General features: G+C 40.3%; 1 protein-coding gene and 1 pseudogene across 2 annotated transcripts; one reads left to right on the top strand and one right to left on the bottom strand.

The window, feature by feature from the left end:
* Positions 1–3013: 3013 nt before the first annotated feature.
* On the top strand, positions 3014–67819 carry Rbm27 (RNA binding motif protein 27). Of its 2 annotated transcripts, XM_034518110.1 has the most exons (21): positions 3014–3273; positions 15960–16078; positions 19782–19906; positions 25910–26001; positions 26617–26810; positions 27563–27823; positions 29073–29366; positions 32778–32912; positions 39279–39443; positions 43041–43190; positions 44586–44730; positions 45417–45570; positions 46565–46861; positions 48899–49042; positions 52171–52290; positions 53682–53756; positions 53873–54037; positions 56956–57060; positions 57169–57357; positions 63260–63370; positions 64666–67819. In XM_034518110.1, the coding sequence occupies exons 1-21, from the start codon at positions 3215–3217 to the stop codon at positions 64747–64749; spliced, it is 3183 nt and encodes a 1060-aa protein (XP_034374001.1). In that variant the 5' UTR covers positions 3014–3214; the 3' UTR covers positions 64750–67819. The 2 variants fall into 2 exon arrangements, with proteins under 2 accessions (XP_034374001.1, XP_034374002.1); XM_034518111.2 differs by lacking the exon at positions 39279–39443 and having other exon boundaries at positions 3030–3273.
* A 5792-nt stretch (positions 67820–73611) lies between these two features.
* On the bottom strand, positions 73612–73905 carry LOC117720165 (protein dpy-30 homolog pseudogene; annotated as a pseudogene).
* Between the last annotated feature and the right edge of the window lie 39429 nt (positions 73906–113334).

Genomic DNA, 113334 nt, shown 5'->3' with positions numbered 1-113334 from the left:
TTTTTGAGACAGAATCTCTCTATGAAGTTCTGGATGTCCTGGAACTCCCTATGTAGATCAGGCTGGCCTCAAACTAGCAGAGATCCACTTGCCTCTGCTTTCCTAGTGCTGGGCTTAAAGGGATGTGTCAGTACACATAGCTTGTTTGGTTTTGAGATAGGGGCTTGGCCTGAAGCTCATTCTGGCGCCTCTGCCTCGGGCGGTGGGATTATAGGCATGGATGGTCATACCCTGCTCACACTGTCAAGTTATATGGTTACATCTAGGCCTAATCAAGTCACTCTTTGAAATTTATTTATTTATTTATTTATTTATTTATTTATTTATTTGAGACAAGGTTTCAGGTAGCTAGCTCATGCTGACAACCAGGAATTCACCATGTAGCTGACAGTGGCCTTGAACTTCCAATCCTTCCTCTTCTACCACCTACCAAGTGAGACTGTAACCATGAATGACTACATCAAGGTTTCTTTTTTAAACCTTGTATGTTTTTTTTTGGGGGGGGGAGGGGTAACACCATAGTAACCACTGAAGTGAAAGAAAAATGTGGATAAACATACAAAGTTGAGGGGAGGAAAAGAGAGGGAAGAGGAAGCAGCGCCTCATGGGAGAGCTCTGGGCTTTTCAACAGCCCTTCTAAGGGCTACTTCTGCTCCATTTACAGAGAGGTGTGAGTCTGGATAAAGCAATGCATCTCTCTAGGCTTTCTCATTTGTAAATAACCTTTCCATTTTGATTCTCTATCTAAGGGGTAAGCAAGCAGAGACCAGAAAGCCAAACTCTGCTGACACCTGTCTTGCTGCACCTGTGAGATTACAGCACTATTTACATTTTTAAGTGGTTGAAAGAATGAAAAGAAGAATACTTTGTGAACTGGAATCAGCCTGGATGGCCATTAGCAGGCACATGCCTAATGAAAACAAGCTACATACCCACAATGGGATTTAATTCAGCTGGAAAGACAAATAAAATGACGAAATTTGCAGGAAAAATGGCTGGGTTTGGACGTTATTTGATTAAACGAGGCATCTAAGACTCTGAAAGATAAATATTACATGTTCTCTCTCATATTAGGATCCTAGCCTTAAATATTTATATACATGGGCCTGTCTGGGTGTGCGTGAGGTCGTGACACCAGAAAGGGGGGCATGGTAGGGGAGAAATGAGGCTTTTGACAAAAGGGTGAAGGTAACAGAAAACTTGTGAAAGTCATGTGACATGAGGCTTAATAAGGGTAGAAGGAGAATAACAAAAACAAATTATGTTTGAAAATTATTTGACACATATTGGGTGCTTCCCCCCCGCCCCTGGAGGCAGAGGCAGGAGAATTGTGATGTGTTTCAGGCTGGTTCTGTGCTACACTACATAACAAGACCTGTCTCAAAAGTCAAGGAAAATAATATTTCGTGATGCAAAGGTTTACACGGAACCGCTATTTATATTTAAAATAATATTTCGTGATGCAAAGGTTTACACGGAACCGCTATTTATATTTAAAAAGAATTCCATGCTACAGGGAACACAGCCGCAGTCACTTGTTTATGTAACATCCGTGGCCAGGTTCATGCCAAGTCATTTCATGTTGAGCAGTTGCAACAATGGCCTCCGAGTTCACACAACCAGAAATGTTTCCCATCATCTGGCCCTTTATAGAGAGCAAACTGGATAACTACTTGCTCTACGCGCAGTAGTTAGCACAGCTGCTTACTTTGTGTTGATCTGCCTCTTTTATGTGAGATGTGTGTTCACTGGGTATTTTCCCAATGTTATTACATAACTCCACAAACTGTTCAGTTACCTAGGATTTCCCCTCCATTGGACACCTAGTACATAACAGGGTCTCTGTATTTGTTACTAAATAAGCCTTATTTGGTTTTTCAAGGACAGAGTTTTTCTGCGTAGCCCAGGAACTTGCCTCAAAACTCACAGAGATCTGCCTGCGTCTGCCTCCCTAATGCTGGGATTAAAGAAGTGGGCCACCACACCTGGCCTGCCTAGAATAAAGCATTTTAACACTAGTGCCAAGCCACTAATTTCAGAACACCAGTGGGAATTTCTCATCTAATAAAAACTCTGTTACCTGTTTTTGAGCAAATTCTAGGTTTTGTTTGCCATTATTATTCTCCCTGTCTCTCTTCCTCTGTCTCTCTCTCTTTTGAGACAGGGTTTCCCAACGCCCCACTTTCGCCATAATTTTTTCTTTTAAATGATGTTTGCTGATGGAAATTCCTCCCGAAAAAAACAAATAAAAATATTGAAATTTAGAGATGCAACTAAGAGATATTAGTCTGGTGCCTTTAAACCCAGCACTCGGGAGGCAGAGGCAGGTATCTGAGTTCGAGGCCACAGTTCCAGAACAGGCAGGATTACGCGGAGAAACCCTGTCTTAAGAAAAACAAAACAAGCAACACACACACACACACACACACACACACACACACACACACACACGCACGCACGCGCGCGCGCACAAGAAGAGAAGAGAGGAAAACATTTTTTTTTTTTTTTTGTAATTGAAGCTTAGCAGCAAAAAATCAGAAGCATGAGCGCCGATCATCAAAATGAATGTATAAGGAAGGGAAAAAAATAGCAAGATTTTGCTTCTTGGCAATGTGTCCAACGTAAACGCACTGCACGTTGTGTTGCAGATTTACTACAGCTGAGTCATTTCAGGACACCGGAGTGAGTTTCCAGGGAAAAAACGAGCGGAAGAAACCAGGAAGAGGGGCTCTCCGGGTTCCCCGAGGCACTCCCAGCAGCAGACACCGGTACTGCGGGCGCGGGTGGCGGCATGGTCAAAAGAGACGTCGTGGACCCTTTAAGAGACACAGCACCTTCTCCAAGATACCATCTTGCACCGGGAGTTCACTGAACTCTCCACCTACCTTGCTAGGTCCCTCCGCCCTCACTGGGTACGGCTTGCGGGCGGGGCGAACGAGTATTACGATTGGCCTTCCGCGCGCGGCCCTCTATTGCTTATTGGTTAGCCTGCCCGTCACTCACCCTACCTCCCGCCCACCTGGGCCTCCGGGCTAGGTTGAGTGGGGCTCTTGGGTTAGTTCCTGTTAGGCCCCGGCCCAGGGAGTAGGTGAAGTCTATAAGATGCCCGGTGGGTCAGGGCACTCGGAGCTGTGAGGGAACGTCAGGCGGCGGACAGCGGAGACCCGCGGCGGGCCTTAGGAGGAGTGGCGGCCGAGCCCGCCTTCCCTGCACCATGCTCATAGAGGATGTGGATGCCCTCAAGTCCTGGCTGGCCAAGTTACTGGAGCCTATGTGAGTGCGCCGGGCCGCGCCGGGCGGCGGCATGGGCGTTGGGGACCCGCGGGGGCGTGGGGGAGGGGAGGCGGGAGTCCGGGCCGCCTGCCTGGTACTAGTCCACAGTGGTGTGAGGTGTGGGGGGAAGGGGCCGGGCACGGGCGTCGGGGCTTCCCGAGTACACACACCGGGAGCCGGCCGGGGCTGCAGGGCGGCGGGAGACTGAAGGACGGCGACCCGGGAGCTGAGGCGAGTGGCGGGACTGTCGAGGGATTTTTAAATGTGAAAGCTGAGGTGTGGGACGGGGAGAGCGGGCTGGAGGACTTTGCAAACAGTGTCCAGGAGCCCGGTGTCGAGGGCCTTCTCAGAATACTGAGGCAGAGAGGGCGAGCGGGGGTCCTGGAGCTTAGTGGTAATTAGGGGTGAGCGCCAAGGGATGAGAATATTAAAGGGTTTGAAAGACGGAGTGCTGAAGTGGATATGCGGGCATGGAAAGGCTTTGATAAATCACTGGGGAGCTCTTGAGTACCAGAGCAAGGAAACCAAGGTGTTCTTGAGGAGTTGGTGGTCGAATTGATGATTTTAAATACCAGAGGATGTTAGGGGAAAGACTCGAAATTTTTGTGTTAATTGAGGGTTGAAAGGACTAACTAGTGTGTAGGTAGTGTGGACGATGAGGTTGAAGCGGGTATACTTGTAGTATCTACTTTTTAAGATACAGGTATTAGAACAAAATGGGCACAAGAATAAATAAGGATCTTGTAAACATTGTTGAGAAATGACAGGGCAACTATAATTGGGGTGTAGGGTGACTGTTGAGGGGCAAGGAGAATAAGAGACCTGTCTCCTCTTAAGATATTTTGGGTAGTGTCAGTTGTACAGATGTCGACAGGCTTGACAGGGACAGCAGAGGGATAAACTTCTTGTTTTATAACTTTTAAGAAAGCAAAGGCTGTGTGGAGTGTTGGGCATTCTTGGGTATAGTACAGTCTTGTGGGGAAGAAGCGATAGAAGGCAGGAGAGACCACACTCTTTAGCCGGCTCTTTGAAGAGAGCATGGGAAGCTGATTGGGATGGAAAGAAGCATGTCTTGCCCCCTTTTAATTTCTGTTTCTTATTTACTCTCTCATTGTCCCCCACTACCAAGGAGAGTTCAAGGAGATAGTCGGGCCTTGATTCATGACATCAGATTACTCTATGTTTGTTTGTTTGTTTTAAGAGTGTTTTTCAGGGGGTGGAAATTGGAGGTATGATAAAGCTGAGGCTGTTGGGGAGATACAGTTGTTGCTTGCTTCTGTGTTCATCTCTTAGTTCCTCGGCCCCCTTAGAAATGGGCTTAACTAACTTTTTGTCTTTGTTTTGCTACTTTGTGTTTTGGGGGATGGAAAGGTTCCTCAGGAGGAGGGTCATTTAGTTGTAGGCCAATGTGTTACTGTTTTGAAGGCATGTTGGTAGAGAAGACTGCAGTGGGAAGTTGGATGTCTGAAGGGCTGTTTGCACGAGTGGAGCATAGGAATGAATGAATGAATGAATGAGTAAATAAGTGTGCAGAAGGGCCTCTTAGGTGAGTGGTAGCTAGTCCAGGTACAGTGGAAAGGACTTCTGCACATACTTGAAAAGTTTGGTAGGAGAATATTTTTATCTTTTTTTCTGCAGTGGAAAATTTTAGGGCCCAAAGATGGAAAGGAATTGTGATGTGCAGTTTGGAAATAAGGTAGAGCTAGGTAAATTTACCATACACGGAAAGAGCTGAAAAAAAGGAGAAAAGTCTGTATGTTTTTAAAGATTAGTTATATTTTTTAAGTTAACACTTGAAAGAATCTGTTTTGAACACCAGCAGTCCTGTTCCCTTTTCTTGCATTGGAGAACCTAGAACCCAGGGCTACACCAGTGTTTACTAACTGAGCTGCATCCCCTGCCCATCCTCTCCTAAGTTCCTTGATAAGTTCCCATTCTGCTGGTTAGTAGAGATTCTTTTAAAAGTATTAAATGTATGTTTTATGTCTTGGGTAGGCTGTAACAACTTTTAGCATCATAACTCCTTTTATTTAGTTTTTCTTTTTTTCTTTTGAAGCACCCTAAAATGTTTTACTAGATAGTAAAGGTACTAGCTGGTACTTTTTTCCTTAAGGTAAATGTCATATAGGAATGCTGTCTTACTAATGATGTGTTCATTAGGGTAATTTTTTTTTTTTTGCTGGTCTGAAAATGTTAATTCTATAATCATGAATGAAAAATAACATTTTAAAAGGAATACTTGAGAGATTGCCTCAGAGATTAAGAGTATTTGCTGCTCTTCCAAAGGACCTGAGTTTGGTTTCCAGAATCCATGTAAAGTGACAATCTTTAACTATGGCTCCAGGAGGAGATCTAATATCTCTGGCTGCTGAGGACACCAGCATTCATCTGTACATCCCCACATACAGACATACACAGCTACACATAATTAAAAATATAATAAGAATAAATCTTTAAAAAAATGAAATGAATATTTGAAAACTAAGCATGGTGTTGCACACTTAGAGTCCAACACTTGGAAGGCTGAGGCAAGAGGATTGCCATGATTTCCAGTTCAGCCTGGCCTGCATTGTTCCAGCCTAGCTAGGACTGTGTTATGAAGACCTTGTCTCAAAATAAGAAAACCAACCAACCAAGTAAAAGATTACTTGAATTTAGTGTTAAAATTTGTGAGCTGGATGGTGGTGGCCCTTGCCTTCAATCTCAGCACTCTGGAGGCAGAAGCTGGTGGATCTCTTGAGTTTGAGGCCAGCATACATATCAAGTTTCAGGACAGTCAGGGCAATACAGAGAAACCCTGTCTCAAAAAAACAAACAAACAAAAAAGACAACTTAACTACTTAGACTTTAACAATGTAAGGGTCTAGACTTAGGAAAAAAAAATTTTTTTTTTAAACTTATAGTATGGGTTTTAGAGAGAGATGTTAATTAAAAATAGTATGTGTAAATGCCATATAGATTTTTATTCTTGGTACATTGTTGTGGCAGATTTCTTTTTGTTTAGAGATCCTAAAAACCTAGTAAATGATATGCTAATGTGGGTTGTGTTTGTAAATGTACTGTCATGGCAGACTGATATGTTACTAATACACAGTACTTCAGAGCAGTTGCCTGGCATTGAAATAATGTAGTTTCAGTGACTAGGTTGGAATCCAGCTGTAGCTGAGCACATGAGTTTGTTCCTCTTATGCTTTTTTTTTACTTAATTTTTATTGTTTGGGTGTTTTTGCCTACATGCATGTCTGCACTATGTATGTGCCTTGTGCTCATGAAGGTTAGAAGAGATATTGGGTTTCCTGAAATTGGAATTAAGGATGGTTGTGGGACATCTAGGGTCCTGTAAAAGAGCAGCCAGTACTCTTAACTGCTGAACTATATCTAGCCCTGGAAGGAAAAACCTCTTACCGCCTTTAGCTTGCTGGGGAAAGACCACAACTGCCATTCCTGATGGCAGTATACTAAAAGAGGAGGAAATCAGTTCAAAAGTTAGACAGCCAAGAATAACAGATCTTATGTGAAATCCTTATTTTTCTTTACCTATAAAGAGTTGTAGACATGGGGCGGGGGGGGGGGGGCTCTGCATAAGAGGGTACCGAGAGGAAAGGGGCATTAATATTGGGAAGTAAAGTGAATAAAAACAGACAAAACAAAACAAAACACCAGACCCAGTTAGGGGAAAAAAAAAAAAAAAAAAAAAGGCACTGTAGACATCCTTGCCAGAGAGACCATGTAGGGATTATGCATAAATTGAGGTGCTGTGGCATCATTCTATCAAAAATCACTACTCTTGTAAAAAATTGTTTCTCTCTCTCTCTCTCTCTCTCCCTCCCTCCCTCCCTCCCTCCCTCCCTCCCTCCCTCCCTCCCTCCCTCCCCGTGTGTGTGTGTGTGAGTGTGTGTGTGTGTGTGTGTGTGTGTATTTCTACATGTAGAAGAAGTCAGAGGACAACTTGTAGGAATCTGTTCTTTCCCACCGTGTGTATTCCAGGGATCCAGCTCAGGCCATCAGGCCTGTTGATGGGTATCTTTATCTGCTGATCCATCTTTCTGGGGCAAAACAAGCATTTTTATTACAGTAACAGACTTGCATTTCTACCAAATAAGTGGGACTTGACTTATTTAACTTTTATAGACTAAGATTTGAGTTTTAGGGTCTAGTGCATCCAAGGCAAGTATTCTACCACCAAGTTATATCTCCAGCTCTGTGAAGGGAAATTTTTAATATTTGTTGCTTCTTGTTTCGCGTATTGTAAAAATTTGTCTTGGTTAGATGGTCAGTTGGTCAGTCTCTCTGTTTTTCTTTCTTTTGGCTTTTCAAGACGGATTCTTTGTGTAGACTGGCAGGCCTGAAATTCAGAGAAACCCTCCTGCCTTTGCCTCCCAGGTGCTGGGATTAAAAGCATCTGCCTTTTTTTTTTTTTTTTTTTTTAAAAAAAAAACAAGTCTACTATATAGTATAAAGTGGCTTAGATTTCACTGTTGCTCAGAATGGCCTTGTGCTAACTCACAATTTTGCCATATTTTTAAGTGTTTTGATTACAGGCTGTGTTCTGTAGGTGTATGTTTTTAATACTGGGGTTTGTAAGCTTCTTGGACAGTTGCTTTTGTATTTGTATTATGATAGAACATTGTGTGAATCAGGTCAGTTAGTTTTTACCTAATCTATCTGATTCATTTTGATCTTAGAGAAATTATCTATTTTCATAAATATTAGTCTTCGACTCACTTTACAAATGTAGTGTGGTCATGATGCAGACTGTCAGAAATGTTTTGTGAAGGTACACTAAAGTTGGCAGATATTTTGCTTATTAATGTTGGATGCCACTACTATCTTAACAAATGTTCATTTGTCACAGCCAGTGACTCATTGGCATCCTATAAGAACAGGAGTTGCGGGAGGCAGAGGCAGGCGGATTTCTGAGTTCGAGGCCAGCCTGGTCTACAGAGTGAGTTCCAGGACCGCCAGAGCTACACAGAGAAACCCTGTCTCGAAAAACCAAAAAAAAAAAAAAAAAGAACAGGAGTTGCTAGTGAAAGTCCTGAACTTGTAGTTTCTGTGAGTTTTAGCAACTCATTGCTATTGGGTAAGTAAGAACTGGAGTTGCTGGAGAAAGTTATGGCCTTTGCATGTAGTTTCAGTGCATTCTGACCATTTCAGAGTCTTTCAAACTATAATAGGAAATATGTTGATACTTCGAAGTATTATGAAAAGGGCAACAAAAGCTTCACGAGTAGGATTAATTTCCTTTTTTTTGGTGGTGGTGGTGGGGTTGGAAACAGGGTTTCTCTGTGTACCCCTGGCTGTCCTGGAACTTGCTCTGTAGACCAGGCTGGCCTTGAACTCACTCATATATATTTCTGCTTCTACCTCTTGAGTGCTGGGATTAGAGGCATGCACCACTACTGCCTGCCTGAATAGGATTATCTTTTTGGTTTAATAGTCATGGCAAGTATGTTTACATCCTGGAGTAGGCTGGTGATTTTTAGAACACCACACTCTGGCTAGTTATTACTGCAGTTGCTCAGATGAGAGCAAACATCAGCTAGCGGTCACTAGGCCTCATCTGGTAAATAAATTACTAGGTGTAGTAAGTGTTTAGGACTACATTCTTAGGAAGGAGAAATATCCTTTTTTTTTTTTTTTTAAGATTTATTTATTTATTTCATATATGTGAATATATTGTTGCTGTCTTCAGACACACCAGAAGAGGGTATCAGATCTCATTACAGATGGTTGTGAGCCATCATGTGGTTGCTGGGGATTGAACTCAGGACCACTGAGCCATCTCTCCAGTCCCGAGAAATATTCTTAATTGTTTAAGTGCACTAATGACTTCACAAAATTTGTGTGCATATAAAGTGACATGAATTTGGTTTAAGGCAGCTTTCATGGGCTAATAGGACAGAGTATTTTGCCAAAGACTTGACACATTTTGGTGTACTTAGAGAACACTTGTTCTTATGTCCTTGATCTGCTTCCTAAATATGTCTGACTTCGTTCTTCTGGTCCAATAGCTATAGGGTAGAAGCCAGAAGTTGCCCTGTGTTTCCTATCACTGTGTTCTCTCATTCTCTCACAGTATTGTTTTAATAGTTAGTGTATGTCTTTTTTGTACCGTTTGTGATTTTGTTCGGTAATATTTTTCTAGTCATGTGACTTGAAGGGCAAGGTCTATCCTACTCAAAGTGATCAAAGTCATCAAGCAAGAGACTTGGTACTAAGCCTAGCAATGGTGGTGCACCCCTTTAATTCTAGCACTTAGGAGCCAGAGGCAGATGGATCTCTTGAGTTTGAGACCATTTTGGTCAACAGATCGAGTTCCATCCAGGACATTCAGTGCTATACAGAAACCTTATCTCAAAAAAAAAAAAAAAAAAAATCAAAGAGAGAGAGAGAGAGACTTGGTACTTAATTAAGAAACAATTAAACAGTACATGTTTAAATGAATGAACATCCTCATATGTATGTTTCGATTGCTTGACAATTAGAGAAATAAGTTTGGGCTGGAGAGGGGGTTGCAGCTTAGTCATGTAGAGGGCCTTGGGTTTGAGTCCCAGCATAAAAAGCGATTTATCTTTTGCTAATTTTACTTTGTGTATATATTTGATGGGTGATTATTGTTCAAGGATGTACAATTCAAGTATCAAAATGGCTTGATGTGTAAATTATGCATATTATCAAAAGCAAAAACAAAAACAATTGTGGGGATATCTCTTCTCTGATACTTTCATGAAAACCCGTAATTAAGAGTAAAATGAAGCCAGGTGTGTAGTGAAGCATGCCTTTAATCCCAACATTTGAGAAGCAGAGTCAGGGGAAATCTCGAGTTCCAGGCCAGCCTGGTCTATATAGTGCGTTTCAAGACAGAGCTGCCTAGTAAGGCCCTGTCTCAGAGAAAGATGTGCACTCTTTTAATCTCAGCACTTGGGAGTTTGAAGCTAGCCTATTCTACATACTGGGGATGGCTATTTAGTGAAACCCTATCTCAAGAAAGAATGGGAGTAAGAGGGAAATGCTAACAATGGTCTTGATGTTGATGTTACCCAAAATATTCATGTGTTGAAATTTAACCTCCAATGTAAGAGTATTAAGAGGTAAAGCCTTTATTATTATTATTATTGCACTATAGGAAATAAAATTATTGATGTCTATTTTTAATTTTTCCTCTTTATATGAGCTTTGTAGCTGTAACTACTCACTATGAAATTTTCTAGCTTGATTTCTAATTGACATTACATCAGGAAAGCATTTTTATATTTGTGTATTACTTTTATGGCCATCACTGTGCATGCCCAATATTTCCTACATCTCTGGCAGTAGGAATGACTTCCTCAGCGACAATGACAACCACCACTACCTCCTCTTCCCCCTTTTCTTCTTCTTCCTCCTCTTCTACCTCTTCCACTTCCTCCTTCCTCCTCTTCTCCTTCATTGGTTAGAAGTAATACTGTCTTTTTATAATAAGCAGATTTTTTTTAATGTATAAAGTATTTTCAGGGTTTACTATTGTTTCCTCTGTCTAGTTTTTAGTAAATATGTGTATTGGTATCACTACACATTAGGATTACGAGGCCTTTTCCCTCATGATTTTTTAGCACATTTATTAGTGGCCTTATCTCTGAAACAGAGATCACATTAAGAAGTTAAAATCAAGCCCATGTTACGAAAAATATGAATTTTGCTTGAAGGTTTAGTAGTCTCTGTCTTATTCCTGAAGCAAATGCCAGCAATGGCTTTTTAGTAGTGTGTCTTGGCTTAGTGTCAAGATAGGACCTGTACTTTTTTGTTTGGAAATTAGTATATGTCTCAAATATGAAGCTGACAAGTTAGCTCTTGTAAATTCTGCAAATGGAGAATTCATCAGAAGAAAAAAAAATTCAAATTGAGGACCTACTAGACATTTGTAGGTCAATATTTAGGCAAACACTCCACTACTGAGTTATTTCCACAGCTTTATAGTTTTATTTTGAGGTAGAGTTTCACTAAAGTGCCTAGGCTATTAGTTCATCTGATAGCCCAGGAATGCCTTGAAATTATAATTTCTCTGCCTCAGCCTCTCAAGTAGCTGGGATGTCAAGACTGTGCCAATAGGTCTGCTATGTAACTGGTTTTGTTTTTTAAGATGACTTAACGATCATTAAAACATCTTACATTATATGTGAGTTTTAATGAGTCCTTGTATTGGAAACACTATTTTTGAAATTTTCTTTTGTTGATTTTTATTTCAATTAAAAGTAACTACTAGTGCCGGGCGGTGGTGGCGCACGCTTTTAATCCCAGCACTTGGGAGGCAGAGGCAGGCGGATTTCTGAGTTCGAGGCCAGCCTGGTCTACAGAGTGAGTGCCAGGACAGCCAGGGCTACACAGAGAAACCCTGTCTCGAAAAACCAAAAAGAAAAAAAAAAGTAACTACTAATTGGGGTTTATAGAATATTTGTCTTGTAGATATACACTAGAAAAGTATGTGAAATACATTTTATATGCTTAGAGTTATACCCTAATTCTACTTCAAAGGTAGACTCTTCCTAATCTTTCAAAACATTTAAAAATTACATTTATTTTATTTGTGTATATATTCATGTGTGCATGCATTTCATGTGTGAGTGTGTGTGAGTGTGTGTGTGTGTGTGTGTGTTTGTGTGTTTGTATGGGTATGCTTGTGCCATTGTGTACGTGTGGAGGTCAGAGAACAACTATGGGAATCAGTTCTCTTCACCATGTGGATACTGAGTCTTGAACTCAGCCCAGCAAAGGCTTTTTTACTCACTGAGCCATCTTACTAGGCCTTCTTTTGATTGGAGTACTTAGTTTTTCCTTGCAGATTTGTAATTTTAATTTTAGGGGGTTGTTTTAAATTTTATTTATTTTATTTTATGTGTATTGGTGTTTTGCCTGCATGTATGTCTGTGTAAGGGTGTCAGATCCTTTGGAATTATAGTTACGGACAGTTGTGAGCTGCCATGTGGGTGCTGGGAGCCTATAAGCCTAGCACTAAAGAGGATGAAGCAAGAGGACAACTCCTAGTTTGAGGCCAGCCTGGGCTACATTGTGAGATCCAGGTCAGTGTGAGCTACATATTGGTAATTTGTTTCAATCACCCTAAAATGTGTTTCATCAGAAGCAGCTCAATTCTGCATTTATTTGTCCTTTAGTCTGAAAACTAAATTATGTAAAAGGAACCTGGGATTATTAAATCCAGTAACTAGTTATTTTGTCTGTTTACGACTAGAAACTTCATATTTTGTTTTTTTTTTTTTTTTATTTTTTTATTTTTTTTTTATTTTTTGTTTGTTTTTTGAGACAGAGTCTGTCTATACAGCACTAGCTGTCCTGGAGCTTACTATATATACCGGGCTGGCCTTGAACTCATAGATATCCATCTACCTCTGTATTAAAGATATAAACCATCACACCTGGCTTCATATTTTTACTCAGAATTATGTTTGTCAAGTCATAAAACTCTGAAGGTTTTAATAACAGCACAGAAAAATAACATTGCCATTTTCTGCCTTATTTGTTTAAATAGTTTATAGAGTATGAATATTTTGCCTGTACATATATGTTCATCTTGCATACCTGGTACTTGCAGAGACCAGAAATAGGAGTTAAATACTCTGGAACTAAAGGTGCAAATGGCTATACTCTTCTTATGGGTTCTGGGAATCAAACTTAGGTTCTCTGCAAAAGAAATACGTGTTCTTAACTGTTGAACCATTTCTTTGGTCATTCTGTATCTTTTTTTTTTTTTTTTTTTGGTTTTTCGAGACAGGATTTCTCTGGCTGTCCTGGAACTCACTCTGTAGACCAGGCTAGCCTCGAACTCAGAAATCCGCCTGCCTCTGCCTCCCAAGTGCTGGGATTAAAGGCGTGCGCCACCACCGCCCCGCCCGTTTAGGGTTTTGTTAATATTGTTTTAAACTTGTTTATTTTTGTTTTATGTGTTTTGCCCACATATATGTGTATATGTGAGTTCCAGATTCTCTGGAACTGAGTTACACACAGTTATGAGCTGTCATGTGGGTGCTGGTAATTGAACCTGTACCATCTGAAAGATCAGCCAATGCTCTTATCTTCTGAGCCATCTCTCCAGCCTGTTTGGTTTTGGTTTTTGTTATATTTAAAGTATGATGTTTTGATATCTCACTCATTTTTAAATTATTACCACAGCCAAGTTGATTAATATCCATCTCACATGTTACTTTTTGTGTGTATATGATGATATTCCTTAAGAGGTTTTTGTTTAGCAAATTTATATCTATATCTCTTTATATATTTATATATATATATATATATTATTTTAAAATATAAAAATAAAAGAAAAAATAAATTAAAAATCTTTATTTTAAATTTAAAATACATATAATTTAAAATTGGACTTGTGCTAAAATGATCTGTTCATACTTCTCCAAAAGGCAATATATTTTAAAAGATTTATTTCTTTAAAAAATTATGTGTATGATGAGTGTCTGCAGAAGTTTGTGCATATGCATGCAGTGCCCACAGAGGCCAGAAGAGAGCCTTGGATTGGATGATCCCCTGGTGCTGGAGTTACAGATGATTGTAAGCTGCATGATGTGGGTGCTAGGAACGGAACTTGAATCCTCTATATGAACAATAAGGACTCTTAACTGCTGAGCAGTCTTTCTAGCCTTAATATAGCTTTTAATTAAAAAGAAAATTGTGTATTTTATAATATGCAAATAATAATACATATTCATTCTTAGCACACTTTGACCTTTGCTTCTGATTATGTAAATTAGCTCCGAGTTTTATAAAATTGAGAGTGAATACATTTTCTCTTTTTTAGAATTATGTTCATTGTCTGTCTGTCTCTGTCTCTCTAGAATTAGGTGCATGGTATCTCTCTGTGTGAGTGTGTGTGTGTGTGTGTGTGTGTGTGTGTGTGTGTGTAAGCCATATGTCAACATTGGGTGTGTTTTTCTGTCTCTACCTCATCTCTTACTGAAACTCACTGATTGGCTGTATTGGTTGACCATCAAGTTCTGGAGATCTGTCTCTGCTTGACCAGTGGTTTAAAGTCAGGTCCTCATGCTTATGTTGTGAGCGCTTTACCAGTGAGCTCTTGTCCCAGTCCCCTAGGTCTATAGGCTTGACAGGACCACCCTTTCCTTACATAGTGTTGGCAATGAAGACAAGCTTTGCTCTTTTACTAATGTGTAGGCTTTTGCTTAGTTGCTTATTTGTTTTAAGATAAGGTTTCTTTGGCCCAGTATGTTCTTGAACTCAGTGTGATCTTTCTGCCCTGATCTCCCAAATTCTGGGAATTATAAGTATGAGCTACCACTTCTGAAGTAGAGGTGCTAGTTTTCCTTTTGTTAGAAAATATGATTGACAGTCATAGGTTGAAATGTCTTAAATTTTCTGTTTGACAAAGGAGGACTAAGAATTATTGAATAAGACTATATTGAATAGCATTTTATAAGGATTTCATCACTTTGCTTGCATGATACTGTCATCCAGAATGTTCATTTTTTTACCTTGATAAGAACCAGGCATGGTAGCACACACCTGTAATTCCAGCAGGCAGAGGCAGGAGGAGCATCACAGATTTGAGGCCACACATAAAATTCTAAACCAGTGAGACCTTGTCTCAGAAATAAAGCAAAACAACCCAAATAACTCTTTGAAGCCATATGGGATACTTAAATATATGTTACTTAAATGTACATGTATTAGGAAATCTAGTCTGTTTAAAGAATACATACGAACATACATATGTATGTGTACTCATATATATGAGTATGTATGTATATGTACACACATTTAAATATATACGTAAAATAATTTTAATATTTTTTAAAAGATTTATTTATTTATTTTATGCAAGTACATTGTGGCTGTTTTCAGACACACCACAAGAGGGCATTGGATCCTATTACAGATGGTTGTAAGCCACCATGTGGTTGCCGAGGCTTGAACTTAGGACCTCTGTAAGAACAGTCAGTGCTCTTAACCACTGAGCCATCTCTCCAGCCCCAACATGTAAACTTTTAAGATCAAACATTACTTCTGACAGATTTGTCAGGAATCAGCAAGCCAGAATCATGTGATCTCTGGCATAGGAGGTGATTTTTGAGTATCAAAGCAAATGAAGGTTCTTTCAGTTGCCTTTGGAGCACTTGTATACTTGTTTCTAGCTCGTGAGTTTTTTTTGCTTACAGCTGTGAAGCACGCTAGCCAGTAATGACTAAGGAACAAGGTGGGAAGGTGAGTGGTAGATTGAGTAGCCAATTTTGGATGCTGGTCCCTGTGAGTCTAGGGAAAGGTACTCTGAGAAGAGGAGTGATGTCTCATCATTTTCCCTTCCCTGCTTTTCCTCACTGGTCACATGAAACACATAGTTCCTGGGGGTGTTATTTGTGGCACCAGTGTAGGGGTAACCCTTTCCCTGTTGCTTCTGAGAAAGCAAATAAATGTACATTCAATGTTCTTTGTTGGCTAGAACCTTGGAAATAGGAGGCAAACTAAATATTTAAGAAAAAAAAAAAAAGACAAGCAGAAAAGGAAACTCTCATTTGGAGTACTATTTGTTATGATAGCTGCCTGTATTTACAGTCAATTTAAATCTTTGATCTTTGATTTTCTAAAATATGGGTAATATCTTTAGTAACATTACTGTTTACAGACAATGTTTCATGATTTTAATTTTCTCTTTGTTTAACTAGATGTGATGCTGACCCTTCAGCCCTAGCCAACTATGTTGTAGCACTGGTCAAGAAGGACAAACCTGAGAAGGAATTGAAAGCCTTTTGTGCTGACCAACTTGATGTCTTTTTACAAAAAGGTAATTGTTGTGGGCCTTCAACCAAGTATTTTAGGTAAATATTTTTAATCTAAAACTTCCTGAAAAGAGCCAGTGAGACTGGTACATGCCTGTAATCCCAAAATTTGGGAGACTGGGGCAGGAGTTGGAGGCCAACCCCGGGGAATTCCAAGTCACGTGAGCTACTTACTGGGCCAAACCCTGCCTCAAACAAAACAGCAGCAACACAACCAAACTTCATGAAGGAATAGCTTAAGGGGAAAAACACTTCTGGATTTGTGTGTAATCTTTCTTTACGTAATGCCAAGCTAATCTCAGTATTATTCCAATTTTATGTGCTTCTGAAGTGAGACAGGTGTAAACTTTACAGTAAAGTAGGAAGGGTCCTTTGAATTCATCAATATGCCCATTCATGATGCTTCCATATTATGTGTTTAGGAAGGACAGCTTTTTCCTGTCCTTTGCTTCTTCCCTGAATTGAGAGAGTGGTTCTAATATTTGGTAGATTCTTTGCAGCTTTGGGCAATACTTAGCTGATGGTTAAGATATACTGCTTAAGGCTACTGAAGCTGCTTTCTAGTGTGTGCGAGCACGTGTGTGTGCGTGTGTCTGTCTGCATGTGCCTGTTTGTATGTATTTATGCATATTATATTCATGCATGGGCAGGTATACATATGTTCTTGTGGGAAACATAGGCCAACCAATGCATGCCATTTCTCAGGAGCCTTCTGTCTTGTTTTTTTGATTTTGTGTCATTGGTCTGGAACTTGCAAAGTAGACGAGGCTGGCTGGCCAGACCTAGAGATTTTCCTTTTCCAGTGCCAGGACTACAGATAAGTGCCACCACAGCATGGATTCTGGGTTCAAATTCAGTGCTTCACTGACCGAGCAATCTCCGGAGCCCTGAAGCTGCATATTCTTGCTGTTAATACACTGAGCCCAATGTTTTTTTTCTCTTAACTGGGGCATCTTGAGATCCAAGAATAGATGGATAGGATTCTCTTCTCTTTGCACCTTTAACTTCTCATCTTCAGCTAGACATGAGGTGCTTGCTTGTAATTCCGCACTGATGAGTTAGAGGCAGGAGGATCAGAAGATCAGGGTTGTCCTTTGCTACATAGTCTGGGCTTCACGAGAGTGTCAAAATAAACAGACCTCTTATCTTTTAACCAAAGTCCTCCCATGAAACAGAGCTTGCAGGAAATTTCTCTTGCTGTTTTCTTGATATTTTCTGCCCCACTTGACCCCTACCCCTGTCCAGGCCTCTTCTAAACCACACTGCCCACCTCTCTCTCTTCAAATGTCAATGAGTAAGTCCTACTCAGAGCCTATGGAGATGTTTTATGTTTGCCTAGAATGTTCTTTCTCCTGTCTTTTTGGTCTCTTGAGATGTCATCATGCACAGTTTTCCTATGTGCTCATTTACTCTATTCCTCCCAGCTCTGCTCTCCCTCTTCCTGTTCCTCTCCTCCTACCCCTTCTCTCATATGTTGAGAAAGGGTCTCACTTTGTATCTGTAGCTGGACTGGAACCCACTGTTGAACAGGCTGACCTAGAACTCATAAACATCTGCTTACCTTGTGCCACTTGAACACTGGGGTTAAAGGTAAGTACTGCATTGGCAATCGTAACACCCTGCTGTTAACTTATTTGCCGGTTTATCTAGCTTTTCCTCCCTTGCTTTTTCTTTTCTTGCAAGTGGAGACTTGGAACCTATCATATTTTGGTATATTATTTATTTACTTATTTATTTATGTGTGTGTGTGTGTGTGTATGTGTGTGTGTGTATGTGTGTGTGTGTGTGTGTGTGTGTGCGCGCGCGCGTGCGTGCGCGCGCACTTGCATCAAAGCATGCATTTGGAGGTCAGAGGAGAACTTTAAGGAGTGGGGGCGTCTCTTACCATGTGGGGCATAGAGGTTGGAGTCAGGTCAGCAGGCTTGGTGGTAAGGGCTGTTTACTCCCTCAGCCATCTCACTAGCCCTATTGTTTTTCCTTTCTTTCTATTTTTTTTAAAACTGTCTTTCAAATTTAAAAAGTATTACATGTGAAAATACAAAAGAATATGAAGTAACTTTTAAAAGGTTTTTAAAGAGTCTAATTCATTATATAAAAGTTATATGTAACAGTTTTATTTATTATTATGTGTTTCTTTATTGGTAGGGAATCATACAGCAGAGAGTATCCTGGAACATGTTACATATTGGAGGATGACCTTTGAACTTCTGATCATCTTTTCTTTTGTTTTTTTGTTTGGCTGGTTTTGGTTTTTTGAGACAGTGTTTTTCTGCCTGGATACTCCTGATCTTGCCTCTCTGAAGTCTTGGAATTACAGGCATAAACCACTAAATTTGGTTTACTGTTGGTTAAACACAGGGTTTTCTGCATACTAGGCAAACACTCATTTATATCCTCAAACCTATTTTTAGTTTTTTAAAAATTATTTTTGTTTTACGTGTATGGGTGTTCTGCCTACTTTTATGTCAGTGTACTGTTTACATGCTTGTGGCCTGGGAGGGCCACCAGAGGGTGCCAGATCCATTGGAACTCAGTTATGTATGAATGGATGTGATCTGCCATGGAACTGAACCTGGGTCCTCTGTAAGAGCAACAATCAAGCTCTCTTAACTGGTGGGCTGTCTCTCTAGCTCCTGGGTTGTGTTACTCATTCATTCATTTATTCATCTACCTATCCATCTATCTATCCATCTATCCTTATGGGAATGGGCATCATTCTAGTACAGGTTATTGGAACTACTGAGTAGTCTAGGCTGGTGACCCTCCAGTGAGGCCTCCTAAATCAAATATTACAGGTGTAAACCACCATGTTCCACTTCAGCTAACAGTTTTACCATTTTGAAAAAAAGTTTGCTTATAAAATTAGTAGCATAAAGGAGTGTGTATGAAGATGCTTTTGTGTGTGTGTGTGTGTGGTAAAAGTAGTTGACATTTTAGAAATGTGTAACAATTAGCAGTGCGCATGTGGTGCCTTTGAGGTACCCAACCCTCTCTTATGTCGGGAATTGAGCCATCTGCCACTAAGCAGTACCCCTTAGGGCAAGACCAATGAAAGTTACTTTAATTAGAATAAAACTAGAAATATTTTGATACTTATGTTTTCAGCAAGATTACCTGTTTTTCTTATTCTATTTGTCTGAGGAAGTTTTAGATAGGGCCAAAATACAGAGTTGAATAAAAACACTGATACTCATTTCAACCCATTTAAACATCTAATTCAGTCTTTGAGTGGGTAGTACATTCTGTTCAACTGTAGGATTATTCCACGAGATTACTTCTTCTTTTTCTACATATGCCTCTTTCTTACCTGTAGTACACAGTTTGTCATTTTAGTTTCTTTGAACAGATAAACACATAAAATATTAGTTTATATCTTTTACATCTGATATTCTTAGTAGGTCAACAGAAGTTTTATAATCTACTTGATAATTTATTTTGTTAGTCTCTTTGTTATAGGAACTTTGTCTTTAATCTTTTGTTTTTAAGCAACAAAATGTTATATTTATATCATTTGCACAATACAATTATGTCTGAAGGATTTAAAAAGAAATAAAACCCTTAGAAGTAGATTTCTTTTCCTTTAAGATAAGTCTTGGTTTTAAAGCCTGACAGCAGTATTAAAGATTTCCTGTATTTTAAAGTGATGGCAACAATATTTAAACTTTCCAGTTTTGTTTGTGTAACATTTAAATATTTTTTCCTCTTCAGAGACTTCAGGTTTTGTGGACAAACTATTTGAAAGTCTTTATACTAAAAACTACCTTCCACCATTGGAACCGGTTAAACCTGAGCCAAAGCCACTAGTCCAAGAAAAAGAAGAAATTAAAGAAGAGGTAATATACTTCTTGGATTCTGTCACCAGGATTCTTAATTGCAAGTTGAAATTATTGTTGTGGGTTTTTTGTTTGTTTGTTTGTTTGTTTTTATTTTGTTTTGTTGAGACAGGGTCTTTCTATGTAGTCCTATGTAGTGGAACTTGCTATGTAGATCATGTTGCTTTGAATTTATAGAGATCCATCTGTGTCTGCTTTCCATGCTAGGGATACAGTTAGTATGTGCTATCATGCCCACACTGAAAGAAATTTTTTTTTAGACAAAGTCTCTCCACCTAGAGGTGCATTTTCTTAGGTCAGCTAGAAGCCAGCAGGCCCTAGTGATCCTGTTTCTTTGCTTTTCAGAGCTGGGTTACAGGTGTGAGTAGGATGCCCCACTCATGTGGGTGCCAACATCTGAACTCGGGTCCTGTGATTAAACAGCAAGCACTATTAACTGTGGAGCCATGTCTAAGTTTGGGTGCATACAGAGACTTGGATGAAAACATAATGTCACAAAGATGGGGAAATGCTTTACTCTACCATATTGTCAACATTGGAAAAATAAACAGAAATATTGTTAAGGTATAAAAACATGATTAACGATACAGAGCTAAGGGGCTGGAAAGATGGCTCAATAGTTAAGAGTATGTAGTACTCTTACAGAGGACTTGAGTTTGGTTACTAGCACCTCCTTCTAGTGGCCATAACCATGTTAACTCTAGACTTAGATGATTCAATGCCTTTGGCCTCTGAGGGCATCTGCACTCATGCGTACATACCTACCCCACTCCCCAACATAATTAAAAAAAATAAAATCCTAAGAAAAAGATACCAGAGCTGTGCAGTGGTGGCACACGCCTTTAATCCCAGCACTTGAGAGACAGAGGCAGGCAGATTATTGAGTTTGAAGGCAGCCTGGTCTACAGAGTGAGTTCCAGGACAGCCAGGGCTACACAGAGAAACCCTGTCTCGAAAAACCAAAACCAAAACAACAACAACAAAAATGTACAAATATATATAGTCTGTATTTAGTCCAGGAGGAACAGAAATATTTTCTAACTTTTTTGTTGTTGTTGTTTTGTTTTTGGTTTTTCGAGACAGGGTTTTTCTGTGTAGACCTGGCTGTCCTAGAACTCACTCTGTAGACGAGGCTGGCCTCGAACTTAGAAATCCGCCTGCCTCTGTCTCCCAAGTAAGTGCTGGGATTAAAGGCATGCACCACCACTGCCCGGCACCAACTTTTTTTTTTTTTAAAAAAAGAATTTTTATTTTATCAGCTGTACAGTTAGCTTAGTGGTTAAGAGCACTTGTTCTTGCAGAGGACTTGTTTTGATTCCCAGCACCAACATGACAGTTTACAACCATCTACAAATCCAGTTCCAGGGTGCATATTCCTGCCCTCAATTTCCTTGGGTTATATACTGTGATGGTGAAGCATAAACCAAGTACACCTTTTCCTTCCCAAGTTACTTTTGGTCATGGTGTTTTATTATAGCAATAGTACCCCTAACTAAAACATGTCTCCTGTAAATATACAGTTACAGACCTTTGTGAGTTGCCATATGGATTCTGAGAACTGGGTCCTTTGGAAAGAGCAGCAAGGGCTCTTAATATACTGACCCCCATTTTCCAACTTTTAAAATTTACTTTATATTTTAAAAATCTTTAAGATCAGGGCTAGAGAGATGGCTCAGTGGTTAAGAGCTCTTTCAGAGGTCCTGAGTTCAATTCCCAGCAACCACATGGTGGCTGTAATGGGATTTGATGCCCTCTTCTGTTGGGTCTGAAGAGAGTGGCAGTGTGCTTACATAAAATAAATAAGTCTAAAATTTACTTTATTCTACAGCAAAGTGACTTTTAAATCTTTTATTAGAAAGAATTGTAGATTTACGTCAGCTACACAGGTAGCACTCACAGCACTCACATGATGTCTGCTTAGCTGTGTTGTTGAGGATTTGCTCCATTTACTTTAATTATATGTCCACAGCATAATCTTTCTTTAAATCATTGCTCACATAAGTAATGGCCTTCATCTTTTTGCATTTTCTAAGGATAAGAATATCCTTTAGGGACCTGGAGATTTGGTTCAGTTTGTAGAATACTGGCCAAACATGTACAAAGCCTTGGGTTTGATCAGTAATACTGTATACAATCAGATGTGGTGGTGCACACACCTGTAATCCCATTATTTATATGGCAGGGGTAGAAGAATCAGAAGTTCACAGTCATCCTTGGCTATATAGTGAATTCAGGGGTGATAAATGGGATATGTGAAACGTGGATACAGAAAACCCCGTTCCAAGAAAAAGCTGGAGAGACTGTTCAGTTGGTAAAAAGTTCTTGCTTCCATAAACATGAAGACCAGAGTTTAATCCCCAAACACCCTTACCCCCAACCTCCCTTCCCCGCCAACCTCCCAACCCCCTGTTCCCACAGACCCCTCATACAAAACCCTACCCCTCATGCCTTATAATACCAATACTGGGAGGGTGCCTGGGGCTTGCTGGGTACCAGTATGGTAGTTCCAGTGAGCTTCAGGTTTAGAAAGAGAACCTGTCTCAAAGAATAAGGCAGGAAATCATAGACGATACCAGACATGGACCTCTGGCCTCTACATGTGCACTCACATGTGGTTTGCCCACCTGCGCGCGCGCGCGCACACACACACACACACACACACACACACACACACACACACACTTTAAGATAATGATAGCACCATTATTAGTTTCAGTATATTTAACTTTCATACCATATACTCTCCGTTTATTAATTTGCCCAGCCAGGCTCCTTACTTTTGTATTCTGTTTCTTTTTCTATGGAATTCTTTCTGAGATTTGTGTGTTGTTTATTACACCTAATTCACTTTAAAAATTCTTTGAGATTTTTTTTTTATTTTGCGTATGAGTATTTTGCCTGCACTTATATCTGTATACCATGTGTCTGCAGTACCAAAAGAGAGCATTAGATCCTTGAAATTGGGGTTAAATGCAGTTGTTAGCCATCATGTGGATGCTGGAAATTAAACTCAAGTCCTGTGGAAGAGCAGCCACTACTTTTAATCACTGAGCCATCTCTCTAGCAGTCTTATTGGACTTAAATGCTATATAATTGAACTGATCTAACAAAATCTGGCTTTTTAAATAAAGATCAACTGAGACCATTATCGCTTACTTTATTCTTATATAGTGCTGTATAATTTCTTTTTATATATGTATGTACTTTAAAAAACACCTTTATTTTTATTTTATGTGTATGGGTGCTTTTTTTCTTACATGTGTCTTTACACCATGTAGATGTAATGCCCTCAGAGGCTAGAGGAGGGTGTTGGATCTCCTAGGTCTGGAGTTACAGGCAGTTTGACTTGCCATGTGTGTACTGGAAAGTAAACTCAGGTCCTTTGGAAGAGCAACTGGTGTTTTTAACCTGAGTCATCTCTCCAGCCCCCAATTTAAACTTTGAGCCAAGGTCTCATGCAACCAAAAGTGGCCTTGAACTTCTTATCGTTTTGCCTTTACTTCTCAAAGACTAGGTAGGAGTCAAGGGTTTTGAGCCTGGCTCAAAAAGTCTTTATAAAGTAGACTAGTGAAGTTCTTGGTGTGTCTTTTTAAGTAGCATGGAAACTTTCCTTGTATACTATCCAGAAATTTTTCTTTGGTGTTTTATATAGTATGTAATTTATGATCTTTGGAATAGGTTATGGCAAGTAACTTTTTTCTATAGTCATTGTACGTCATCTATTGGTGTATAAGAATCTGTTTAAATGATAATTGATTTGAATGTTAACAAAAGTAATCCTGGGAGCTGGAGAGATGATGGCACAGTGGATTGAGCGCTTGCTGTTCTTCATAAGCTTCCCAACATCCAGGTCAGGGCATGCAAACACCTGCAACCCCATCTATCTCTAGGGGGTCATCTAGCCTTCCAGCTTCCTCCGTACCATACACTTAATGCAGGGCACATTCATGTATGCAGGGCTTAAACAAAAACATTTAAAATTTTTGAAAATTCTGTTATCTTGTTTTAAAAGAACAGTTAAAAACCCACTACAAGATTTCATTTGTAGTATCTTTTTAATAAGTCCTAATTTGAAAACCAAAAACTGGATAATATGAGCATAGCCCTAGAGCTCTTCTGACTGACATCTGTCTGACATCTTTTGGTCCTAATTTTATGTTTGAGTTACTTGTGATTATTAGTATAAACAGTAGTTCACACATAGCCCTACATAAATATAATGGTTTAATTCCTGGTCTGCACAGTTGGGCTTTTCCAGTGAGTAGTTCTCAGGACTAGCCATATTGGCTTTTTGATCCTCAGCTGCATTGTACTGTTAGTTGTTTTTATAATTAGATTATTGGCCACAAGGGAAACAGACAAGAGAAATTGGACCATTGACTCAGCTCATCCTGGTGCTGAAAAACAACAGAAGATGTGTGCTATAATTTACAATGCACATGGCATTTGTTTCTTTTTACCAAAACTTTCCTGAGACTTCATTTTGTAAAGAAACACTATTTGTTCTGTGGTATTTTTATTATCTAGATTCAGCTTGTTGCTTCCCAGTGGAGTTATGAATCAATTGTGTTTCTTGTAAATTGCTAGAAGAGACTTTTGAATCCAGTTGGATGAGTGTGTAGTCTCTGCTGATGCCATGTGGCTGCCATTATTATGCTGTCTGCATTTTATTAAATTCTTACCTTCTGGTCCATTCATTCATGTCATGATTCTGATAATAAATGAAGAGCTTCTCCATTATTTGGAAATTTGTTTAGTTCTTACAAATTTGATTCATTTGTACGTGGTAGGCTCTGAACTCCCCAACTTTTATTTTAAGGGTTGCCTTGAATTTATGATCCTTCTGTCCTAGTTTCTAAAATACTTGCTTGGATTGCTTTTGCATGTTAACATACATGGCCAAAACTAACTTATTTATATTTTGTTTCTTTGAGACAGGATCTTGCTATGTAGACCAGGCTGGCATCAAATTCATAGAGCTCTGTCTGGCTCTGCCTCGCAAATGCTGGCTTTTAAAGGCTTGTGCCACCACGCTCAGCCCAAACTTGATTAATTTATTTTATTTTTAAATTTTTTATTTTTATTTATTCTTTTGAGAAAGTGTCTTTGTATAGACCTGGCTGTTGTAGAGCTTGATATGTAGACCAGGCTAACTTGGAACTCATCCCTACCTCTGTCTCTCCAGTGCTGAGATTGATGGTGTACACCACCATTCCCAGCTTGCCTATATTTTGATATGAAGAAGGTATAAATTGTTTTACTGTATAGTATCCAATGCTTGTTTTTCTGTCACAGTTTAGAGAATGATGTCCTTACTCCCTTCTTATACTAGAAATAACTTACACTTTAAGTAACATCGAAGTTGGCATGCTTGTTTTTAAAAATACATATTATAATATTTTGATTTTAGATAGAGTCTTTTTGTGTAGCTCTTGTGGTCCAAAACTCACTATGTTGACAGGCCAGCCTTAACCTTATGTCAGTCTTCCTGCCTCAGCCCTGTCAAATGTGGATATGGCTGGTATGCGCTACTATATATGACTTTTTTTTTTTTTTTTTTTTTTCTTTTAAGACAGACTCTTGGCCTATAGGCCAGCTAGCCTCAAACATAATAATCCTTCTGTCTCAAGCAAGTCATGACTGCACCACCACCACAGCCAGTAACATTCCTTTTCTTGAACTAATGTTCTGATTTCTTTGGAAATGGCTTAAAACAGCATGTTAATACTGCTTGTAACATCTGTGAATAAACAATTTAACTTGAGTGTTATCCTTTTTTTTTTTTTTTTTCCAAGAAACTGTTGGGATTTCTTTGTTTTAAGATAGGGTCTCAGGTAATCTAAGGGTGCCTCACCTTTATTTCTCAGGTGTTGGAATTACAAGTGTATGGGGTCACACTTGGCTTAGGCCACAGTATTCATATACTTATTTATATTCTCTCTTACACAGATGGCTGAGTTTGTAACTGAGTGGAACTAGTCTTATTTTTAACAAATCTTATAGGTATTTCAAGAGCCAGCAGAAGAAGAACGAGATGCTAGAAAGAAGAAATATCCTAGTCCCCAGAAGAGTCGTTCAGAATCTAGTGAACGAAGGTTTGTGTTTGTCTCTTGAGTAGTAAGTTACTGAAAGCTACTTTTTAATATGCAGAATTAGTATTTATGATCTGTGTCCTTAAGCCCCCTCTAAAGCACTGAGGTAAGAATGTTGCCTTCTTTCTTTCTTTCTGTCTTGCTATTGTCTTAGCTTCTGTGTCTTTTATAAACAATCATTATTTGCTTTCCCCTAGAGCACAAGAGTGGGAGCAGTCTCCTCAGAGAATTGTAATGAAATGTTCCATTTGTTTAGGGGTGTGCAGTATTAAAATTATCATGTTAGCATTTGCCAGAAGGTTTGGTGTATGTTCACAGAGTGGTCTTTGTTTAGGAAGACTTGTTGTGAGCCTTTCCAACTTTCTCCTAATTTGTCTCCTCTTTCTCTCATACTCTGGGTTCACTTCTTCTTTTTCATTTCTCCCTACCCTGTATACTTGAGGTGGGAAAACCCTTCCCTCTTTTAATAATGGTTAGAAGAATAAGTGGTAGTCTTGAGACATTCGAAAATAGACAGTATGAATTGTGATGACATAAAGAGAGTATTTTATTTTCTGGACTTGTGCACAGATCTCATTTCTAGAGTCTACATATGGCTTTTATATCTGTGTATTATAGGACACGTGAGAAGAAAAGAGAAGATGGCAAGTGGAGAGACTATGAGCGGTACTACGAGCGGAATGAGCTGTACCGGGAGAAGTATGACTGGAGAAGGGGCAGGAGCAAGAGCAGGAGTAAGAGCCGAGGCTTGAGTCGGAGTAGAAGCCGAAGCAGGGGCCGCAGCAAAGACCGAGATCCAAACAGGAATGTTGGTGAGTAGGCATCAGCCCTGGAAGGCTTGTTTGACAGGTAGGAGAAATGAAAACTGAAATTGTCTCAAAAGGCTGGATATTGATCTTCTTACAGAGACAGTGCTAATCTTGTATACCCTTGGAATCTAGCCAGTTTTTTTAAAAGTTATTATAACATATATCTACATTTAAATAATTTTTTATAATGTATTTATTTTTATTTTATGTACATGGTTCATTTGCCTGCATGCATGTCTGTGTGAGGGTGATGGGTCCCCTGAAACAGGAGTTGCAGGCAGTTGTGAGCTGACATATGGGTGCTGGGAATTGAACTTGTGTCTTCTAGAAGTGCCGCCTCTTAACTGCTGAGCCATCTCTCCAGCCTTAAATAATTTTTAGAATTGATACAAATGTCTTTTAATCAGTGACAACACCACTTAAGTAAAAAGTTTGCATTCTTTTGTTTTTGTTTTGTTTTCTCTGAAAGTAATTGACTTGTTATAATAAGGTTGCCCAATGTTTATAAAATGTAAAAGACAAAGCTGACCCTTTTGTGGATGTGCTTGATATTGATACTATAAAACATTGTTTTTCACAAGTTGTTTGAGATTATGTGCAGTGGTGATGTTCCTGCTCTTAGAATATATCACTAGTGGGTACATTTAAGCTGTGGCTCTCTCAGGAAGCTTAGGCTAATGTTCTAAGGTAAACGTGGTTTAAGCACATAAACATGTGACCTCTTCACCTCTTGTTTCTTTTTGTCTCTAAAACAGAGCACAGGGAAAGATCAAAGTTTAAGAGTGAAAGAAATGACCTGGAGAGCTCTTATGTGCCCGTGTCTGCTCCGCCTCCAAGCTCTTCTGAGCAGTACTCCTCTGGGGCACAGTCTATTCCCAGCACTGTCACTGTGATTGCACCTGCGCACCATTCTGAGAACACAACTGAGAGCTGGTCTAATTACTATAACAATCATAGCTCTTCCAATTCTTTTGGTCGAAACCCACCACCAAAGAGGCGCTGCAGAGATTATGATGGTAAAGATTGCCTTCTCTTTTGTATGTACTGCTCCCAGCTAGGAAAGCAAGTGTTGCAGATACTGCCTGGGTGTATCCCAGCAGCTGAACTTGCTTTTTTATATGAACACTAGTGTTTTTTTCATATGCCGTGTAGTGTTTTTTCAGTTACAGTTTTCTGAAAATAACTCCATACTGACGCATAAAGAACTTTTTCAGTTGTTTTTTTAAGGCTCTTACATAGTATTTTACAAGTATGAAAATATGCTTAAACCAAATACGCACTTAGGTTCCTTCCAGCATTTTCATTTATAAGCAGTGCTACAACAAATAGCCTTGCATACCTTGCCTAGTGGAAATTTAATGTTAAAATATTGTTTAAATTGATGGATATTGTACATACTTATAGCATATAGTAACATTTCAGTACATGTATGTGGTGTAACTGAAATCACATCAGGGTAACTAGCATGTTTATAACCTCAAACTTAATTTTTTAGAGTTGGGAATGTTCATGAACTTTTATCTAGATATCTTATATCATAGATCTTATATCTCGATAGAAAATATTTTAAATCAATTGTCAACTTTAATTATTTTATTATATTGTGTAACATTATAAGTCATTTTCCCTATCTACTGAGTATTTTAAATTAAAACCATATATAGCAAGAATCATTGCTTTAAAATAATATTATGAAATGGATCACCAAAATGAAATTATCTAGTTCAAGGCTTTTATTCCTTCCTTTCAAACCTTTGGTAAATGGTTATTTGATAAAATACCTAATTTTTATTATTTAAAAAAAAAAAAACAACTTTCTTTTTTTAAATGAGAGTTTTACTGCAGCCCAGAATTGCCTCAAATGTGCATGTAACTCAGGCTGACCTCAAGCTTGCAATCCTCCTGCCTCAGCCTCTAGAGTGCTAGGATCACAGGAGTCAGCACCACACCTGATTCTTATTATAAAAATTTAGCAACTTGGTTAATCTAATAGTAGCTATTTAGTATCTATCCTGTTTGACCCTACTGTTTTAAAATTTCAATATATCCTATTCTCATAGAGAATAGAGAATACGCTTGCCTCTACTTCAAGGTTATGTGCTCATTAATAGGAGAACACTAAGGAGATTTCCGCTTCTTGCAAAAAAAAACCCCTACAATGTAAATTAGGATGTTGAGTTTTCTGGAATTTGCTTTATTCTTTGAACTCTTAAGTAGATCGTAATAAGGTTTTTGTTTTTGTTTTTTTAATTTTAATTCTTACAGAAAGAGGATTTTGTGTACTTGGTGACCTTTGTCAGTTTGATCATGGAAATGATCCTCTAGTTGTTGATGAAGTTGCTCTGCCAAGTATGATTCCTTTCCCACCCCCTCCTCCTGGGCTTCCTCCTCCACCACCTCCCGGAATGTTAATGCCTCCAATGCCAGGCCCAGGCCCAGGCCCTGGTCCTGGCCCTGGCCCTGGTCCCGGCCCAGGCCCAGGCCCTGGCCATAGTATGAGACTTCCTGTTCCTCAAGGACATGGTCAGCCTCCACCTTCTGTTGTGCTTCCCATACCAAGTAAGTATGTGTTGGGTGAATCTTGTTTTGTTGATGAGTTGTATTTAGAAGAACCTCATCCCTTTTGCTAACCGTTAAAATGCTTGAAAACAGTAATGGAATTTAAAATATACTCCCATAATTAAGATGTTCTTACTGTTTGCCATTCTTTATAGTACCTGCAGCGTGCCCTTTGCTTGTAGTAGTCTGACTTGTGTTGACCTGGAGATAAAACCTTGTTAGCTGTTAGTATTTTAAGATGATAGAGAAGAAACATGCTGTGAGTTTTATGGATTTTCTTAGTATTTCAAGAAAATCTCTTCAAGAATATTGAAATAACACTTGAAATTTTTTGTTATAGAATCTTTCAGATATATATAAGGATGAATAACTTGGATAGTATTTGTTTAGTTGGCCTCAGTGATCCTATTAAGCCAACTTGATTTTACTCTCTCTTCAGTTTTTTGGGTTGATTTGTTTTTGTGGGAGTAAATTCTAAATGCCATGCCATTTTAACAGTGTGTATTTCTATGTGGACTTCTTTACTGAAAAAGACTTTTTATTTGTGGTTTTTTTATTTTTTTAAATATCATTTGTATCTAGCCAAATCAAGAGCAACACATGTTTAAAAATGGCCGTTTAAGGGCCTGGGAAGATGACTTAGTTGGTAAGAGTGCTTGCTGTGTAAGCATGAGGACCTGAGTTCAGATCCCAGGTGTTGAAATTAAAAGCTAGACGTGGCTCTGTACCTGTAATCCTATCACTGAGGGGTAGGGTAGAGACAGGAGGATTGCTGGGGTTGTTGCCTGCCAGCCTAGATGCAGGTTCAGTGAGAGTCTAGAGGGAATAAGGCTCAAGTAAGAGGGCAGGACAGTTGGCATCCTTTTCTGACCTCTGTACACATGCACGGGTGTACATACCTTCATACCTCATACATATTAAAAAGTCTGTTTAAGAAGTATTAATGGTTGCTAGCTGGGTGTGGTGACACACTCTTGTTATCCAGCACTCTGGAGGCTGAGCAGACGGTTGAGGTAAGGTTATGAGTATAGCAAGGACAAGAATAAGACTAAATTTTTAAAATTCAACTGAAAAAGCTTACAGAATGAATTATTTACATGTATGCAAAGGTGTAAGAAAATGTCTGTGTACAGACATTTAACATTGCATTATTAAAGAATAACGAGTTATTATTTTGAAAATGACTGCCATTTAACTTAAGCAGTATTTCTCTGTTCCTGGTATTAGTGATAGAACTTAGGCTTCATTCATGCCTAGACTAGCACTCCTCACTCTGGTTTACCCTCATCCCCTTTTGATTTATTTTGCATAAAGATCTCACTAAGCTGTCCAGACTGGCTTTGAACTAGCTATGTAGTCCAGGCAAGCTTTGAACTTAAGATCCTCTTGCAGTGTAGCTGGGATTACAGGCCTGCATCATCTGGTTCTCTCTTTTTCTTCTCTCAGTTTTGGGTATTGAACCCAGGTCATTCTGAACAAATTGTCAATATCCTCAGCACTGGTTTTCTTAAAGCAATTTATTTTGGGGCTGTGGTATAGCTCAGTACTATAGTGTTTTTGACCATGTTTGAGGACTTGATTTTCTCCTCAGTGCCAAAACTAAAACCAAAGCAGTTAATAATTAAGCACAGTCCTATCTTTGTACCCACTACTAAGCTTCCATGTAGTAAAGTATACATCACATTAAAGTTGGTAACAAAAGGGCTTGCAGGATGGTAGCAGGTCAAGGTGCTTACTATGTAAGCCTGGAGGTCTAAGTTAAGTCCTTAGAAACACATGCAAGTAGGAGAGAACTGATTCCATAGATTTGTTTTCTGACCACCATATGCACACAATGACTAACCTCACTTCAGTTAATAATAATAAAAACACCAATCATAAGATGAGCCATGAATACATGGCTCAGCAGATCAAGAAGCTGGCCATCCAGCCTGATGGTCTGAGTTTTGATCCTTTTGATCCACATGAGGAAGAGAACCAACTCCCACAGCTTGTCCTCTGACCACATGCATTCTGTAGCATATGAGCTTATATATACTGACAAACACACACAAAATAAAAATGGAAAAGGTGGGTAATAATAGATAAGCGTTTAATATACAGGTGTTAATGAAAACATGTTTTTTTGAGCTTTGCTTTTAGGGAGTGGTGGTTTTGGGTTGTATCTTACAGGGTCTCTGTATAAACTTTCTTTCTGTTGCCATGATAAAACAATGACTGGAACGGAGATTTTGAGAGAAAAGAAAAAGGGTTTGTTTCGGGTTAGAGCTTACAGTCAGTCCATAGCTGAGGAAAGACAAGGTAGGAACTGAAGCAGAGAAAAAAAAAGCATGCTTCTTACTGACTTACTCAGCAACATTTCTTATATAGCCCAGGACCACCTACCCAAAGTGGGCTCCGGCCTTCTGCTCAATTAACAATCAGGAAAATTTCTGCCTACAGACCAGTCTTGACCAAGGCAACTCCTCAGTTAAGGTGCTCTCTTCCCAGGTGATTAGTTAGTATAATCTCAACCAAAACTAACTAATAGGCTAGACAAGCACTTGACCATTGAGCAACACCTCCAGCCCTTCCTAACTTAGCAAATGTGAATATTAAATACTGATAGAAGTGTGTTAAGGGATAGCTTAGCAGTCAAGAGCAATTTTTGCTCTTCCTCAGGACCTGGGTTCAGTTCCCAGCATCCACATGGTGGCTCAGAACCATTCATAACTAGTTCCAGTGACTCTGATGCCCTCTCCTACCTCTGTAAGCACCAGGTACAATTTTATGTGATGTGCATACACGCAGGCAAAAATATCCTTAGTCCCCTATTTATTTAGAGACAGGGGATCTTGATATGGACATGTGCCATTATGTTGGGGATGGGATCTACATCAAGTTTTTGTGGGTGCTAGGCAAGCACTCCACCAACTGAGCTACTAAATCTCCAGCCCAGCCCTCCACCCTTTTATTGTCGTTGTTGGTTTGTTTGTTTGTTTGTTTGTTTGGGTGACAGAGCCTCTCTTTGTAACCCTGCCTGACCTAGAACTCTTGTGTAGATCAGACTGGCCTTGAACTCAGAAAGATCTCCCTGTCTCTACCACTCAAGGGCTGGGGCTAATGGCAGAACCACCACAGTCTGGCCTCACTATCTTTGATACTTTCCAAGGTATTCACAGTTGCAGATTGTTCATTATTATACTTAATGCTTATGCCATCTTCTGTTCCTCAAGTCCCTTTCCTCCATTTTTATGTCTGCCTGTAAAGGCACTCAGTCTTGCTTTCCTTTCCTCATGATGACCTTTGTCTGTTGGAGAATTAGAAGTTTCATCAAGATTGTTAAGTCTGATTACATTAGTATTAGTATTACTTTCTTACCAGGAATTATTAATCCTGTACTTGACACTTTTTTTTTTTTTAATTCTGTAGGACCTCCCATTTCACAGTCAAGCTTAATAAATAGCCGTGACCAGCCTGGGACAAGTGCAGTGCCCAATCTTGCAGCAGTGGGAGCAAGACTACCTCCTCCTTTACCCCAGAACCTCCTTTATACAGTATCAGAAAGTAAGTAAATGACACTTTCACAAAGTCTTCATTTTTTGTTTGTTATTTTTTTTTTTTTTAATTAAACAGATCAGTTTTTTATACACAGGGCAGATGGGCTACAAAGTAAGTGGAGTGCCACTTGCAATTGTGAGACAGGGGACAGGATGTCTTCCTGTGTTCTGATGAAGAGAACCAGGGATGTACTCTGTAAAGGATGGCAGTTCAGATTGTGTGGTGTACAATTCCAGAACATTAGCATGAGTGTAGCTTCAGTCCAGTTATGCAATTCTGGTTGAAGGCTAGAGTTTTGCATGTTGGTCTGCATGTCATTTCTCCGTGGCCTGGCCTCAGCATGATGTCCGGGGCAGTCTAGGGATTAGTAGGGAGACAGACCATCCCAAAAGATGGTTTTGATGGGTTGTCAAGATGATAAGTAAAGACAGTTACCACCAAAGCTCAAAACCTGAGTTTGATCTCTGGGTCCCACATGGTAGAAGGAGAGAAATGACCCTTTGCAAGTTGTTGTCCTTTGGTCTTGATACATGCAATGTGGCACTGTATGTGAGTGCACCAAAAATGCTTGTTCTTGTGGAATGTATAACTGTACAATTGTATTCAAATTTACAAAGGAGCCATGTTATATGGCTGTATTTCAATTTTGTGTGCTGGAGTGGGGAGAAGCAATGAGCCCTCTGTTGCTGTAGAATGGCAGCACAGAGTCACACAGAGTCACTTCATGGTGACTGCTGCAATCACAGCATTGAGCTTCTGCTAAAGGGATCTCTTAATACATACATGGCCTGGCTTTTAACAATTATACAAGAGTCAGTTAAAATATGTCAAGGAGTTGAAGTGAAGGTAAAAAATATAAATTATAGTAAGTTATAACACATTTTTAACATTTCATGTTTTGAAGTGATTCTCTTGATTTATACCTCTTTAAAAATCAAGTGCCTAGTGATTTTATTTACTTGTTTTTTTTTTTGAGACAAGGTTTCTCTGTGTGGTCCTAACTGTCCTGGAACTTGCTCTCAAAACCAGGCTGTCCTCAAACTCAGGGATCCTTTGGTACCTGAGTACTGGGATTAAAGGCATGTGTAACCATCATCCAGCTTGATTGATGTGTGGGTGTGGGTATGGGTGTGTGTGTAGACACACACCCACACACACACTCATATTTTTTAAAAATTATTTTTCAGAAACATTTTTTCCCAGGTCAATTAAGCCAGGCATGATGGCATACTCCTGTAAATCCCAGCACTTGGGACAGTATCAGCCACATAGCAATTATGAGGCTGCCTTGGGCAACTTAAGCTACTGTCTCAAAAAACCAAAACAATCAAAAGAGTGGTTGTTTTACAGTGTTAGATAATGAGTTCTTTGTCCACAGAAATTATGGTATGTTCATTTCTTATGTATTTGTGCTTATAAATTTGCTTTGCCTGTGAAACATTTCCTTATCTCTTTCATGTCCCAAAGAGGCAACCAAATAAAGTAGTTGGACTTGTTTAAGATCCTGGTTCTTCACTACTCTCATCTAGGCCAAGTGGCTTAATTTGTGTGTGTACCTCAGTTTATTTTTCTGAGAGTAATGTTACTTCATTATGATTCTTCTGACGAGAAAATGAATTTATAGTCATGTAAAGCATCTAATATATCCTTGACATCTGGTAACCTGAAAGGATTAGTTATAGTCTATGTAGTTACTATTTTCTTGTCCAATTTCAACCTCTGAAAATAAAGCCTATTCTTAAATCAATGCCTTCTACCCTTCTTGTCTTTGTTGATGAGTTTAAGAGCCAGTTACTCATATGGACATCATCATATGACTGACACATTGCTCCCCCCCCCCCAATGATGTATGTGTACTTGAACACTAGCCTCTACCTAGCACACAAGGCAAGCTCCAACCTTGCTTTTGCTTTTTAAACACCTAGTTTGTCAAAACCCATTTCCTTTGAAGTTTCTGCTTCACTATATTTGCACTAGAACCTTTCCTCTTATTCATGGACTCAGTTTGAGCACCTCTGCCAAGGTATAGCACTTAGTGTTAAGTGAATATTCCTCAGACTTTTGTCATGCAAATTCTTCAGTGGTTAGTTACTGTTTCCTTTTGAATCTTCAGAGACTCTTCTCAGGCTTCTGACTCTTGCAGTGATTTAGGTCTTCCTTTGCTAATCTCTTTTTCATTGTTTCTAACATGCACAGTGTCTGTGCTCCTGCTGTGTGACTTAAGAAAAAAACATTTTCTTCTTTACGGATACATAAATGTTTTCTTTTCTGAACTTGAGAAACATTTGTCTCCTGTTTTAAGATTCCTATGTAACATAGAAGCATTTGTTACATAATGATGCATATTTAAATATAGGTCTGCTTTTTTTTTCCTTTTATGAATATAAATCAGAAATCTGACATTTTCTCCTGTCTCATGGTCTTCTGATTAGTATCTTATAGAGCGGGTTTGTTGTAATGTTGCTGTTATTATTTTACTTATGAGAAATATCAAATATATAAAAAAAGAAGATAATATGGTAAACTGAGGTGTGTGCAGTATAATGAAGGTTCCTGTTATCCAGCTTTGGTAGTGACCATTGTGCAGTTAACTCATCATTTCTATGAGTCATCTGCCAACAGTTTAAAATGTTTTTTGTACTTATAAATATGAAAACTTGGATTTTTTGCAGTTTATGGCAAATGGCATATTTTTATATTGTTACATTTAGTGTTGTCATAGTAAAATTTCTGCTTTTTAAAAGAAACTGGTAGTTATCATCCATTTTTTTATATACCAAATTAAATATTGTGACACACTTTGCTTGGTATTAATTTTATTATTATTATTATTATTATTATTATTATTATTATTATTAAGTTTTGAGACAGGGTTTTTCTATATATGCCTGGCTGTTCTGGAATTCACTATAGTAAACTACAATAGCCTCAAACTAACAGATATCCCACCTGCCTCTGCCTCCTGACTGCTGAGGTTAAAGGTCTGTGCTACCATACCCAGCTGGTGTTGATTTTTATAAATTTGGCAATTGCCAGTAATCTCAATGATTTAGCTCAATATTCATTAATTCGGGAAATATTTGTTCAGTGTTTATCATGTGCCAGGCATTGTGGTAGATGCTGTGGAGCTAAGATGTGTAAGGTAACCAATCTCAGGTGGCCTTTCTCTCATATCTTTAAGAAAGAGTATAATGTTTTAGAACTGAAATTCTGAGTATTTGTTTTCCAGAGAGATTAATAACAGACCTAAGAATATTAGGGAACAAATATAATTACCAGCTTCTTACTTTTTGAGAACAAAGGACTACATAGGAAAATTCCTAGTATATTTTTTAATTTTAAAAATACATTTTAAGGACAGGAGAGATGACTCAGCAGTTAAGAGTACTGACTACTCTTTTAGAGATCCTGAGTTCAATTCCCAGCAACCACATGATGGCTCACAGCCATCTGTAATGGGATCTGATGCCCTCTTCTGGTGTGTCTGAAGACAGCCACAGTGTACTCACATACATAAAATAAAACAAACCTTTTTAAAAAATACATTTTAGGCCAGGTGGTAGTAGCTAATTTCTTTAAGATCTGCACTCAGAGGGCAGAGGCAAGCACATTTCTGAGTTCGAGGCCAGCCTTGTCTATAGAGTAAGAGTGAGTTCCAGGACAGCCAGGGCTACAAAGAGAAACCCTGTCTTGAAAAACATAGATAGATAGATAGATAGATAGATAGATAGATAGATAGATAGAAAGAAAGAATCAATCTTAGAATAAAAACAGTCCTTTTAATAATTACCATTTTTATTTTAAGACCAATAAAAAGTGTTAATTTCTCCTTGGTATTTGTGTTTTACTACTTTATATTAGATGCTGTGTCACTAATTATAAAGAAAATTAATTTGTTGGCAAATAGAATATTAATATTGGACTAGATAAATAGAATATTAATATTGTGTCATTCAGACAGCTTTGTGAATTTTCTTAGTTAAAAGCATACAATTTGATTCTAAAGTTTATAGGGAAGGGCAGGGAAGATGGCTCAGTAAAGTGCTTACAGTGCAAGCATGAGGATCTGGGTTTAGATCTGCAGTACCAAAATAAAAGTCAGGTATAATAGCAAGTGCCTGTAGCTCTAATGCTTCAGGGAAGGAGACAGTTGGATTCCTGGAGCTCCTTATAGGCTCAGTTAAAGACCCTGTCTCAAAATAAGATATGAGATGTAGCTCTGTTGGTAGAATGCTTGTCTACCATTCATGAAGCCCTGGGTTCAGTGTTCAGTGCCACTTAAATCCTAGCACATGCCTGCCATTTCTGCACTCCTGAAGTGAAGGCAGGAGAGTCAGGAATTCAAGGCCATCCTCATTTACATAGTACATTTGAGGCCAGCCAGACATACATGAGGCCCTGCCTCAATTTTTACAAAGGAGGAAAATGTAGAAAGCAAAGCAATATAGGAGGACATTGATGTCAACTTCTTGTCTTCATATGCATCTGCCCGTGTGAGCATGTACACACTTACACATATACACACAATTTATAGAAAAAAATTAAAGCCTTAGAGGATAGCATCTGATAGCCATCTTACACAATTGCAGAGGCCTCTAAACCTGGTGGCCTAAATATGATTCTCAAGACCCATAAGGGGGAAAGAGAAAGCCAGTGTAATTTGTCCTCTGACTTCCACACATTTGCATGTGTACACGCACAGAGATAAATAAATGTAATAAGTTCTGGTATTGAATCATCTCTACAGGGGATTCGTGTGTATAAAACATTTGAAAATTGTAGATTTGTGGGGAGGTGGTTCAAATGGATAACAAACTGGCTGTACCACTGTGAAAACCAGTTGAGGTTTCCAGAACAGGTAAAGTCAGACATGGTAGCTCATGTTAGGAATCTGAGTGCTTCTACAGTTAGAAGAGAAGCAGATTCTCTGGATTCTTGAGGACCAACTGGTGAATAGTATGAAACTTGTACTAAACAAGGTAAAAAAGCAAAGACACTCAAGATTGTCCTCTGATTCCTCCTCAACACACATAGTGGCACACATGCCCACATTTATACATAAATGAATACTCGTAGGAACACATAAAAACAAAACATATACATAAAAATCATTGGAGAATATAATAAAGTGTTTGGTCATAGTTTTTTTTTATTATAAATCATTCTTATTTATTTATTTATTTAATATATGTGAGTTTGCTGTCTTCAGATGGGAGATTTTAGTCTTATTCTTCTTACTACTATGAAACCAAGTGATTACTTTGTGTCCTGTCTTATCAGTTCATGTTGAAAATCTAAAGGGATTTTTAAATTGTAAGGCATTTAGTCACATATTAAAATCTTTTTAACTTTAATATGTCTTATGTTGTAGTAAATGTCTGGCCTTGTTATATAAAATATTGACTAAACCTTATAATAAATTTATGTTTCATATGTTGTTGTTAGGGAATGGTACTAAATAGAAACTAAAGGAAGGTTTTACTCTGTAATACTTTGTCTTTTTCCAAGCGTGTGGTGTGTATGCATGTGCTTCTGTGTTTGTGTCCATAAATGTAGTCTGTTCTAAAACATGGCTCCTAATATCCACAATCATTTTCTATATTCAGTATTACATTTTCCTTCATCTTTTTTCTTTGTTATTGCCCTGTCTATGGTGATAACAAACTTCCACCACCTTTTAAATTTTTGTCTAGTGAACATCTCTTATTCTTTGTAAGGCTATGGATATGATAATTTGTATTTCTTACTGTTTTTTTTTTTCCCTGCTTTTAGATACAGGAGTATATTTTGTGCAGAGTTGACATTTCACTTGTGATCAGAGGGATATATGCATGACAGCCTTGATACCTGTATAGCTCATTGAATAGTTTCTATATGAACAGTAGCTTAGGGTGCCTTTCTCTAACTCAGTTGGTTCATTGCTCAGCTTTAGATAAAACTAGTATACATTTACTTCACTTAAGATTACAAAAAGTAGAAAGCTAGGTGTGGTATTGCATACTTGCAATCTCAGAACTTCTAGCCATGGAGGCAATAGGATCAGGACTTCAGTGTTAGCCTCAGCTATACAGTGACTTTGGGGCGAGCCTGGACAAAACCCTCTCTCAAGAAAGAGACACAGACAGTGAGACAGACAGGAGAAAGGATTCTAAAGGGCAGATTATGCAATGCTAATTTCATTGTACCTTGATGCATCCTAACTAGTTGCATGTCTGTGCTTTCTTGAGTTAGAATCTCAATAATGTCTTCTCTACTACTGTTCCTGTTGTTGTAATTTCTCTGTTCTTGGCTCACATCCTCAGGAAGTACACCATTGCCTCAGAGAAGCATTGACTCTCAATCCCAGCTGCCCTCCTATTCTTTCCTCTATAGGACAGCCCATGTATTCTCGTGAACATGGTGCTGCTGCATCTGAGCGACTTCAGTTGGGGACACCGCCTCCTCTGTTGGCAGCTCGTTTGGTGCCACCTCGAAACCTCATGGGATCCTCCATTGGGTATCATACCTCAGTCTCCAGCCCCACCCCTCTGGTCCCAGGTAAGCTTTGCTTCAGATGGCCATCCTCCTCACTGATCTTTTATACCTTAAACTGGTCAACCCAACCTATGACCTGACACTCAAAGTTCCTATTAAGCTCTTAGGTAGAGTTATTTTCTGTTTCTCTGTTTCTTTGGTTTGTCCCTAGTGGTTGTTGATGATTAGGTCCTCTGTGTGTGTCTGTCATCTCTGTTGTCCTGTATGTTTACATTCAGTGCCTTGGTAACAGTCACATCTTTCTTGAGGTAGTTTCTAATCAGGTAGATAGGAAGATAGTATTTACTTGAGTATTTTCTAGCTAATTACTTGTATATTGCAAGAAAAATTGGGGTAAATTTTCTTTGAAATAAAGCCAAACATCTGGTTTTCTGCTGCTGGTGGATATAGTTTCTCCTTCTACTCCCTGTTGTACGGACAGATTGCTCAATATGAATGTAGGTTTGTTGAAAATTATTTCACCCTATTGACATGTGTTTTGAAGATCTGTGGTATGTTTTGTTGGTGTTTTGATAGTCTCTTTTAAAAAGATGTTTGTCTTGCTAGTCTTTTGGATTTCAGTTCATAACTAACTAAAGGGCTCCAAGTTAGCCTGGAACTTGGCATCTGAGTGGTAGGTTTTCAAATGTTTGCCACCATGCCTGACCTTATTGTAGAACCCACATTTATTCAGGTTCTATGTTCCCAGGGGTCAAAGATCAAAGTCATTTGATTGTGTGAATTTCGAACCTTTTTGTATCCTCAACTGTGGGAGTTTCTCTTACTACTAGGCAGTAATTGAAAACTGTGGACCATACTTTGTTGATTTGCTTAAAAGTTGAAGTAGGGTTTATTTTGTTAAGTTTTAGAGTTGGCCTTGGTCTTAGTTAGGGTTACTATTGCTGTGATGAAACACTATGACCAAAGAATCATGGGAAGGAAAGGGTTTATTCAGCTTATACCTCCACATCACAGTTCATCATTAAAGAAAGTCAAGACAGGAACTCAAACAGGACAAGGGTCTGGAGCAGGATCTGATGGAGGGTGCTACTTACTGGCTACTTACTGGCTTGCTCATGATGGCTTGCTCAGCCTTCTTCCTTATAGAACCTAGGATCATCAGCCCATGGATGGCACCACCCATAATAGGCTCCATGCCACCCATCAATCACTAATTAAGAAAATTTCTCATAGCTGCGTCTTATAGAGGCATTTTTCTCAATTGAGGTTTCTTTTCAGATAACTCTAGCTTGTGTCAAGTTGACATAAAACTAGCCAGGACAGCATAAATGTGGAATCTGTGGAATTTGTTATTTTACCGATCATCTTCAAACTGTATTGCTCAGACATTTAACATATTTAAATTTAATAAACAGAATTTCCTTTTAAGCTATACATCATTAAAGGATGTTTCTCTCAGTAATAATTCTGTCAAGTTGACTTAAACAGACAAAAATTAAGGGTATAGATCCTTCAGTATAATACTTGCCCCAAATTGCGTGGAACTAAATTTGAATCCCTAGTGCCTTTTTAAAAAGCTGGGCATAGGACACATGCCTATCATTCTGTCATGAGATACTTAGTTGAGAGAACTTCTGGGGTTCACTGACCAGCCATTATAGCTGAACATTCAGTCAAAGACTTTATCTCAGGAAATAAGATAGTGACAGATTGAGGAAAACACTGAGCATTGACCCTGTCTTCTGCATGTAGAAGACAAAAAGTTATAAGGAAGGATGTGGAGCAGGAACTGAAGAGATTCAATATAAGCCAAAGAATACTCTGGCAGAGTAACTGCTTAGATAGCGCACTGAAATAGAGTTTGGTTTTATTAGGTTAGCACCAGGAAGCTTTGAGGCTGAGTATAAGCCTTGAGAATGAATGTAAATCTTGTAATAGAAGTATCATTGTTATAGTAATTTATTAACTTTCCTTAGCTATTCTAAGGAGAGAGCACAGATCACCCTAGTGACTAATTTTCAAAATAATTTATTTTATTACAGGAAATCAGTTTTTAATCCATTGATGTTTGTCTGTGCTACACCATGAGCTATTTTCAAAAGTGAAAGGAAAGAAAATAGGTGAAATATGGACAAGAAGGAACCTTGACAGCAGTGTTAGTGCTGATATCAAGATGTTTCAGTTGGTTGCCCTTCAGTGGCATTTAAATATTCTAAGCTTAGAGTTGGTGTTTTTGCAGGGAGAGAATGTGCTCACGGAACCTGAAGTTGGGAAGTAACAGTATTCAGGACAAGGTTTAATCTAAGAGGGCTGGGAGTGATACGCTGCACCAAAGACTTCTGAGTCCTTATTTAGCTTATTTAGACAGGATCAGCAGAGGAAAATGCTTTTAGAATTCAGAAAGTTCCTAAGGGGGATTGTTTGTTTTAAAGATTTATTATTTCACTTTATTTGAGACAGAGTCTCACTACATTGCTTTATTAGCTAGCCTGGGACTTACCTCAAACTCACGAAGATCCACTTGCCTCTACCTCCCAAGTGCTGATATTAATGGCATGTACCCCTATACCTGGTTATTAATTTTTAATTGTGTGTATATGTATGTCTGTGTGTGGGTTTATGCATGTGAGTACATGTGCCCATTCCATCCAGAGGAGGAAGGTGCTGGATCCTTTGGAGCTGGAGTTACAAGTAGTTATAAACCAATTGACATGAGTGTTGAGAAACAGCTTGGGTCTTCTGCAAGAGTAGTATGCTCGCCTAACCACCGAGCGCTCTCTCCAGCAAGTGGATCATTTGTGAGCTTGTACTCTGGATCATAGAAGTGTGACAGCCTTTAATAAAGATGTACTTAAACCTGATTTGTAGTTTGAACTTATATGAATCATTAAACACGTTTTCCATTAAGAACAGAAAAGAAGAAACATACGAATTGTAACTATGAAAACCAGTGTTTTCCGTCTACCTTGCTATGATTTGATTTAGAGCGAAGACGATATGTGCCATTTGAGCCTGTCATTTCTTTGAGAATTGCTTTTAACACTAGTAAAATAGTTACATAGGGTTAGAATTTTAAAAATGATTTTTTTTTTGTTTTAGAATAAAGTGTAAGAATGTGATAAAATTACATTGGTGAATAATAGGGTGGTTTTAAAAATAACTATAAATATGAAATTTTAGCTTCCCTAGCTCTTATTTGAAATATGCTTTGGATCGAAAGCCAGCTATTCTTTCTTCGGCGTAAAAAAATTAATTAATTTATTGATTATAGAAATACCTAGAAATTGATGAGACACAAAACGCAACAGTCTTTGAATATACTTGTTCATGTACTCAAAAATTGGTGATAAAAATATGTGTGGTTATTGAAGATGGAAGCAAGTGGTTAATATACAGGGGTTAACAAGACTGGATGGATTGAGAAGTAAATATCAGTGTTTGAATTTGAATGTCTCTATGTTTATGACAGTAGCACTGTTTGTTTTTACTTCCAAAGGAGTGTCTGACATAACTCATAGAGAAGTGCATATGCACTGATGTAATTACATGTTTTGAAGAAACACATAACTTGAACAGCTCTTTATTTATAGTAACAAGAGAATAGTTTGAACACGCTGATTTTCTAAATATTGGGGTTTGTTTGTTTGTTTTGTTTTTTAGATACATATGAACCAGATGGTTATAATCCTGAAGCACCTAGTATCACCAGTTCTGGTAGATCACAGTACAGACAGTTCTTTTCCAGAGCACAGACACAGCGTCCCAACCTGATTGGCCTCACATCTGGAGATATGGATGCAAACCCAAGAGGTGAGAATGCTTTTTTGATGATAAATGTTATGCAGTAGTTTATATTATAGTTAATACTTTTGTGTTTGTGATCTCTCTTAAAAAAATCAGACTACTTATACTTTTGAAAGATACTATGTAATCACCTCAAAAGTCTTTTAATAACTTTACTTCTAAATTTTATTTTAATAGTATAGTTAGAATATATTTGTTTTAGATATAGAAAATAATACTTTCAATTTTTTTTGTAACACTTCAGACCATTTTAGTTGTATGCTGGGCACAGTGTTAGATAGAGTTCAGATATAAGGTGAAATGACTGGTCCCTTTCCTCAAAGAACTGATCAAAGGTATAGTCTGCATTTTGAGAGCTGTAACCTCAAACCAATAATGTTTCAAGCCTAAGCCCCGCAAGTAAATTAGCATTTTATCAATTTACTCTGTAAGATTCCAGCCATATATAATCAGGCCCAGTGGCAATTTTTTATCTGTGGAGGCAGGAGGATCAGGGATTGAAGATTATCTATATAGCAGATTCAGAGCCAGCCTGGGCCACTTTGAGGGCTAGCCTAGTTTACATAGTAAATTACAGGCCAACCAGGGCTACATAAGTCAGATTTTTGGGGGACAACTCCCCAAAATTCAAGCCAAGATAAAATACAAGCATATACCTTTAGTGTGAGTTCATTTTCCTCCTTGCAAATACATTAAAGTATGATCCTGTATAAACACATAACTGGGCATGGTGTCTCACTATAATTCCATTCAGTGCTCAGGAGACTGAGGCAGAGGATTGTTTGAGTTCTAGGATAACCAGAGCTCCACAGAGAAACCATGTCTTGACCCCCCCCCCCAAAAAAAAAAGGAAAGAAAAAAAGAAAGAAAAGAAAATCTTTATGTGGTGAACATTTTGTTGGACCATGACTGGAGGCAGATAAAATAATCCCAGTTGTACTGTTTGATCCTTTATTGAAAACAGTAATTGTTATATATTTATATTGTAAAAGTAAGTAAATTTATGGTATGTATATAAAGTAAATGTCTTGTTCTTCAGACAACTTTCTCCTATAACTTTCTTCTATTCATTGAAGGTCTGCTTGAGTTAACTGTCACACAGAATTGCCTTTGAGGTTTTAAGCTTGCATTTTAATTTTTTGAATGTAAAGAATAGAGGCATTTGTGGCTTTTTTTGTTGATAGCCATTTCTAAGAAGGAAGTGGTAAGCTAGACACAGTGGTGCATGCCTCTAATCCCAGCCCTTGGCAAACTGAGGCCAGTGATCTGCCTTTAAACAAAATAAAAATAGAAAATGGTAGTAGGTGAATGCCATTCATGGGACCTTTAGCTTTAGATTAAATATTCCAATCATTTGATGTTTCCTCAGAATTCATTAATGGGAATTTTTGTTTCCAACAGCTGCTAATATTGTCATCCAGACTGAACCACCAGTTCCTGTTTCAATTAATAGCAACATCACCAGAGTAGTCCTGGAACCAGAGAGCCGAAAGAGAGCTATTAGTGGTTTGGAAGGGCCACTTACAAAGAAACCTTGGCTGGGAAAGTAAGATGGTTTTGTTTATTAGAAATATGTAATTGATGCTTGTGTTGTTTTACCTGTGTTAATAAAGTTTTTGCTAGGTGCATACCTTTAATTCCAGTGCTCTCTGAGTTCAAAGTCAGCCTGGTCTAAAAAGCAAGGACAGCTAGGGCTCTTACAGAGAAAATCTGTCTAGAAAAACAAGCAAACAAACAAATCATTAATTAGTGATTTTTCAAAGTATGTTTCTCAGAGTTAGGGTTCCAAGAGACGCCTTTAGAATATCCTAGAAATTAAAAAGCTAACAGGATATTCATGGTAAGATATTTGTAAATTGTACCTACTCCTCATCCAGTATTGATCATCATTGACATACCAGAAGTGACCAGAAAGAAAACATTGGTACCTTTGCAGAAGTTGAAAAATACATGCTTAAAAATGAAAAATATATGGTTAATAATGTTACTCTTTGTTTTAAAGGCAGCCTGGTACCTGTGTGGCTCTAACATGCTTTAGTATCAGTTGAACTGTTTCTCTTTGGAATACTTCGTTCTGTTTTCCTCTTCCTCTGCTATATTGTAATGAGGGTTATGTTAAATTTCTGTAATTTTTGAAGAGTGCCTAAACTTTACTTTCCTTGCTGAATATAGCATCTCTTGGTTAGCCATAGGATGGGAGAATTAACCAAGATTCATCAATGCTTGTTTCAGACAAGGGAACAACAATCAAAGTAAACCAGGCTTCTTGAGGAAGAATCAGTATACAAACACCAAATTAGAAGTGAAAAAAATCCCCCAGGAATTGAACAACATTACCAAGCTCAATGAACACTTCAGCAAATTTGGAACCATAGTTAATATCCAGGTAATTTAATTCACAGTGACAGAATGCACGTATGCTGTGAGTTTTGGAAAGTATCCTAGCAGTTCACCTTGATTAGAGGTAGTGGTAATTTCAACTTTGCAAAGAGTTGTAAACTCTTTATTATGTATTTGAATGTGCATGTGTGAATCATGGAATTATTTGGTTGAATTTGTTCTTGAGAATTTATTTGATTCTTTTCTGTAATCTTTTCCTCAAAACTGGGCTAGTTCTTGTTATTTTTGTTGTTGTCGTCCATAGGTTTTTATGTGAACAAATGACCCTTTCTTGTATATATTATATTATCTAACAAACTGAAGTTTTTGGTATATTATCCAACATCAAATCAATTGTAGTGATAATATAATCTTTTGATGTTTTGATGAATTTGTAGTAGAAGTGAGGATTAAATTGATTGTACTTAGATGTTAATTTAAATTCATGTCCTTTTCTCTTAAATGTTTTTTGTCATTATTCTTTATGGCGTTTAGGAAAAAAGAACTGGATGGCTTATTATACATAGGTAGAACAGTTTTCTCAGGCACTCATATTGAATACCATAGGCTGAATAAACTAACAGTAGGAATTTATTCTATTGTAAAAGAGACAGTTTGGCAATTAAGACCTGAACTGCTTTTCCTGAGGACTTGAGTTAGGGTCTCAGCATCCACATTGGGTAGGTCATAACTGCCTGTAACTCCCAACTCCAATGGAATCTGATGCTACTTGAACTAAGCTGCTTCAGCTGCCTTCTTAGCTTGTAGATACCTGGTTTCTTACATGGCGGAGAGGGTGAAAGAGGGATATGTGGAGACCCTTTATCTTCTCAGAAGGCCACCTTAACTAAAAACGTGTTAAGGGCACAATTTTTGTACACCATGTAACCTGAATTTTTCCCTAATCCTGTTCTCCATTGAGGGCTAGAATTTCAACATACAAATTTGGAAGCACATAATTTAGCTCATAGTTTAAGTTGTGGCCATTATTTTCTTCAAAGGTTGCTTTTAAGGGTGATCCAGAAGCAGCACTCATCCAATACCTTACCAATGAGGAGGCCAGGAAAGCCATTTCTAGCACAGAAGCAGTTTTGAACAATCGGTTCATTCGAGTCCTATGGCATAGAGAGAACAATGAGCAGCCAGCACTCCAGTCCCCAGCACAGATTCTCCTGCAGCAGCAACACACCCTGAGTCACCTTTCACAGCAGCACCATAGCCTACCACAGCATCTTCATCAGCAGCAGGTGATGGTAACCCAGTCTTCCCCCTCATCAGTTCATGGAGGTATCCAAAAGGTAATCATGTTTACTAAAACTCTAGTCTCATTTCTCAGTTGGTATTTTCCAACTTACAGCGTTGATACCTTCCACATTAGGGTTGTTTATGGTTTGATGTAAAGTATCATCTGGTCTCCGGAGACTTGATTATTAAAGAAGTACAGATTCTTAGACCTTACCCATTTTTAATTTAATTAACTAAGTAATTATTTGGTGTGGGTGTGAGTGGTTGGGTGATGTGGGTGGGTTTAAGCTAAAATTTGACATTGAATGTCTTTGTTGATCCTCTCCACTGTGTTTACTGAGGCAGGGACTCACTGAATCTTGAGCTTACCAATTCTGCCAGTCTAGCTAGCCAGCTTATTTTAAGAATTCTTTGTTTCGACAGGCAGTGCACGCCTTTAATCCCAGCACTTGGGAGATAGAGGCAGGCGGATTTCTGAGTTTGAGGCCAGCCTGGTCTACAGACTGAGTTCCAGGACAGCCAGGGCTACATAGAGAAACCCGGTTTTTAAAAACCAAAAAACAAAAAAAAAAAACAAAAAAAAAAAAAAAAACCCACAAAAAACGAAAAGAACCCTCTGTTTCTTCCTCCTAGGTACTTGGATTGTAGGTGGCTTCCTCGCCCCTGCAGCTTTTATGTACCTGTGGGGACCAAAACCCTGGTTCTCAAACTTAGCTTTTTACCCACCCTCCTCATCTTCTGAATCAGTTTTTGTGGGAAAGGCCCAGGAATCTGTTTCAAAAAGCTTTGCAGTGCTCTAAAGCTGAGAGAGCTGTTCTAACAGGTGATTCAGCTGGGTCTAACCTGCTTAGAGAGCTGGTCTAACAGGGTGATTCAGCTGGATCTAACCTGCTTAGCTTCACCCATAGTACAGTCTCTAGATAATGAGCTTTCAAAATCTGAGTGTTTAAGAAGTGTCTGAAGCGAGGCACATGCACTATCTACCTCTAAATTCTGAATCTTGAGCTATTTTGCTTTATATTAGAATTAGTCACCTTCATATCTACCCGTTTGTCCTACCATTTCCCATGAAGACAATTTTACTTCTTTAAAAACTGGAATGGAACTTCCAAGGAATTAAGATTCTGTTTTATGTTTTTGAGAGGAATTTTCAGTGTAGCTTAAGGTTGGCCTTAATAGGATCATCTCTCCTCATCTCAGAAGTGCTGGACATGCAGTTGCATTATCATGCCTGGACAAGAATGAGGGTTTTGGTTCTTGTATATTTTTTTGTCCTTGATGCTTAAAACAATAAATAATGCCTGGTATATACATATTTCTTAGAGCATTCCAATGAAAAAGTAAATGAAGGAAAGAGCTAGCCACTGTGCATTAGAGCTATCCAGATATTGACAACGATACTAATTTCCATCTAGATATTACCATCTTTAGGGTAAATATAATCTGATGAAAGAATAAAAACAAGCAGCACTGAGGCAGAAATCTGTTTGAGGCCAGCCTGTGCTACATAGCAAATTCCTATCTCAAAACACTGAAAAATATATACATGCATGTCATCTCAGTTCTATCAATCATTTTTGTTTATTAGTATCTAAGTCATACATTTTTGTTTGTGTTCTGTTTCATATTTGGACCTAATGTGATTACTTGTCCTAGATGTTGGATGAATGATGAAAGAATGTAGCCTAAGATTTTCATTTCATTTCACTGCTGTTTATACTAAGTTAAAAACCCTATCTTTAAAACATTGTATACTAAGGAGAAGATTTTTTAAAGTTATTATGAATTGTGTGTGTGTGCGTGCACACTTTTTACTGTGAAAGATGTATTTTGGGGGCTAAGGATTGAACCAGGGACTTGTGCACACTTAGCACAGGCTATACTACTGAGCTCCTCGCAGCTGTGTATTAAACATCCAAAACAATATAGATAATACAACCATCTGTATATTCATAGTGCCTTAAAAAATACAATTTTACAGATAATTGAAGCACTTCCTCATTTCAAATTTAACGTCTATATTAAATTTGTATCACTCTTAGGTGTTTTTTAAAACTTACATCACATAGATACTTATTTTGTATTTGTAGATGATGGGCAAACCACAGACCTCTGGTGCCTATGTTCTTAACAAAGTTCCTGTTAAACACCGTCTTGGACATGCAAGTACTAACCAGAGCGACACTTCTCACTTGCTAAATCAGACTGGTGGTTCTTCTGGGGAGGATTGCCCGGTATGCCTTCAGTGACTTTCATGTTTATTTAAGCCATTAAATATGGCACAAAAATTCATTACCGTTAAGATTTGTAGTCTCTTTCTCAACAGGACAATCATCACATTTAACCTAAGTCTACTTCTCTAATTTCCATAACTCAGTTAGAAATTAACTGTTTAATTTTCTTTTATTTAGAGCTGTCTAAGAATCAGAGGATTTTAGCTTTTAGCTGTATATTAATAGGTAGATGTCCTTATTCCTCTGTATCCTCTCACCCTGTTTTTTTTGAGACAAGGTCTGACTACCCAGGCTGGCTTCTAGTCATGATCCTGCTACTTCAGCCTCTTTAGCACTGTTATTAAAGACATGTACCACCACATCTGGCTCTCATTTTCCCTTTTAGGTATAATTAAGAACAAAGTAGGGCTAGGGAGATGGATCTTAAAGGTTACCTGAGTTTGGTTCCCAGCACCCACGCCTAGGAGCTAACAGTTGCCTATAATATAACCTCCACTCTCAGGGACCTGATAACCCTCTTTTGGGCTCTGTGGCCAGTGAGTGCATGCTCATGCACAGACATAAATGCGTTCACATCTAATTAAGAATAAGTAATTAAAGCCCACATACACATGGAAGTTGAACAATGCTCTGCTCAAGGGTAACTTGGTCAAGGAAGAAGTAAAGAAAGAAAGACTTTTTAGAATTCAATGAAAACAAAGGCAAAACATACCCAAATTTATGGGACTCAATGAAAGCAGTGCTAAGGGGAAAACTTATAGCTCTAAGTGTCTACAAAAAGAAACTGGAGAGAGCATACACTAGCAGCTTGACAACACATCTGAAACTCTAGAACAAAAAGAAGCAAATACACCCAAGAGGAGTAGATGGCAGGAAATAATGGAACTCAATGCTGAAATCAACCAAGTAGAAATAAAAAGAACTATTCAAAGAATGAACAAAACCAGGAGCTTGTTTTTTGAGAAAATCAACAAGATAGATAAACTCTTAGGCAGACTAACCAGAGGGCAGTATCGAAATTAATAAAATCAGAAATGAAAAGGGAGACGTAACAACAGAAACCGGAGAAATCCAAAAAAATCATCAGATCCTACTATAAAAGCCTATACTCAACAAAACTGGAAAATCTGGATGAAATGAACAATTTTCTAGATACCAGGTACCAAAGTTAAATCAGGATCAGATAAACCATCTAAATAATCCTATAACCTCTAAAGAAATAAAAGCAGTTATTAATAGTCTCCCAACCAAAAAAGGCCCAGGACAGATTTAGTGCAGAATTCTATCAGACCTTCAAAGAACACCTAATACCAATACTCTCCAAACTATTCCACAAAATAGAAACAGAAGGAACACTACCCAATTCGTTCTATGAAGCCACAATTAGGCTTATACCTAAACTACACAAAGACCCAACAAAGAAAGAGAACTTCAGACCAATCTTCCTTATGAGTATCGATGCAAAAATACTCAATAAAATTCTCAGAAACTGAATTCAAGAAACACATCAAAACAGTCATCCACCATGATGATCAAGTTGGCTTCATCCCAGGGATGCAGGGATGGTTCAATATACAAAAATCCATCAACGTAATCCACTATATAAAGAAACTAAAGGAAAAAAACTATGTGATCATCTCACTAGATGCTGAGAAAGCATTTGACAAAATTCAACACCCCTTCATGTTAAAGATCAGGAATTCAAGGCCCATACCTAAACATAGTAAAAGCAATATACAGCCAACCAGTAGCCAACATCAAACTAAATGGAGAGAAACTTGAAGCAAACCCACTAAAATCAGGGACTAGACAAGGCTGCCCATTCTCACCCTACCTATTCAATATAGTGCTGGAAGTCCTAGCTAGAGCAATTAGACAACAGAAGGAGGTCAAAGGGATACAGATTGGAAAGGAATCAGTCAAAATATCACTATTTGCAGATGATATGATAGTGACCCCCAAAATTCTACCAGAGAACTCCTAAACCTGATAAAAATAAAATCATAATAAAACTGTGAAAGTAATTCTGTCATAAAGCCAAGTGCTGAAATGTCTTGCTTTTAGGAAGACATCTGTGCAACATGTGTAGCTATCATTTCAAAGAGCTAGAGGAACTTGGAAAAAGAAAAGTGATCAGGGATGGTCCAAAAACTACTGTAAGGTTTCTGTGACTAAGACAGTGTAATAGTGGCACATGATTAAACAGACCAGTGAAACAGAACAGAAAGTAGAGTAGACTCCATTGAAAAAGGAATTTATTATGTCCACTAACTAGTATCAGATCAAAAATAATGTTTTTGATATTAGTATAGGTGAGTAGCCATATGAAAAAGATAAAATTACAATTTTTTTTGAAAATTACATCATAAACCAGGATAAATTCCAAGTAGACTTGAGACTTAAATGCTGATGGAAATGCTAAATGATTCAACTTTCATGAAATGAAATTTGGCAATGTTTGGTAATATAACAAAATTACATACACATAAACAGTTTTTCTAAGAATCTGCAACAGAGGTATACTGTCCAGGATGTAAAATGCATATGTATAAGTTACAGCTAATTGTAAGCCGTTTGTAATTATGAAAATCTCCAAATGCTTATAAGGAACTGATATCTTAAAATTTAGTATATCTATCTATACAGTAAAATGTATTTAACTTTACAAAAGAAAGGAACTTTTTTATATGTACCATAAAGTAGTTTATTTTAGATCATAGTAAACTGAGCAAAATGAGCAAAACGTGTCCATGTGTGCCAGGCCTGGAATTATATCCCTAGCATCATCCCACCCACCAGAGGAGAAAGAAAACTGTCTGCTTTCTTCCTTGAATGAAAGAAAAAAAAAAAATGAGATGAGTTTGGTAGTCCAGGCCTTTAGTACCAGCACTTGGGAGGCAGAGGCAGGTAGATCTCTCTGAGTTCAGAGGCAGCTGATCTACAAGCACACAGAAACCCTGTCTCAACCCTGCACCACCCCCTCTTTCTTCCAAACAACCTTCTGTCTCTAATAGAAGCAGTTATTCAAAAAATGATTTTAAACATTTTAAAGATTTAATTTAATCATACTTACATGCTTATTGTTTTTGGTTTTTTTTGTAATTTTATTTATTTATTTATTTTTTTAGGTATTTTCTACTCCAGGCCATCCAAAAACAATTTACAGCTCCTCAAACTTAAAGGCACCTTCAAAACTTTGTTCAGGGTCTAAATCTCACGATGTTCAAGAAGTTCTTAAGAAGAAACAGGTAACAGTTTCCATTCTTCTGCCTGTTAAGTTCTTTAGCACCTATGCTAACACCTTTACATTTCTGTTGCTGTAGAGCCACCCAACAGGCTATGCATTCTTCTCCATTTAATACACTTAAAGATGATTAAAAAAAAAAAAAAAAAAAAAAAAAAACCTCCAAAAAAATGCTCCACAGCTACCTTCAGTAGCCACAGTAGGTTTGCATTTAATAGGTTTTGGTTCTGAATGTTAAGCTAAGGGCCTTAAGTACACAAAACACATAATCACTGAACTGTAACCACTAGGATTTTTGTTTTGTTTTGTTTGTTTGTTTAGTTTTTCGAGACAGGGTTTCTCTGTGTAGCCCTTGGCTGTTCTGGAACTCACTCTGTAGACCAGGCTGGCCTCGAACTCAGAAATCCGCCAGTCTCTGCCTCCGAAGTGCTAGGATTAAAGGCGTGCACCACCACGCCCGGCGTATTTTTTTTTTTTTTTTTAAATATGTTATATTACTTTTAGGGTAGGGCCAGGTTTGAGACAGTGTTTTTCTGTGTAGATCAGGCTGGCCTCTGTGATTAAAGGCATACACCACCACATTTTGTTTTTTATTCAAGGAAGAAAAGCAGACAATTTTCTTTTCTTCTCTGGGTGGGTGGGATGATGCTAGCAATGCAGCCTCAGGGCCTGGTACATGCTGGAGAAGTATTTTACCACTGAGCCACGCGCCCCGTACAGAGTGCTTTCTAATTCCTTTTTAAAGTCAGATAATTTTTCACATAAGTAAATATGAGTCATTATAAATCATTTTAGATTTAAGCTGTTTACATAGGGATTTTCAGTAAAAACACATATTTATATGTATGTCTCCATAGAGACATTTAATGCCCAGGAAGGTAGAAACAAAATATTCCAGGCGAAATTCTTTGAATCCTGATCATTCCTAATATGAGCTGTATCTCATATTTTAAAACTTGAAGCTTCAGGAATACGGATTTGGCCTATCATAATGGAAAGTCAGAATAGTTGACTTTTCTTTAAAGATGCAAAGAATAGCAATAAATCACACAATTTACTGGAATTGTTGGAAAAGAATCCCAAGGTTTCATTTCTGATTTTAGGGATTTTTTTGTTTTGTTTTTTTGTTTGTTTGTTTTTAGACAGATTCTCCTTGTGTCAGCCCTGGCTGATGTCCAGTTCACCTCCAGTTTGCTGCAGTTTGCGTCCTGGGCTTATAGACATGTTCTAGCCACATCCATACCCCAGCTGCCACTTTCATCTGTTTTAATTTAGGGAGGAAAGTCCAGTTTAGAGAAGAAGAAATGAGATGGGAATGTATCATTAGATTTTTTTGTTTGTTTGTTTGTTTGTTTGTTTAAATCCATTACCGGCTTCTTTGTTTACCTTATCCAGGAAGCAATGAAGTTACAGCAAGACATGAGGAAAAAGAAACAAGAAATGTTGGAAAAGCAGATAGAATGTCAGAAGGTACTCAAGGAATCCTTTGCATGCTGGACTGCTGTATAGAATTTGATTTACAAAGTTAAGACAGGAAGGCTTACATTTGCTAAATATAGGCTTAGTTTTTCCTAATTATTTTGTAGATGCTGATCTCTAAACTAGAAAAAAACAAAAACATGAAACCAGAAGAAAGAGCAAATATAATGAAGACCTTGAAAGAACTGGGAGAGAAGATCTCACAATTGAAAGATGAATTAAAAACATCTTCTACAGTCTCCACACCGTCCAAAGTAAAGACAAAAACAGAGGTATCTAATTACATTTCTCTCCTAGCTTCCTTACAGAACATCTGTAATGTGTTTAGTGCTTTGAGAGCACAGTGCAACCCATAGGCAGCCATTATAGTAGCTGGTAAATGTGGAGGGAGATCAGCAAGCAGTTAGACACTGTAGTTTTACTGATGTGATGTAAGCTCTTCAAGAAAAGTTTAAAATCCTGTGTGGACAGATGTGCTGGGGTAGAATCCAGGGCTACATGCAGTTTTAAACAGTTGCCGTTCCAGTGAGTATACACAAGCCCTAATGATCTGTTGATTGCCTTTTACATTTTTAAAGGCCTAAAAGTTTATTCAGTTTTCAGGGAAGATGTGGTTGTTTTTTTGGTCTGGGGTAGGTATCTTTGTTTATCTTTGTAGATTGTTTGAAACAGTCTCATTCTAAAGCCTAGGCTGGTATTGAATTTGTTATTCTCCTACCTCAAGCTGAGCATTGAGTGTGGCCATTACAGACATGTGCTACTGTAATGTGGGATAATTTAAAAAAAAAAATTTTTTTTTTTTTGAGATAGAGTCTCATGTATCCTAGGCTGGTCTCAAACTCATTATATGGCCAAGGATAACCTTGAACTTTGTTCCTTCTACTTCAACCTCCAGACACATGTCATCACACTCAATTTATTCAGTACTGGGAACTGAACTAGGTAGGGCCTTGTGTGTGCCTGGCAAGCTCACTCTGAGCTACACCTCTAACACACATAACTTTATTTAAATTGAATTTAATTGTCTGTGTTGAAAGAGAAATTGATAAAAATGTAAAAAGGAAAGAAATATTGTCTATTTCAGCCATGCTATGATCTCTTATTAATCAAACACACTCAATTGATTTTGACAAGAGTATAGATGTTTGATATATCTAGGTTGGGTATTGTGTTACATTTCTGATTGATATCGAGCATTACTAAACTTATAAAGCCTTTGGTTAACATTTAAAAAAAATTGTATAAAAACAAAAAAGAGAAGGGGACATGGGATAGGTGTTTTCTTGGGAGGAGAAATGGGGAAAGGGAATGGCATCTGAAATGTAAATAAAATATCCAATTTTAAAAAAAGAGTATAGATGTAACATGCTAAATTAAAGAATAATTAGAAATTCTGGATCCAGTTATACCTAATTTTATTGGTTTGTCTTTTTTTTTTTTTTTTTTTTTTTTTTTTTTTTAACCCCAGGAGAGCACTTGCTTTGTATAAGATTTCATGGTATCATAGATTTGTATTGGGATTTTTTTTTTTTTTTTTAGGTTACTTTCAGCTCTTGAAGAAATGGGAATAAGCTTATTATATAATCTATTTACATATAAACACATGCAAATATGTAAAAAAATTTACCAGCTACTGAGATGACTCAATGGGTATGCTGCACAGCCTAAGAAATCTAAGTTAGGAATAATTCCCACGGGTTGTCTTCTGAGCACCACAAATGTACAGTGTCATGTGTACGTGCTAAATATATACCTGAGTCTGTTTGTTTGAAAGACTAAATCTTTCAATGGGACTTCTCTTGAAAGCTGGATGTAGAGAAGCACTTGAACTCCCAGTACTGGGAGTAGAAACAGGAAAAGGAGTCACTTGCAGACAATCCCAGCTATGCAGTGAGCTCCAGGCCGTGTGTAAAAGCCAGGAAGGGTAACACACATTTCTGTAAGGAGAAAACGAAGGCTTTGAAAGATACAGGTCCAGGTGCTGGAAAGACAGCTCAATGGTTAAGAGCAGTTGCCACTCTTGAGGAAGACCCAGGTTTTGTTCTCAGCACCTACATGATGGCTCACAACTATCTGTAATTCCAGTTACATGTAATCCTATGTCCTCTTATCTCTCTGAGCACCAGGCACATACATCTAGGCATACAAAACACAAATAAAACTAATAGAATCTTTTAAAATGCAATCTAGATATATTAAGGATGTTTTCTTTAGTTCTAACAGGTACATATGGAGGGTTTCTTGTGTCTCTCCCTCCCACCCTCTCTCTCCCTCCCACCCTCTCTCTCCCTCCCTCCCTCCTTCTTCCCTCCCCTCCCCTCCCCTCCCCTCCCCTCCCCTCCCCTCCCCTCCCCTCCCCTCCACTCCCCTCCACTCCACTCTTCCTTTCTTAATACAAGAAGGTCTTTGGATATTGCTCAGGTTGGCCACAAACTTGCAGGCTTTAGCTTTCAACTCAGCCTTCTATTTATTTTAAATGGGACTATAGGCATATGTCATCATACCCAGCCACCTGTGCCTTTTGCAAATTACAGAAAGAACTCAGTGGTTAAGAATGAATACTGTTCTAGAGGACCCAAGTTCTTTTCCCAACACCCACATCAGGTGGCTCCCAACTGCCTCTTCAACCAGGATCTAACACCATCTTCTGACCTCCTTAAAGACTATTCAAACCCCCACACAGATGCACACACATACACACAATGAAAAATAAAAGAGCATGTGAGGGGAAAGAAGTCTTCCATAGCTACTTCAAACTGATCATTTGTCTCATAGAAAGAGAGTGGCAATAAGAGAGCACCAGCCTGAAATTAATTTTCTACTGTTCGTTACTGTTATACTTATTTAATTAATTCATTTGTTTTAAAGGCAAGGTTTCACTCTCTAACCTGGAGTGGCTCTAATTTGAGGCAGGCCTGCTTTAATCTCTGATTATAAGCCACAGTACTGGTCTTTTGTAAAGTTAATATTTCCTATATAATTTTTATTTGATTAGTTGCATTTCATTTATGATGCTTTATTATGTGAAAAGTATCTCAGTCAACTCTTTCCTTCCAGCAGAATCATTATGCTGGCTGTGTTTACAGTATGCCTATGAGGGTTCATTTCCATTGAGCACTGTGTAGCTATGGCTCCGAATAAGATCTTAGTAGTTACCTAATCTCTTCCTTTTCCTTTTTGTTTTTCCCAGGCCCAGAAGGAGTTGTTGGACACAGAGCTGGACCTCCACAAGAGGCTCTCTTCAGGGGAAGATACAACTGAATTACGCAAAAAGCTCAGTCAGTTGCAAGTCGAGGTGAGATTTAATTCATGTAACATCTCAGAAAATAGATTTTCTCTTTATGTACTTATGAAGGATTAATCAAACAATTTGTATTTACTTCCATTTTTTGTTGTTATTTAGGCTGCAAGATTAGGTATTTTACCTGTTGGACGAGGAAAGACCATGTCCTCTCAAGGCCGAGGAAGAGGCCGGGGTCGAGGAAGAGGCCGGGGCTCACTGAATCACATGGTGGTAGACCACCGCCCCAAAGCACTCCCAGTTGGAGGATTCATTGAGGAGGAAAAGGATGAGTTGCTTCAGCATTTCTCAGTAAGTTTTTAATGTAACTCATACTAACTCTTAAAAACAATGCTCTCAGCACTTTGTTTATTACAGTCTATAAATATCAAATTATTTCTAGGTTAGAAATGTTAGTTTTGAAACACAGACCTTATCAAGTTCTTACTAATGTACTTTTGAAGGTCAGAAAGTAGGTTTTGCTGCAGCATTTCATAATAATTTATCATAAACACATTTGTAGTGGTACAGTGTTCCAAAGCCATATTTGATTTTAGGATTATTTTACAGTTTACCAAGTATTTCTAGGTAAAAAAAATTAAAGTAATCTGGAATAGAGGCAAAACACAAATTATTAGGTTGTAAACATGTTTATTCTTTATACAGTGTCAACGGAGATGTAAATAGAGATCAGCTACAGACAGAGATAAACGTGTAGTATATTCTCTTTCCAGCCAGTCACTAATTCATTTAGTAAATAGTCCTGAATTAGAGTTTCATAAATGGGTTCATGTAATATTAAATGACTATAAGTATGAAAAACATGTAAAATTGTATACAATAAAGCTCCTTTAAAATTTTAAACAGAGTTTCAAGTATTCTAGGTTGGTCCCAGACTCCCATGTATACAAAAACAACTTTTCTTTTTTTTTTTTTTTTTAAAGACTTATTTATTTTATGTATGTGAGTACACTGCTACTGTCTTCAGACACACCAGAAGAAGGTATCAGATCCCATTATAGATGGTTGTGAGTCACTATGTGGCTGCTGGGAATTGAACTCAGGACCTCTGACCTCAGGCTCTTAACCAGCCTAACCTTGCATTTCTGATCCTCCTGCTTTCATCTTCTAAACACTTAGATCACAGGCGTGTACATGTACCTCATTTTAAGTGATGGTGGGATTTAACTAAGGGGTTTGTTTGTCATGGGCAAGCACTGTACAGGTATAGCCTCCCCAGTCTCCAGTGAAAGTCTTTTCTTCAAATTCAAAACCAAATCTTAAACCACCTATTATGATTATATGACTGATAAGTACTGTAGCCATGATAACCAGGTTTACCCAGATCTAGGCAAATTTTTACAAATTACATTATTTATGTGGGGATAGGAGGGGGTGCATGTACCACAGCATGCATGTACAGATCAAAGAACAACTTTCGGTAGATGGTTCTCTCTTTTATCTGTGTGTCCCAGGGATCAAACTCAGGCCATCTGACCTGGTATGGTAGCATGTACCTTTATCTATTGAGCCATTTCACTGCCACCCCACCCCACCCCTGACATCTTGAGAAAAATATTTCAACTGTATTTTATGTTAAAGGTAGTGAGGCAAATCTTGATGAACAAAGGCTTTACTCTCATTAAAATGTATATGGAGGGAGCTGGGGAGGCGGCTCACTTGGTTGAAAACATGAAGAACTGAGTTTAGATCTCTAGCAGCCACGTAAAAGCTAGGCCAGCAGCATACATCTATAATGTCAGTGCTAGGGCAACAGAGACAAACCCTGAGGCTTTCTGACAACTAAGCTAGGCAGTTGTTGAACTCAGGGTTCAGTGACAACTTCTGTCTCAAAAAAATAAGAAAATATACCAAGAATGATACCAGTGTCATCCTGAGTTCTCCACAAGCAAATATACATCTGAACACACACAGATATATAAAAACTAAATATATACTATGTAATATAAAATATAACATGTAATATACAGTCCAGGTTATCTACAGCATAAGTACATATATCTTAATAGTCTGTATGAAAATTTGGCAGATTTTGGGCCTAGAGAGACAGTTTAGCAATTGAGAGCATTTTCTGTTTGTTTTTTTTTGGGGGGGGGGGGCATGGATGGGATGGGGTTGAGATGGGGTCTCTACATAGCACTGGTTCTTCTAGAACTCACTATGTAGACCAGGCTGGCCTCAAACTTATAGAGATACTCCTGCCTTTGCTTCCTCGGTGCTGGGATTCTTTGTGTGTGGGGGGGGGGGTGGGGGGAGTTGTTGTTTTTGTTTTTTGGGGGGGGGGATTTTTTTTGTTCTTGTTTTTTGTTTGTTTGTTTGTTTTGTTTTGTTTTGTTTTGTTTTGTTTTGTTTTGTTTTTGAGACAAAGTCTCTCTTTATAAAAGTGTTGGCTGTCCTGGAACTTACCTTGTAGACCAGACTAGTCTGGAACTCACAGAGATCTGTCTGCTTCGATCTCCTGAGTGATGATATTAAAAGTGTACACCACTTCACCCAACTTAAAGGTACATTCTTGAAGAGGACTCAAGTGCAGATCCCAGAACCACGACAGGGAGCCTGTAATTCTAGCACCAAATAATCTGCTCCTGGCTTCACTTAGGTGCCTGTAATGCAAGGCATAAACTCACAGACCCATACATGCATACATATACAAGAAAAAAAAATCTTTTTTAAACGCTGGTAGACTTTTTCTGTAAAGAGCCAAGTTGTAAAAATATTACAGGGTTTTTTTAGCCTGCAAGTAGTCTCTGTCATGTTTTCTCTCTTTTCCGTTTGTGCTTTTCTTTCCTTGTTTTGACCCCTGTACTCCCCTTCCTTCCCTTTTCATTTGCATTTTCTGTTTTCACACTTTCTTGTCTTGTAGCCTTTGTAGTTTGTTGAGATGGTCTCGTGTGGTCTAGGCTACCCTCTCAAGCTCACTCTGTAGCCAGGACTTCTTTAGATCTCTTAATCATCCTGCCTCCTAGTGCTAAGTTATGGGTGTACATCACTACCACAGCCTTTGTGTGATTTTTTTTTTTTTTTTTTTTTTTAAGGCTGGTGTTTCACTTTATAGCCCAGGTAGCCTACAACTCACAATATATAGCTTAGGCTTATTTCAAATTCATAAAATCCCTTTCTCAGCATCTTAATTGCTCAATTACAAGCCTCTGCCTAGCCTTTTTTTCTTCCTTTCAATAATCATTTTAATAAAATACAAATCTTAGTTACAAGTGGTTGTGAAGGGGCTGGGGACTGAACATGAGTCATCTGGAAGAGCAGCAAGTGCTTTTAACCTCTGAGCAGGTCTCTCTTATTCTTTGTTTTTCTTTTGAGATGGAGTCCTATATAAGTCAAGCTGACGTCACACTTACGACCTCACCAAGCCTGGCCTTGGCTTATTGATCCTCTTGCCTCTAGTGCCCAGGTGCTGGGATTTCAGGATGTGCACCCAAGCTAGCAAGCTTTATGAGGAATTCCCACTACGTATTTTAAATCCTGAAGCTGGTAATTTTAAGTCCTAGAGTCTTGTTTGAAAGACAGAAACAGAACAGGCACTTTGACACTCTGTCCTTCATCTCTACTTGAAGAGATTTGGCTACTTGAAGTAAAGAAAATTGTTCTCTTAAATGTTGAGAATATTTGGACTGTATTGAGGAATTTTTCAAGTAATGGACACTAAGTTGTTTTGAGGCAGGCTCTCACACTCAGAGATCTGTCTATTTCTGTCTCCTCAGACCTGGGATCCCAGGGGTCTACCTCCATGCCTGGCTCTAACCATAAGATTTTTTACTGTGTTAGTATGGTTTATTTGTTGTACTTGGTGATGTAGGGTGGGACTTGCTTTTTTTTTTTTTCCCCATTTTTCTTGATTATAAAATAGCATATACTTGCCTCTAGATGCATCTTGTTCCTTGAAATATACTTTGAAAATGTAAGGAATCTTTTTTATTTTGCATATAAGATATATATTTATGTGTGATTCCTGTGTTTACACATGTGTGTGTACACAATGCTGTGGAAGCCAGAAGTTGACATTAACTGTTTTTTCTCTATCATTGTCCATTTTACTTTTTGAGACAGAATTTCTCCTTGAAATTTGGAGCTTGCTGTTGCAGTTAGACTGGCTGTCCGGTATTTCCCAAGCATCTGCCTGACTCAGTCCTCACTTTCCTCCCCAGAACTGGGGTTCTGAATGTTCTCTACTGCACCTAACTCTTTATGTAGCTACTAGGGATCTGAACTCAGCTCCCCATGCCCGATGACACAGCAAGTAGTTTAAGTAACCACTGAGCCATCCCCTCAGACTCTACTTTCCTCTTTTTACCTTCTCCTTTCTGTCTTAACAAAATTACATTTGTCTGTCTTGCATATGTGATATATGTGGACACACATGCTACTGTGCATGTGTGGAGGTCAGAGGAAGGCTTGCACGAGTTTGTTTTCTTTTTACCATGTAGGACTGGAATTCAGACTGCCATACTTGGCAGCAAGCATCTTCACCTGCTGACCCATCTCACCCACCTTTGATTTCCTTTTCACTTAAGGATCTTTAGAGAGACTTTAGGATTACTTGAACACAGGAGCTCCTCCTGTGTTCCCTTCTAATTTCCTACTATGTTGGCTGATAGCCAGTTTTTCCTCATGCTACCAAATGTCTACAGGAACCACAAACACCACAGCTTCTCACAAGAATACCCAAAGGCAAAAAGGAGAGTATATTTCTTAAACTAGGTTTTAAATACAATAGTCTTCCCAGTAAGCTTCCTTACTTCCCTCATCCTGATTCACATCCAGGGCTATGTTTTCATGTCTTAGCTCTCACGCACATTTTTAAATCGATCCTTTCTGAGAGAAACAATTAACTGTAAATATCCTAAACTCTTGAATTGCTCCCTGAGCTGAAAATCAGATTCTGTTAAAAAAGAAGAAAAGTTAAAGTTGTTGATTATGGACCAGTGTCTTTTATGATATGCACTAAAGAAAACTTAAAAATTTGAAAATATAGAAGGAAGTAAACAACACCCTCCTCAGATAAACCTTAGAATCTTATATGAGAGGGGGGACTGCTTTTGCCATGACACCCATGTATTTGGATGTTAGCAGGCAACCTGTGGGAGTTGGTTCTTTTATGAAGTGAGTCTCAGGGATCAAACAAGTCATCAAGTTTTGGGAGGGTGAGAGCTTTAACTCTCACTTAGACAGTTTGTTATGAATGTAACCTTGTTTTCATAAAAGTTTATGCATGTACATCATTTAAGGTCTTGAAATCCAGTTTCTTATACAATGCTTGCCTAGCATACGGTAGACCATAGGTTCGTTTCTTTTTCAAAATAAATAAGTAAATAAGATATCTCATTGACATTTGCTGAGAAGTATTTAGAAAATTGTACTGAGGAAAATACTTAGGGGTTAGGAATGTAACTCTATGGTAGACACTTGGATAGTGTGTATAAGATCCTGGATTCAATCCATAGTACTGCTGGGTGTTGGGAGTTAGAGAAAGAAACAGAGGTTTTACCATGATTGGGACAATGGCTTTTTCTTTTAAAGACTAGGTTTTATTCTATAGTAAGGATGTGTTTGGAACTCACAGTGTAGCCAGGGTGAACTTGGAATAATCAATCTTCTGTCCCTCAGTCTTTTGGGTGCTGGGATTGTAGGTGTGAGACATCAGGCCCAGATCTCATTAGCATTTGTTGTATGCATTAATGAGCTAGGGAATTTGAGAAAAGAACGTGAACATGGTGGTACACATCTGTAATCCTACTGCTTGGAAAGCTGAGGCAGGAGGGTTGAGAATTCAAAGTCAACCTAGGCTCTATGAAGGCCTTGTCTCTAGAAAAGAAAGTTATGGGGAAGAAATAGGAAGAGTCATCAGATAAACTGAGAAATGCAGTGCAATGACTGAGATGATTCATTTTAGAAATGATATGATTTTAAGGTTTGATAAATAAATACCAAGTCAGGAGTCAGTCATTGAACGAGAAAAGTATTTGCTATCCTCATGTCGCTTTGCTCAGTAGAGTGACGGTACCACAACAGTCGTGTCTATAAAACATATGGACCAAACACAGACACACCTTATTAAGCTGAGAGGCCCTGTCTGATAGATTGTTTTCTCCAGCTCATTACACTTTTAAATAGCACTGTTTGAAGAAATCCTTAGCAAAGGTGAGTGTATACTTATGTGTTCTTCTAAAATGCACTTTAGGCTACAAACCAAGCATCAAAATTCAAAGACCGTCGGCTACAGATATCATGGCACAAGCCCAAGGTACCGTCTATATCTACTGAGACTGAGGAAGAAGAAGTCAAAGAAGAGGTAAAGTCAACTATTAGAATAAGATCTGAGGCACAGAGCTGCCTTCTGTTTCTCTTTATGTCAAGTTGTCAAGTACTATGCATGTAGAATAGTCTCACTTTTCTTTTAGTTGGTTAGCTAAAACCAGCCTAGAGGTAATAATTAGCCTCTTAAAATATGAGGAATGAGTTTGCCTTTTATTTTTGTCTTCTAATTAGTTTATTAAAGAGACTATTCAGTCCCACAATGTAAATTATTACTAACTCTATCAGCTTGCTTTTAAAAGAATCAAGTTTTTCTAGTTAATGAGTATGTTCTGACTATATGGACAAGTTTACTCAGCAAAAGCAGAAATGTTTCTAAATTAGGAAGAAAGTAAGTCTCAGAACATTGTTGATATTTGTGGATAATTCTTCTTTGTGTCAAATTTTAGATTTTTATATAAGATGTGGAGTGTTGGTATCATGGGAGAAGGTAGCATATCCAAGCATATTCATTCCTTACAAATCAATGATAGATATTCCAGGAAAAATTGAGGAAATTACTGATTTTCCTCACTTTTATTAATGGAATAAAGTCAATTGTATATTTTTTTTTATAATTTACAGTGTACATATACATGTGTACATGTTTACACATACACACTGACTAATTCCTTTTAAACATCTGCTTAATACTTTGTTTTATCCCTTTGCTTTTTGAGGGTTTAACCCTGTGGCCCAGGCTGCCTTCAAACTCACAAAACTCCTGCCTCTGCCTCCCAAGTACTAAGATTACAGGAGTGTACTACATGTACAATGATGGCTGACTCCCATGTAGCATTTTATTTTCTTGGTAATATTGGAATGGAAACCTCTAATAATGTTTTTAATTTAAACAGGACAAATAGTAATAACTGTCTGTAAGATGTGTTCTGGGATGTGAGTAGTAGAAATGGGTTAGAGAGTACAGAATGACAGCCAGACAGGAAGCATACTCTCTAGTCCTCTGTCAGAGAGTTAGCCACACTGTAGTGACAGACAGTTCGCAGTGTTGTGTTGTATAACTCAAGATCGATATTAAGAATGTTGAATGTTCCCATTACAAAGAAACAAACATCTTTGTTGTATCTGGGTTGATCAATGCACAGACAATGTTTAAATGTGAAGATTGGGGTTGTTGGTTGGTAGGCAGTTTTGTTCCTTTGTTTGTTTGCTTTGCTCTGAAAATAAACCGTGGGCAAGTCTGATCTAGGTTTTTGCTAGTCTGTTTATCATGTGGCGTTTTTACTCTTCATTTGTGCACAGCTAAGCAGATATGTATTCTCCTCTCTTTAGGAAACAGAAACCTCAGATTTGTTTTTGCATGATGATGATGATGAAGATGAAGATGAATATGAGTCTCGTTCGTGGCGAAGATGAAATTTGATGCGAGTTGTGTAATTTTTAGAAATATTGTTTAGAACAACAACTTTTTAGAATTATTTAAAGAAGTCAATGAGCCAAAAATTTTTTTTCTCTTCAACACAGTAGGTTTAAGGACAGCAAGTTGCTATTCAAACACATCTCATAATTGTCTATGATATCAAATCACCAAAGGCCGTGACTTTACACAGTTGTGAAGATCCACAGGAGTGACTGGATTCTCTAGAACCTTACCTTCCACACCATCTGTTCCTGCTCTTGGTGCTGGATTACAATGTAAAGACAGGGTGTTCAGAAATTTTATTTTGGATTATAAATCTGCTGATAAAAATTTCATTAAATGTCAAAATCGCCTGGAATCTCTTAACTCTTAGCTATTATGGATGGGTCGTCAGTCAGTTGGAGATACTTGTAATTTAAATACCTTTTCCTTTCTTGGAGGGTCTTGGAAGAAAAGTAAATTTATTTTATTTTATTATTTTTTTTTTTAACCATGGAAGAGCCCGCTTTATAGTCAGTCATTTTCAGAGTTTTTGTGTGGCAAAGCTTCAGCAAAACCACCGTCTCTGTTCACAGGAGCTGCGAGCACGGAAGCCGGCTCTGCCGGACCCTCTCCTCGCACCTGCTCTGGGGCTTTGCCACTCGTCTGCCGTGTTTGGATATGTGCTGAGCATCGCTTCAGTTGTCCCACCCCCTTTAAAAATAAACCTCATTTTGCCTTTTGCCCTTTTGGTCATTCCCTTGTATCTTTCTCATCCCTTTTAATTAATAAGCCTGACGTTTTGAAATAAGTGATTCAGTTGGGCAATCAAGAATTAGTCATCAGTAAAAGGTTTAAACCAGCACCTTTATAAATAAGGGATGCTTTGATGGAAATAAAGGCAGAATTTTAGGGGACAGAGTTACTGGCTTCCCTCCCCTTTTAAATCTCCAGCATAGTTACAGTTACACAAAAGGGTTAACGGTATCTGAAGTTCTCTTCCTACATTGTAATGAGGATGGTGAGGTGCTGAGGTGGGGATCAGGAGTCTGGATAAGCTAGTCATAAATGAGATTCTAACTTGATATTGATTAGATGACCTTATATTTTCATAATTTTATAGATTTTGCTGTCTATGAACATACACACACTTTAGTAGGCAGTTTCCTTTACTGTGTGCATTTTTACTGTACACTGTACAGAGTGTCTGTTGAGTAAAATATATATGTAACTTTATGTCCTTGTGTTCTGAATGTTCAATGGAGAAGCAGAGGAGCAGCACTACACTGTACTGACCCCTGGGGAGATGAAATGATCCTGTACATAGGATGTCACTTTTTCAAGGATACACATCTGTGTTTTATAATATGTGTGGTGTGAAAATTTGAAACTTCCTGTTGGCTTCGAAGGTTCTTGGTGATCACTAACTATGTCAGGGTTTTGTTCCCTGAGGTAAGGACTGTTTCTTAAAATAGAAACAGTTCACTTAGAAACCTAAAACCATCAGGACTCTAGATTTACGTAGTGACAAGGAGTTAGATCCCACCTTCTGATCATCTTTTTCCTCTTCATATTGTCCTGGAATGATGTGTCAAACGCCAGGATACTTTAAAAGTTCGTGTAGCTTTCCCTTTGTCGTGGGACTTCCTCTCCAGGCTATTGTCGTGTTTCTGATGGCACGGAGGCTAACCTAAGCCCATACAGAAGGAACACAGTAGAACAGGGAGCCTTCCGTAGGCACCTTGCTCCTCACTTCTCCATCATCGCTGATGAAATTTTCTTGATGTTTGTGGCTCAGTCAGTATATATTTGGAAAGATTCATTGTGGTGAATATTTTGATCCTGACCATTTAAACGTGATAGAGGGAACAAAGGATTTATATATTTTTTGTACAAAGTTTTTTCTTAAACTGTATAATTTTGTAAATAATTTGTTTGGGTTTTTTTCTTTTGTGTACTAAAACTACCAGCGTATAGATTTCAATAAGAATTGTTGTATTTTTGTATTTGGAGACTGAAAATGACAGTAAATTAGTGAAGCTGTAAGAAGTCTCAGTAGACTGACAGGTGAGCAGAATGAGATTCCTTTTCATATGATTTTTTTAACCTTCAGATTGACACCTTTATGCACTCACTATAGAGAGAGTTGAGGATTTATTTGGCTTTTTAGTTTTGGGGGCAGAGGATGAACAAGAGAACGGTGCTAATGTGAGAGAGAGAGAGAGAGATCATTTTTTATTAAGGTTTTGGGTCCTTCCGTATTCCTTAAAAATAACTAAAATTCTTTTCCAATGTGTTTAACTCAAGAATGAATTAAAAATAGGGATTAATTATACTGTTATAAAACTTAAGGTTAGCATAAAATAGCCGAATATGTGTATGTGTGTATATATGTCCCCCTTTCTCCCCATCTGCCAATCCCCAACTGTTAGAATTTCTCTTAAAAGTGAACTCCACACCATGACTTGTTTTCTTGGCATTTTTATTTATAGAGATAACATTTAGCATTTGAGACAAATTCTGCTGTCCTAGTATGTAAACTCTCTGTAGCAGATCAGCAGTGAGCTGCCAGTGTGACCAGTCAGTAAGAGTTTCTAGATTTCTGCCCAAGTCTAAAAAGGTTATCCCAAGGAATGCGGAATTTTTCTCAATTTCTTCTTGGAGCATTGGGAAAATGTCATCACCAGCTGAGATAGTGGAAAACAGTCCTTTTACTGTGAAAAAGATCCCATGGCGATGGATCATTATTTCACAAAGAAAAAAAAATCATGTGAAAAGGAAGGATGTTTCCTCTTGATGTATAGTATGCCTGTATTATAGTTTTTACAAGATTGTGAACTTGTGTAATAGTATATAGGAGATATTGTTGGATTTCTAACTGTTTATACATTTAAATTCATATATGTAATGTTTGTTTTATCGATTACAATCTGAATTTCTAAGAAGCATGTTGACTTTTGCAATAAAGATGCAATATGGAATGGTTCACAATTGGGGGGAAAAGAGAAAAAAAGATGAAAATATTACAAATTTAAAAGAATCTGGAAAATTTATGAACCATTCCAAAAATTATAACAATCACTAAAAGAGCTGTAATTCTGGCTTGTTCTGGAAAGAAAGAAACGTGAGTCTGAGTTTGCATGTGAGCCCGAGTGAGTAGTGCATGTGTGTGAATGCTTTATGTACATGAGGAACTGTTGCTCAGTTTGAAGCTGCTGTCAGACCCACTTGTTGTGAGTGGTGAATAGAAGCACTCCTCCAGCAGAGTAGTCTGGACATCAAAGGAGCATGGCAGCATATGCCTGCAACCCCTGCAGCTGAAGGCTGAAACAGTCACAAGTGGAGTCCCACCAGAGATACAAAGAGGTCCCAGCTTAGGTAGAGAGGGAGGGAGAAGAAGAGGGAGGGAAACTTGGAGAAAAGTATGAAAGTGCAGCTAGGAAGTAACCTTTAAAAAGTTGATTGTTTTCATTTTATGTGTATGGGTGTTCTGCCTGCCTGTATGTATGTATGTGCACTACATCTGTTTATTGCCAACAGAGGTCAGAAGAGGGCATCGGAGCCCTTGGAACAACTGGAGAGGTTAGCTGCCATGTGGGTGCTGAGGGTCCTTTATAAGAGCAGCCAGTATTCCTAATCACTAAGCCATCTTTCCAGTCCCCCAATTAACCTTTCGTACCCATGTTCTAGAAAGGTCATGAATACATTTGTATCTCGGATACAAAGCACAAGCAATATGACAGTGATATTTATTTTAGTACTAAAGATAGTATGCCTCCCAACAGTAGGAAGGATAGAACAGGAGAAAGAAAAGGCCCTTCAGAAAAGATGGCTTGTACACATGTCAGTGCTAAATCTGAAGGTTTGCATGATTCCATGGTGAGAGAAGACAGGAAGTATGTTACTTGGACCCCTGTTAATCTTTAAATCACTATTATAAAATACCCCTCCAAGTAGCTAGGCTTTCTCTAAGAGGAATGGCCATTTTCTTTCATATTTTTGATTTCAAGAAAATACTGAAAAATGGTCAATCCTATTTTCATTCTTTTCAAAAAGTTAGAGAAGTGTCTATATAATGTGACTGGCAAAGGAACTGAGTATAGACATTCGTTTTGAATAGATCATAGATGATCGCATGTATATGGAACTCGGGGGCAGATATTCTGAACATCACTGTATGTGTCCAAGAGTAATACTGTTTTGCTAAAATGGAGTTCTGGTTAGCAGAGATTCTTGGTTTTATTGGAGTGTTCGTTTTGTTTTGCCCAGATTCTTAAGCAAATTATACTAAGCTCCCCCACCCAAATGTTTTAGGTTTTGAGCCCCAGATATGGCCTGGTTAGAACTAGTTATTGTAGACATATACGTGATGTGTGTCTGAGTTGCTTTGCAGTAGGACACATTTGTGCCATGTTGATTGCAGGACAGACAGACAGACCTGCACTTTCTGTATTTTCTAACTTCAGGAGCCAACCATCATTGGCTCAGACTAATTGCTATTCTATGTTACAAATTACTTTCTCCTCTGCTTAACTGAAGTTATGGCCAAGAGATGGTGTTTCAGAGGATCGTCTGCCTCTGAAGATGATCATCACCTGTTGAACAGTCAGACCATTCCAGTATCCTCAGACAGGAGACCTGATACAGGTACAGTTAAGGTCAGAATAGTGTCTGATGGTTATTTTTAAGGTTTTGGTCATGGAAGTGCTTTGGTAGTGTAAGATAATACGTGTGTAAAAAATGCTTTTATGTTTGTGTCAGTTCCCATTTTTCAGTCAGTTAAAACTTCATTTTAACTTTGCTAAAGTCTCAAAGCATATTGTCGCGGCTCCATTTGCCCCGAGACCTCTGCTGGGAGATGGTGATACATTCAAGTTTTCATTCAAATTATCTTGCCCTGTGAGTTGTGTTCCTTAAGGAGGCATGAGGCTGCCTAGAGGCTGTTTGAGTTTGTAGATTATATGCTGTCCTGTGTTTCTGCATAAAGTTCCAGTCCCTGTTGTGCTTATTGTCCCAACTAGAGTTACTTGCCTTGGGATTCGGTTGTTAACAGTTAGAGCCTGCAGGGGGCTCCAGAGGGTAAACTTTAAGCTTGAAACAGTGGCAGCCTTGATACCAGCCCAGATTCTGTTCTCCAATGGAAGCTACTCCAAGTGCACATGAGATGAAAGTTCACGAGACAGTACTTACTGTGCAGTGCATTCATGTGTGGACTGTTCAGCTCTCCAGTTATAGTTTGAAAAGCTAGCTTTTTGGGTTACAAGATGAACTGCATCTCTCTCACTTTGACATCATTGATGCTATTTTTGTTTGTTTGTTCGTTTGTTTTTGTTTTTCGAGACAGGGTTTCTCTGTATAGCCTGGCCTGTCCTGGAACTCACTCTGTAGACAGAACTCACTCTGTAGACCAGGCTGGCCTCGAACTGAGAAATCCACCTGCCTCTGCCTCCCAAGTGCTGGGAATAAAGGCATGGGCCACCACAGCCCAGCCATTGATGCTATTTTGAATACTAAATAACATACTTACTTTGCTTGGAAAAAATTCTGGGGTCCAAAGCTGACCTTTAGCCTAAAAGGTGCAAGGAGTTACATAAACTTCCCACTGCTGTTCCCTGAAGAGTGGGCCCTTCTGTGAGCCTAGACAGATCTGCCTGTGTTTAAAGCGTTAGGTCAGCACTGTACAAGGAACTACTGCAGGCCACTGTCCTTGTGCTTGCACCCCATGTCTTGAGAAGAAATGTAATGCCACTGTTCTTGGCACTGCTCCTTAGGTAGTGAAGTCACTGCACAGGTTATTTACATATAACATGTATGTGTGTATACATGTACAGCTTGACAAACCTGTGTATTTGATTCTGAGCTAATAAATTACTTCTTGAATTTAATTTTGCCCTTAGTTTACAGCTTTTGCCCTTAGTCATCAATGAGCTTTTTGTGATAAAAAATTACACATACACTCTTGCATTGTGCAATGGAATTTTTCTTCAAACAGATGCTTTTAAGCCTGAGAATTATACGAGATAAACTGATATATTAAAAACAATTACTTTTTCTCATTTTTAGCATCTTAAGTCTCCTCTTTGCTTCTCACTTAAATTCTTTTTGCCCATTAAGACATAAAATTTTTCTCTTCAGGCGACAGCAGTGGGAAGTTTATGTAACTCCTTGCACCTTTTAGGCTAAAGGTCAGCTTTGGACCTCAGAATTTTTTCCAAACAAAGTAAGTATGTTGTTTAGTATTCAAAATAGCATCCTATTCAAAATAGTACCTGATAATCAAAGGGAAATTTTTTGATTATCAGGTACTAACTGTTCAGGATTATGAGAGGAGGTGACATTTCAGCTCATGCATAGATTATACTCCAGGTTAATTGGGCTCATTATGGGTCTCTGTGGCACTGATAGTTTTTTATCTCTTGTTTTTAAACTTCTTGTCCATGAGCCAGTCAGCTTCCATAGGCAATCAGACCTTACCTCCTTATGTTGCCATGGTACCATGGCAATATTTTCAGTTACTTTAAAACTTTTCAGATGACAAGTTTTGAATGCAGATTGATTCAGGGCAGAGCAGTTGTCTGCTTTCTCTGCTCACAACTGTTGAGGGGGATGTGGAACACTTAAATCCTTGTTTAGTTTTTGAAAATTCCATTTGGGAAAGGAATAAGAGACTTCCCCAGGCCACACAGCCTGTAGTGCTGGGACCAAGCTTTGAGCAAAGGTCTGTCTCCAGAGCTCATGGTCTTCATCTTTGCTCTCTGTTGCCTCCAACACAGTGGGAAGCTGCAAGTCTGTGGGATGTCACTGATCTTTATTATTAGTGTCTGTCAAATGCTATCATACCGGCTCCTGTCTTACATGCCTCAGACTGGAACCAAGTTTCCCCAGGGAACACCACCACACTTTTAGATAGCATATTTGAAACCAGGGAAAGCGGTGTTTATTCATGCTAATTCATGGAGAAACAGTTTAAAGTAATCACTTTCTGTGACCTCCACAATGTACAGCCAGACAGTGTGATACATTTTGCAATAATTTGGCTATATCATAACCTGCTTATTTTATTTTCAATCTTATCTTAATATTTTTCCTGTGGCAAACTGAGTTATGATAATCTCACAGTATTTCCACATTGCTTCTTTGTGGTTTTCAATATTTCTAGTGCCTTCCTTTAACCTTGGCATTTAGAAAATCAAGTTGTACATAAACTAGTTGACATGCTTTAATGTTGCTTTCATATGGTATACTGAATTTTCTGGACAGAAAGTGCTGAGAATAGCAGTGTTCATTTATAATTATGTATATACCAATTTTTTTTTAAAAAAGAACAATCTTATTGAATGAAAGCACACCATGGTTCTATTTATAATTGCCTTTTACATGCTTGGCTTCTTTATTTTATTGGTACTGTTTTAAATCCTTGAGAATTTCTACTTTTCCCTATTTTGTCCCCTAAACAATGTTTATTGAGTTGTAATTTTATGGTATAATTATCTACTGAAAGAAAGAAAAAAAGATGAAGTCAACCTTGAGGGAGAGAAGACTTTTGGGTTTTGACAGCACTTGAAAAACTAGGCATGATCTAATCAGTTCAGTGGAAGCATTTTTTTCCAGGTGTGTGTGTGTGTGTGTGTGTGTGTGTGTGTGTGTGTGTGTGTGTGAATATTTGTTGGTGAGTACACACCCGTGCATGTGCATGTGGCTGCCAGAAGTAGATGACAGGCATCACTCTGTGCCCCATCCCATCCCATCCCATTTTTGATGACAGGTGTCTTCCTGTATTGTGTGCTATCTCATTTTTCAAGACAGGTTCTTTCATTGAAACTGGAGCTCACTGATTTGGCAAAACCAGCTACCTGCAAGCCCCGGGGATTGTCCTTCCTTCACTTCCCTTGTGCTGGGATTACAGGTAGTGCCTTTAAGGAGTGTGCCGGGAATCTAGACTCTGGTCCTCAGACCCTAGTCTTGGTAAATTTTGTGGCCACAGGGAACATTTCCAGTATGACACTGTTGGAGGAGCCACTGAGACAAAGGAGACTAAAATCCTACTTCTAACAGTACTTGTTTTCACTAGGGGATTTTTTTTCTAAAAGTAAAATCAATTATGTTGTGTCCTAGAAACTATTTCTATTGTTAAATGCTAAAAGCATGAGTCTTGTTACAGAGCTATCAGAGTTCTGCTCAGACGTGAAATTTGGGGAGGACTTCACACATAAGACTTAATTTCTTAGTTGTAATATTTTGATTTAAATTTTAATTTCTTAATTGTAACATTTCGATTTAAATTTCTTTTTCTACCAATGACTTTAAAACACTTTTTGCTCTTCAATTTACTCAAGTCCTAATAAATTATATATTTCCCCAGTTTAGCCATTCATGTGAAAATTATTTGGAATCATTCAAAATGGTATGTGGTCTCTTAAAGCCCCATGTCAAAAAAAAAAAAAAAAATTCAATTCACTCTGCTTTACACTTTGAAGTAAATACTACTGGTAAATCAGACAAAACTGAAGGAAATATCTTCAAACACCAAAGTAAGTTATTAAAATTGACTTAAGACTTATATAAGGACATTTTTTATGAAAAACTTTTGTGTTGATTTTTTTTGATGTTTTAAATAGTTTATTTTGAAGGTCTTTTTAAAAACAAAGTAAAAGACAATCTGAGAAAAAAATTGGACAGATGATACTCATTAAATAAGTATGGTGATTAAATCACACAGGGATATGCTCTCTTCTGCAACTCCAGAAGTGAGTTTTGTGGTCCTGAAGGTTCTTAGACTTCCAGAGTGGGGAGGGGAATCATGACAATTAAAGCTGCCTCATAGTCATGTAAATCTACAGTAGCAACCAAATGTTTTTTTGATTTCCAAGAAATCAATTTCAATCTTCAAACTGCGCCTTATTTTTTTAAAAGATAAGATGCTAGAAACTCAGTGGGGTTTGGTGGTCTTTCCTTTGCGAGCACAGCAAGGCCCTGTAATAGGATAGACACGACCGTCTGGTCCAGGTAGGCACGGTGGGCAAGGACTGCAGATCCACCTTCTGTTTAGATGACTTCTCTGCGTTAATCTTCTCAGTCTCAACTATTCTCTCAATGCTGTCGGTGAGCCCGTACTCAGAGTGAGGGTTTTCTGCAACCTGTGTCTGTCCCTCCAGCATCTGCTCTGACTCCATGGCCTGTGTTGATATTTTTGAAAGGCTTTTTAGGAGTCATAAACTCAGAAGTGGCCGCATAAACTCAGAAGAGGCCAGGGGGATCTACCTGGGATATTCAGGTATGCGTGGAAAACAGCAGTGTAGAAACCGTTGCATAGCTATTTGGTCATGTGTTTTATAACCAGAGGAGTGTCTTCACCTTTGAGGTCTCATTGTCATCACTAGCATCAGAAGTGGCAGGAATGGTGATGGTAAGTTCTGGCGTTTTTTTCTCTTCACTTAAACACACTCCAAAGGAAATCTGCATGTTTGAAATAAGGAGAAAGCATAATGAGCTTTCACGTGGGTTCATTATTATCAAGTACCATTGATGTCCAGCAGCATGGAGAGAAGGGGCCAAGGTGGGATGGGGCAGTGCAAATGTGTGGCCGAAGGAAACAGATGAGAACTTGAAGCACTTTGAACAATCCCTCTGGTAATTGTCGAGTGAGTGACTCAATGAAGACCCAAGAGCTCATAAAGAACGGCCCATCCATCTCTTCCTTTCATTCAGCCCAAGCTTATTCCAACAGTCAATGCTAATGACTGTAAGAGCAAATGATTGTAAAAGCTGCATTGTTCTATCAGGAGACTTTATTGTGTTTTTTACTTCTTGAAGTATGCACCATTGTGTGTGTGTGTGTGTGTGTGTGTGTGTGTGTGTTTAGTACTTTTAATGTCAGTATTCTCTCTGAGTGGAGTGACAAGCAGCACTCTGAGAGCCCACAGACCAAGGCCAGGCAGCTCATCACCCACAACTTTAGGCAGGCACTTCCTGTCTGTCGGATTGTCAATAGCTCCCCAGCCTGGTGGTCATAGTCTTACTTATGACATAACTTATGTGGCTCGCTCTGCCAAACACTTCTCAAACACCTGCACTGCTTTCAGCAACTCTGTGAGACATACTGAGCTATTCTTTTGCACTTCTCTTTCTTTTATTCTCCTTCCTTCCTTCCTTCCTTCCTTCCTTCCTTCCTTCCTTCCTTCCTTCCTTCCTTCCTTTCTTTCTTTCTTTCTTTCTTTCTTTCTTTCTTTCTTTCTTTCTTTCTTTCTTTGATATAAGGGAAGAGCTACGGACTAGAGAGGTTGTATGGCTCAGGGCCTCGTAGCAAAGCAAACGGTGGAAACCACTGTCTGCCTAATGTCTAACTGGGGCTGTGGCTACGCCTCTGTTTACTCAGGCAAAAGGAGTAGTTCGTAATCTTTTTTAAAAACTTTTAAGTTTTTTACTTTTTAAAAATTGAAATCAAATTATACCACTCCCCTTTTCTTCCTCTAGCTCCTTCCAGCTACCCTTCCTCAGATCTTTCTGATGTCGCTCCTCTCTCAAGGTGATAGCTTCTTTTTGACTATTTCTCTTACACATATATATACATATATATGCATATATGTATATATATGTGTGTGTTCATATGTATGTATATGCACACATCTATATAAATACAGCCTGCTGGCTTTGTCTTTGTTTCAAGGCTGACCACTCTACACTGGACAACTAATAAAGTGGCTCATTCCTGGGAGAGGATAATTTGCCCAACAGTTGCCTGTAGTTCTCTGCTGTGAGAGCTGTAAAATGTCTCCCTCCATGTCAGCATGTCTATGATATCACCATTATCCCAGTGTTATTTATGCAACCATTTCTAGAAGAGGCTATTTTACTGGGGACTTCCTGTTATTCTGACTCTGAGTCTTTCTGTCCTCTCTGCCATGATGTCCTGAGTCGTAGATGTAGCCATTGAGGGTGGGTTCCCTATGTGGATCTCTGCATTTTATCTAGTTGTGAGTTCCTGTGATTGTCTCCATTTTTTATAAAGAGAGGCTTCTTTGATGGGGGTTGGGGGAGCTAGCTACACTTACCTGTGGTTGATAAGGCTAAGATTTAGTATGTAGTAAGGAATTCTGCTGGTCTAGCAAAGCAGTAGTAGATTCTTTTCTAAGGCCCATGATTATACTGTCCCCTAGGAAGCTGGCTGGGGTTTCCAATTCAAAGCATGATTTCCCTCCTGTTGAATGGACCTTAAATCCAATCAATGAAACAGCTGTTGGTTGCCCTTGACATGTTAGTGCCACTTTATGCATCTCTTGCAGGCTCTAATTGTCGATGTTCATAGGTGTTGCAGCTCTGGAGGACTGCTTCATTGCCACCTCTCTTGACATAGTATTTTCTGGAACCATGGAAATTATACTAAAGGAAAGACTCTCCGAGGTCAGATCCAGCTCAGATCTGGTCTCTGTACTCCAGTGTGGTGTGATGAGCATTTCAATATTGGCAGCTGTTAAGTGTTCACAGGATTGCAGTGAGCATTGAATAAGTTGATGTCACTGAAAATACTCGGGAAATGGCATTGCTGTCAGCAGGTCCAAGCTTTGTCATATATCCAAATGGAGCTATTTTCAAGTACTATTGAGTTTCCTACCCCGTTTGTTAAACCGTGTAGCATCCGCTAGTGAGTGTTAGTGACCTTGGAGAAAGACAAGACTATGTCCCTAAGCTTATGGCTGTAGCTGTCTTTTGCTACTTTGTGGGTTCTTTCTTTCTCCCTTCTCTACCCTTTTCCCATCCTTTCAAACCCCCCCCCCAGCACTAGATAGGAGATGAAAAAGGACAGAGGGAAAAGGGGGCGATGTGATCCTTAGACTGCTTCCTGCTGATCAGGGGAGTCACGTTCCTTGGGGCTTGTTTGATCTTCGCCATCAGGATATCTAATTTCTTCTTCTTTGCTCACAACTGCTCAACAAACCTTGACCGACAGCAACCAACCAACAACCCACCCTGCTTCTTGGGGCCCCTAGCATTTATATATCCCCTGAAAAGTCCCCAGAATTCCAAATGTCACACAATTGCAGAGACTATCTGCCGCCCCTGCTAGAGCTCAAGGCAAACCATAGTCAGCTGCTGACAACTTGAAGTAGCCCTGTACTACACGTGGGATTAAAAAAATAATAATAATATTTCTGTGTTTCTTGAAAGATACCAAAATGCCAAAATTGACAGTACATGTGACTCTAAAGCCATCACAGGAATTAATAGATTAGGGGAGTCATGTTCCTTGAGCTAGGGAATGAGCTATAAGAGAGCTAGGGAATGAGCTCTCTTATTGGTTACCTGTAGGCACCAAGTAAGGCAAATCCAGCATGTGAGGCACCCTTACGAGCCGCTGCCATGCTGGGGGCGCTTCCTCTCCTTACTACTGTTCCCTTTCATCAGTTTTCCTTGTCCTTTCTAACATCATATTTCCCACCCCAGAGCCCAGATCAGAGACCCCTATCTGCTGCTCCACTTTCTAACATCATATTTCCCACCCCAGAGCCCAGATCAGAGACCCCTATCTGCTGCTCCACTGTGTGTCCCCAGGTCAGTCAATCTGTTAGTCATGTAGGCTATGTTTTTCCCTGGCCTTAACAAACAGTTCTTTGTTTTGCTACGGGGAGATTGAATCTAGGTTAGGGCTCTACCTCTGAGCTCTACTCCTAGGTTCTTGCCCAAGCCATTCTTTATTTAAGGTGTATATATTTGCATGTAAAAAGCTAGTGAATTGTGCTTTGGGGTGTGAGCAGAGGAAGACAACTGAAATAAAAAGTTCATTAACCTATTTTCATAGGAAGTAGATCTGTTTGGGGGACACTAGAAAAGCTACTGAGCAGATAGTACAAAGTCTACGAAATAGATGCACAAGTCACCCATGGACTGTGTTTCTGAATAAGATGCAGAAAAGCATACAAAAGCAAGCTAGGGGGAGGAACTACTGGGGAGCTGTCTCAGTGGGTAAAGTACTTGCAGGGGAAGCATGAGGACCTGGAGCTCAGATCCCCAGCATCCCCAGAAGAAGCTAGCCAAGTGAGGTATCAGCCTGTATCCCCATTTCAGGGAGAGAGGAGACAAGAGAGGCAGATTTGGGATATCATAGGCTTCCCAGCAGCCAGTCTAGCCTAAGCATAGAGCTCCAGGCTCAGTGAGAAACCTATCTCAAATAAGGTAGAGAAGACATAGAAGAAGATACCCAGTATTGACCTCTTGCCTCTGCAAGAAAATTGGGAGGCTCTGTAGTTAACACTAGCTATTCTTCAAGTTCATTTCCTAGGTCCACAACTGTCTATGACTTCTCCAAGGGTATCTAATGCCCTCTTCCATGCCCCATTCCTTGTGCACCAGGCACACGTGAGGCACAGATACACATGCAGGCAAAATGCACACAGAAATAATTGTATAGAATTTACCAAGCAAATTGGTGTTTTGGCTATTTCACAACTAAAATTATCCATGAACCTGTGAAAAGTAATCAAGCTAATAAAAGTATGGGTGATTAAAGTATAGTTCAATTGAGAAGATGCTTGCCTTGTAAGCGTGGGGAACCTGTAATCTCAGCTCTGGGGACACAGAGAGGTGGATCCCTGGGTCTCGGTGATCTGCTAGCTTAACCTATCAGTGAGACCCAGGTCCCAATAATTTTGTCTAAAAACAAAACAAAAACCAAAAACAGGCCTAAGGAACCACACCTGATGTCCTCTCATGCTCAACAGTGGAAGATAAACTACACATCATGTCCTGAAATGAAGCTTCCCCTTGCTTCTCTTTCTTGTCATTACGAGTATACAGCTGCGGTGACTAAAGCCAGATGTTTGCTTCCAACCCTGCGTGTCCTTAAGACATTACTTCTATATGCACCTCTAAGTATTTTTTTATAAACTCATTTTCTGTAGCAAAGGGTTTCCTTTAGGAAGATAAGAAGGCTGTGACAGCATCACTCCCTCAGGGTACTTCATCCACTGGGAAATCCTGTTTTCCATCTGATCTTTCTCTTAGCGTGATGAACCGAATGGACTACCCAGCATCCGGGGCAGAGGCTGTGTTTCAAATGTAAAATCAAAACAGAATAGCAGGTGTGACGTTTTGGAAAATGAACATCAGGACTGGGTCTGGAGTACAGGAAGGGCCTCATCCCACCAGGAATGAGCAGTAACCCTCACTGCGTGCAGCCCAAAGAACTCACACCTGCAGAAAAAGGTGAGCCGCTTCGTAACAGATGCGGTGCTTCTGCAGGCTGCAAACGTGGCTGCAAACCTCACGACTGTAGAATCATCTAGACTTTCGAGTTGTCACAGCATTCTCTGCCGTGGGGTCACAGACTGCGTGAGAGTCGGCAGCTTTCTTCATGTAGGCAAAGGTAATTTGGCATTGCCGTGCTATGCATTGTAGTGATGTAGAAAAACACTGGCCAGTCTCTAGGCTAAACGTCAACAAGACCAGCATCTCCTGGTTACACCCTCTACAAGACCAGTGTCTCCAGGTTACATCTCCAACAAACCCACATCCCCAGGTTTCAAGCCTTTTGCTTGCCTGACAACCACCAATGCAAACGAGAGCCGAAATTAAGTTTATAATGTGATTCCCAGCACCAGCCAATTATGTTAAAGGTCACAGTAGCTTTCCAATTAGAAACTTACACACTTACTCCCCTCCCCCACTTGCTGCTTACTATAAAGCCTTGCTCCTATAGATATTCGGGGTTCCCCCACCGCCAAAACCATCTTGTGAGATGGCACCCCAAGCTAACTCAGATAGAATGAAGACCCTACTATGAGTTGCAACAGATCGGCTCCTGTCTGTTTCTAGGGGTGATCACTAACACTTCCCTGGCACTACAATGTCTGTCTCAGAGTAAAAATACCAGAGCAGAAGTGTATGAGGAACAAGGATGTGAAAAGGAGCCTGGAAATTGTGATTCTGAACATGTTGCACAGGCAAACTATAACACTGTTGGTATGCAACCCGGGCCCATAGATGATATCACCATCTTCGGTAGTAATCAAACAACTCCTTACTGTCCTCAGTTTGTTTTTTTTTTTTTTTTTTTTTTTTTTTTTTTAATGGCTTATAAAAAGCGAAAGTGTGTGCTTTTACAGGTGATGTGAGGACCAAGCATTTTCCGGAAATAGGAACGAAACCCTCATGGGCGGAAGGAACTGGGTACAGTTCTGCTCTCTATATGGCTGAGCGTCTCTGAACTTAGTCGCGCTGTGCACAGAAAATGGTACTATCCCATGGCTTTCCTGGCTAAGGGGTCTAATAAGACACTGCAGAGACACAAAGCTCTGCTGCTCCAGCTGGCTGCTGCCAGCACAGCTAAGGTTTTCCTCAGACCTTGGGTGATTTCTCCAGATTTTGGACACCTGAGCTCATGGGCTACCTGGTTTTAGGTAACAGACTCTCTTTTCTTTGGGACATCCCTATTTTAATTTCACAGCCTAGCAGCTGCTCCGGGGTTCATTGATGCCGCCGGGTTTGTGCACACGGTAGACAGAAAGCAGAGGGCAGCTGGATACTGGAGGAATCTATTGTGTTGTGCTTGCCCCGTCTTGTTTACCAGCTTTAAGAGCCCCTTTGGGCCCTTGGCTGAAGCTGATTGCGGAGAGAGGGTGGGCTCCTGCTGGGGGCCATCTTTGATGGAAAGAAGATAGTCATTACTGTCCTCGGAAGAGCATGCTGGAAGTCTGTGTCTGCCCCACTCGGTGTGGCGGTCGTAGTCATGTGAATAGCACATTGTCATGACCAGCTCCTGAGCCTAACACTCCCCCACTCCCCCCCACCTCCCCCCCACACACAGGTAAGCAGAGGAATAGTTTAACAACTCTCTTAAACAGCCCATGGATGGCACTTACTACAGAATTCTGAGGCAGTATACAGGTTTATGCACCAGAGACACGGCTTCCTGTCACCTCCTGCAAGAAAGCATTAGAAAGTACAAGCAGAGTGTGAGTTCTCTGGCGGGGATAACCTCAGATCTACTCTCATGTGTGGCAGTGGGTTGTTCGTTAATGACATTCTTTAGATCAAATATTCTGTGATGCAGGATGCAGACTCACTACCTTTGAGCAAATGCTCCTGGAGCTAACTGTATACCAAAGGGGCCTAGGCAGCATCTGAAACCACTAGCTGTAGCCCCGGCATTGAGATTCTCAAGCAGTTGTCCTGGATAAGCCCCCCTCCCATTCTCTATCCCTTCCTCCCTCTTCCTCCTTCCCTACTTCTTCTCTTCTCTCTCTCCCTCATTCTCTCCTCTCTCTATGCATCTATCTGTACATATATACTGGACCTTCCCTAAGTGTCCATCCTATGAAAGACACTAGGAAATATCAATAATACATCATTTAGCAGGCAGGATACAGGTAGTATTCCCAGCAAGGGGCAAGCACACATTTATTGTGACATTTTGTAAATAAGTTCTGAGTGCCTGCAGCCATATCACCCTGAACACGCCTGATCTAAGCAGCTAAGCAGGGCAGACCTGATTAGTACTTTGATGCGGGAATCTAAGATCTAAGTGCCAGCCAGTGAGGGATTTAATTCTCAGTCTCCAGTGAGGGTTGAGGGCAAAAATATCTGAGGAAAGGAAAAAGTTAGTATCCTTAGAAGCCCAGTCTGGTTGCCATGCTGATAACAACCAACTTACAAAACTTCCTGGAACATGTGCTCCATCTAGAACTGTGACAAGCATCATGACTGGAACCAAGACCGAAGAGGAAGGGTGGGGCCTGTCACTGTCATTCCACCACAGAAGCTACACAGTGAGCTTATGTCAAATGCCCAGTGCTGTTCTAACTGACCATAGAAATACTGTCTTCATAACTGTTTGCACTGCTTGGGTCCCAGAACTGAGACTTGGAGTAAAGAGGTAATAAAGAAATGGCTAATACACAGACACTCGTACAGGAAAGCTGGCATCAAGTGGCCTGGGCTCTGTAATGGAGAAGGTGCAGCACTCTGAAAACCCAGTGTGTTTATTATATAGAGCAGAAAAAGGAGGCGGGGTTATTACATACACATAAACAAGGAGGCGGGACTATTATACACAGCTGATCAAGAGTCAGGTTTAGCTACCCTTCGTAGAGGCAGTCTTTAGGAAGGAGTGCAGCCTTCAGGCTATAAACACGAAGGAAGCTACAGTGGATGTTTTCTGCAAAAACAATCAACATTCACACTTGGCGTTGCTCATGAAAGGCATTGTTGGGCCTGTGATCTTTACCTGGAGAAGGCTTTGCCACTCCCGTGGAGTTGCAGCGGTGCTATCTTTGATACGGCCAACAACACACATTCACTGAGGACTTTACTCACTCCCTACAAGCCGCCAGAAGCCTAGCCCATAATTGGGATAACCTAAGAACTCATTTTGTAATGCTTCGAGTAGCTACTCCTATAAGACTATATTGCAGGTGAAATTGAGGAGTGGTGACATCCCATAGTTAGCAAGCAGCCTCTACTCCTGCGGGCACATGAAGTGACTCATACCATTTCCAAAACTTAAAAAAAAAAAAAAATAAGGCCAAATTTATGAGGGCAAAAAAAATGAAGGTTTAGGTCATTTTGGATTTGCATGAAATGATTTTAATTCTGCAATGTTACCGTACATTTAACACTGGCAGAAAGTAGACAGCTGCTTTCAGATGGTTCTCAGAACTGTATGTTTTCTAAACGTCAAAAGGAGGAATCTAATAATTGTTTTCATCTCTTACTGTTAGTTTTAGCCTCCATAAATTCTTCTCCTGAAGAGGAGGAGTAAGGCGAGGAGGAGAAGGAGAGGAGGAGCTAGGAGATGGGGGTTGCGGGGGTGACATGGAGGCGGATGTTCATGTGTCTCCACCAGTCAAAGATAATTGATATATCTAGGTTGGGTATTGGGTTACACTTCTGATTGTATGGGCATCCTGTTATTGAACATTACCAGCCGGGCGGTGGTGGTGCACGCCTTTAATCCCAGCACTTGGGAGGCAGAGGCAGGCGGATTTCTGAGTTCGAGGCCAACCTGGTCTACCAAGTGAGTTCCAGGACAGCCAAGGCTAAACAGAGAAACCCTGTCTCGAAAAACCAAAAAAAAAAAGAACATTACCAAACTTATAAAGCCTTTGATTAACATTTAAAAAAAGTTACTAATCAAAAAAAATGAAAAAAATTCTCTTCATTTTAAATTTATACATGTGCAAATTATTGAAGCAGACTAATTCATTCATTCTTTAACTCTGTGTGCATATGCAGAGATCAGAGGATGACGCAAGTCAGTTTTCTTCTCCCTCACTGGTCTGAGGGGCCAAACTCAGGTCATCAGGCTGCGGCAAGCACCTTTAGCCAATGAGCCATCTCGCCAGCCTTTGACATGGGGTTTTGATACATAGCTCAGGTTAGCCTTGAACCTGAAATCCTCCTACTCCTACTAAGTGATGATATTATAGAAGTATCTTACCAATTCTGCCTTAATATAATGTTTTATATAATGAAAAACATGAGAACCATTTGATTGTGCCTTAGAGTTTAAACAGTGTCCTGGGTGCAGTGACACCTTCACCGTGTTTCCTATCATTGCCACACACATGCATTTTTCCTGTTTGTGCCTCTTTTATCCACATTGTATTCTTTATGAAGACACATCTGCTTAGCTTCGGTGATTAGTGGAAACATTAGCAGACCTACTGTTTTAGAGTGTAAATAATTAATGCCTGCTCCTGATTAATTTCTTCTGAAGCTGACTCTTGTTAGACTAGAGTTAGATATATTTCTTGAATTAAGAGGAGATATAAAGATGGGGACTCCACTTATTTTGAAAATAGGCCATTTACTTTTGAGGAAAAATTGTGGCATCTGAGTCCATTAGTGACAAGAAGAGCTAACCCGTGTAACTGACTGGCAATACATGACTTTGGTTTTCTAAGGTCCTTTTATCACAAGGCATCTCTTTGACAATATGGTTCCCTTTTTTTTAAAGTTTAATTTATTTTTTATTTTATTTTTTCTTTCTTTGAGACAAGCTTTCTTTGTATAGCCTGACTATCCTGCACCTCACTCTGTAGACCAGGCTGTACTCTAACTCAGAGATCCTCCTCCCTCTGCCTCCTGAGTGCTGGGATTAAAAGCATGGGCCCCCACTGCCGAGCTCTATTATTATTATTATTTTACTTTTGAGACAGGGTCTTGCTACATAAATCAGATGATCCTCCTGTACCAGATTTCCGAGTGATGGGGTCAGAGCTACCACAGTCAGCTTGCAAGCCTTCCTATTAATCAAACAAATCCCAAACCCAAAGCTCCCTCCCAGCCCCGTACCTGTCCTCCTGACTCACTAACTCACACCCTCCTCCTGCAAAGGGCCTCCTCTGAGGTGACCTTCATACAGCACAGCCTTTGTCCTTTCTAGTTGTTAGTCCTTCTGTTTGTTAAAATATGTCTCATATAAATAAGCTGTCCCAGTTAATGAATAGGCAATAAAAGCACAGGTTCTGGGGCAAATAGCCCAGTGAAATACTTGCTTCCCAAGGCACTAGTCTGATGCACAGACGTCCTCCAGGGATAAGAAGTGCACACCATTGCTTGCTTGCTTCTGATGCTCTCAGCTGACAGATCTCACCCCTCCTACCTCACTCAGGAGCCACAACAAGTTTTCTGTTTTTTCGAGAATCTTGGGAAACTTCAGCCTCACTCTAAGCTGGGCTGTGCTTTACCCACTGACAGTAAACTGTATCGAGTTTAAAAACAAACCCCCAAAGCTAGTAGGTTTGTTCTGCAGAAGCTGGTCCTTGGATTTAGCGTAAGGTTGAGTCCCAGGGAGCCTGTGCTGAAATTCTGAGTAATGGAACCTTTGCAGCAGAGAGAGGCTACCTGGGGTGGGAGTGGAGGTAAGGGTGGGGCATGCTTCTGGAATTTTCTCCTAAGTTAACAATGCCAAGTGTCAGTGTGAAATGTTAGTGTCAGATAGACCAGACCAGCAATAGCAGGTCAGGTTAACAGATTCTAGAACAGGCTGGGGATGCACTTAACTGTCAGAGCGTCTTCACTCCCTACAGGATGACACACAACTGAATAGACCCCACTTGTCATAACCATTACTGTCATGACCCAAACAACTATTTAAAACATGTTAGACGTTGGCTTTTAAGAAAACTATGCCATTTCATTTACAGTAATCCTTAAGCTACATAGGATTATATCCATTTTACATTCTGATGAATAGCACAAAAATTAACTCAGGGAACAGGGATATGAATGCAGATAATGGAAGTATTTGAAAGTTATACAAATTGATTTACAATTATATTATATTTTATTTATTTAGGCCTGTGTATATGTGCACACACACAAGTGCACATGCCATTGTGTGATCACAGCAGGCGTGTGGAAGTCAGAGGAAAACCTACACCTTCTTTTTTTTTTTTAGTATTGGATATTTTATTTATTTACATTTCAAATGTTATCCCGTTTCCCGGTTTCCCCTCTGGAAACCTCCTATCCCAGTTCCCGCCCCTGCTTCTATGAGGGTGTTACCCCACCCACCCACCCACTCCTGCCTCCCTGTCCTGGCATTCCCCTACACTGGGGCATCGAGGCTTCACAGGACCAAGGGCCTCTCTGCCCACTGATACCCGACAAGGCCATCCTCTGCCTCATATGCGCTGGAGCCATGGGTCCCTCTATATATACTCTTTGGTTGGTGGTTTAGTCCCTGGGAGTTTGGGGTGGGGGGACGGTTGGTTGGTTGATATTGTTGTTCTTCCTATGAGGTTGCAAATCCCTTCAGCTCCTTCAGTCCTTTCTCTAACTCCACTGAGTCAGCTCACTGCACAAGTGGACATTTTTAAAAAGATGACACAATAAAATTTATTTCCAGAAAACACTTAATGTTATATTTATTTATTTATTTATTTATTTATTTATTTATTTATGGTTTTGCTTGTGTCCTTGATTTTATGTAGCTGAGGATGACCTTGAACTTCTGATCATTTGACCTTCAACTTCCCAAGTGTCTGGCTTTTAAAGAAAAAAATTATTTTCCCTTCTTTTACCTGTGATCATGTATCAATATCATCTTTGTACTTTTGTGACTAGGGGAAAAAAACACTTTTATATTTGAGATAAAATATGTTTGTTATGTTTAAAAGAAAATATATTAGTTGTTTATAGAACTACGATACTACAATGTCCCTTCATTGTCCAACTCAATGATGACCCGCTGAAGTCCCTTTAACAGCAGCAAATCATGGGGAAACTATTTTTTAAAAGTATAAGGCCCCAGTTTTCTGTTAAGTTTGTTTTCACTATAATGTAGAATTGATGTATGACTGAAACTAGGAGACAAGTTACATGTCCAAGCAACTGCATCCTACCCTGTGGGCTGTGGCTGGGCATCCACACCCGGGAGCTGGATGAAGTACACAGCAGAATGGAATTCACCAGAACACTCACAACTCAATTCCAATATTGGCCTCTTTTAATAAATGAAGCCATAAAGCTGTATTGAAGTGAGTATACATTATTAGTATCGCTTACCGTGTTTATGATCGGCTCCATATCAAAGGGACATAAAAAGCAGAGCTAGTACCAATTAATACCCAATTGCTCATCAAAGTTTAATTTGTGTTTGCTTTCCCCTGATTGATACATCTTTTATAACTGAAAGGCTCCATCTCTTTATAACATGCCCTATCATTCATGGCCACTTGTTTTAATCACTCTGCAAAACAGCATGAAATTGTCTCATAATTCACCCAGGTTTTGTCACAGGGCCTGAAGTCAGAGGAGCAATCCTCAGAACACTTGGAATTATTAAAATAGCACATCAGAGTCCTGGCTGGGAAGCAGTCATCTCTGATTGATGGTTAAGACGACTCCTCAGTGGCATAAAGTTTTATTCCTGTTCTCACCCAGGCTTGGATTTTGGTAATGTAGCCACGGAAGAGAATTAATAGATGTGTTGGCGTGGCCTTACCGGGGATAAAGGTGGCACCCGTGAACTTGGTTCTGGAAGAGTAGTTCTCAGTCATTGTTAATTCAATTTGGACACACGATTAGGATGATTAAAAACCTATCTTCTTTTTATAGACATTTATTAGGTTTTCTGCAGGTAGTGAATTTTGGGGCACCCAGGAATCTTCATTTTGTTTGGCTGTTACATTCTTCACAATATTATAGGGATTCATAGTATCTAGGGAAGGCTTTGAGATTCTAGGAGAGGCACACACACACACACACACACACAGAGACACACACACAGATACACATGCACACACACAGAGAGACACACATAAACACACAGAGAGACACACAGACACACACAGACACACACACAGACACACACAGAGGCACACACACACACACACACACTGGAGTTCACACAAGGCTTTTACAAGTTCAGGCTACCCCTACAATATTGTAAAATAACACATTGAAATGCAATTAGGAAATTGTTATATTTTAATCCTCACATTGACACAAATGCTTCTCAGTATTTAAAGACAGAAAGAAGCCTGGAGAGATGCCTTAACAATTAAGAGCACTGGCTGCTCATCCAGAGGACTGGGGTTCAATTCTTAACACAGGTAACGAACCCCCACAACTTGTTTCAGGGGATCTTACACTGTCTTCTGGTCTCTGTGGGTACTGTATACACATGATGCACAGACACACATGCTGGCATACTGGCAAAGCCTTCATACACATAAAATAAAAGTAAATCTTCTTAACAAAAAGAAGAAGAAGAAGAAGAAGAAGAAGAAGAAGAAGAAGAAGAAGAAGAAGAAGAAGAAGAAGAAGAAGAGGAGGAGGAGGAGGAGGAGGAGGAGGAGGAGGAGGAGGAGGAGGAGGAGGAGGAGGAGGAGGAAGAGGAAGAGGAAGAGGAAGAGGAAGAGGAAGAGGAAGAGGAAGAAGAAAGGAAATATGAGAAAAAAAGAGAGGATGGCAGGGATTTCCAATGTAACTTCATCTGGACAGAGAAAGTCTTGAAGACCTAAAAGTCCTGCTCCTAAGCACTTGGGCCAAATTCTGACATAGGTCGTGAACCCTGGCCAGACTTAGCTAAAGGGACACACAACTGGTGAATACTTCCTCCAGTAGGGTGAAGGTAGATACAGGATGTGTCTGATCATCTGAATTATTTTAGACAAATTTATCTTAAGCCGTTTTCTTTATTCAGACTGTACTGGAGACTATGACCCCAGGGCTCCTACTGTTGTTGGCTGAGAGAGGCAAACTGGGCATCCAGAGCAAGCTGGAGGCATCATCCCTGCTCCCAAGGATGAAGCAACCAACAGCAGGTGTCAAGGACACACATCCTGGAGGCAACTTGCCAATCCTGGCTTTGCATCTTCTAGTCGCGGGATGCCTGCCACCTCTTCCAATTTTGAGCCTGTTTGCTAAATATAAGTGCAGGATAATAACAGCACTCTCCTACTGTAGGACTGTTATTGGGATTAAATGAGCCCTCTCAGGCGCTGGGCACCATGCCTGACATAGTATAAGGTTCAATAAATACAACTAGTGATTATTCTAAAACTATTGCCTGCTAAGCTTCAGAGCCAGGAGACCGGGAAGGTGCGAATGGAGAATGTTTCACTCCACTGTCTCCCAGGACAGCGATGAGGTTGCAGGAAGCATGTTGATCCAGACAAAGGACAAAAGATATGCAAAGGACAGAAACTGCCTTGTTTTTGAAAACTATAGAATACCTAGACTTCCTAGAGAGTTCAGAAAAGAACATGACAGTCACCAGAGTACTCCTTGCTCAACTTAAGAAACATGACACCACACATAATGAAGTTCTACATAGCCATTAATAATGAATCAAGTTTGAGTCCTGTTTGGATAAATCTCAAAAATGGAGTATTCATCGAAACAGTCAAGTGGCGATAGGATGGGAAGAAAATAAGACCATTTATATCAAATTCATAAACTTTTAGGAGGATGGCCCATGTGAACATCTCAGGGAGGTAGGAGCGTGTCAAGATGTGCAGGGGAACTCAAGCTTTGCTTTGAAGGACTAGGGCCCCTTTCATTCTCAGTGTCCTGGCTTTGTTCTCAGCAGGACCCAGGCCAAGAGTTTCCCTCCTGCTTGTCTTTACACAGATGTTAGCCCCTGCAGAGACAGAACTCCGGGCAAGCAGCATTAAACACACTGAAAGCAAAATTCTTCCTTTGAATATATTCATCTCCTATTAAAGTCCAGGGGCGCTCTCTCTGCAGGCCTCACTCTCTCTTTGACTCTGTGATGCCTTCTACACATCACGGCATGACATGTTCGGCCTGGATTCTGAAGGCTGGGGGTAACATAAAAGCACCAACCAGCAGCGAAAATGTATTTGAAATGAAAACCAATGGCGAGTGTATTTCCCTCTCTTGAAGGTGGTCCTGGGAGGGGACATCACAGGAGCTGGGACAATGCTTTGGGTATAGGAACAAGAAGAACTGGGAGGGGAGAAGGAGGTTCGAGCAGGGAGTGAACGAGCAGGGCTTGTGGGAGGGCAGTGTTGGGTAGCGTCCACTGTGTGAGCCAAGGTTTAATGAGAAATGGCCTTCCTCACTTAAAAAAACAAACAATTATCAGCGCTTACTGATAGAATAGGGACTCTGTCTTGTTCGTTATACTTTATCCTAAGAGGTCACTGTAATAAACAATTTTTCCTGAGAGTAGACGAACTTTTGCTATAAAAGGTTGATATAAGATTATGTTCTAGGGCTACCGAGATGGCCCAGTGGTTAAGAATACTTGCTGCTCTTCCAGAAGACTCAAGTTTGGTTCTTAGGGCCTATGGCAGGTAGGTAGTTAACAATGGCCTATAACTCCAGCTTCAAGAGATCCATCCTCTGGCTTCTGCAGGTACCTGCATACATGAAGCACACACACAAAGGCACATAAATATATACATAAAATCGAGAATGAATCCTTAAAAATGAGATTGTGAATTATGCTAAGATTAAAAACTGGGACTAGTCATGGAAGCATACACTCAGTCTCAGCACTCTGAAGGCAGAAGGCAAGTGGATCTCTGAGCTCCTGTCAGGGCTACATAGTGAAACTCTAGTTTTTTGGGGTTTGTTGTTGTTGTTGTTGTTGGGGCTGGAGAGATGGCTCAGTGGTTAAGAGCACTGACTGCTGTTCCAGAGGTCCTGAGTTCAATTCCCAGCAACCACATGGTGGCTCACAACCATCTGTAATGGGATCCAATGCCCTCTTCTGGTGTGTCTGAAGACAGCTACAGTGTACTCATATACATAAAATAAATAATTCTTTTTTTAAAAGTTGAAAAACAAAATAGAAGATTAAAAACTGAGATCAGGCAGAGAGAGAAACTGATTTGTGAACATGTTTTGTTTTCCTGCAGATGCCGTGGAGGAGAGGGATGTCATGTTTCAGTGGTGGCCTGGTACTTCTCAGCAAGTGCTCCGTGGTAGTGATTTCATGTAAGGGGGGCCTGGGGACTACATGAGAGAGAAGTACACTCTTGGCCGAGATTGAACTCAGGAAGCTGACACCAGAATCTGTGCCAGATCTTGTTCTTTGTAGCATGTCCCCACGTGGCATGCTGTGAATAGATGCTATGTCTACTAGCCATTTTATGCTCAGACCTAAACTTTGAACCATATTCTGTTGCTAGCAAGGCCTTGGGGGTTATTGTTCTGTCCCTCTCTGTCACCAAGGTTATATTGTAAGTGGTAATATAGTCTAATATTGGAGCCTTAGCCTGAAACTGTGGCCTCTTGGGTAACGTCCTCTCTTCTTCTGAACTTACCTTGCCACAGCATACATCTCTCTGACCTTTCTTTCTTTTGTCTCTCACGTTCTCACAGCAGGGCCTTTTTCTATTGCTCATCCATTGCTCATCCATTCATCTGCAGCTTCAGGTGACTGACCCACAGGGGACATCTGACCTTTAAAAAGGGGGTTCTGTGTGGGCAGGATCGTCCAGACACACTGTGTCGTCTAGATGTTCAGCTTGTTTGTGTGTTTGTTCAGTATTGGTTTTGCTTTGAGACACAGGCTCCTGTGGTGCAGGTTGGCCTGGAACTATCTCTCTCTCTCTCTCTCTCTCTCTCTCTCTCTCTCTCTCTCTCTCTCTGCAGATGACAGTGACTTTGAACTCCAGCTCTTCCTACCTCCACCTCCTGGTGCTGAAATGATCAATTATTTGATTGGATGCTTCAGAATGCCTTTCTCTTTTCAGGAGAAGGTTAGTGCTACCTTTACTGCACAACACACAATACATTTGTTGATTTGCCTTTATTTTCTTTTCAGAGAACAACTGAGCCTTTCAGGCCTCGGATCACCAGACTCCAGCCACACATATTCCATAAAAGTGTGGTGTCTGACACCATCTTGTGACTTTGTAAAAAGCTGGAGAATATGGAATGTTTCATTTGGTGTTTGGGACCTTTGGTGCGTTGGTTGTGAGCAATAGGGAGCTAGCTAACAATAACTTAGGGACAACGCGGAATATCTCACAGAATAGACAGGCCGTGGAGCTCATGCAATGGCAGGAAGCAGATCAGAGGACCTAGAAACAAAGCATGTCTTCATTGCAAAGAATGAAGTCCTCAGCTCTGACAGGCTCTTCAAGATTCTGTGTCAGGTAGAGAGCACAGGTTGGCCGTTTCAGTCTATCATCCAGAGAAACACAAGACTTCTGTGTGAGTCCCACTGTATTAGTTCCTTCTCTGTGGCTATGATAAAACACTGTGGCTAAAAGTAACTTAAGGAAAAGGGGTTTATGTTAGCTCATGGTTCCTGGGGGATAGAGGAAGTGTAGTGGGAACGGCATGGCGACAAGAGGTAGGAACAGAAAGCTAGGTGATAACGTTTTTTTATTCACACACAAGAAACACAGTGAGAGTAAGAGAAAGAACAGGAAGTGAGGCAAGACTACAAACCCTCAAAGCTTACCCCCAGGGATGAACTTCTTCCATCACCTTACCAAACAGAACCTACAACAGTGGTTCTCAACACGTGGGCCGTGATCCCTTGGGGGTGAATGACCTTCCACAGAGGTCACCTAAGATCACCAGAAAACAGATTATTTATTTGTGATTCATAACACTCATAAAAGTAGCAAAATTACAGTTACGAAGTAGCAACAAAAATAGTTTTATGGTGGAGGGGGGTGTCACCAACGCACGCAAGAGGAACTGTATTAAAGGGTCGCAGCATTAGGAAGGTTGAGAACCATTGATCTGCAGGAAGGAATCATGTGTTCAAATACATGAGTCAGGGCTACACAGAAAAACCCTATCTCACAAAACAAAAATCAAACGAAAGAAAGAAAGAAGGAAGGAAGGAAAGAAGGAAGGAAAGAAAGAAAGAAGAAATAGCGGGTGTACAGACAACACCCCTTTTTGCAATCAGCTCTATGACTGGAGCTTGGATTTGTACCATGTTTCGAAAAGGAGACTCTGACCTGTGACACAGTTACAGACAGAGTTTCTAACTTTCAAAGTCAATAACCAGTCCCAGTCAAGTCCCCAAATACATCTCCTGCTTGTCAGGAAATGTCAGCTCCCTTTGATTTACCAACGTCTTTCCAGTGAAAACAAATATTTCATATTACTCAATTTTGGATGCTGTCCATAGAGATATAATAGCTTCCCGGTTGACTATTTAGATTCGAGAAGATCATTGTCTTCTGAAATATTCATCACTTACTTTAAAATAATTTTTAGCACTCAAGTAATTTATGTTTATTGTAGAAAAGTCAGAAAACAGAGATAGACTAGAAGGAAAGGAAGAAAGAAACAAAAAGTGAGGGCTGGAAAGTTGGCTCAGTGGTTAGGTGCACTTGTTTAGAAAGATCTTAGTTCAATCACCAGCACCCACATAGAGGCTCACCACCTCACTGGGGACCAAGCAAGCATGTGCTGCCCAGAAGGACATGCAGGCAAAACACCCGCACACATAACTAATATAAATAAATCTAGAAAGCAAGTTTCAAAAAACTAGGATGAATGAAAGAGAAAAGAAAAAAGTCCATAGACTACGTCAACATTTTATATGTGTGTACCACTTGCTTCTTTTCTATGTACAGGGGATTAACTATACATGCTTACAATTTCAAAAACATCTCTCCTGTATTGTTTTTGCATGTCCAGTGAGCATCAGGAGTTTGTTTTGTTTTAGGCAAAGTCTCACTCTGTAGATCAGGCTACCCCAGAACTCACTTCAAGCTGGCTTCACACACGCTAGGATTTTGTTATGAACCAAGGATTTCAGTTATGAATCACCGCACCTGACTAGGCGTCAGGTCTTAATATATACCATCTGCTTGCTTGTTCACAATCAAGCCATGTGTTGCTTTTCTCTTTTCTCCTTTGGAGACTTCCTTTGATTTCTCTCTAGAGATCGAGTAAGTGTGGTTTTTTGTTGTTGTTTCTTGTTTTTTGTTTGTTTGTCTGTCTGATAGAAAGGGACCTAAAAAAGCACTGACACAAAGGCCACTGTATTTATACAGGGCTGCTTCTCCAAAACCACTGGCAGTGGTTTTGAAAAATCTGAACTGCTTGGGGCAACACACTTCCCTTTATGGGTATCTCGGTTTTCTAAAGGTCCCCAAATACTTGGGGGTTATTCTTTTTAAGGAAGAACAAACATTGTTGTCTGCATCTTACTGCTAAGAAAAGGAGACAGTACCGAGGCCATCAGAGAAGTCAGTGGTGGAGCCCGAAAGAGAAATGGAAGTTCTAATGGTCCAGTCCACTGATGAAACCACAAAGCCACGACTAGGCTTCCCTTTCCGCCTTCAGGGCTGGGCTTAGGAGGGAAAGCACTGCCTCCCACTGTGGCCTGAATGGCGATTTGCCATTCACAATCCTGGTTGCTCAGTCAGGAGAGCTGACTCCCCAGCTCTCAATTGTGGGCGAAGCTTCTTAGCATGCGCAGGACCCATTGATCGGTTTCAGCAGCGCCTCCTGAGTTATATGGCCCCTGAACGTTTGCTGTGAGAGAGATCTATACCATGGATGCTCAGCTGAGCACTTACTGGAATCTTGCTTGATATATGACTTCTGCTGTTTGGTCTCAATGAAATATCCCTATGCACTTGGAGACTGTCTTCTTCCAACCACCAGAAAATAGTGAAATCAAATGACTTTCTTATACCCTACTCTTGAAAATACTCTCTTGGGGCTGGAGAGATGGCTCAGTTAAAAGCACTGTCTGCTCTTCCAAAGAACCTGGGTTCAATTCCCAGCACTCACATGTTCACTCACAACTGTCTAATTTTAGTTCCAAGGGATCTGACACCCGCACGCCAATGCATATATATATATATATATATATATATATATATATATATATATATATAACAATATATATAATATATATATATTGTTGTGTTGGAATTGCAGCTCTTTTCTGGACAGACCACACCAAGACAATGAAGTTCCACGTGGCAGAGGTTTTATTTGGTGGGAGGTGTTATGGGGGAAAGGGTTGACAGAGATGAAGGGAGAAAAGAGAGAAAAAAGGGACGAAGGTCAGGAAGGGTCTGCCTTTTATTTAGGCTGTGATGTAACCACTCTCATGTAGAGGGGGGAAGTGGACTCTGGGGAATGTATGCAATTGCCATAGCAACAGATGTGTGGGTCCCTGTCGCCTATGGGTGACATCACTGGGTTCGGAGGTAATCTGCCAAGCCGGTTCATATATATACTGAGAGTCTAGGATCTCTGCTCCCCTCACCTCTCCTCTGTTTGCTGAGATGGAGTTTCACTGTGCAGCTTGGAATTCCCTAGGCTGGTCTCCAATTTTCCTCAGTCCTCTTGCCCTGCCTCCCCAGAACTGTGGCTAAAGATGTCTACCTCCATACTGGGTCCATCAGTAGCTTTTCGATAATGATTTTTCAATTCATAAGAAAGAGCAAGAAAGCTTTTTAAAAAGTTCGTACCCACTGGCCGAGAAGCTATGACTGAGTAGTTTATGAAAATCAAAAGACACTGAAGAGCTCAGGGGCTGAATGACAAGCGTTTTCTCTTCAGTAGTCTTACTGTGACAAAGACAAGCACACGGAGAAGACAGGAAGCAGCTTGCACGAGGCATACTGCACTATATAATGGTGTCACACACATCCATTAAAACTAAATTCATTAGAGCATGTGACCCCAAGATATTTATGATGTGATGTTAAGTTTTTAAAAGCCACTCAACACTTTGATTTTGACGCTTGCTCTGTGAAAATAGTGTACACGCAGAACTCCAGTCTTCCTGCTGTCTTCATCTCTGTTGTTCTGATCCCTCTCTCACTGCTGCTCCGTCAGTCATGGAGGTTCTTTCTACCTCAGCTGTCTTCCTTACACACCCTTCAGATATCAGCTCATGTGTTCCTTCCCTGGGAGAGCGTTCCTTGATCCTTAAATAGGGTTTGGATCCTTTCTCTGTTCTGAGACTCCAGTGTGAGACCGACATTTTTATATACTGTTATCAAAGTCCCAAGCACGACAGGGAATGATCATGTCATAAACTGTCATACTGGTAAACTGTTGGCTCTGTTTTTAAATTGTATGGACAATCCATTGGTTAAAAATTAATAGAAATTAGATAACCATGAAATTACTGACAAGTATTTGTACATGATACGTTTTGTGATTGCCTTGAAGAGCTTTTATTTTTGGAGAGATGCATTGTGATATAATTATGGAAGTGATCTAATGGAGATTTGCTTTGAAATAACACTGGAGGGATGGAGAGACGGCTCAGCAGTGGAGAGCACTCCCTGCCCTTGCTGACGTTCCTAGCACTTACGTGGTTGCTAAACAACTGTTTTCAACTCCAGCTCCAGAGGATACATTGTCCCCTTGTGGCTTCTTCAGGCACTGCATGCACATGGTGCACAGGCATATGTGCAGGCAAAATAACAAACAAGCAAACAAACAAACTAACACAAGAGACCTTTTGAGTCTCAGTGGCCAGAACTGCTATTGTGTTCTGCATGTAATGGGGATACCTGGTACTGGGCATATGAGGTTCATTGCTCTCTGTAGACGTCTGAGTGTGTTTGCAATTCTATTTAATTTAAAAGCATAAAGTGGGATTTGGCAAAGTCAGACTTCCCTGTCCTTCTCCTCTCACCGCCCAGGCAAACTGCACGCACACTCAGGAGGGGATAAGGACTTTATAATTTGGGAGGACAAGAACAAGCAGCCATCCTTTCTCTGGTATACTAAGAAATCTCTCAAACAAGGTGGCAAGAAAGAGGGAGGGTGGGAGCTGTGATGTAGACTCTGACACACGGTGAGCGCCTCAGGCCCCCACTGCTCAGTGCCTTACTGCCCTTGAGTATCCAGAAGATGATTCCTGAGCTGGGCAGCTTGGTATGCCTAGAAACCATATCTATTTTTCCTTATTCTTGTGTTTGATGTCATTGACTGACACTTGTCCTGGAGTAACCTATCCTAGCCACCTCACAACACTCCCACACACGTATACTTTTTTTTTTTTTTTTTTTGCCTCTACAGGCACCCATACAGAATACCGACACACAGAGAATTAAAATAAAATAAACCCTAAACAAAGAGACACATTTTTACAGTGGAATTCACAAGGCTACTAAAAGAGTAAGGAGGAGCCCTATGGGCTGAGGTGGCATGCCCATGATCACCCCTGTCATCACTAGGGGTGGCAGCTCTCACTAACACTTTGCAGACATCCATCCGTTTTACCCGCCTAAGCAACCGCACAATTTGCCACTGTTTCCTGCAAATGTAGGCAAACCCATCTCTAACTTCCCCCTCAGCTTGAGCTGAATTGGACAGCAGACACCTGTGCTCTGCCGGGCTCTACTGTCCGTCTGTAAGGCCCTGGGATCACTTGGAGGGTAAGGTGCACAAGTGAAGATAGGACATTGCCAATGCAGATGAACCCCTTTCACCCAGGAAGCAGAGCAGGGCATCAAAAGTTCAAGGTCACTCTCAGCTACCCAGAGAATTCAAACCAGCCTGGCCTATGAGAATCCTAGCCCTTCCCTGTAAAAGGTAAAGTTACAATATGATATTTTGAAACCATGGATGTGATGTCAACTCAACAATCCCATCTCCCTCCAACCCCCGGTTTTCTATGGCAGAACAGTTCCTTTTGGTGGTCTAGACAAGCCCAAGCATTTGCTCTATTTATAGACTTTAGCTGGTTCTTAAGAAGCATATGATGGGAACGTCTTTAAATTAATGTTATTTACCTGCTAGGATATAAATGCTAAAAGGATGTGGTCTGCATTATGGACGAGGGCTCTGTAAAATGCGATATTAGAAAATGGAAATTTTACGAGTTCTGGGAAGAGAAATAGGTGATGAGAGTGAAATGGGAAAAAATTTTTATTTTCGCTGCTTTGTTAGAATTTAGTAATTCTAATTAGAACCCTAATTAGAATTAGTGGTTTTTTTTTAAATCATGAATAACAGAACTATTACATTTCAAGGTAAGTTTTGCACAGTCTTACCAAGGTCTGCTTAAAGCAATGGTCCTTCCTGTTGGAAGTGAGGAATTAGTCATAGAATTCCAACCACAGAGGTACAGGAAGCTGTCAAATCCTTTCGAGAAGGGGTGTGAAGCAATCTTTCTCGGGCAGATGCTTTACCTCACTGGGGACTTTGAGGAGCACCGTGGTATAGCTTGTGGAGACCCCAACAGGCCTAGCTCTCAGACAGTCCTTACCAGCACAGAAAGCATGGTCTCTTCAGATGTGGCTCAATTCATCTCTAAAATGAAGGCAGTAGTGGTTCCTACCCCACAGGACTGTGAGAGGGAAGGAAGAGAGAAGTATCGGTAACACCTGCAGTTCCTTCTTCATTGGCCTCATCATTACCATCACAGAAAAGCGTAGCTATGGGAGAAATGTCGAGTTGTAAGGGACAAAAGGGGACAAAAGAGGTCCTGATGCCAAAAAAGAGACAAGACTCCTCACCCAGCCCAAGACTCCCTTAGATCATACGATACCTATCTTATCTTTTGCTTATTTGTTTTGTTTCGTGGTTTTCCTTTTAGACGGGGTTTTTCTATGTAGTTCTGACTGACCTGGTATTCACTGTATAGCCCAGGCTGGTCCTGAATTTTGTAGCTTCACCATGTAGCCCAGGGTGATCCTGAACTCTCAGCAATCCTCATGTCTCAGATTGTGATTACAGGCGTGTTCTCTCACACCCAACCTCATTCCATTTAGAACTGAATTCTTAGGAGAACGCTGTTCCTCTCACTTTTGAGGAACTTAAGACAGCAGCTATTCTGAAAGTCCACTGGCATTTTTTTTTTTTTTTAAAAAAGCCTACATTAGGTCAGCAAGCTGACTCAGTAGGCACTTGTTATCAGTTCTGATGATTTGAGCTCAATCCCTTGGGCCCACAACTCTGACCTCCATGCCCACTTTCTCCATCACACAAAAAAATGAATAAAAGCAAATAAAACAATTTTTTAAAGATTTATTTATTTTTATTTATTTGAGTGCACTGTAGCTGTCTTCAGACACATACCAGAAGAGTGCATCTGATCCCATTACAGATGGTTTTGAGCCACCGTGTGGTTGCTGGGAATTGAACTCAGGACCTCTGGAAGAGCAGTCAGTGCTCTTAATTGCTGAACCATCTCTCCAGCCCCCCCCCCCCCAAAAAAAGCAATTTTAAGGCCTATCTTATGTAAGTGCCCCTTACTGATATGGAAAAAACAGGAAAAGCGGTCTTAATAAAGGAAAATAAACTGGCTGATCCCCTGACTTTCTTCAGATTAGCTAGTCCAATAATATCCTACAATATAATGATAAAATCCTTTTTAAAAGAAAGGAAAGGAAAGTGGTGGTGCATGCCTTCAATCCCAGCACTTGGGAGGCAGAGGCAGGTGGATTTCTGAGTTTGAGGCCAGCCTGGTCTACAGAGTGAGTTCCAGGACAGCCAGGACTACACAGAGAAACCCTGTTTCAAAAGAAAAAAGAAGAAGAAGAAGAAGAAGAAGAAGAAGAAGAAGAAGAAGAAGAAGAAGAAGAAGAAGAAGAAGAAGAAGAAGAAGAAGAAGAAGAAGAAGAAGAGAGAAAGAAAGAAAGAAGAAAGAAAGAAAGAAAGAAAGAAAGAAAGAAAGAAAGAAAGAAAGAAAGAGCCTAGACAGAAAGCTATTGAAGAGAGCCCTGAAAACTTGCGTTAAAGATGCTGGAGTGTAGTTCTTCACAGTGTGTGGCTTCTGATGGGGGTGGCGGTGGGGTGCCGAAGGACTCAGTTTTCTTTAAGTGGGAGTTTGTCCATGCTCCAATGGGTATGTGAGTAACACAAATTGAATTTGATATTGTTTGGGAGGTGTGGAGGAGCATAGGGGTGGGGGAGGGGGTTGACCTGGTAGGAAGGGCAATTAAGTGTGACCCAGCTGCATTGTATGAAATTCTCAAATAGTTCATAAAAATATTTTGTTGGGGAAAATTCTCTTTTAGGCAGTTTGGATTTACAGTTTGCAAATATTGTCTTTTACTGTTGTCACACTGAATACTGGCCAGGCTGGGGAGATGGCAGTGCAGAACACGTATTATTGTTGTTCTGTAGTGAGGAGAGGCAAGGGAGGGAGAGTGGCTAACTTGCCTGAGAGCATAGTTACTTTAAAAATTGCTAAAACATTTATTTAGAAGGGTAGGGTGTACTCATACCACACCCCATGTGGAGGTCAGAGGTCAGAAGTCAGATGTCAGCTCTCAGGAATCAGTTTTCCCCTTCTACCGCGTGAGTTCCAAATTATGAGGTCATCAGGCTTGGTGGCTTTTGCCAGCTGAGCAATCTCATCAGCCCCCATAGTTACTTTTAAGAGAAGCAAAGTCACACTTGGGAGGCAAAGGCAGGCGGATTTCTGAGTTTAAGGCCAGCCTGGTCTACAGAGTGAGTTCCAGGACAGCCAGGGTTATACAGAAAAACCCTGTCTAGAAAATGCAAAGAAAGAAGAAGAAGAGGAGGAGGAGGAGGAGGAGGAGGAGGAGGAGGAGGAGGAGGAGGAGGAGGAGGAAGAGGAAGAGGAAGAGGAAGAGGAAGAGGAAGAGGAAGAAGAAGAAGTAAAGTCAGCATGTATGTTTCTAGACTACAAGTTTTCACCACTCCAAACAAAGAAAACGCGTGAAGCTGCCCACTGACTCTTAGAGCACAATAGTAATCACTAACCAATTGCATTCTTTTGGTTGGTACTACTTAAATGCATGTTCAGGATCATGTCCTTTCACAATTCTCCAGATGGTCTTTACCAATCAGATACAAGTTACACGAGAGTTACAGAAACTTACTGGCCATTTTGAGACAATACTGTCTAGTCGTCTGTGTGGCTTTGCCAGTCAGTTAACTTGATGTACCAAAACTAGAGGAAGAATCTTTCCTTAGAAATATTGTGCCAGGTGCTATTTCCAGTTGGCTACATGGTCAACATTAATTGTATGCTTCTCTAGGGAAAAATCCTGGTCATTTTCATATCCTACAACCTAGGATGGAACCTGACACAGACAGACACTGAACTATGTTTTGATTGATGGATAGGTGGGAAGGTAGATGGACAGATGGATGGATGGAGCTAGCAATTGAATACGCCCATAGAAAAAGCCTCCACTTCAGCTGATGGCTTGACGCCTTTCTTTCTCCTAGGATTGGGCTGTCAATCTAGAGAACATTGTTTGCCTTCCAAATGCCATTTATCTCCATTTATCAGAGAATATTATTAGACATTGTGATGCTGAGGTAGCAAATTAGTTAGGGCTTTTAGTTCTGGGTCTGTGATAAGGATTTAGGGAAATGTGTTCTGCCGGGGAGGGAGGTACATGGTCTCTATATTGCTCTGGGCTGACGACAGCTGATCGCACTCTGCTGAGTGATCAATACCTGGCTGCCAGTCCAGTCACTTCTCACTGGCTATTTTAAGGACCTCCACAGAGACCTTGGACTCAAGAGAAAGCATTCTGAAGCAATGAAGTCCATTGCTTTGCTGAAACAGGGTATAGCTTTAGCTTTGGTTGTGGGCTTGGATATACAGATAAATCTGGAGTTCCCCTGAGGGGTATTATCAAGCCATTTAAGAGGAACAAAGGATCAGCCACCTCCTGGAACTTCACTGTCTATTAGAGGATTCTCTTACTAGCACCTGTCTTTGACATTGAATTTGAGGTTCCAGCCTCTTCTGCCTTGCCTAGATTGTTCTTTATTTGAGTTGCCCTTTTTTTCTAAGTGAAAATAAAAAGTACCTATAGGAATGCTTTTAATCTCTCATCTTTTATGCCCTTGGGGCTTATTTATCCTCCATGAAGTAGTCCCATTTTCTGTACCCTTTGAGAAGAGTTTAACATCTCTTTTATGGTAATAATGATTAATAAAAATAGTCACTCTAGATTTCATTGTTGTTTGAGACAGGGTCTCTCTACATAGCCTGGCTGCCCTTGTACTCACTATGTAGACACGGCTGTCCTCAGACTCACAGAGACCTACTTACCTCTGCCTCCTGAGTGCTGAGATTAAAGGTGTGCACCACCATGCCTGGCACTACAGATTTTTAAAAAGTAAAATACTTTCAATATTTAAAAAACACAAAGACTAAGCTGGGCAGCAGTGGCTCATGCCTTTAATCCAGAACGTGGGAGGCAGAGGCAGGTGGATCTCTGTGAGTTTGAGGCTAGCCTCATCTACAGAATGAGTTGCAGGACAGCCAATGCTACACATAGAGACTCTGTCTCAAAAAACAAAACAAAACAAAAAAACCCAACCAAAACAAAACAAACCAAAACAAAATACACCAAGACTAAATCCACTTATCTATCCCAAGTTAGAAATAAAACAGGGTCAGGCATAGTGGAGCATGCCTTTAATCCCAGCACTCAGGAGGCAGAGGCAGGCAGATCTCTGTGAGTTTGAGGCTAGCCTGATCTACATAGTGAATTCCAGGACAGCATGGGCTATACAAAGAAACCATGTCTTGAAAAACGAAAACACAAAACACAAAAAAGAAGAGAAAAAGAAAGAAGAAAGAAAGAAAGAAAGAAAGAAAGAAAGAAAGAAAGAAAGAAAGAAAATAGAATCTTCTCTGGTGAATTTTTTTTTCTGAAGTGGCATCTCCTCCAAGAATACACCATCTTTAACCATGTCAGGTAGGATCTGGAGCATGTCTTCTGTGTGCCCCGAGCATCACCAAGTATCTCTGGTATTTTACTCGTTAATTTACTGAGGAAGATGTAATGTGCTCCTACTGCACGCCAGGCCTTGTTCTATGTTCCAGGTTTACAGAGATGAGCAAGATATGGCCATGTCATGTGCAAACAGGATAAGGAGATCTAAGAGGGAAAGATGGGGTGATGTGATGCTCACTGGTCAGTGTTCTTTAGGGAGGTCATTGAGGAGAATCTAAGAGGCTGTTTGAGATGGGTGACTAAATAATACAAATAAGCCAGTCCAGTGAAGGGATGGCGGCAGTAGTTTTAACAATGCACATCCCGTCTCCACTTCCTCATGCTGAACATGGGAACTGTATGTAATTTACTTGATTACCAATGTCTGACACTGCATAGCATCTAGTGTGTGCCCAGGATTTAAATGATTACCAAAATGTTCCATGTGTCAATAAATAAAGGAGCCAAATTGTGTCAGTTCAGAACAGACCTGAGCAATCAAACTTGCAACAGCCTTACCTGGAATGAAATAGTCGCATCACCCCAAATCAGCCATTCCTGGGTGCCAATAGAAATGGGAAGAAAGGAATTCCACTGACCCCCGAGACTGTGATATGGAGGTGTAGAGAGAAGTTTGCCTCATGCTGGAGTTTGCATGCCCCCATTACAAACGGCCCACTACAGATGCTCAGCTCCTGGTTTGATGCTATCTACGTGTCATTGACACTTACACAGTTAGCATGTACCATGAATGGCCATGGTCTCATTGGAACTTTGTTACACTCTGTTACAAATGGGAACTGGGAGACACCTGGAGGCCAGATAGCAAGGAAGGGTGGAGCTAGGGCTTAAACCTAGGTCTATCTGCTTGGAAAGCCTGTGCTTCTTGAGACCCAGGGCCAGCTGAGGCAGCAGACGTACACATGGCGTGTGCCTATGTTTAGAGGCGTCTTGCCCTTGGTTAATGTTCTGATTTCACTATCTGGAGAGTCTCACTACATTTTGACAAGATGATTCACATTTCGAAAGGTGCTTCTTCCAACTCCACCTTGCGTGGTGCCAACTCTGTGGTGAGCATCCTGAATTTGGGGTAAAATGTTGTGTTAAATGCTGTTTACACCGACACTCAAAACACAAACTTCCTTTCTCAAAACTTAGTGCAGAAATCAAAATATACACAAAGCTCTTTCCCCTCCCCCGCCCCATGTTAAAAGGAATACAGACAGCAGAGTTGCTGCACCACGCCTGTAATCCAAACACTTGGAAGGCTGAGGCAGGCGATCTCTGGGAGTTTAAGCCAGCCTGCTTGACATAGTTCTAGGCCAGTCAGGGCTATAGAGTGAGATCCTGTCTCAAAACGACACAACACAACACAATACAAAATCAAATCAAACACAGTACATCACATATACAGGAGAACACTGAAGACAATAGTCAATAGGACTATACACAGTTTTATATACAGCAGAGCAAGGTTTTTTTTCCCCTCCGAGGAGAAAATTAGGCTGGGACATAATATACTGTGTTCTCTAGATGAATTCCTGAATCCTATTTACAAATTTCCTTTAGAGAAATGTTTAGATTCAATCTCCGACAGATGCCCAAAAAGAAAATCCAAGAATCTGTATTTTCCAGGGAACTCTTAATACTTGTGCTTGGCTTTTGTTTAATCACATGCTTGATATTTATTTAAAAAAACATCCTTGATATTTATTTAAAATATTAATATCTTGTGAAATAGTCTTATACTCTCTGAGAGGCGGCTTGGTTGGGACTAGGGCTGTAGGTCCCGGAGGCAGAGCACTGTCCTAGCATCTGTAAGGTCCCAGGCTCGATCCCTGATACTCCTGTAAAAACTGCAAAAGTGGCTTAGCTCTACATTCCTCTGTTCTCTACAAACCCAACCCAGTCACACCCGCTTCCTTTTCTTTGCTAAGGCTGAAATTAGCCCCGTGCTGTTTACCACCTGAGCTGGTGATCCCCAAAGCCCTCTGTTGCCATGAAAAGACTCACATTGTGGAGGCCGCATGTCGAGGCTGGTCAGGTAACTTCTGTTACTTAGCAACTTCCTCCAGCTTTGTTAAGTTGGACTGTTCAATCTCCTTAATGAATACGAGCATCAAGCCAGGTAATTGATGCCTGGACGTTTAGCTCATCAATAATTGACTGTCTGGGTAATCCTAGATACATTTCCTCGATCAGATTGTACAATGGAACAGTCATGTCATAGCCAGTGTCGAGTTTTTAATTTTTCCCCCCTTTTTATCTTAATCAGTTTTATGATGTCAGAAATCAGCTTTCTTGACCCGGCGGCTCAGGCGAACAATGAGAGCAGCGAATCCCCGAACCCAGACACATTTCCTCTTTCCTCCACAAGAGCTCAGCATTTCCCCTTTCATTTGGGATTAGAAGACTTGCAGCCCTTCTGTGTTATCTTTTCCCACATACATCGAAGGCAATGTGGTCTAACGGGGAGGAGGGGCCTGGGATTGGGTTTCCTGGCAATGCCAGTCACACACTCGCACTCCTGCAGTTCCAGGCCCATCCTAGTTTATCTGACTCGTTTAGCCCTTTATTTGTCTTTAAGTCGGTTTTAATCTAATTTTTACTACTACGCATACGTGAATGGTGTAGCTTGCAGGTGGTCTGTGTGCGGGGCACATCGTGAGCTACAGCACATGTGTGGGAATCAGAGAACAACTTTGCAGGTTCACGTCTCTCTTTGCTGTGCATATCCTAGGCTACTCCGGCCTTACAGCTCTTGCTATCCCTGCCAGCACAATTCATCGTAAGAGTGCTGTGATTGCAGATGTGCGACGCCACAGATATTTTTGTTATTTTTATTTATTTATTTATTGGTGTTTGGTTGGGTTTTTTGTTGTTGTTGTTGTTGTTTGTTTTTGTTTTGTTTTTGTTTTGAGACAAAGTTTTTGGTATACTCTAGGCTGTCCTAGAACTTGCTCTGTAGACCAGCATGTTGGCTTCAAACTCTGAGATCCCCCTGCCTGCCTCTCAAGTGCCATTACAGGTGTGGCCTACCATGCCTGACATCACTGTTCTCTGAATACATGAGAACTGGATGTTGTCAAAACTCAAGAAGGGGCCTAGGATGTAGCTCACTGGGAATGCACTTACCTGGGATACCTGAACCCTTGGTTTAGGCTCCAGCATTGTGTAAAATGGTGTGCTGGTAAATACTGGTAATTTCAGCACAGCACGTAGGTGGAGACGGGGAATCCGAATTTCAATATCACTCTCAGCTAGAAAACTTGAAGCCAGCATTGGCTACATGAGACCCTGTTTCAAACAAAACACTGTAGCCTAGGCTAATCCACTTACCCAGTATGTCTTTCTTGAGCTCTAGTGTTAGTAGCAGAAGACATTCAGAACTCACTAAAGTTAGCTCCTGCCCTCACCAAGGCTACATTTTATTAGGATGACAGAAAATAGCCTAGTATGAGAGTACACTATAGCTATAGGGTGTTTAAAATGGTAAGAATGTGGAGAAAATCAACCTGAGAAATGGGGGCTTTGGCAGAGATCTGGGGGAAAGACAGATGCAACAAAAACAGGGTGGTCACTGAGTGCCATCAGCAAGGATTTAAGTGGATTGGAAGGAAATGTGGAAGTGACACCGTGGCCAGCTGGAAAAGACATCTTAGATGGAGGGAGCAGCAAGAGAGCCTTGCCCCTGTCACCTGCTTAGCTTTGTATTGTATGCCCCTCTGAGAGACTCTTAATAAAATGCTTGCCGACATAATGTTTAGAGTAAGGCATATATTGCTTGCCCTGGCTTGCAAGTTGGATTTAATCTATCACTCTACAAGTCTCTTTCCGACACCCATGTTCCATCAGCTGTGCCTGTAGCAGCCTTCTTGCTGGTCCTTGGAGATATGAAGCCATTCCCGTCTGGGGCTCAGCACTCATCAGTCTCTGCCTAGAGAGACTAGCTAACGCTAACGCCTTTTTCCCATAAAGGTCTGGCAACTGAGAGAAGGCTTCTCAGACTCACTGAAACTCTTTGGCTACTCTCCACCACAGAGCTACTCCCCCCACCCCACCCCCCGCCATGTTGTCATCAAAGCCCCTCTGATTAGGACCACTTACCACTTACAAATGATGCAGTCATTTCCTTCTGCAATGAAACTGGCCAGCTATGTATAATGTGCTCTTTGGAGAAAAGGAGGTTATAAATGTAATGTACTGGGGGAACTTACAGCCCTTTAGAATGTGGTATTCCTTTCCAGACCCTTCTGCTTGCCATCAGATCAGGGTTTGAATTTTGAACCATCCCATTGTCACGACTGACAATTGTGATGTCTATGTCAAAGTAGTAGAGGATTTTGAATATCCTCAGTATAAAGAAATGATAGCAAATATGCCAGTTACCATCAAATAATCAGGACACATCATACATATGTTTTGGGAAAAAAAAAAAACCCCTGCTTCTCATAAATACATCTCTCTAGTGTGGGTCAGTTAAAAAATGGTTTTAAAAGACTCTTGGGGAGGCACACAGAGGTTTCTATGTTGCTCAGAAAGTGAGATCTGAGAGCTACAGAAATGGATGAACTGAACTATTTTTCCTACAGAAGGAAAAATAGCAGAGACTCTGGAGTTTCCCCTCCGGGAAGGCCTGCCTATGCTTGGCGCCCCACGAAAAAAGGTATTGTGATTGGATGGAGGGAATTCTCTGGGCCTCATCTTCTGGCAAGCCGGGCTACTCAAACGGACCAGCTGGAGGGACCCAATGGCCAAAGAGGAAAAAGGTGTCTCTTTCTCCTTCCCTAACCCTGCTTGTGAACACATCTTCCTCCCATTACGGAGGTGTAACCACGAATGAATCACCACTGGTGTTTCAAATTTGGTGCATCTTTTCCTTTTCAAACTCAGGAGATCCATCAATTATTGAGGACAGAGAGCTGCTCCCAGGCAGCGACACCTCTGTAAGTCTGCGTGGCTGTCTGAAGGGAAACCACCTGGCCCCCCTCACCTGTTCATCCTGGCCTTCTCTCCGAGCTCCTAAGGTGTGGCAGCCAACAACAGCGCCAAAACCATCAATATTTCACAGCCGTAATTAAAGCAAGCAGAAAGAGCTGAGCTGTGGGCCTCTTGCAACTGCCTCACGTTTCCAAAACAAACGCCAGACACCTTGGACTGGAGTGCCGGTGGGGAGTGGGCGTGGGGCAGGTAATAGGCTTCCCATGAAAGTTAGGTAGGGGGTGGCGGCCTAGAACTTTATTTAACAGGGCCCCAGGGAGTTGGAACAATCCTGGAGTCCTCTGGTGCCTGTTCAGGACAGGCTTCTTGGACCCTCTCTTGGAGAATCCTTCAAGGGATCAGAAATTAGGCGGAGGAAGCTGCAGACTGTGTCCACTCCTCTAACATCTAACCACAAATGAGCCTAGGGGCTTAACAAAGGCTTCCCTTTGTTGGGGCTGGGTACCAGGAGTGCACGGTGAGCTGCAGTGCGCATCTCTCCTGTCGCCCATTCTTGTGCACAGTCCCCAAGTACCAAGGCACCAGGCAGCCTGGTGGGCGGGAGAGGCGGGAGCCCCGCGTTTATACATCTATTAATTACCTCCAGCATGGAAGAACTGCCTATAAATACAGTGGCACTTTAGATAAAACTTTCATGCAGCTATTTAGATCCTTTAAAATATAAATGATTTCCTCTAAATTTTTTATCATAAATCAGGGCATGGAGCTAGGCGACGAGACGCCGATTTCCCCCCTGATGGGAGCAAAGCCTTCTCTTGTTTTCTCTTTCTCTCCCGTTTCTACATTTCTTTTATTCTATTTCTTTTCTTTTTTTTTTTTCCTTTTAATTTAGAAAGAGTCCTTAATAGCTCTTATTGCTGAGTCCAGGACTTAAGAAAAAGGGAAGGAATTCTACCTGCTCCCCTCCTCCTCAGCTGCCATGGTGAGGACAGGTGTGGTGGAGGTAGCCGAGGTGTTGGGTCACCCTAGCTTGAGTTCTAATCCCATCTCTGCCACTTATTTCTGTGTGACCTTTTGGGACACATTTAACTTCTCTGATCCCCAATCTTGCCTCCACAAAAGAAGAGATATTCTCAGTCTCCACTTCCTAGTGAAGTTTAACTGACAGTGCAAAGCTGAACTCCCAGTGTGAGTTCTGCCCAGGTCACTAAGTTGCTTCATCTCTGAGCTCATCCATAAAGGCATCCATACCGAAAGAGGGAGGTGAGGTTGCTTCTTGTTGCGGAGCACCCTGAAAACTGAATGGATAGTTGCATGGCTCTAAGCTTTATAACTGTGGGTGAGTGGGAGACACCAGCCCAACATGTGCTGGGCACAAAGGTGGTGTGGTATCAGTATGCATTTGTGACTATAGCAGAGGACCCTGAAGAACCACCTATCTGAAGAACAGATAGATCTCAGTTCCTATTTATATGATGGACTTGGCGTCTACTATCTTTCTGAGCTCACACTTTGAACCTTGACTTCCTTGAAGGCCCTATGCAGCCTATCTCCTCGGCTCCCTAGCTGGGGAGCTAGATTAGGCCCTGACCCCACACATTACTGGTTCAGGGTCATGTAGCCAGTTAGTCATTGTGTATAGTAGAACACTTTGAGGGCCCTGTCATTTACCCCTGACTTCCTCTGCATGTCCAAGTTTCCTGGATACAAAAAAATGGCTAAAGTCTTTGGCTATAGAAAAGAAGACCAATTAGATCATAAGGAGAAGAGCCTTAGGAAATTGATACCTCTCTCTCTCTCTTTCTCTCTCCTCCTTCTCTTCTTCCTCTTTCTCCTCCTCTTCTTCTTCCTCCTCCTTCTCCTCCTCCTCCTCCTCCTTCTTCTTCTTCTTTTCCTCCTCCTCTTTGGTTTTTTGTTTTTTATTTTGTTTTTCTTTAAGACAGGGTTTCTCTGTGTAGCCCTGGCTGTCCTGGGACTTGCTTTGTAGACCAGGCTGGCCTGGAAAAAAAAAAAAAAAAAAAAAGATCCACCTGCCTCTGCCACCTGAGTGCTAAAATTAAAGGTATTCGTCACCACTTGCCAGCTAGAAATTGAATTCTTAAGAGGCATGTGAACTGGAGGAGAGGAGGGTAAATCCAGACCCAGTGGGCCAGATATGGCTATGGACTCACAGTTGTTCTCAAAGCCTGAAGAGAACAGAATTTAAAAAAAAAAAAAAATCAAAACTGTCACTGAATGCAGTGATTGGAAAGTCTGTCAGGCAATATATGTTAGATCCCAACTACTGACTCTGATTCTCCACAGGATACCTGAGGACTGTTCTCAATCTTCTAGCCCTGCTGTGTCCAGAGCTGCATAGACAGATAGGCTGTAGCCTGGGAGCAGACCTTACTGTCCTGCCTGAAACACTTCCCACTCTTCACGGAATCTCTCTCCTTCCAGCACCTAGCTTCTAGGCAACCTAAGCTCTCACCCTGTCAGTGCACTTTCCCTCCAGCCACCCCAGTCCTCTTGCTTATCAGCCCTCGGGCCTGGTGTCCCCCTCTGGTCCTTTGTGAAGTGTTGACTTCTCATAGGCCAGTCTCTTCCTATCTGCCTGTGGATGCTCTGTGCCCTCACCCCAGTTTACTTCTCTGCTGCAGCCATTTTCCTTTTAAAACCTCCCGTTCTGCACTGGCCGGTGATGGTGTACACATATAATCCCAGCACTCAGGAAGCAGAGGCAGGCAGATCTCTGAGTTCAAGGCTAGACTAGTCTCTACTGAGTGTTCCAGCACAGCCAGGGCTACACAGAGAAACCCTGTCTCGACACATACACATACGCATACACATACACATACACATACACATACACATACACATACACACACATACCTGTGGAAGTTCCTGTTCTACAGGGCTTGAAGGTTTATGCAGGTGAAGGGCTGTCTTATCTGCAGGTCTTACCTACATTTGTAGTGACATTAGTAGAACATACTCAACAGTGGGGTGTTGCTGTTAATTTAACAGAGAAGCACTCCTAAAGAACCCTTAGCTGAATCCACTCTCACTCTTTTCTCCCTCTTATTTCTTGAGGACTAAGCTAGAACTCTTAATTCTCTTGCTTCTTAAGAGCAGAGGTGGGGGTGGGGTGGGGGGTGTTTGGATTGGGGGTGGGGCAATGGGATAGGGGATGACAAGCGGCTGAGATCATGGACCTTCCTATGAAGCAGGGCTGGAAATAGGAGCCTCCCACCTGCTAGATAAACTCTACCACTGAGCTTCGACTGGCTTTCCAGATGGAGAAACTGAGGCTAGTACAAGGCAAGGATCTGCACCAAGCCTGCTCGCAGCACGGGGGGAGGGGGCATCGCGGCGCGTGTCTCACAGTTGGGATGCTTGGCCTTTGGCTCCCTGGTCCCTCTGGGCATCTCGGATCCTCCCAGGGCTAGGCAGACAATGAGAGGCAGCGGCCGACAGGCGAGTCCAGTAGCAGCTGTGCAGGCGGCGGTTACATGTGAGAAGTTTGTGAAAGAAACTGAGAGAAAGAGAGAGGAAGGCAAGGCAGGCTGCAGACACCTGGCCCGGGTGGCCTCACCAGCTGCCCTCCTGCGATGGCATCTTGAGTTCGGGCTGCTCCTATCGAAGCCATCTTGCCTGGCATCCTCCCCGCACCCTCTACAGCATGCCTAGGTGAGGCTGGGCTGATGGTGGTTGGGATTAGCTGTGGTTCCAACTAATTGCCCCTGTGCCAGAAGAAGAAGCTAGTTTCGTTCAGAACTAGCAAAGCAAGCATTCTGTAAGGGGACCTTGTCTTCACCTTCACATCGAGCCCTCACTCTGGCCAGAGTCCTGAAGAGGACTTCTTCATACCTCCATTCTTTCGACGGAAATTACATAAACTTCTTACAGGCTGTTTGGGACATATAGGAACAGATCAGACTCACCCTCTAAAAAAGTCTCCACAGTCTTTCAAGGAGCAGAGTTTCATTGTCACATGCTTTTGGAAAGATAGTAGAGCAGGGTTGAAGAAATGGCTCAGCAGTTACGAACACTTCCAGAGGACCTGGTTAGATTCCCAGCCCCCTGTAATTCCAGTTCCAGGGGATATGATGCCTTCTTCTGGCCAGCACTCACACCAGACACAAATGTGACATAAGAACATACACTCAAGCAAAACAAAAGTGTGTGTAAGTGTTTGCGCACCATGTGCATTCTAGGTGCCTGATAAGGCCAGAAGACAATGGTGGACCCCCTGGATCTCTTAGAGACGGTTGTGAGCTGCCACAGTAGGTGCTGGAAATTCCCAGGGTCCTCTGGGAAGATCAACAAGGACTCTTAAGTATTGAGCCATCTCTTCACTCCTTCTATACATTTTAAAAAAAAATAATTTTCTTTTACAGGCTGCAGGGGAGGTTGAGGCAGGAAGGTCTCAAGACCAAAGCCAGGTGTAATTACATAGAGTGAACTTGTCTCAAAGTAAGAGTCGAGTGTCAGGAGAGAAGGTGAGAACACTGTTGTTCTTACAGAGGACCTGGGTTTAGTTCCCAGCATCCACATGAAGTCTCACAAGGGATCCAAGATCCTTTTCTGACCTCTGAGGGTACCAGACACTCATATGGTAGGTAGCCATACATACATGCAGGCAAAACACTCATACACATAAGATAATCTGAAAGAAAATTAATAAAGGATTGGAGGGGGGATATAACATTCAAGGCAGACCACTCGCCTTGAAAGCACAAAGTCCTAGGTTCAGTTCATCATATGGGGAGACTGTATGGAATTATTCACATTGGGCTAGACAAGAAGCAGAGAGAGGGGGAATGCTAGCTGTCTCCTTTCCTCCGTTGTTAAAAATACTTATTTTATGCATATGAGTATACTGTAGCTGTCTTCAGACACACCAGAAGAGAACATCAGATCCTATTACAGATGGCTGTGAGCCACCATGTGTTTCCTGGGAACTGAACTTAGGACCTTGGCAAGAGCAGCCAGCCAATGCTCTTAACTGCTGGGCTATCTCTCCAATCCCCTCTTTTTCTCCATTTTATTCCTTTGTGTATATCAGCCCTTGGGAGGGTGACACTTGAATTCAAGGTGAATCTTCTCTTCTCTATCAATCCTTTCAAGAAACACCTCACAGGTGTGCTTCTTGAAAGTTCTCTCTCTCTCTCTCTCTCTCTCTCTCTCTCTCTCTCTCTCTCTCTCTCTCTCTCTCCAAGACAGAATTTCTCTGTGTAACCCTGGCTGGCCTCTAGCCCTCTTTACAGACCAGGCTGGCTTTGAACTCAGAGATTCACCTGCTTCGACCTTCTGAGTGCTGGGACTTAAGGTGTGCCCCACCACCTGACTTCCTTAGGTGATCCTTAGGATTGACAACCACAATCTACTCCTTGTCTACTTAACACTGAAATATATTACTTTAAGCCACAACATTCCATTCTGTTCCCCAAATGTCCCCATATATCATATCTCATAATGGGAAACATTCCATCCAACTTCGAGGGTTCCCATAGTCTTAAAAGGTTCCAACATGATTGAAAAGTCCAAGTTCAACAAAATCATCTCAGAGTCTCAAAGTAAATCCTTAGCTGTGAGCTCTGGTTAAAAATTCAGAAATATTCTACATCCAATATACGATGACACCAGGTGAACATCGCATTCCAAAGGACAGGAAGAAAAACATAGAACAAAAGGATGTGACCAAATCAAGACTAACACCCAGGAGAGCAAACGCAAAACTCTGCAGCTCCATTTCTAGCGCTGAGGGCAAGCATACTCTGATGTGCAGTTGCAGATGCTTGTTAGCTGCTGTGTGGGTCCTGGGTTCTCTGGATGAACATTGTCTAGTAAAATAAGAATTGAAGGGGTGAGGCAGGATATGAATGTGGAGGTCAGAGGGCAACTGTAGAAGTCACTTGTCTCCTCTGTATTAGATCTGGGGAACCAGCTCAGGAATCTAGGTCCTCAAGCTTTGTGCCAGGCACATTTACTAGCTGAGCCATCTAGCTGACCTTGGTGCTAAGCACTTTAATAACAGTTACCTTCTTTAATTAAAAAAATTTAATTTAATTATTGCTAATACCACACAGCATTAAACTCAATCGTTTTCTGGCCATACTATATGCTTTTCAAAATCTTTTGTTGTCTTGAGTCTCATTATAAACCCGACTAAACAGAATAACCATGACACCTAACTAAAGGCTATGCTCTCTTGAAATGTCCTTCACCAAATGAGTCTGTCACCCGTGCCCCCCCCCCACACAAAGTTTATGGATACAGATAAAATACTTTGCCAGAATAGAATTCAAATGATTTTTAGTCAAATTCCCTGTAGAGACCTCATTTGTATCAAAAACCTCAGGAGGACAATCTTTTCCTCCTATGTATCTAGTCCACTGAATTCCAGACAGAATTCCCCACTAAGCTCTGCTCAACACACTCTCTGAGCCTCTCTCTAGTCTACCTCTTCGAGCTCATCCACACCCCTTCAACAAACAAGTTCCAAAGGGTTGAGAACTAAAGTGATTAGGTTTAACCATAGCAAGAATGTAATTTCTGGGTGCTAACTTTCTGTATTACTTTTCTTGTCCCTGA

This window comes from Arvicanthis niloticus, chromosome 14 (genome assembly GCF_011762505.2).
Source record: "Arvicanthis niloticus isolate mArvNil1 chromosome 14, mArvNil1.pat.X, whole genome shotgun sequence".
Taxonomy (NCBI): Eukaryota; Metazoa; Chordata; class Mammalia; order Rodentia; family Muridae; genus Arvicanthis; species Arvicanthis niloticus.
Note: the sequence above shows the minus strand (reverse complement) of the source record. Positions and strands in the feature narration are given on the sequence as shown.

Bases quoted from the DNA above. Each gene is read 5' to 3' on its own strand.
- Rbm27 (XM_034518110.1), top strand. From the start codon at position 3,215: ATGCTCATAGAGGATGTGGATGCCCTCAAGTCCTGGCTGGCCAAGTTA. The intron at 26,002-26,616 runs GTTTGTGTTTGT...TGTGTATTATAG, and splicing joins TCAGAATCTAGTGAACGAAG to GACACGTGAGAAGAAAAGAG. The intron at 57,358-63,259 runs GTAAGTTTTTAA...AATGCACTTTAG, and splicing joins AGTTGCTTCAGCATTTCTCA to GCTACAAACCAAGCATCAAA.